Source organism: Ostrinia furnacalis, unplaced genomic scaffold, assembly GCF_004193835.3.
Source record: "Ostrinia furnacalis isolate ACB-3 unplaced genomic scaffold, ASM419383v2 OfSCF0900, whole genome shotgun sequence".
NCBI classification, from domain to species: domain Eukaryota; kingdom Metazoa; phylum Arthropoda; class Insecta; order Lepidoptera; family Crambidae; genus Ostrinia; species Ostrinia furnacalis.
The window spans coordinates 50,614-167,076 of record NW_021131139.1 but is presented as its reverse complement, the minus strand read 5'-3'; the positions used below and the strand labels follow the sequence as shown (position 1 = coordinate 167,076).

The following is a 116,463-nucleotide window of genomic DNA, read 5'->3' as shown; positions in this document are numbered from 1 at the left end:
ACTTAAGTCACTTACAGGTCAGTCACTTACAGTGCTCTCACTTAAGTCACTTACAGGTCAGTCACTTAAATCACTTACAGGTCAGTCACTTAAGACATTTACAGGGCAGCCACTTAAGTCATTTACAGGACAGTCACTTAAGTCACTTACAGGCCAGTCACTTACATGGTCAGTCACTTACAGGCTAGTCACTTACATGGTCAGTCACTTACAGGGCAGTCACTTAAGTCATTTATAGGGCAGTCACTTACATAGCAGTCACTTAAGTCACTTACAGGGCACTCAATTATACAGAGAAGACACTTACAGGGCACTCACTTATACAGGGCAGTCACTTACAGCGCTGTCACTTGTACAGGGCAGTGACTTAGACATGAGTCACTTAATACAGGGCAGTGACTTAGACAATACAGGGCAGTTGCCCGCTTGTGCGTCGTATGGCTTCAAGGCGTGTACAGGTCAGTCGCTTACAGGGCAACAGGGCACTCACTTACAGGGCGATCACTTATACAGGGCAGTCGCTTACAGGCCAGTTACTGAGGGCTGTCAGGGCGGTCACTTATACAGGGCAATCGCCGCACCACACCACACTCACTTGGACGTTTGACCTTGAAGTCCTCGTTTATAAAAAGAAATGATTGAAATTGTTGCATTATTATGATAAAAAGATCGATATGTTTTCAATTTTATTTTAATTCAAATCAAATAAGTGTTGTCATGGAATAAAACAAAAATGTATTAAAAAACATAAATATATTACGGCTAAAATAAAACTAAATGGTAACCGAAAACTTACAATTCAAAACTAAAACTTAAACGAGTTCTAACTTGATTTGATTCAACTATTTTATTTATAGTAAAGAAACATACAATAATTAAATATACGAATCATTCGTACAACTTATTTTCAAAATCAATGTCTTCTGAAATTCAGTTTGAGTTTTCATTCTATTTATACTTTATCGCTTCAAAGTACCGACGATGGCGCATCAAAATGACACTAGAACAGTCAGCATCAAATAGTTTGTGACACCCAAAGTAGCCAAAAAGTTCGCAAAACGTCTTTGTTACAATTGGAATAAGGTTGTTTTATCAACTTTTTGTCCACTTTATGTGTCACGAACTATTTGACGCTGACTGTACTCTAAGGACTCTTTAAAGTCCGGTCGCCGAGCAGATAGAATTTCGTCCAATGGCCCCAAGCTACCCATCCTTATCGCTCGCGCGTAATTATATTGCTGTCACGACTGTGCGACGGGCGGCCGCATTGAGTGTGCCCGCGCGACAGCAATATAATTACGGGCGACAAGGATGGGTAGCTTGGGGTCATTGGACGAAGTTCTATGTGCTCGGCGACAGGATTTTAGTTACTCTGATGTGCAGTCGTTTTACTTCGTTTTTAATAAGAATTAAAATTATTCTATCGAATATGGCGACTGGCGACGCGTCATCAAGAAGAAAATGCCGCGAGCTCTGAAAAAACACATAAAATGTTAAATTCCATACTCAAATTCCATATTTATTGGTTTAGTGCTTACCTGAGTTTGTGCCTGAGGTATGGAAGCGGCACGGGAGGGTGTTTTTGTGACGTCAAATGTCAGCAACTTGAGACTGATGTGATTCAGACTTGTATAGATGACCTACACTGAACTGTCCCACCAAATTCATTGACAGGGGGACTTCACCATCATTAACTAAATTCCAACACAACATGGCAAAAATCGGAACCAGCGATCTGGTATTTCCGGGACGTCCACCCACAAGGTGGACCGACGACATCATAAAGCAGGACGCAGGCCGCTACCAACCGAGCAGCATGGAAAGCATTGGGGAGGCCTATGTTCAGCAGTGGACGTCCTGTGGCTGAGTTGATGATGATCTGGTATTGACGGTGGCGCCCCCCTGTCAATGTCACGGGTGGGACAGTTCAGTGTATTGGGTCTATATGCTGTCACGTCATAATATGTCATTGGGTCCCATGCCGCTCTTATACCTTAGGCACTTACTGAGGTATCCGCTTGACCTTTAGTTCTATGATGAAAATGCAACCCACTTTCAAACACATATTTTTCTTTGTTAAAAAAATTTTTTTTTGAACCAAAAAACAATATACTTAGTTCTTTGGTGCAAATGCAACCCACTCTCAAATACTTTCTTTCTTAAAAAAATGTGCATTTTTTTATTAAAAAAAAGTTTTTTAATTAAAATATATCTTTACCTTACTTTCTACCATTAACGCTCAGTCTCCCGCCTTTAGGGCCCAAACCTAGCAGTCTTTTCAACAGTCCCAGAATTTTAGACTCATTCCCTAATTCCAAGTCGTATTTTATATCAGAGACCGGTGGATAACCACCTATATAATTATTCCTTTCTTTAGAAAAGTGGTTCAATTCTCCATTCGCACTTTTAACTAGGGTATTTATCTCTCTCATCACAGTTACGACTGGTATGAAATTCCTTCTGTGTTTCATTAAGAATTCTAGCATTCTGAATAGTAAATTGTCACTGTCGTTATCGTTGTTTCTGAATAAAGATATAAAACGCTTTTGCCTTGGTAGTTTTACTGTTTTTGTAGTTTTCTGGTCTGATGTTGTGTTGTTTTGTAGTTTTTCTGTATTTGTAGTTTTCTGGTCTGATGTTGTGTTGTTTTGCAGTTTTTCTGTATTTGTAGTTTTCTGGTCTGCTGTAGTGTTGTCAGGTTTTATTGTTTTTGTAGTCTTCTGGTCCATAGTGTTGTCTTGTAGATTTACTGTATTTGTAGTATTCTGATCTGCTGTAGTGTCTTGTAGTTTTGCTGATTTTGTAGTCTTCTGTTCTGCTATAGTGTCTGTGTCTTTTGATGTAGTGCTCATGTCTTTTAAAGTAGTTTTGTTGGTTGTATCATTTGTGTTAATTACTTCAGTATTACTGCTGATTCTTTTCTCTCTTTTATAAGAGGTTTCTTTTACAAATACATCTGTATCTTCTTGCGTATTATCTATATTTATTTCTGTTTTACTCTCGACTATTTTATTATTATTTTTCTTATTGTTTTGTTGTAAAAGTTTATATTTTCTAACTGCAGCAAATTTAGGCGATGATTTAGGTATTTCATCATCAGATTCTGTTGTGTGCAATGATGAGTTTTCAGTGTCTTTCAGAAAGTTGATGTATGTAAAGAATTCACGCAGTTTTTTTTCTAGTATGTTCTTTTTTGTGTTCGCTGTGAGATGGTAGACGTAGAAACCTTGTGGTTGTGCGTTTTTGTCACCTGAAATAGTGCGAAATGGTGCGAATAAGTGAATATTTGGATAAAATAATACTGTAGACATGCTAAGGTTTTTTTGTAACAAGTCCACGCCATTGAAATCTATTTTGTAAGTTCAATATCATTAGGGTGGTGTTAGTGTGTGGTTATTTTAGGTTTATTAATTAAAAATTGTTAAGCCCTAAAGTAGGAAGTCTCTACGCCACGGAACTAACACGATACTAAATATACTCAAATACTTTTAATAAATCATGATTCTACACGAATATGTAAAATTATCTTACGTTCGATCAACTCCCATATGGATACTGTGCTGTCGCACAATACGTTATTGTATATGACATTTACTGCAATCTTCTTACTTGTCGTAACATTGTGCTAAGGTGGTACTGTGCTACTATCAGAGAACTGTGCTACAATATGTAGGAAAGTGCAATACTGTGCTACAATGTGTAGTTGCAAAATGCATAAACATTCACGTTCTATTAACTCCGTATCCCATTTGGATATTGTTCTATGCAGCGCACAGCCCGCGCTTGTATTAAACGGTTTTCCTACTCACTTATGATGGTGTTACTTTCAGTGAACTGTGCTATAATTTCTAGAATCTATGCTACTATCAGTTAACTGTGTTGCAATATGTACGCTCTGTGCTACATCAAAACTCATCTCACGTTCTATCAACTCCGTATCCCATAAGAATACTGTGCTGTGCAGCGCACAGACCGCGCTTGCAATTACAACAAATACCACTCGTATATCATTTTGCTAAGCAGTACTGTCCTACAATATGTAGTAAAGTGCGGTACTGTGCAACTTACTATCAGTGAACTGTGCTATAATATCTAAAATCTTTGCTACTATCAGAGAACCGTGCTACAATGTGTAGGAAAGTGCAATACTGTGCTACAATGTGTAGTTGCAAAATGCATAAACATCTCACGTTCTATCAACTCCGTATCCCATATGGATATTGTTCTATGCAGCGCACAGCCCGCGCTTGTATTAAACGGTTTTCCACTCACTTATGATGGTGTTACTTTCAGTGAACTGTGCTATAATTTCTAGAATCTATGCTACTATCAGTGAACTGTGCTGCAATATGTACGCTCTGTGCTACATCAAAAATCATCTCACGTTCTATTAACTCCGTATCCCATATGAATACTGTGCTGTGCCGCGCACAGCCCGCGCTTGTATTCAACAGTTTTCGTACTCACTTATGATTGTTTTACTCTCAGTGAACTGTGCTACTATCAATGATCTGTGCTATTATATGTAGTAAAGTGCGGTACTGTGCTACAACAAGTACAATCGTCTCACGTATCAACTCCGTATCCCATATGGATACTGTGCTGTGCAGCGCACACTCCCCACTTGTATAAAACCTGGTTACTTATGATTGTGCTATGTGCTACTGTGCTACATTCAGTGAACTGTGCTAAATCAAAAATCGTCCACATTCTATTAACTCCGTATCCTAAATGGATACTGTGCTGTGCAGCGCACAGTCCCCGCTTTGTATAAAATAAATATTACTACCAGTGTGCTACTACCAGTCAACTGTGCTACAACAAGTACAATTATTATTGTCTCACGTTCTATCAACTCCGTATTCCATATGAATACTGTGCTGAGCAGCGCACAGTCCTCGCTTGTACAATTACTACACTGTGCTAAAAGTGCGGTACTGTGCTGCTACCAGTGAACTGTGCTTCTAAAAGTACAATCGTCTCACGTTCTATCAACTCCGTATCCCATATGGATACTACACTGTGCTAAAAGTGCGGTACTGCGCTACTACCAGTGAACTGTGCTTCTAAAAGTACATTAATCTCACGTTCTATCAACTCCGTATCCCATATGGATACTGTGCTGTGGCCAGTACAGACCACAGTCCGCGCTTGTATAAAACAGTTTTCCTCACTTATGATTGTGCTATGTGCTACTGTGCTACATTCAGTGAACTGTGCTAAATCAAAAATCGTCCACATTCTATTAACTCCGTATCCCATATGGATACTGTGCTGTGCAGCGCACACTCCCCGCTTGGATAGAACCTGATCACTTATGATTGTGCTATGTGCTACTGTGCTAACGCTCTGTGCTATAACAAGTACAATTGTCTCACGTTCTATCAACTCCGTATCCCATATGGATACTGTGCTGTGCAGCGCACAGGCCGCGTTTGTATTGCCGCCACGATCCGCACGCGGTGGCCACGAATGCCTTCGGCCGGATCACAGACTCGCTGTAGAACTGGTATGAACGCCAGTGGCTGCAGAAGACTGGTTAGATGGTTGTTAGTTAGGTTAGTTGGGGAAAGGAAGCTTTTTTATAAAGAATATTAGTAATACAAAGTATACAAATTACTATAGGCTGAGTCAGTGTCTGAGGTATGAAAGTGGCACAGGAGGGTGTGTCTTTTTGTAATGTCAAACGGCGAGACGTCAGATTTGTTAATATGCTAATGACACACCACTCCCGTGTCGCCCTCATACCTCAGACACTGTCTTATTTATGCGCTAGATTTAAAGTACAGAAATCGACAATAAAGTTAGTTAATTGTTTTATTTAAGAAATGTAAAGTCAAACTATGAAATTATTCTAGAAGTTATGAAAAATTAGTACAATATCATGATTTAACTACCATAATAAACGAATCCAAAAAGTAAGTCGTTTTTTAATATTAAAGCAGTATTATAAGGATACTCACATTTGTTGAGAAATCTTTGCTCGTGTAGCACCACTTCGAGTTCGCACCCAGGTTGAGGACTAATCCCACCGTTGGGGTAGAAGTCTACGTGCCCAATTGGGGTTTTGAAGCCTGTAAAAACATCATCATCATCAGCCACAGGACGTCTATTGCTGAATAGATTGCAAATAATATAAAAAAGTAATAAAATTTGAAATTGGCCTTTTAAAGGCACTTTCAAACGTCCCAGTTAAACCTTAACAAATTAATAATTAGTAAATTATGACAACCAAAAATTCCGCACAAAGTAAACCATAAATAAACATCAACGCTTTTCTATACTTATGGGTGTTTTAATATCGTACGGACCCGCAAGTGTACTTTTCATAGAAGTATTTATTGTAACAATTTACAATACTTGACAATAAATACTGTATGAATAGGACACGACTGTCACGTATCCCGCGTCCTTGATGAAATCTGCACGATAATTATTAAAACACACACTTGAAATACATACCAAATATCCCAGCATCTGTGTGTATAACGTCCACGAATTTCGCGTCAGATGGGTCCAGTCTCTGCGATAGGGGTAATTTGTCGAACAGCGGCAGCGCCGGATCCAGACCGGTGATCCTGGAGACGCGGCCTGTGAACATCATCAGGTCATTCAGTCTCCACTAAAAACTCATAAAAAACTCATAAAACTTATTTATTTTTGCAAACAGACTTTTAAACTTTTACACGTCCCAGTATTAACCCTACCACTGCTTCGGGACAATAAATAGGCCAGTGCTGAGAAGAAGCAGCGCAAGAAACTCAGTCACTATTGACAGACACTAAACTCAGTCACTATCACTGCAAAAGCAGAACTGTGCTACAATATGTAGGTTCTGTGCTACTATCAGTGAACTGTGCTACAATATGTAGATTCTGTACGACTATCAGTGAACTGTGCTATAATTTCTTTGTTTTAAAGCCCCGTTACTCTTCGTACTAAGCCAAATATACTTGTATCACGAGCTCACCACCGCTCAATAGTCGAGCGGCGGCGGGGACCGAACCCGAGTTCCTCGGATCACGAGTCGGCCAGTCCGACCCCTTCACCGTTCGGCTATTGTGGCTTCAATATGTAGATTATTTGCGAATATAAGTGAACTGTGCTACAATATGTAGATTCTGTGCTACTATCAGTGAACTGTGCTGCAATATGTAGGTTCTCTTCTCAGCCCATATGTTGTCCCTAAGTGTAGTATGTATGGCTTGCCCTTCCTAGGCAAGCCATATGCACAACATAATATATTATAATCCAAATACTTGTCTGGCTGGTGCCCATAGTACAAGCTCTGCTTAGATTGGAACTAGCTAGGTTAGTATAAAATACCCAATGTCTAAGGATTTATTTCAAAACCTACCCGACTTCAAGGCGGAACCAGCCACACCGGCGGACTGAGCCCCCAGACTGTGCCCGATGAAGTGCGTCTTGTTCAAGTCCAGGCCCCTGAAATGAATAATTTTGGTCAAATATGGCACCAGCCGAATGGTAGAACGGTCATAAAGAATAAAGTGCCAAGGCATTGACTTTCAGTCGTTGTTGAAGTATACAGGAGCGATGACATTAAGACGGGACAGAGTATACAAGTTTGAAGCACATCTGAAGTCTTGTTGACGTTTAACGTCACAAAAACCAATCCCTCTGTACTGGAGGATTCCGGGTGAAGCTCGCTTCCACCTTCATCTGATCATCACTTTCCATCAAGTGAGATGCAGGCCAAGGGCTTCCCTGTTGTGGATAAAAACTCTCGCTTACCTGGAGACTGCTCAGTGGAGGTCGCAGGAATTGCCTGGATGCGGGCAGCGCAGAACCGCTGCTTGTAAAAATCCTTGGAGGAGGTCTTTGTCCAGCTGTGGAAGTGATTGAAGTGAGCTCACCTGGAGACCATGTAGTCCACGAACTTGGCGGCGAATTGTCCGATGTACCAAGTATTCTCTGCTGCCGTGAAATACCACGGCCCGGCCTCCAGCCGGCTCAGGTCCAGGATTATGAAGTTGCTGTCCCCACGGAGCATGTAGGCTGTTGAGAAGAACATTTATTTAACACCTGTATTCACAAACGATGCTTGGTTAAGTGAAGCAGCAAATCGAACGCACAGCCTTGAATAGAGCTCTGTGATTGGTTCGTGTGTTACCCTGTGCGTCCACGCGCACAGTGAGACTATGAGGTCTCACTGTGTTCGTTCGTTTCAGCTAAATGACGTCCACTGCTGGACAAAGGCCTCCTCCAAGGTTTTTCACAGGACACAGTGCACGGTCCTGCGCTGCCCGCATCCAGTGACCTTCACCAGATCGTCGGTTCGCTTAGTAGGGGGCCTGCCCACACTACGTCTTCCGCCCAGTGGTCGCCACTCGAGAACTTTTCTGCCCCAACTTCTGTCGTCTCTACGAGCTATGTGCCCCGCCCACTGCCACTTGATTTTAGCAATTCTACGAGCTGTGTCGGTCACTTTTGTTCTCCTGCGGATATCTTCATTTCTGATTCGATCACGCAGGGAAACTCCGAGCATAGCACGCTCCATCGCCCTTTGGGTGACATTGAGATTTCTTACGAGACCCATAGTAAGCGACCACGTCTCAGATCCGTATACGATCACTGGTCAAAGACATGAAACACTGCGGTCAACAATCAAGTGGCAGTGGGAGGGGCACATAGCTCGCAGAGCTGTTGGCCTCTGGGGCAGAAAAGTTCTCGAGTGGCGACCACGGGCCGGAAGACGTAGTGTGGGCGTGCCCCCGGATCGTATGTCAACCTAGTTGACATATGATCCGGTGAAGGTCGCGGGAGGTGCCTGGATGCGGGCGGCGCAACGCAAGGCCGGTCGTTGTGAAATCATTGGGGGAGGCCTATGTTCAGCAGTGGACGTCCTGTGGTTGAAATGATGATGATTCCATTCTATTACTCACATTCTCTAACCAGCAGTCCGCTTCCATCGTCGGGCTGCTCCAAAAAGGCACCGAAGTACACCACGGTCGGGTCGTGGAAGTTGAAGTGAGAAGCGAACAGGCTCTCGTCATCGTCAATACGTAGCTCTTGGTACACTGTCGGATTGTGTCTGAAACATACAAAAAAGTGCTTTTAAGCGATTTTGTGAAAAATATTGACTGACTGACTGACTGACATAGTGATCTATCAACGCACAGCTCAAACCACTGGACGGATCGGGCTGAAATTTGGCATGCAGGTAGATGTTATGACGTAGGCATTTTACGAAACTCCACCCCTAGGGGGTAAAACGGTCGCTAGTAACTCATAAGATAGGTCATGTTTGAGTGTTATCGGTACACGCTAAATGATCCAGCATGAGTGCACACGCACACTACAATAATGACGCTCGGATTGCTCGGATCAAACTCCCCGCACCCCGCGCAACCGAGACCAAAAATTTGTGGGGCGCGTCTTCGTGGATGAAACGATCTATAAAAGAGTAAATCTCATAAAAAACTCATAAAACTTACTTATTTCTGTAAATAGGCTTAAAAAGCACTTTTACACGTCCCAGTATTAACCCTACCACTGCTTCAGGACAATAAATGGGCCAGTGCTGAGAAGAAGCATCGCAAGAAACTCGGTCACTATTGTCAACCTCTTTTTCAAAGGATTACAGGCTTTCAAATATACAAAGTTATAAATATTTATGCGAGCTAGGCAGTAACGCATCCCAAACATTTTTATCTTTTAAAAGTTATGCAAATCGCTCTTTTTCGTGAATTGCTCTATATTTTTGCGAACATATAAAAGGTTTTCATAAATGATCTGTGAAGCTACTGTCACTATGTTAATTTCCTTAAAAAAATCTTTCAAGGAAAATCGGGGTCCAAGGTTATAAATGGCCCGCACTGCTCTCTTCTGCAGAACAAACACAGTTTCAATGTCCGCGGCTGCGCCCCACAACAATATGTCATATTGATTAATATGACATTATACTGTGAAAATAGCTAAAATATACTAGCCTTGCCGTTTCAATGTCAGTTAATTGCCTTATCTTTCTCACTGCAAAAGCAGCCGAACTGAGCCTTTTTGACAGAGTGTCAATATGAGGGCCCCATTGAAGTTTAGCATCTAAAGTGATTCCCAAGAATGTTGTGGAATTTATGCTATTTAGTAACAAAACTTACCTTGTAAACAGTCTAAACTCAACATCGTTGTTGTCTCTAACAAACGGGCACTTTGTCTTATCCACTGGCAGTATCTGAAGCAGGGAATCTTCGAACTGCACCCCTGGTGGTCCTGGAACAGAACGATGTCATCTTTAGGTCATTTATGCCGGTTTTCACCATCAATCCCTAATTTTTAAGTGACCCCTTAGAGTAAGCGCACACTGTTGATTTTTAGTTGGCCGATAGTTGTGCCCGATTTCAAATTGTATGAAGAATCGGCCAAATCGAATCGGCGTAGTGTGCGCACTCCCATACATGCCCATACTGATCAACTGCCCGACTAAACTATCGGCCGACGAAAAATCAACGGTGTGCGCCTACTCTTAGAAAACAAAATTCCTGTTATGGTTTACCAAAAGGGTCACTAAAAATTAGGGATTGATAGTGAAAACGGTCTCCATAGCAGGAGCATGACCCTCGAATTTACCAGAGGCAAATGAAAACGAGTTGGGGGAGGCCTGATGTTCGCATCTTTTTCCTTTCATCATCATCATCTCAGCCATAGGACGTCCACTGCTGAACATAGGCCTCCCCCAATGCTTTCCATGCTGCCCGGTTGGTAGCGGCCTGCGTCCAGCGCCTTCCTGCAGTTCCTGCTACCATTATGATGTCAGTCCACCTTGTGGGTGGACATCTTTTTCCTTTAGTCAAGTTTAAAAAAACGTTTTTGTACGTTTCTTACTTCAGAACTCCGTAAAAAAAACGTATTTTTTTATTGAAAGACTACATATAATCCCGGTTCGGTCTTACTTGAATTTTATCAATATCGATTCGCGGTTTAGATTAAAAAAAAAGTCATCTAGGCGGAACTGCAGATTTTGCTTTTCTGTGACTGTAGTATATGGCCAACAAGAAGGTTAGGCAAGATGTACTAAAAAGCAAAAAAACAACTCCAAAAAAGTACACTGAACGGAGAAAATAATTGCATTATTTATTACATACTAGCTTTTGCCCGCGGCTTCACCCGCGTGAATTTTAGTTTGTCACAGATCGTCATAAATTATAGCCTATATGTTTTTCTGGGTTATAAACAATAATACTGTAAAGTTTGATCAAAATTCGTTTAGTAGTTTTTGCGTGAAAGAGTAACAAACATCCAGACATCCAAACTTTCGCATTTATAATATTAGTAGGAAGGATTTATATTAAAAATACCATGATTGATTTTAATTCTCACTATGACACAAATATTCCAAACAGTTTATCAAGTTCCTTACAACTTTTATACATACAATTACATAACATAATGCAATACAACCCGTATTTAGATATACCGGTGTGTCCAGATGACTAGAAAACTGGTGTTATGTTAGTACTTAAATGACGTAAGTGGCGACTGGGTTTCAACAGGAAGAAACAAATTAGTAACCCTTTTGGTTTGGGAATCATTAAATAACCTAAATTATTGAATTATTTAAAAAACGACTCTAAAATTACCATTTATGATTATTTGTCCTTAGGTTATAAATATTTTTAAGATTATTTTTCCAGTTTTTGTGCCCTTTTTGGGGTCAGTTTTATTTTTTTGTTAAAATTAATTTTGACCTGGTTACTTATGAAGGTTGAGAGTTTCTTTGAGGCTAATTCTATTGACCAAAACCAGTAATTTCGTTTACCTGGATGACATATTTTCCGGTATTTTTTTTAAACTATGTAACAATAATGATAAAAATTTTTTAAAACCGATTCATAATTTATGAAGTTCAGCGATAGCACACAAAATAAACCTTTTTTGAAAAAAGGCCTACTGCTAGCGCTTACCTGAGTCAGTCACTGACGTATGAGAGCGTCGAGAGGGTGTTCTATAGTCTGGTCCGTGAGCACGTAGAATTTTGTCCAATGACCCCTAGCTACCCATCCTTATCGCTCGCGCGTAATTATGTTGCTAACGCGCTCGCACACTCACTGCGGGTGCCAGTCGTACAGTCGCGACAGCAATATCGTTACGTGCGAGCGATAAGGATGGGTAGCTAGGGGTCATTGGACAAAATTCTACGTGCTCACGGACCGGGCTTTAGTAACGTCAAACGTCAGCGAGACTTCAGATTTCATCTGAGATCTGTCACGTCATTATAATTATGTCCTCCCGTGCTAGACCTATAATAAAGAACTTAAATGAATATTTCCAACACGTTGTGCCCAATAGAGAGTAAACAAGTCCTCATTATGGGCCATTACAATATTCATAGCGATAAAGTTACGAAAGGAACCGCGAAGCATGCGACAGCGCATCGTTGCAAATTTTATGCTGCACCTCACCTACATATGGTTGGTACACTCGGCCACAAATAGTCGTGTAATAAACTAGCCCGGCGAACTTCGTACCGCCTATGTTCATCAGAAATAATTTGTAGGAATCTAATGGTGAAAGAATTTTTCAAATCGGTCCAGTGGTTTCTGAGCCTATTCAAAACAAACAAAAAAATATCTCCTCTTTATAATATTACTGTAGAATAACTTTTGTACGCGTGAAAATCGTTTGAATTTTTCTCCCCGTTTTTGCAACATTTTTCATTGATACTCCGCTCCTTTGCCTGTAGCGTTATTTTACATAGCCTATAGCCTTTGCGATAAATGGACTATCCAACACAAAAATATTTTTTTAATAGTTCTTGAGATTAGCGTATTCACTAAAAAAAAATACCACCGACTTAACTTCTAAAATTTCGCCCCCACTGGGAACCAAAACTCACACAAGACCATATACTTTAGGAAAATTTCCTAACCAATATTACGGTTGACTATACAGCCACAACGCGGTGGTTTCGGTTATCGACCATTGTGTGAGAGTTGCACAAAATTCAATGGTACACTAACCGATTATGAAGAAACCCTAAAAGAGGGCAAAGATGCGTCATTCTACTTCATAAGTTTCAGTTTCTTGCGCTGCTGCTTCTCAGCACTGGCCCATTTTGTCCCGAAGCAGTGGTAGGGTTAATGCTGGGACGTAAAAGTGCTTTCTAAAAGCCAATTTGCAAAAATAAATCATCAGCCTGAAGGTGGAAGCGAGCTTCACCCGGAATCCTCAACCACGGAGGAACTGGCTATCTTACCTCTAACTGCCGGAACACAACAATGTTGTTAACATTGTTGTTATGGCGACAGACTTAGGTAAGATGTTTGTAGCTAGCCAGGCGGACTTAGAACAAGCCCTACCACCAACCAAACCGAACAGAAAAATCTGCACCCACTGGGAATCGAACCCGGGACCTCTGCGTCTGAAGCAGGTGGTCTTACCACTAGACCACAGAGGCGGTTAGGTACATTAATCCCAACTAATATTATAAATGCGAAAGTAACTCTGTCTGTCTGTCTGTCTGTCTGTCTGTCTGTTACGCTTTCCCGCTTAAACCTCGCAACCGATTTTGATGAAATTTGGCATAGAGATAGTTTGAGTCCCGGGAAAAAACAAGTTTCAAAAACCGGGATAAAAACTATCCTAAGTTTTTATCCCGGTTTTTGAAACAGGGACGCGCGCGATAAAGTTTTTCTGTGACAGACGAAATTCCACGCGGGCGAAGCCGCGGGCGGAAAGCTAGTTAAGTATATTTCCTAACATCCAATCAAGACAATAATTCTATAAAAAAGCCATCAACAACACCTATTATGGTGCATTAAAAACAAGCGAGTGCAGCGAAAAAATCATCGTTTTTTTCAATCGCAACGCTTGGAGGGCCACGTATTTGGCGCGAGATATTTCATAATAAACTGCTATGCGCTTATGTAAGTGCATCAATTAATGTTCCGTTTGTAAGTAACACTTGGATATGTCTCAATTTATAAGCTAGTTATTTCCTATGGCTTTGCGCATTTGTGCCTTCTGTCACAGAACGACGGGATTTTCTTTTGGTGTCTTTAAATCTAAAGAGACCAGAATCGATTGAGACTAAATGGGTCAGTAAAATCAGTGAAAATAAATAAAACTGGTAAAAATCACAAGTAACCCATGACTTTTTCATACAAACTTATCAGTCTATAACTTCTATACCCCCCATTGATTTCGACATTGAGTTTTCCCAAAGTAGCTAAAAAGTTCGCATCACGTCTTTGTTACAATTGAAATAAAGTTAAGTTGTAAATTTTTTGGCCACTTTGGGTCTCACGAACTATTTGTCGCTGACTGTATTTGTAATAAAAACAAAGTAAAAAAAGTGTACCAGTATAAATTAGTGGTCATTTAGTAATAAAATCAACCTTGCAGTTAGTATTTCTTTACTAATAAGTAAGTACTAACTCTTACTTTATTAGGTTTATTACAGACCGACCAGTTTTTCTTTTAATTTTATTTTATTCTAATACTCCCCCTCTTCCCGTGGATGTCGTAAGAGGCGACTAAGGGACAAATATGCGAACATCAGGCCTCCCCAACCCGTCTGGCCTAGCAAACATTTAAGAAAATCCCTACTAATATTATAAATGCCAAAGTAACTCTGTCTATCACGCTTTCCCGCCTAAACCACTGAACTGATTTTGATGAAAGGCATAGATATAGTTTGAGGCGCGGAAAGGACGTAGGATAGTTTTTATCCCGGTTTTTGGAACAGGGACGCGCGCGACATTTTTTCTGTGACTGACAAAATTTCGGGTGAATCCGTGGGCAAAAGCTAGTAAAACATAACTGCTAAAATTGCTTTTCTTTTTCACTAAGAAAATCCTGTTGTAATATACAAACAGTAGTTTTAAGATAGCGGTTGAGGATTCCGGGTGAAGCTCGCTTCCCTATCCACTATCCAACATATATCATTCAGATAACTTCCAAAAAACAAAACAAACTCACGTATCATCGACAAAAAACACGCCAGCGGCAACGACGGCTGCATCGTAAAACACAGTAACTCAAAAAATCACAAAAATCGATCACAAAATTCTGCGCGCGAGTCGATGCGGTTAACACAGAGCGTGGTTTGGTAAGGACCGAACGTACGGGGTGATTTTTCCCACCAGTTTTCCTAGAAACTAGATTTCATAAATGCTTTGCGGCCGGTTATAGGATGTGTTCTTTGAAATCAATAGAAAGATGTAGGTTGTAGGCATTGACTATGTAAAAAAACTCTGTACTATAGGAAAATAATTTTTAATTCAAAAATAGTGATATTGTAATTTAAAAAATCAATCTTATTTTTGACTTACTGACTTAGGAAGAAGTATAATTTTATAAAAATCTGTTTTTAAATGGACTAACCTGATGGCCTGGCATACTCTTAATATAATATTCCAAAACCTACAAAAAAATAAAAATGATTTTATATTGCCTCAAAAATTCTAGTCGGATTTTTAAGTATTTTTAAAATATTACACCGAATTGATTTTTTTCAAATTTTTTAGACTTTTTAGGTACGTAATTTAAAAATCACAATGTAATCTAATTTTATAATGTTTTCCAAAACGAAAAGTCTTTTTTTTATTACTTTTTTTGTAATTTAAAAGTTTAATGCCTTTTTAAATATTCTTTATTATTTAGTCAACTATTCATTAATCTAATCTCTCGATGACAGTTAAAATTAACAGGATACCTCGTCCAGTTTCCTCATAAAAACCGGTCTGTTGCGAGAACTCCTTTCCCTAACTAACCACCTATTACTGGCTGTAGCACTGTCACAGTGAAAATATAACCAGTGGCCTCTACTCGCACGTATAAAGTCCGGTCGCCGAGCACGTAGAATTTCGTCCAATGACCCCAAGCTACCCATCCTTATCGCTCGCGCGTAATTATATTACTGTCGCGACTATGCGAGTGTGCGAGTCACCATTCTTCCGCTAATGTTTGAGTGTTATCGGTACACGCTGAATCATCCATGAGTGCACACGCACACTACAATAATGACGCTCGGATTGCTCGGATCAAACTCCCCGCACACCGCGCGACCGTGACCAAAAATTGGTGGGACGCGTCTTCGTGAATGAAACGATCTATCAGCGTGGGACAACCTCATATAGGTAGCAGGAAGGTGCTGGATGCAGGCCGCTACAAACCGGGCGATGTGGAAATCATTGGGGGAGGCCTATGTTCAGCAGTGGACGTACTGTGGCTGAAATATTGATGATGACGATTCTCAACTCTCGTTCCCAGCTGCAACTCCTGTGTAGCCAGGATCTACAGCTTGAACGCCAATAAATATTTTGATTTGATTTTAATTTTGTCGAAACTGCCATAGTAATGCTACTGCCATCTCTTTTACTGTGGCCTGTGACGCAACATTGCAATTTTAATAGTGAAATATGGAAAACTGGCCTAGCCAGCTATTTGTGAAAATATATCAATATTAGTTTGTATTGAGGTAACCTACTTTTAAACTGTCAAGCCTCCAAGTCAAGTTTGATACGGGAATATTCCCACCTGTCGTTCCCACCGCTGCAACTCCTGTGTAGCCAGGATCTACAGCTTGACCGCCAATAACCCAACCAGTGAAGGTCAAGTTTATCCCGGGGGAAAGTTAAACTGTCATTGGACCCGCAGCGAAATTAATCAGAAGAACGAGGAGTTCGAAGTTAGGGTTCGAATTTTATTAATAGGCCTATCAATTAATTAGAGCGGTTATTTGGCCTGTAACTATTATGATAACTTGTGTAATTTACCGTTGCGGTTAGAAATAGGTAACTCGGAAAAAATATTGCGTACGTTGTATAGTTGAGTTAACGTTTTGGTCGCGAGAAAACTTTACTCTGTAAGAGATCTAGCCCTACATGTTTAAGTTTGGTTAGCCTAGGCGCAGATGCAGACCACCGATTTTTAGTTGGCCGATAGTTGGGTCGGGCTGATCAGTATAGAGATGCATCAAAGTGCGCACATTACACCGATTTGGTATCGGTCGATTCTTCATACAAATTAGAATCGGGCCCAACTATCGGCCAATTGAAAAGTCGGTGGTCTGCATCTAGGCTTAGACGACAGAAGTAATGCAGCTGCTGCAGCGAACTTTAGTATTGACTAGCGACCGCCCGCGACTTCGTACGCGTGGATCCCGTTTAACCCCCTTCATCTATTTACGCGGTTTAGATTTTTTCATACAAATGTTTCTTCCCGCTAACTCCCGTTCCCGTGGGAATTTTGCAATATCCTGTTGTAACTAAGCTTTAAGTTTACTAAGGTATCTGCATGCCAAATTTCAAGCGTCTAACTTAAGTGGTTTAGATTTTTAATACAAAAGGATTTTCCCGCTGACTCCCGTTCCTGAGGGAATTTTGCAATATCCTGTTGTAACTAAGCTTTAAGTTTACTAAGGTACCTGCATGCCAAATTTCAAGCGTCTAACTTAAGCGGTTTAGATTTTTCATACAAAAGGATTTTCCCGCTAATTCCCATTCCCGTGGGAATTCCTAAGTATACTATAACCTGCCCATGAGTATGAAGAATAATTGTACCAAGTTTCGTGAAAATCCGTCGAGTAGTTTTTGTTTCTATAAGGAACATACAAACAGACAGACAGACAAAAATTTTACTGATTGCATTTTTGGCATCAGTATCGATCACTAATCACCCCCTGATAGTTATTTTGAAAATATATTTCATGTACAGAATTGACCTCTCTACAGATTTATTATAAGTATAGATTCTTTCCAAATGGAGCAAGAATTTTGCTTAATATAGCGTCTCTATCCTTTGTAACTCTATGCAAGGTGCCTTTCAACTTCTTCCTACCAAACTCGGTGGAACACACAATCGGAATGAGTTACAATGAAGTTACGGCAAGTGCAATGGAGCGCGTCATAGCGGGCTATCATTAAACTTATTAAATGTAATCTTGTATGATTTGTGCGATGTTAGATAACGCCCGTGTGCTATAATCAATCCCTATCCAAATCTAAGTCAAATTCCAATCTGTTTTCTATGAAATATTCACAAATTCCACAAATTTCGATGCTATTACACTTTCTTATTTAAAACCGGGAATTTTATATTTTTTTCTTTGGGTTCTAATGCAAATGCTACAATCTTTTTTACATATTATTTAAATTTTAAAAGGTAGATGCAAATCGCGCAAAAACCATAGGAAGCGAGATATTTGTAAATAACAGGATTTTGTGACATTTGTCATTAAATATCTTATGACGCGGACACGTTAAGAGACTTGAGATATCTTTTAGAATTCCAAAATACAGATACAGGCTGCTATCAATCGGCCAATCTTGAAATAATTGGGGGAGGCATATGTTCAGCAGTGGACGTCCTGTGGCTGAAATGATGATGACAATGTTGTCGAACTTGATCCTTTTTTGGCTTATATCGGTGATGCTTATGTAAAATATACCTCTTTGACCCATCAAATGTATCTAACGCAACTCAATTTGTTCCAGGGCAATCTGCGGGCGCATCGAATCATACATCCAGTCGCTACCACCACCGTTCCGCCTACACCGACCTCTACTGGCTCGCGCCGCAAGCACAGAAGCTCGGACACCGGCGAGGGCACCTTCTTTCAGCGTGTGCTGGTGCGCCACTACTAATGTGAGTGAAGTAGCTTTTAGAAGACTGCCCTCCTCCCTTATGATAGCCTCCGCCAGCCATCAGACTGTCCCCTTAACTATACACACCCCTAAACACTACTTTCCCTAGCGACTTACTCCTATAGAGACAGCCCCTCCCATCCTAGACACTATCCCCCCCCCCAAAACTACCTGTTAAAGAGACTCCCCTCCTAAAGAGACTATCCCCACACCCCAAATTGACCAGATGCTCCTAGAGACTCCTACCCAAAGAGACTCCCTCTAAAGACCCCCTAAAGAGACGCATCCACAAAGAGACTTCCCCCTAAGGAAATTCCCTTAAGAAACTCCCCTTAAGAGACCCGCCCACAAAGAGACTCCCTCTAAAGACCCCCTAAAGAGACCCACCCACAAAGAGACTCCCTNGCAACAGATTAAGCTGAAATTTCGCAAACACATGTGATTTGGATGACCATGCAATATTATGATGACATGGAGCTGATCTGATGATGGAGCTGGAAGGTGGCCATAGGAACTCTATAATAAAACGACTTAAATGCATCGAGTTTGGGCTCGTTCGTTTTGTATTGATGAGTATTTTAATTCTATATAGTAATCAGGGTCTGATGATGGAGCTGGAAGGTAATTCGCAATAAAACGACACAATCGCATCAAGTTTGGGTTTGCTTCAATTTTAATTTCTGTGATGGGTCTGGGTGTTAATATGTATAATAAGTTTGTATTTACAAGAAAATAATTATTTCAGTATGTTTATATCCGTTTTCTAGTGAGCGGACACTGTGAATGTACGTCACGCGGGGTCACGTGACCGTCGGCGGGACTTAATATTTAAGCGAACTTTGAATGCCTATAAAATTATAACTACTGGGTATTTTTGAATGAAATAAAAACTAATGTATTTGTAAATGTAAAAGCTTAACTGTAACATAGGTTTCAAGTGATTTTGAATACCTAGTAACATTCTCAATTACTAATAAGTACCTACTTACTTTTACTTTATTATAAACCAGTTTTTATTTGAACACTATCTGCTATAGTCCATTCTAACATTCCCACTCTTCCCGTGGATATCGTAAGAGGCGACTAAGGGACAAATATGCGGACATCCGGCCTCCTCAACCCGTCTGGCCAATTTTAGAAAATCCCTACTCAAAAATCAAAATCAAATCAAAATCAAAATTATCTTTATTTGTTTAGACTAATTAAATTAGTACTTGCAAATCGTCAAATGCTCTTAAGGAGCCTATACATGTCTCATTCTTTTTTTGCCCTAATCGAGGCAAACATTTGGCAAGTGCTGAGAAGAAGCGCCGCAACAAACTCAGTCACCACTGTCTGCCGGTTTAAAAATATAAAAAAGTAGGAAGTTACAATACATTCAGAAGCAATATTATAAATGCGAAAGTAACTCTGTCTGTCTGTCACGTTTTCCCGCCTAAACCACTGAACCGATTTTGATGAAAGGCATAGATAGTTTGAGGCCCGGGAAAGGACATAGAATAGTTTTTATCCCGGTTTTTGAAACAGGGACGCGCGCGACAGTTTTTCTGTGACAGACAAAATTTCGGGTGAAGCCGTGGGCAAAAGCTAGTAAAACATAACTGCTAAAATTTCTTTTCTTTTTCACTGAGAAAATCTTCTTTTAATATAGAAACAGTAGTTTTAAGATAGCGGTTGAGGATTCCGGGTGAAGTTCGCTTCCTTATCCACTATCCAACAGATATCATTCAGATAACTGCAAAAACAAAACAAACTCACGTATCATCGACAAAAAACACGCCAGCGGCAACGACGGCTGCATCGTAAAACACAGTAACTCAAAAAAATCACAAAAATCGTACACAAAATTTTCTGCGCGCGAGTCGATGCGGTTAACACAGAGCGTGGTTTGGTAAGGACCGAGCGTACGGGGTGATTTTTCCCACCAGTTTTCCTAGAAACTAGATTTCATAAATGCTTCGAGTCTAGTTATTGGATACGTTCTTTGAAATCAATAGAAAGATGCAGGCATTGACTATGTTAAAAATACTATGTACTATACGAATAATGATATTGTAATTTAAAAAAATAATTTTATTATTCAGTAAAATTTACTAACAAGGGAGAAGTATAATTTCATAAAAATCTGTTTATAAATGGAATAACGATTAGTAACGTTGACTATATTCGAAAACCTATTAAAAAAACGATTTTATAGTGTCTCAAAAATTCAATTCGGAATTTTTTTACTTACTTTTTTTAGTATTTTAAAAATATTACACAGAATTGATTTTTATTCTAATTTTGTTTTAGGATTTTTAGGTAGGTAATTTTAAAATCACTATGTCAACTCATTTTATATTTATCTTCAAGAATGAAAGTCAGTATAATTTTATTACTTTTTATGTGTCGCGGGCAGGCCTCCCACTAGGTGGACCGACGATCTGGTGAAGGTCGCGGGAGGTGCCTGGATGCGAGCGGCGCAGGACCGATCTTTGTGGAATTCCTTGGGGGAGGCCTTTGTCCAGCAGTGGACGTCTTTTGGCTGAAACGAACGAATGAACTTTTTTAAGTAATTTAATGTCATTTATAATATTACCAATTTTTAGTCAACTTTAATCTAATCTCTCGAAGACAGTTAAAATTAACAGGATACCACGTCCAGTTTCCTCATAAAAACCGGTCCGTTGCGAGAACTCCTTTCCCTAACTAACCACCTATTACTGGCAGTAGCACTGTCACAGCTAAAATATAACCAGTGGCCTCTATTCGCACGTATAAAGTCCGGTCGACGAGCACGTAGAATTTCGTCCAATGACCCCAAGCTACCCATCCTTATCGCTCGCGCGTAATTATATTACTGTCGCAATTATATTACTGTCGCGACTGTGCCACGGGCGGCCGTCCACCATTCTTCCGCGAATGTTTGAGTGTTATCGGTACACGTTAAATTATCCATGAGTGCACACGCACGCTACAATAATGAAGCTCGGATTGCTCGGATTAAAACCCCGCACCCCGCGCGACCGAGACCAAACATTGGTGGGGCGCATCTTCGTAGATTAAACGATCTATACTGGAAAATGCAGCGTGTGACGTCCACCCACAAAGTGGACCGACGACCTCATAAAGGTAGCAGGAAGGCGCTGGATGCAGGCCGCTACCAACCGGGCGATGTGGAAATCATTGGGGGAGGCCTATGTTCAGCAGTGGACGTCCTGTGGCTGAAATATTGATGGTGATGATTCCCACCTCTAGTTCCCACCGCTGCAACTCCTGTGTAGCCAGGATCTACAGGTTGACCGCCAATAAATATTTTGATTTACTTTTGTCGAAACTGCCATAGAAATGCTACTGCCATCTCTTCTACTGTGGCCTGTGACGCAACATTGCAATTTTAATAGTGAAATATGGAAAACTGGCCTAGCCAGCTATTTGTGAAAATATATCAATATTAGTTTGTATTGAGGTAACCTACTTTTAAACTGTCAAGCCTCCAAGTCAAGTTTGATACGGGAATATTCCCACCTGTCGTTCCCACCGCTGCAACTCCTGTGTAGCCAGGATCTACAGCTTGACCGCCAATAACCCAACCAGTGAAGGTCAAGTTTATCCCGGGGGAAAGTTAAACTGTCATTGGGGTCCAATGACAGTTTAACTTACCCTCGGGACGAAGCAACGAAATAAATCAGACAGAAGAACGAGGAGTTCGTAGTTAGGGTTCGAATTTTATTAATAGGCCTATCAATTAATTAGAGCGGTTATTTGGCCTGTAACTATTATGATAACTTGTGTAATTGACCGTTGCGGTTAGAAATAGGTAACTCGAAAAAAAATATTGCGTCGATTTAGTAACTCTGGCGCAGCTCGCTACGTTGTAAAGTTGAGTTAACGTTTTGGTCGCGAGAAAACCTGTAAAGATAGTGATAATGTGTGTGGAAATAAATAAATAAATAAATAAAAAATAAATTTACTCTGTAAGCGATCTAGCCCTGCATGTTTAAGTTTGGTTAGCCTAGGCGCAGATGCAGACCACCGATTTTTAGTTGGCCGATAGTTGGGTCGGGCTGATCAGTATAGAGATGCATCAAAGTGCGCACATTACACCTATTTGGTATCGGTCGATTCTTCATACAAATTAGAATCGGGCCCAACTATCGGCCAATTGAAAAGTCGGTGGTCTGCATCTAGGCTTAGACGACGAGAACTAATGCAGCTGCTGAAGCGAACTTTAGTATTGATTCTTTCCAAATGGAGCAAGAATTTTGCTTACTATAGCTTCTCTATCCTTTGTAACTATGCACCTTCCTTTCAACTTCTTCCTACCAAACTCGGTGGAACACACAATCGGAATGAGTTACAATGAAGTTACGGCAAGTGCAATGGAGCGCGTCATAGCGGGCTATCATTAAACTTATTAAATGTAATCTTGTATGATTTGTGATGTTACATAAGTTCGTTAATAAAGGCTCATAATGATATTCAAATTTTCTTATTTTCTATAACTTTTGCCTGCGGCTTCGCCCACATGAATTTCGGTTTGCCATAGGAATTCCTCATCGCACGCGTGTTTCCAAAAACATGCAAACGTACTACAATATTTTATTTAGATTTTATATAAATCCTTTATTTAACAAAGATTATAACTGAGTATTGCTAGTTTTCATAGATGCAAGTAGGTAGGTAGATCCAAAGGAAGCGAGATATTAGCTATCAACAAGATTTTGTGACATTTGTCATTAAATATCTTATGACGCGGACACGTTAAGAGACTTGAGACATCTTTTAGAATTCCAAAATACAGATACAGGCTGCTATCAATCGGCCATTCTTGAAATCATTGGGGGAGGCATATGTTCAGCAGTGGACGTCCTGTGGCTGAAATGATGATGACAATGTTGCCGAACTTGATCCTTTTTTGGCTTATATCGGTGATGCTTATGTAAAATATACCTCTTTGACCCATCTATCATTTAAATGTATCTAACGTAAGTGCATCCTTGTTCCAGGGCAATCTGCGGGCGCATCGAATCGTACATCCAGTCGCTACCACCACCGTTCCGCCTGCACCGACCTCTACTGGCTCGCGCCGCAAGCACAGAAGCTCGCACACCGGCTAGGGCACCGTCTTTCAGCGTGTGCTGGTGCGCCACAACTAACGTGAGTCCATCCATCAGGTCATTCAGTCTCCACTGCAGAAGCAAGACCCTTTGTATCCACTGCAAAAACAAGACCCTCTCTAATTTACCAGAGGCAATGGATTATCCCACAATCTAAAGAGCTCATATCCGGCTCGAAGGACTACAAGACGAAACCGCTTTTATATCTGTGCGCTACTACTCCGATGTGTGGTAAGGGTTATAGGAATAAATAGGCGCATGGAGTCTTAAGGTGGTGCAACGCGACAGAGACTTGAGATCAAGACATGAGACCGCGTTAGATGCCACACGGGTGTAGTAGTTACGCTGCTCCGCCGAATGGCATGACAGTCTTTAGACTGACAACTATCAGCATATTCGAAAATATCTGTGCTGCGTTGCGTTCTCTCTCTGTCACACACAGCAAACCTTTCTAGCCTTCTCTCTCTCTCTCTTTTGTATGACGCGTCTCCCTAGAGACTACTTATGTAGATATTAAAATAGAAAGATGGGTTAAGACGCGACGTTTAATTAATGAGCTACATTATGTACTCGCGAGCCGCCAGTCTGCTTGTGTCCACGGCTGCAGCATCGCAGCCGAAACGCCAAGCCGTGAGTACATAAATGTAACTTATTAATTAAACGTCGCGTTTAGACCAGTGTCTTTCTATTTTAGTTGAAATGGAACGCGAAAGTTTAAAAACTTATATGTATTAATTATAGAAGAGATTTCGCAATAAAAAATTATAGTTTCATGCACTGTCGTCTGTACCATGTACATCGTTTTGCCTTTTACCAAGTATTGTATCATTTTTCCAGCTGCCAGAGGTGGTAAACGCAACCACCGGTAAACTAGAGAGTGGGCAACCGTCGCTGCTCTGCAAGCAGAGTATGTTCGCGCGTTGGCAGCACGTCGTCAAGCGGCTGCCGCTGCTGCCGCAGGTAGAGTAACGTATTTATTGGTTTAAAGACACTTAGGCACTTGTACACGTCCCAAATACAGCTTGCCCTGAGAAGAAGTGGCAGAATAAACTCACTCATCATTTCAGGCACAGGAATGGGCTTCTTGACACTGTCAATAGGCTAGTTGACGCTGTTAGTCAATAGACCAGATGACACCATTAGTCAATAGCTTGGTTGGCACTACTAGTCAATAGGTTAAGTGACACTATTAGTCAATAGGCTAGTTGACACTTTTAGTCAATAGGTTACACACCTCTAGTCAATAGGCTAGGTGCCACCATTAGTCAATAGGCTAGGTGCCACCATTAGTCAATAGCCTGGTTGGCACCACTAGTCACTAGGTTACACACCTCTAGTCAATAGGCTAGTTGACAACCGGCTAGTTATCACTAGTCAGTAGGCTACAGCCACCACAGCCCCGGAGCGGTGAACGCAACCACCGGTAAACTAGAGAGCGGGCAGCCGTCGTTGCTGTGCAAGCAGAGTATGTTCGCGCGCTGGCAGCACGTCGTCAAGCGGCTGCCGCTGTTGCCGCAGGTAGAGTAACGTATTTATTGGTTTAAAGACACTTTAGGCACTTGTACACGTCCCAAATACAGCTTGCCCTGAGAAGAAGTGGCGGAAGGAACTCATTCATCATTTCAGGCACAGGAAAGATCTACTTGACACGGTCAATAGGTTAGTTGAAGCTACTGGTCAATAGACCAGATGACACCATTAGTCAATAGCCTGGTTGGCACTACTAGTCAATAGGTTACACACCTCTAGTCAATAGGCTAGGTGCCACCATTAGTCAATAGGCTAGGTGCCACCATTAGTCAATAGCCTGGTTGGCACCACTAGTCACTAGGTTACACACCTCTAGTCAATAGGCTAGTTGACAACCGGCTAGTTATCACTAGGCTACAGCCACCACAGCCCCGGAGCGGTGAACGCAACCACTGGTAAACTAGAGAGCGGGCAACCGTCGTTGCTGTGCAAGCAGAGTATGTTCGCGCGCTGGCAGCACGTCGTCAAGCGGCTGCCGCTGTNAAATAAATAAATAAATAAATAATAAAACTATACACACCCCTAAACACTACTTTCCCTAGCAACTTACTCCTATAGAGACAGCCCCTCCCATCCTAGACACTATCCCCCCCCCAAAACTACCTGTTAAAGAGACTCCCCTCCTAAAGAGACTATCCCCACACCCCAAATTGACCAGATGCTCCTAGAGACTCCTACCCAAAGAGACTCCCTCTAAAGACTCCCTAAAGAGACCCCTCAAAGAGACTTCCCCCTAAAGAGACTCCCCTTAAGAGACCCTCTTAAGAGACTCCCCTAAATAGACTCTCCAGAAAGACACTCCCAATTAAAGAGACCCCCTAAAGAGACCCGCCCATAAAGAGACTCCCCCTAAAGACCCTCCCTAAAGAGACTCCATCCAGTCGCTCCCACCGCCCTTCAGGCTGCATAGGCCGCTCTTGGCGCGCTCTGCCAGCACTGAAGCCCGTACTCCGGCTAGGGCACCGTCTTTCAGCGTGTGCTGGTGCGCCACAACTAACGTGAGTACACCATCATCATCAGGTCGTCAGGACAGCAGTGGAAATACTGCAGGTGCACAACCAAAATGAAGAATTATCCCATGGGTCTAAAGAGCTCTTATCCGTTACAAAGGTCCTGAAAATGCTGGATCATATCCGGCTCGAAGGACCATGAAGCACAACGCCATGTGTGTTTATGCGCCACTGTAATGATGTTTTGTTTTGTTTCAATCCACAACGAACAGTCTTGTCCTGCATCTCACCTGATGAAAAGTGATGATCAAAGGTGGAATTTTGTGAAGCAATCGTAATCATTTGACAGTTCATAACGTACGATAAAGTCAGGTAAAACGTTTGACAGTATAATCGTACGTTATGAACTGTCAAATGACTACGATTGCTTTACACAATTCCACCTCAGATTCACCCGGAAACCTCAATCAGAAAAAAACTGGTTGACCCCGCGATTGAGAGCGGAAACTCAAGAACTAAAATCTTCATACAGGGTGGAAACGATAAGTGATCTCACGCGATTATTTCTAAACTATACAAGATATCGATAAACTGATTACTGATCCTGAAAGTGCTTCACGAGTTCTTTCCAACGGTATAAGTAATAAGTTACAGAGTCAACTGGATCTATCCGAAAATTCAATGTTTTCAGCCTCCATACTAAATGTATGCCAGCCACACAATATAAGAAGTGTTATTTTTTTTATTAAACAATAAACACTTAAATTGATCTCGTAAATTGCATTCTTATTTAAAATCATTCATAGAAAACATTGGTTTTAGGCTTTACTTGCTATAATATTATCAAGACATGAGTACCATGACTGTAGCAGTACCTACTAAATGTATGGAAGCTGGACACATTGAATTTTCGGATAGATCCAGTTTATTTTGAAACTTATTATTGGTACCATTGGATAGAGCTCGTGAAGCACTTTCAGGATCAGTAACCAGTTTTTGGATATCTTGTATAGTTTTTAATATTATGTGGTTTTACTAAATGTATGGAATCTGGAAACATAGAATTTTCGGATAGATCCAGTTTATTTTGTAACATATTATTGATACCGTTGGATAGAGCTTGTGAAGCACTTTCAGGATCAGTAACCAATTTTTAGATATCTTGTATAGTTTAGAAATAATCGAGTGAGATCACTTGTCGTTTCCACCCTGTATATTTTTTAACGCGCTCGCTAGTGACCACGTCTGATTTAAACTCACACTAAGCCCTCTGTTCTATTATAGTTTTTGCCCATTACCAAGTATTGTATCATCTTTTCAGCTCCCAGAAGTGGTAAACGCAACCACTGGTAAACTAGAGAGCGGGCAGCCGTCGTTGCTGTGCAAGCAGAGTATGTTCGCGCGCTGGCAGCACGTCGTCAAGCGGCTGCCGCTGTTGCCGCAGGTAGAGTAACGTATTTATTGGTTTAAAGACACTTTAGGCACTTGTACACGTCCCAAATACAGCTTGCCCTGAGAAGAAGTGGCGGAAGAAACTCACTCATCATTTCAGGCACAGGAATGGGCTTCTTGACACTGTCAATAGGCTAGTTGACGCTGTTAGTCAATAGACCAGATGACATCATTAGTCAATAGCTTGGTTGGCACTACTAGTCAATAGGTTAAGTGACTCTATTAGTCAATAGGCTAGGTGACACGATTAGTCAATAGGCTAGGTGCCACCATTAGTCAATAGACTAGGTGACACTGTTAGTCAATAGAATAGGTGACACGGCTAGTCAATAGGCTAGGTGCCACCATTAGTCAATAGGCTAGGTGCCACCATTAGTCAATAGGCTAGGTGCCACCATTCGTCAATAGGCTAGGTGCCACCATTAGTCAATAGGCTAGGTGCCATCATTAGTCAATAGGCTAGGTGCCACCATTAGTCAGTAGCCTGGTTGGCACTACTAGTCAATAGGTTAGTCACCACTGTTCAATAGACGTAGTCAGTCACCACTAGTCACTAGGTTAAACACCTCTAGTCAATAAGCTAGTTTTCACCACCAGCTAGTTATCACTAGTCAGTAGGCTACAGCCGCCGTAGCTCCAGAGGTGGTGAACACAACCACTGGTAAACTAGAAAGCGGGCAGCCGTCGCTGCTGTGCAAGCAGAGTATGTTTGCGCGCTGGCAGCACGTCGAAAAGCGGCTGCCGCTGCTGCCGCAGGTAAGTTATGATTCATCATCATCGTTTCAGCCCCAGGAATGAGCTGACACCATTAGTCAATAGGATAGGTGACACTATTAGTCAATAGGATAGGTGACACGGCTAGTCAATAAGGCTAGGTGCCACCATTAGTCAATAGGTTAGTCACCACTGTTCAATAGGCTAGTCAGTCACCAGTAGTCACTAGGTTACACACCTCTAGTCAATAGGCTAGTTTACACCACCAGCTAGTCAGTAGGCTACAGCCGCCGCAGCTCCGAAGTGGTGAACGCAACCACTGGTAAACTAGAAAGCGGGCAGCCGTCGTTGCTTTGCAAGCAGAGTATGTTCGCGCGCTGGCAGCACGTCGTCAAGCGGCTGCCGCTGTTGCCGCAGGTAGTTTATAGTGATAATAATCATTACATCCCTAATATAGCATGCCCTGCCACCACTTCAGGACAACTTATGGACTGGCTGAGAAGTGGCGGAAGAAACTCAAACGCGTCTGTCAAGTATTTGATAAAAAATGTACTAGTTGACAGCACGTCATCAGGCGGCTGCCTCTGCTGCCACAGGTAATCATCATCATCATCATTTCAGCCACAGGATAGCCTACTTGACACTGTCAACATCATCATTAAACATCATCATCATCATCATCATCATCATTTCAGCCATAGGACGTCCACTGCAGATTTATTTATTTATTTATTTAAACTTTTATGCCAAAATAAATTTGAACATAAGGCGAACTTAATGCACTAAAGCATTCTCGACCATAGGCGATCATCATAGATCATAGGCGTCATGAATTATCATCATCAGTTCAGCCACAGGAATAGGCTACATGAAACCATTAGTCAATAAGATAGGTGACACCACTAGTCAATAGGTTACACGTTACACATCTCTAGGCAATAGGCTGGTTGATACCACAGGCTAGTCACTATTAGTCAATAGGCCACTTGACACCTTTTAGTCAATGGTCTAGTTGACACTTTTAGTCAATAGGCTAGATGACACTATTAGTCATAGGCTAGGTGACACCATTAGCCAATAGGCTAGATGAAACCATTTGTCAATAGACTGGTCATCACTAGTCAATAGTAGTTTACACCACTAGTAAACAGATTAGTTGACACAATTAGTCAATAATATGTTTGACACTAGTCAATAGGCAATTTTACACACTAGGGCTAGTTGACATCATTAGTCAATAGGCTAGTTTCACTACTAGTCAATAATAGTTGACACCACTAGTAAATAGGTTAGTTGACATTAAAAAAGTTAATTTATTGACTGCCACAATTTTTTTTAAATATTTCCCTTATTTCTTCGTTCCAGGACAACAATATCGGGATAGATCCGGTGGAGATGCCTGAAGACATGGAGCACTTATTGTACAACGAGGCGAAGCAGCTCTGCCCTACTTATCAGGTAAGTGGCATTTATATTATCTTTCTATATACTTGTGATTAAAAGACGTAGCACAACTATCAACCTGGAAAGGGATTTGTAACGGTATCAACTCAGTATTCTTAACTAAAATAGAAAGACACGGGTCTTATTAATAAGTTACATTATGTACTCACTGGCTTGACGTTTCGGCTGCGATGCTGCAGCCGTGGTCAAAAGCAGTTGTCTGCTTGTGACCACGATTACGATTAATAAACGTCGTGTTAAGACCTGTGTCTTTCTATTTTAGTTGAAATGGAACGCGAAAGTTTAAAATCTTCTTATACAGGGTGTTAGGTAAATGGGTATATGAGCCGACACTAGCCCATGTTAACATGGTCATATAAATGGTATGGTGAAGTCAGTTTGATATCATCATTTTAATTTTTTTAATTTTCATACAAAATAAATTTTATAAAATACGATTCTTATGAAAAATAAAATAATTAAAATGAAGATGTCAATTTTCTGACTTCACCATACCATTTATATGACCATGTTAACATGGGCTAGTGTCGGCTCATATACCCATTTACCTAACACCCTGTATATTCTTCTGATTAAATTCCTTGTGATAACCCTTTAGGAACTTAATAATGCAGAAAGCATTTTCCAGCAGAGGGAAGTCAATATTATACACTTTGAACTCCTCTTTTATTCTTCTGATTAAATCGTAGTTCGTAGTGGGTATTACCCTCGAATATTCAAAAGTGAGATTTTACAATCAGTGAAGATAAAAGTACTACAGTCAATAATTTACTACCATGTATAAGACTTTTTAAATTACCTGAATTTACAGATATTCAAAGATATCTGAATATTAGAGCTACTTTAAACGAATTTTGTAAGATTTTTTTTCCTGTTCAAATTCATCCAGAAAAAAACAAAGTTACCCAAGATGATTGTAATTCCATGGTTATTTAGATTTAAGCATTGAAGACATGCATTTCAATTCTCACTCAACTTTTATTTATCTACCCGCAGGTAGCGAAACAGTGTCTAATCGACGCGTTCGACAAAGCCAAACTAGGTAGGTGGGTGAAGAAGCCGTTAGAGCAGGATCAGTTTGCGTGCGAAGTGGCCGATGCGCCGGCGCACGTGCTGTTTGCTTAGGCGGGCCGCGCGCTGTCCGCGCCGGGGGGGGTGGCGGCGGCTGGAGGGGGCGGGGACTTAGGTGGCTACTATAGGGATGGTAGCTGGATGAATAAGGGTGTTAGAGGTGTGATTAGAGAGGATAGAATCGAACAAGACGCTATTAGGAAGGGTAGAGATGATCGGGAAGGGGGTAGTGTGGTCGAAATGACTGAATTTGTAGGCAAAGATGGGGCTAGTTCGGATAGTGAAGGTTGGACGAGAATTTCTGGGGGTAGAGACTTGATTGGCGACGATAGGGATGGTAGCAAGATGGATAAGGGGGACTGGGGTGTAATTGGCGACGATAGGGATGATATTGATAAAAACAATAGTGATCAGGGTGAGTTTGTACGAGATGATGCTAATAGGAAGGATTTGAGAACATTAGGCGTTGATATTGGGATGGGTAAGGATGATATGAATGATAGTGAAGGTATTACGAGAATTTTTGGGGGTAGAGACTTGATTGGCGACGATAGGGATGGCAGCAGGATGGATAAGGGGGACTGGGGTGTAATTGGAGACGATAGGAAAGATATTGATCAAAACAATAGTGAGATTGTACGAGATGATGCTAATAGGGGGGATTTGAGAACATTAGGGGTTGATATTGGGATGGATAAGGATATGAATGATAGTGAAGGTATTACGAGAATTTTTGGGGGTAGAGACTTAAATGACGACTATAAGGATGATATTGGGATGGATAAGGGGGATAGGGAGGGCAGGGGTGTGATTGGAGATGGTAGAGGGATGGATGAGGCTGAGTTTGTACAACAAGACGCTATTAAGAGGGGTAGAGATGAGGAAGGGGGTAGTGGGGTGGAAATGACTGAATTTGTAGGCAAAGAGGGGGCTGGATATCGAACTAGGGCCGTTATGGAGGGTTGGAATAGTAGGACGAGAATTTCTGGGGGTAGAGACTTAATTGGCGACGATAGGGATGATATTGATGAATGCAATAGTCGGATGAATAAGGCTGAAGATGGTTATGGAGGATCTAGGGTGCTTAGGGAGAGTAGGAATGTAATTGGCGACGGTAGCGGGATGGATAGGGGGGTTNGGGGGGTTAGGGCTCTTATAGGAAACAATACTGAAGGTATTAGGACTAGAAAGGTTAGATTTGTAGAAGAAGTCAGTTATAGGGGAGGCAGGGTGAATTGGGATGATACTGAAGGTTATATCGAGGATAAGATCAGAAATAGGGAAGTTACTGAGAGTATTGCGATGGAAAAAATTGGATACGTTAGAGGAGAAACTTATAGTAAGCACTATAATGTTGATTTTACTACGAGGTCTGGACTAACTGGGCACGGTGCTTATGATATAAGTACAAGAAAAGCTGGAATTGTTCGCGAAGACGATTTTAGAGTCCAAAGCGATGAGCCTGTAATTGAAAGTAAGAAGGTTGATGAGCACAATTCTGATGATGACAGCTGGGACGATGAACACCCAGATAATGATGAATCATCAGACACCGATGACGCAGAAGAAATTGTGAGGCTGAAAAGTTATGTTGCTAGAATGATCGAAAAGGATGCAGCTAAATCTAAAGACGATGATGTTGGTAATATTGATGTAGGTAAAAGGAAGAGCCGTAAAGATTCTTATGGAGATGATACAAATGATTTAAGCAAAGGGTTCGTGTTGAAATCTTTTGATAAAGATAAACGGAAGAAGAATAAAATTGAATCCATCTATGACACTGTTAAATGTAGTCAAGGTTCAGAAACAATTAGTAGTATTAAAAAAGGTAATATTTCTAGCTTTAGTGATGAAGTTAGGCCTAAACCTAAAAGCTCAATCGCAGACAGACTAAAACAATTTACAGAGTTACAGAATGAAAATAAACTGGGTCTAGATAAAAGTCAGAGATCGGATACGAACACAGAAAAAGATACAACAAATGACGCTAAAATTAGTAATAAAAACAGGGTAACACAAGATCCAATAAGCGCGTATTTCATCAAAAACAACGCTAGGCACAGAGTTAATCTGGATGAAAAGATAAATAAAAATTTAAAGAAGCCAAACGTTTTTGAATGCACAGAAGTCGTACGCGTGAGAGAAACGTACCATAGGAGTTATAGATCACCAGACAGCGAAAGTTTTCTAGCGGATGTTCTTAATAAATACGAAAAAGACCCTCTAAATTTCAACACTGATACGTTAGAGTCAGAAATAGACGAAATGTGTCAAAACATATTCGATACCAAAAACACTGTAGTTATTAAAAATGAGTGCTTTTTAAAAGACGAACTGAGAGTTCAGATCGAATATACAAACGAAATAAGTAATGTAGTTGACGAACAAAATATATACAATAATAACAATGATAGTTTGTACGATACAGAAGCGACCAGCGATCTAATGAAGGAATATGACAATGAATATAACAACACTCGTAGTCGACACATAAATATTCTAATGAACAGGTTTAAAGACATGAAAATAAAGCACGAGAATAGCCTTCAAACAAAAAATCTGGAAGCTTCCAAAATGGAGACGCCACAAGAAACAAAACCTAGCATCAATAAGTTTTTAGTATACGATTCTAAAGTCCGATCGAGCTTCTTGAAAAGTTCCCAAGAAAGTCCCACTAGCCATGTCAAAATTGCCCCTAATCCTTATTCTACTATATGGTCACCGAATATAACAGATTGCAATCCAGAACCTAAAGTAAAAGAATCCATTTCACAAAACGATGCTAAGTCGCAAGAATCAATTTCACAAAACGATGCTAAGTCGCAAGAATCGAGCTCACAAGTTTCAAAAGACGATTCTATACCAAGTATGCAGAGTAAATTTTTGCTAAAGAAAATGCAGATGTTTCAAAATTTAAAGGATGTAACTTAGATTATTTTAATATTGATTGGGATTTTGAATAATTATGATTTTGGCGTGAAGTCGGGAGAAATATTCTAGCGGAGCATCTTGGTATACGAATTTATATACAGTTAGTGTGAACTAGTTCGTGATACCTGTAGTGGCCAAAAAGTTGAAACATAACCTAATTCCAATTGTAACAAAGACGTGTTGCGAACTTTTTGGCTACTTTGGGTGTCACTATTTGATTCTGATTACTGCAATTTAATTTCAAGTTATCTACTAATTTTTCGATTCAAAGTAATGTTTAAAAGAAATAGTATAGTGTCGAATTCGAAACGTACTTTTTAGCACAATGTCCAATGCCTTCTATAAGTTCATATATTTACTGAAGATATAATTTATTTTCCATATAACTCATATCATAAAATAGCGTCAAATTACAACATATAAAAATTATATAGCGTACATAAATTCTCGTCGTGTAAACTAGTCGTACAAATGGGTAATATATAATATTTTTGATACAAAATGGAGGGTAGTCATTGAAACACTTTGGGGGGTATTTTTGTTTGTAGGGTCGTAAACCAGCCATCCCCGTCAGCCCCCACAGAAAAGTTGTCGAGAACATGCAATATTCTATAATATATGTGAAGTTTATAAATATATGAAATATGTATTCTGTCTGCTTGAAGTGTAGATTATAGACATACATGTAGACATTTGTGTGCTTTTATATAGTTACCATTTTGTTAATAATATCTTAGTTCTTCCTAATATACCACCATTTTTTCGCATAGGTGCTTCATAATTTAATATTCTACATATACCTCAATTGCATAGTTATATATTTATTTCAAATCGTTATTTATATTGCCTTTAATAGTCTATTTCATGTTCTAGCAACTTATTGCGGCGCGTATAGTGATAGAGTGTGACTCGCCTTGGCTTCAGTTTTTTAGTAAATTAATAGGAATAGTCAGTCTGTGCATCCTTTCATTTTTACCAAGAATTGTGTCAAAACTATGATGAATGTCACGATATTGTTGGCAAATCTGAGACGAGAACAGACTCTTTTACACCAAAAACTCTTTTATCTAAATATGTTAAAGTCCAGTTTTTGATTAGGTAATATTATTTGAATGTTACTATGTTTTACTGGATAATTATGTGTAACTCAATATGTATCACGATAGCTTGTAATGTAACAAGCTGTTTGTAAAAAATGTCAATGTAACGTTCTGTTTCTAATGATGTCAATGTAACGTACTGTTTATAATCATTTTAATGTAACATTCTGTTTGTAGCATTGTTAATGTAACATTCTGTTTGTATAAAGTACAATGTAACAATCTATTTACAAGCTTTTGCGATACATGCTGAATTACACAAATAAGATCACTAGAATATAAACATTGAAAATGACCGGATTAAATGTAGAATTGTAGTTCATTCGTTCATTTTTATTCTAAGTGGCAGCGTTCATAGAACATCTTTAAATATAATGTCGTTTCTAAGTCAAGTTTTAGTACCATAGTTTAGGTTATCTAATATGACATTATTTATTTTAAGCATTTTTGTTATTTTAAAAGTGACATTTGTGTATTCAAATGATGGTATTTAATTAAAGGCAGGGCTTTAATATCTGTAGGGTGTAAATTTACTCTCAACGGGGTGTAAAAATTTAATTGATTAAAAAAATAATGATTACCGTTAAACATGTGTTTTAAATCTGTAGAAAAGGATAAAAGATCCAGTTAATGAGAGTGAGAGATAGACAGATACCATGCGCCACGGTTTATTTTACATAAGGTAAATTATAGGTATGAAAGGTGCGCTTATTTGATAAAAAAATATAAAGTTTTACTCACAAAACAATTAGAATGGTAAAATCTCTACTCTCTGCGTTAAGGGTAAACTTACACCCGTTAAATGCACGTTTAGTTTTAAGTTAAAAATCTTTGATACTTTGTTTTAGTGCCATACGTTCAAAAATTATAAGCTGGCTTATTTACACTTCATACTCAAATTTATATTCACACTATAATAGTAAAGTCGTATCTACACTTAAGTAAAGTATAATGTAACGCGCGTGGTTGACATAAGAGCATTACATGTAACGTTCGCACTGTGCAAGTGTGTTCAGAATGATACAAAAATAGAGCACAAGAGTTCAGTTCAGGTGGCGTCCATCTGATTCTGCGCTACTATAAATGATACGTTACTATAAATGGTACGTTACTATAAACGGTACGTTACATTACACGTTACCTAAATTAAGATCCGGCTTCAAATGTTAATGTTGATCATTATTGTTTGAATTACCGTTGATAACACGTGTGCCGTTTAAATGCAAATATTTTATAAAGTGTTACCTAAAATAGTATTATTATAATGTAAAAGTTGTAATGTTAGAAGCTCAGGATGTTTGAATGTTAGATTTTAAAACTGTTAGATAATAAGTAATTTTATTAAATAAAAATTTTGGGTTTTTTACAAAAGGTTAAACGTTGAACACTTGTTTAAATTGACATTTAGTGTGGAAATGACATTTTATGCCAGTGTTTATCGCGCGTTTTTTTTGTAATAATGCCCAATAAGTCTGATTTTGATGCTGAGAAATTTGGTACTTTTTAATTGATTCCAAAAATAATATCCTAAAAAATACACAATTGATTTTTACATTTTATTGATTTATTAAGTACAAAATACATAGAGAATTAGTTCTTTGTTGGTTTTATAGACTTTGCCACGTTTTTTTTAACCGATTTATTGAATCTAATTACTAATTTCTCAGCAATTAAAATTAAAATAAATACTAAAAACTACTTAATTTCAAACAGATTTATTGCTATTACTAATTTTGTTCACAATAGATCTCAGAAAGCTAGATTTTTGACGAAATTTTGAGTTCCAATGTACGATTTGTAAAGGTCATCCAAAATACTCAAATTCATATTCAAAATTCTCTCTTATGGTAGCTACAGTCAGCGTCAAATAGCTCGTGACACCCAAAGTGGCCAATTTGACAACACAACCTTATTCCAATGAGGGCTATCGTTTTAGCGCTCACCAGTTAGCGCCACTGTAGAGAAAGGTCCTGTCACTTGCTAGTAGCGAAGACAGTGAGCGCTAAAGTGGTATGAGGACTATCGCATTTGCACTCATCAAGATGGCGCCACTGTAGAGTAAGGTCCTGTCAATCGCCAGGGGTGCCAACTGTTAAGTATAAAACGATAGCCCTCATTGTAACAAAGACGTGTAGCGAACTTTTTGGCTACTTTGGGTGTACTTTGACGCTGACATAGTAAAAAAGTCAATAATTTCTTAAAATTCAATTGTTACTTTAGATTTTTAGTAGAGTTATTTAAGTAAAGTATTTTGGATGGCCTGTATTAATGTTGTAAGTATAAATACTTTAGGTCAATTTTATGTTGTAACGAATATTATGATAGTTGTAGTAAGCGCACAATAAATATGTGAATTAGAATATTTCTTTTATTTCAATATACCAACCAATGAGGGCTATTGTTGTTTTTTATTTCTTTTTTAATACACAACGAGGAAGCTCTTGGCCTGTGTATCTCTCCTGATGGTAAGTGATGATGATCAAGCCGAAGGTGGAAGCGAGCTTCACCCGGAATCCTCAACCACGGAGGAACTGGCTATCTTACCTCTAACTGCCGGAACACAATAATGCTGTTAACATTGTTGTTATGGCGACAGACTTAAGTAAGACGGTGGTAGCTTAGCATTAGGAAGACCATTCCAGTTGGCGCCACTAAGGTCCATGGCGCCAACTGGTTGGTTCTGAAATTGTTAGAAGCAAATAAAAGGAAGGGTCATTTTTGGCACGTAATATAATTTATTGATACAGTTATGACACAGTAAAAAGTATTTTAACGCAGGTTTAGAAAATCTTCATCATTTAGTTTTGTTAAAAAAAAACATGATATGCCAATATACCAAATTAAGTAAATAGATTTTGAACTAAATTCATGGATCGACGCTAAAATCTGTTGAGGATTCGAAGAAGATAATTCAACATTTTCATTATTTTACAAGCTGTTGATTTATGATGATTAAGTAGGAGAATAAAATTGGTACTTAAAAAGACAATTAACGCCCGTATTCACAAACGATACTTGCTTAAGTGAAGCAGCAAATAGAATGCACAGCGTTGAATGGAGCTCTGTGGTTGGTTCATGTGTCACCCTGTGCTTCACGCGCACTATGAGACCTCATAGTAATTGTTTGTGAATACGGGCGTAACTCTTGGGTCTTATTCCATACTTGAGTTGATTGTGAAATACGCATAAAGAAAATTATTTTTGATTGGATATTTCAAATAAATGCTGTAGGTATTTTTATTTGACTTATACTATTTGATCACAGTTGCCCCGTAAACTACCTATAGACTTTAAAAATACTTTTTAACATTTATATCTTCTAAATTATACAAATAGTTTATATAAATATATATAATATCTAAAAATACACCTTTTTCTTTGCCTTACGAACTATCAATGATAAAACTAAATAAAGATAAAATGGAAGGATTGTCTTCCATATTTAAGAATTAAATAACAAAAATATAGGCATTAATTACAAATAATGGCGATTCGCTGAGTGGGTGGCGTTTATTTCGAGGTAGGCGTTATTTAAAAAGCTGTAGAAAACAATATTTTTAACAATAAAAGTATCTTGCCAAATGGACTATGGACGCAAGTAATCTGTATAAATTGAGATTTAAATGTAACTTTAATGGACAAAAATGTATATAATATATAGGAATATTATATTATTATGGATGAAAATATAATAAATATTCGACTGTCTTGGAGTGGCTTATTGTGTAAAAATATGTTATAGTAGTAAAAATACAATAACTATTCGATTTCGTCTTGGATTGGCTTATAAATATTTATATGAATATCTTAAGAATATTGCTGGTCAATTAAATAATATAATTACTATTTTAAGTCACGATGTTATGGTTATGGTAACTATACATATTTTTCTTGTATTTAAAACACATAAATGTTTCTAATCATACTATTGAAAAAACTACATTCTAACTGAAATGGAATCAAGTTTAGCATCACAATATGAGGTAACTATGAAACACTTGGTAACATGGTACCGTGTTTGCTATCTCAGTTGGCGTCAATGGCAAATGACTAAAGGGTGGCGCCAAGTGGTATGTGCAAACAAATTAGACATTTCTATCATATTTACGCTTGCCAGTTGGCGCTCCTTGGTGAGTGACAGAACCTTACTCGATAGGGGCGCCAATTGGCGAGTTCAAACTGGACATTTCTATTAAATTTACGTTCAACAGTTAGCGCCAACTGGTGAAAGAATTCGACATCATTCGTTTAAGTTTGAATCGTGCATTATCATTTATTTTGGTTGTAAAATCGACCAGTCCTTTATTTTGGTACCTGTTTTGGACACTTTGATTTTTTGCCCTTAGCTAATACGTCCTCGATATCTGAAGAAAAACTAATAAGTTTTAGTTTTACAACTCTTGCGGATATGGCAACACCAAGGTTTAACACATTACACGCTTAAAGAACGAAGCACACTCATCAACTCGGAAACGGACCGTAACCGTATCAACTCTAAGCTGTCAATATTATTTACACGAAACTCCATACATACACTTATCCGCACCGTAACTTACGCCCGTATTCACGAACGATGCTTGCTTAAGTGAAGCAGCAAATCGAACGCACAGCGTCGAATACAGCTCTGTGATTGGTTCGTGCACCCTGTGCGTCCACGCACTAAGATCTCATAGTAATGTTTGTTAATCCGGGCGTTAAACGCCTCCCGAGGCGTGTTGATCCCTTCCAAGTACGGCTAGCACGAAAAACTTTCGAGTTCGAATCGTTTGCGTATTCGACAAAATTCTATACTCAACCTTCGAATCNTTGGATGGTTGTATTAATGTTGTAAGTATAAATACTTTAGGTCAATTTTATGTTGTAACGAATATTATGATAGTTGTAGTAAGCGCACAATAAATATGTGAATTAGAATATTTCTTTTATTTCAATATAGCAACCAATGAGGGCTATTGTTTTTTTTTAATACACAACGAGGAAGCTCTTGGCCTGTATCTCACCTGATGGTAAGTGACGATCAGGCCGAAGGTGGAAGCGAGCTTCACCCGGAATCCTCAACCACGGAGGAACTGGCTATCTTACCTCTAACTGCCGGAACACAATAATGCTGTTAACATTGTTGTTATGGCGACAGACTTAAGTAAGACGGTGGTAGCTTAGCATTAGGAAGACTGTTATACTTTCACATTCCAGTTGGCGCCACTGTCGACTAAGGTCCAACTGGTTGGTTCTGAAATTGTTCGAAGCAAATAAAAGGAAGGGTCATTTTGGCACGTAATATAATTTATTGATACAGTTATGACACAGCAAAAAGTATTTTAATACAGGTTTAGAAAATCCTTATCATCAGTTTTGTTAAAAAAAAAACATGATATGCCAATATACCAAATTAAGTAAATAGATTTTGAACTAAATTCATGGATCGACGTTAAAACCTATTGGGGATTCAAAGAAGAAATTCAACTTTTTCATTATTTTACAAGCTGTTGATTTATGATGATTAAGTAGGAGAATAAAATTGGTACTTAAAAAGGCAATTAACGCCCGTATTCACAAACGACTTGCTTAAGTGAAGCAGCAAATCGAACGCACAGCGTTGAATAGAGCTCTGTGATTGGTTCGCGTGTCACCCTGTGCGTCCGCGCGCACTGTGAGACCTCATAGTAATGTTTGTGAATACGGGCGTAACTCTTTGGTCTTGATCCATACTTCAGTTCTTATTGTGAAATACGCACGAAGAAAATTATTTTTGATTGGATATTTCAAATAAATGCTCTAGATATTTTTATTTGACTTATACTATTTGATCACAGTTGCCCCGTAAACTACCTATAGACTTTAAAAATACTTTTTAACATTTATATCTTATAAATTATACAAATATTTTATATAAATCTATATAATATCTAAAAATACACCTCTTTGACTTACGAACTATCAATGATAAAACTAAATAAAGATAAAATGGAAGGATTGTCTTCCAGATTTAAGAATTAAATAACAAAAATATAGGCATTAATTACAAATAATGGCGATTCGCTGAGTGGGTGGCGTTTATTCGAGGTAGGCGTTATTTTAAAAGCTGTAGAAAACAATAGTTGTTAAACAATAAAAGTATCTTGCCAAATGGACTATGGACGCAAGTGTATAAATTGAGATTTAAATGTAACTTTAATGGACAAAGATTTATATATAGGAATATTATATTATTATGGATGAAAATATGTATAATATGGATATATGGATGGAAATATAATAAATATTCTATTGTCTTAGAGTGGCTTATTGTGTAAAAAAACCTTATAATAATAAAAATACAATAATTATTCGATTTCGTCTTGGATTGGCTTATAAAAATAGTTATATTTATATGAATATTGCTGGTCAATTAAATAATATAATTACTATTTTAAGTCACGATGTTACTATGGTAACTATACATATTTTTCTTGTATTTAAAACACATAAATGTTTCTAAACATACTACTGAAAAAACTACATTCTTACTGAAATGGAATCAAGTTTAGCATCACAATCTGAGGTAACTATAAAATAATTGGTAAAATGGTACCGTGCTTGCTTTCTCAGTTGGCACCAATGGCAAGTGACTCGATAGTGGCGCCAACTGGCAAATGACTCAAGGGTGGCGCCAATTGGCAAATAACTCAAGGGTGGCGTCAACTGGTGTGTAAACGATCCATTTCTGTCATATTTACGCTTACCAGTTGGCGCTCATTGGTGAGTGACAGAACCTTACTTGATAGGGGCGCCAATTCGCGAGTTCAAACTGGACATTTCTATTAAATTTACGTTCAACAGTTAGCGCCAACTGGTGAAAGAATTCGACATCATTCGTTTAAGTGTGAATCGTGCATTATCATTTATTTTGGTTGTAAAATCGACCAGTCCTTTATTTTGGTACCTGTTTTGGACACTTGAGAAATTTTGCCCTTAGCTAATACGTCCTCGATATCTGAAGGTAAACTAATAAGTTTTAGTTTTACTACTCTTTCGGATATGGCAATACCAAGGTTTAACACATACGCTTAAAGGACGAAGCACACTTATCAACCCGGAAACGGATCGTAACTATATCAACTCTAAGCGGTCAATATTATTTATACGAAACTCCATACTGCAACGCACACTTATCCGCACCGTAACTTGCGCCCGTATTCACAAACGATATTTGCTTAAATGAAGCAGCAAATCGAACGCACAGCGTTGAATAGAGCTCTGTGATTGGTTCACGCACTCTGTGCGTCCATACACTAAGATCTCATAGTAATGTTTGTTAATCCGGGCGTTAAACGCCTCCCGAGGCGTGTTGATCCCTTTCCAGTACGGCTAGCACGAAAGACTTTCGAGTTCGAATCGTTTGCGTATTCGACAAAATTCTATACTCAACCTTCGAATCAAACGATAACGTGACAATTTTGATTCTCAAAATAAGTTTCGTGCAACCATTTCATAAGTTCACTTTACGACTCGTTCACAAGGGCGCTGTTGTAGTTTTCGTACTTAATCTTTTGATGGCGATTCGAATACGCTACGATTCGAACTCGAAAGTTTTTCATGCTAGCCGTACAGGTTGATAAGTGTGCTATAAACTTAAAAATCTCCCATATTGGCCGGTTGGACTCAGTGAGACTATTCAGCAGACGTCCTGTGGCTGATCCGATGATGATGAAGAATCTTCTGTCTCGCTCTCGCATCTGCATTTCTTGAGCGCCGCATGCATNCATCTGCATTTCTTCAGCGCCGCATGCATAAGAGTCATCAGTTCTTTGTACAGCATACAATGGCGACTGGTCGGCTTGCATATCTCTCTGTGGTCAACTGGAACGCCGTACAGAGAGCCTATGCCTGCGTCTGGAAAAAAGAGGTAATGTTAGTCGATTTTATGTAAATTTTACTTTGTAAAGTAAGTAATTTGTTCCCACCGAGTTTGTCCAGAGATATTTATGTATTTACTAGCGGCCGCCCGCGACTTTGTACGCGTGGACACTGTTTTACCCCCTTAGGAGTTGAATTTTGCAAATCTCGCCGTAAAAGCCATCCTTGGACTTCAACGAACATTTTGAAAAAGAATTGGTAAAATCGGTCCAGACGTTTTTCAGTTATGCGCTTACCAACAAATTTTGCGATTTATTTTTTATATTATAGATTACTATTATTTATTTATCAAAAATCTCGAAATGGACAGTGCTCCCACTCGGTGGACCGACGACCTTGTGAAGGTCGCGGGAAGTACCTGACGCGGACGGCTCAGGATCGTTCGTTGTGGAAGTCCTTAAGGATAGACAAAAGCATTTAATTCCATGTAATGTAACGTTCTTACAAGGTAGGTCCAATACAAGTAAAATGTATGACGTTTGGTTCATAACAGGATAACACACTTACTAGACATTTCTAAAGTCTGGTAGCCGAGCACGTGAATTTCGTCCAATGACCTCAAGCTACCCATCCTTATCGCTCGCGTGTAATTAACTATGTTGCTGTCGCGCTCGCACACTCACTGCGGGCGCCCGTCGCACAGTCGCGACAGCAATATTATTACGCGCGAGCGATAAGGATGGGTAGCTTGGGGTCATTGGACAAAATTCTAGGTGCTCGGCGATCAGACTATAGAGCAGCTCGTTGTTTTGTTACAAGTTATCAATGGTTACAAGTACATGCTCTAGTCTATGCTCACCCTTTGGGGAGGCCTTTGTCCAGCAGTGGACATCTTTTTACTGAAATAAAGAAATCAAACTTGTACTGTATTATTCTCTTACCAGCAGAAGGTACGCTGACAATCCTCAACCAAAGCACCGACATGAGAGTCTTGCATGTCTCCACCAAGCTTCGAACCGGCGGCCGGGACGGGTCCGTCGCCTTCAACCACCGGTCCTGCAGGGACAGGACGAGGGAGCAATCTGGAAATAAAAGGTTTATAAAAAAATATCGTCAAACTTTAAGTAAACGTCGAATGATATGGCTGGTGTAAGATGGACAGATCATGAAGTGTCGCCGTATCACGATATTCCCGGGCACATCACGATGTGGCCAATGCAACGATCGGCCCACGACATAGGCATTTGTGTGTACAAGTCTAACGACCGTATAATCACAAACATTGCTATGAGGTCTCACAGTGCGCGTGGACGCACAGGGTGACACACGAACCAATCACAGAGCTCTATTCAACACTGTGCGTTCGATTTGCTGCTTCACTTAAGCAAGCATCGTTTGTGGATACGGGCGTTAGGCTCATCAATCGCTGGTGACAGAGTGACCTGCTAATTTTGGGACAACCTTTGTACGTTTGTACAAGTCTAAAAAAATACTGACCTTTGCTGATCTCCAAAATCTCAATGCTTCTAGCCGTGATGGGTGTCTTGATGTCCGCCAGCGGGGACCCTCGATGCGGCACCGAATAGAACATGAAGCCGGCACTGTTGAGCCAGAGACTGGCTTGCTGCGATCTGAAGTCTTCTGCAAGTAATTTCATGTTATCATCATCAGCTCAAAGTTTCACAGCCTGTTATGGTGTTTCTTTACGATATTGGTTCCCGAAGTGGGGGGCACGCCCCCCAGTGGAGGCGCAAAGACCTTTAGGGCTATATTTCACCGGGACACCATGGCGGCGCAACCAGTCGCCGGCTACCTACAAAATGTATGCAGCTCTATAGAGAGTTACTCACCTGGTGTCCGTTTGGTTGCGCAAAGCTGCATACATTTTGTTGGTAGCCGGCGACTGGTTGCGCAGCCATGGTGTCCCTGTAAAATATAGCCCTTAAAGGGGGGACGCGGCCCATCTGTGTACTTAGGTAAGTATAAAAACCTGCGACCGCTGCGCTGAGAGAATGCATTCCAGACTGCTCGATATGACCAATAAATAATCTTGACTGGAGGACGGGGGCGAGGAATTTTTTGAATGGTCGAATGGGGGCGCGTCTCAAATAAGTTTGGGAACCAATGCTTTACGGGATCGAATCAGAAATGAGGAGATCCGTAACGAATCGCTGACATAGTCCGACGGATTAGCAAGCTGAAGTGATTGACAGCCGATGGGGCAATGGGCAGGGCACAAAGTATGCAGGACTGACGGCCGATGGGGCAGCAAGGTTCTGGAGTGGAGGTCACGTACGGGAAAGCGCAGCGTAGGACGTCCATCCACAAGGTGGACCGACGATTTTTTTTAGGAAGTCGCTGGATGCAGGCCTCTACCAACCGGCCATTGTAGAAATCACTGGGAGAGGTCTATGTTCAGCAGTGGACGTCCTATGGCTGAAATGATGATGATGATAAAAGAAAGAAGTCGTTGCCCCCAGCTAACATGGCGGCGCACTGGTAGCAGACGAGGCGAAGAAAATCGATCAATCGCGATAAAACGCATCATTTCAGCCACAGGACGTCCATTGCTAAACATCTTTACTGAATAATTTATAATCTTACCTTGACTGTTTGAAGACGAATCTTTTTCACTAATTTCTCTTTCCAACTTCACAATTTGACTTTCTGCATTGGATTCATTACATTCTTCTTGATTTTCATCTTCTGATACATTATCTTTTTCACTATCTTCTATTAACACATTCTCGTTTTCATATCCAATATTATTAACTTCATTGATATTACAATTTAACTCGTTCATTGCCTTCTCGTTTCTTTCATTAATTACATTGTCGTTATTATTTTCAATGTCGTTAGCATTATTAGTTTCGTTTTCATCTGTAAATGATGAATTTTTGTCTTCGTTTGCTTTTGTGAGGGTATTAGAAATATTGTCTTTTTGACTCTGCAAATGGGCTTCGTAGGCTGAAATAAATTGAGGAATTAAATTTTAATTAATTTGGTACTTAAAATTGTGTCTATTTAATAATAATTCAAAGTTGAGTTGGGCTGAGTTTCTTCCGCCACTTCTTCTCAGCACCAGCCCATATGTTGTCCCGAAGTGGTGGTAGGGCAAGCTATATTTGGGACGTGTACAAGTGCCCTGGAAAGGGTATGAAGAGTAGCTTGGGGTCATTCGACGAAATTCTATCTGCTCGGCGACCGGACTTTAGTTATGAACAACATTATTGATCAGGGCAATCAGTCAGCGGTGTGGTTTTACATCAAATTTGACTGCAGAACGCATCCAAAATCCTTTAAAACTAGACTACAGAGACGGTAGTTACCTTCGCAATATATCTGTTTAATAAACAGTCCCCCTTTCGAATGGCCGACCCAAATGATCGGTCTCTCTCCCACGCCTAATTCTAGAAGCTGCTTCGTCATCTGATCCGCTCTCTCGTGCAGCCGCAGCCTGGAAAATAAGGTCATCATCATCATCAGGTTCTTTAGTCTCCACTCCAGGAGCACAATCCCTCTCCAATTTATCAAAGACAACATGGAGGATTTGTCCTATACTCCTCACACTGGCCTGACGGGTAGGGAAGGCTATTAAAAGCTTACAAAAAGATACTATTGTTAGGATAGCTCGTTGATCTGATTCCTAGGGCAGTTCTCGAGTGTCCCATTTGGTAGCCCGATGATCTAGTGAAGGATAGCGCAGCGATCGTTATAGAAACCCTTGAAGGAGGCCTTTGCCCTTTTGCTAGCGTTGGTAGGCCTCCCAACTGTGATGNTCTCGCTCTCGCATCTGCATTTCTTGAGCGCCGCATGCATGAGGGTCATTAGTTCTTTGTACAGCATACAGTGGCGACTGGTCGGCTTGCATATCTCTCTGTGGTCAACTGGAACGCCGTATAGGGAGCCTATGCCTGCGTCTGGAAAAAAGAGGTAATGTTAGTTGATTTTATGTAAATTTTACTTTGTAAAGTAAGTAATTTGTTCCCACCGAGTTTGTCCAGAGATATTTGTATTTACTAGCGGCCGCCCGCGACTTTGTACGCGTGGACACTGTTTTACCCCCTTAGGAGTTGAATTTTGCAAATCTCGCCGTAAAAACCATCCTTGGACTTCAACGAACATTTTAAAAAAGAATTGGTAATTTTTTATTATAGATTATTATTATTTATTTATCAAAAATCTCTAAATGGACAGGGCTCCCACTCGGTGGACCGACGACCTGGTGAAGGTCGCGGGAAGTACCTGACGCGGACTATGCTCACCTTTAGAGTAGGCCTTTGTCCAGCAGTGGACATCTTTTTACTGAAACAAAGAAATCAAACTAGTACTGTATTCTAATCTTACCAGCAGAAGGCACGCTCACGATCCTCAACCAAAGCACCGACATAAGAGTCTTGCATGTCTCCACCAGGCTCCGAACCGGCGGCCGGGACGGGTCCGTCGCCTTCAACCACCGGTCCTGCAGGGACAGGACGAGGGAGCAATCTGGAAGCGGAAATAAAAGGTTTTTAATACAAGATTAAGCCGTGTGGTGACGGCAGAGTAGAATACATTTGTCACCAACCCCTACTCTTCCCACGGGTGTCGTAAGAGGCGACTTAGGGACTACACATCAAACAGAGAACGGGCAGCAGCGCTCTCTGAAAAACATCAATCTTTTAAACTGCGATCTCCAACCCGCCTGCCAAGCGTGGGGATTATGGCAAAACCCTCCACTATAGTGGAGGAGGCGAATAGTCCAGCCGTGGACTGTAAAGGGCTGTTGATGATGATGAATACAAGATTTTGGTCCTTCGAGCCGGATAAAAATGTTGATGTCCGCGAGTTTTCGCGTTTAGATTCAATCGTCATAACAATATCCTAGCCGTGATTTTCCTAATTAGTTTTCTAGTAAGGGAAAATTTTAATTTTACATGTGACAAAATGAATATTGAGTATTTCTGTGTTATTGTGTCAGTGGATTTAGGAATTTGCTTCCGGTAGATTATTTTCCCTTTCCCCTCATCCTACTAACTACTTATTAATTTGACAGTATGAATATGAACCAATATGTAAGACCAATTTGTAGTCTCTTTGCCGCCATAGGCTTCAACCTACTGTTAAACTGGCGTGTGCAGATGTGTGCTTATGCATACAAGGTGTCCCAAAATTAGCATTATGCTAACACTGGAAGTCATAAGAAGACGCATCGATCGAACAAGCCTAATATGGTCCATAGAAGTTTCAAAAGTCATCAATAATGTGCTAATTTTGAGACACTCAGCAAAGTATACGCGCGTCTTTAATGTGTACTAGTCTGGTCTCCGAGCACGTAGAATTTCGTCCAATGACCCCAAGCTACACATCCTTATCGCTCGCGCGTAATTATATTGCTGTCGCGACTGTGCGACGGGCGCCCGCAGTGAGTGTGCGAGCGCGACAGCAACATAATTACGCGCGAGCGATAAGGATGGGTAGCTGATGGGACAAAATATTAAGTGCTCAGAGACCGGCTTTTAGTAGGCTATTTTTTTCTTTCCCCTCATTCCTTCTGTCAGCACCAGTCGATATTTTGTTCCGAAGTGGTGGTAGTACAAGCTATGGAGGTAGGACATGTTTATTTTTATTTTTCTTTATTAAGGAAACAAAGGTTTAAGGGAACTTACTACACATTACGACATTTTGCAGTCGCGCGACTACATTTGGCTTCTTTGGTAAATCTGTCACTAGTGTGTGTCTGAAAAATACTGACCTTTACTGATCTCCAAGATCTCAATGCTTCTAGCCGTGATGGGTGTCTTGATGTCCGCCAGCGGGGACCCTCGATGCGGCACTGAATAGAACATGAATCCGGCACTGTTCAGCCAGAGGCTAGCTTGCTGCGACCTGGAGTCTTCTGCAAGTTATTTTGATGTTATCATCATCAGCTCAAAGTTTCACAGCGTGATATGGTGTTTCTTTACGATATTGGTTCCCAAAGTGAGAGACGCGCCCCCCAGTGGAGGCGCAAAGACCTTTAAAGGGAGGCGCGGGCCATCTGTGTAGTTAAGTATAAAAAACCTGCGACCGCTGAGAGAATGCATTCCAGACTGCTCGATACGACCAAGAAATAATCTTGACTGGAGGAGGCGGGGCGAGGAATTTTTTGAATGGTCGAATGAGGGCGCGTCTCAAATAGGTTTGGGAACCAATGCTTTACGAGATCGAATCAGAAATGAGGAGATCCGTAACGAATCGCTGACATAGCCCGACGGATTAGCCGATTGACAGCCGATGGGGCAATGGGCAGGGCACAAAGTATGCAGGACTGACGGCCGATGGGGCAGCAAGGTTCTGGAGTGGAGGTCACGTACCGGAAAGCGCAGCGTAGGACTTCCACCCAAAAGGTGAACCGACGACCCTTTACGAGGAAGGCGCTGGATGCCGGTCGCCACCAACCGGCCATTGCGGAAATCATTGGGGGAGGCCTATGTTCAGCAGTGGACGTCCTATGGCTGAAATGATGATGATGATAAAAGAAAGAAGTGGTTGCCCCCAGCTAACATGGCGGCGCACTGGTAGCAGACGAGGCGAAGAAAATCGATCAATAGCGATCAAACGCATCATTTCAGCCACAGGACGTCCATTGCTAAACATCTTTACTGAATAATTTATAATCTTACCTTGACTGTTTGAAGACGAATCTTTTTCACTAATTTCTCTTTCCAACTTCACAATTTGACTTTCTGCATTGGATTCATTACATTCTTCTTTATTTTCATCTTCTGTTACATTTTCTTTTTCACTATCTTCTATTAACACATTATCGTTTTCATATCCAATATTATTAACTTCATTAATATTACAATTTAACTCGTTCATTGTCTTTTCGTTTCTTTCATTAATAACATTGTCGTTATTATTTTCAATGTCGTTAGCATTATTAGTTTCGTTTTCATCTTTAAATGATGAATTTTTGTCTTCGTTTGCTTTTGTGAGGGTATTAGAAATATTGTCTTTTTGACTCTGCAAATGGGCTTCGTAAGCTGAAATAAATTGAGGAATTAAATTTTAATTAATTTGGTACTTAAAATTGTGTCTATTTAATAATAATTCAAAGTTGAGTTGGGCTGAGTTTCTTCTGCCACTTCTTCTCAGCACCAGCCCATAATATGTTGTCCCGAAGTGGTGGTAGGGCAAGCTATATTTGGGACGTGTACAAGTGCCCTGGAAAGGGTATGAAGAGTAGCTTGGGGTCATTCGACGAAATTCTATCTGCTCGGCGACCGGACTTTAGTTATGAACAACATTGTTGATCAGGGCAATCAGTCAGCGGTGTGGTTTTACATCACATTTGACTGCAGAACGCATCCAAAATCCTTTAAAACTGGACTACAGAGACGGTAGTTACCTTCGCAATATATCTGTTTAATAAACAGTCCCCCTTTCGAATGGCCGACCCAAATGATCGGTCTCTCTCCCACGCCTAATTCTAGAAGCTGCTTCGTCATCTGATCCGCTCTCTCGTGTAGCCGCAGCCTAGAAAATAAGGTCATCATCATCAGAGGTGGAATTGTGTAAAGCAATCGTAATCATTTGACAGTTCATAACGTACGATTATTCTGTCAAACGCTTTGTTTATCTGACTTTATTACACAATTCCACCTCTGTGGGTCTAGTCAAAATGCCATCGCAAACCAATGGGAAGTTTTCACTAATGTCAGTCGCCGCGTCACCAGTGATTCGATTCGATCGGAAAATGGCAGCCAAAATGCACATTGAACCACCAACGACGCGGCGATATTAAAGTTCATTCAAAATCGAATAAAAGTTAAAAAATGTCTATGACTGCGATTGTTTTTACTTTTTCTAGCTTTTTTTTTTAAATTACTTTCTTCCTTCTTTCTGCTCTCTGTTTACGTCTATGCTTCGCTGTCAAACTAGCTGTCAAAACGACATCGCGATACGGATTTGTCAAAACAGCCTTAGGGTGGGTTGCACCATCTTAGTTTAACTTTGACAAACGTCTAAAATCTGTCAAGCTCCATACAAAAAACACCGGTTAACGTCATAGTTACGTTTAAAGTTAGGTGGTGCAACTCACCCTATTGGTTTTCGATCGAATCCAAGCTTATCACCGGGGTTTTAGTAATCGCAATGAAAATGGCGGGTGTTGCGATTCGAGTTTTTGCCGTTTGACTAAGCCTTTTTTGTTATCGACCTCTTTTGCGATTTGTTAACCCTTATTCAAACGCGAGCTGGTATGCATTTTTTTTACAAAGTTGAAGTGGATTTTGGGTAATTGTGGGTCACTTATTTCATATTTTTGATCAACATTTATAAAAAAATAGGGGAAGGGGTAGTTTTTTGGGTGGTAAATAATTTACCATTATCCATTCATGACTACAAATTATTAAATGTTGGTGGTAAAATAGTTACCATTGTCCGTTTTGGTTTATTTTTGGTTCTTGACTAGTGAATTCCTCTTGCTTCTGCCTATATTTTATTAAATATTTTGGGAATGAAATAAATTTATTGTTTTTATTTAAAATAATATTGATTAATATTAGTTATTATGCTTAAAATTAGGATGCTTACCTTGAGTCTGAAACTAACAATTCACTAATTACGTAACGTCAAAACGTTACGTAAATAGTTATCAAAATAACTTAACATTTCTCCAAATATTTATTTAGTTTTATTTGTGCACATACAAAAAACAACAGTTTTTTTATATATCATCAGAGCCCCGATTACGGTAACTTTTAACGTCAACAATCCAGACACGCTTCTCGATTCTGCGATACGATTGGTTAAAACAGCTGACGTACGCTGTTGAACGACCAATCGTATCGCAGAATCGAGAAGCGTGTCTGGATTGTTGACGTTAAAAGTTACCGTAATCGGGGCTCAGACTTTTGTCAAGACGGGATCGGACAATGGTAAACTATTTACCACTTCTTTAAAATGTCTAAATTATATGAATAAATCAATTGCAGACTTTGCCTATAAGTAAGAAAATACAATAAATGTTATAGTTTAGGAATTTGAATCCAAAAAACACTTATCAGAATTTTCGTTGAACAAAGTTTCCAAAATACTAAAAACGTGCGCTAAAAACTTGAAATTGTTTACACCAAAACCGTTTGGTTGACTTTGACATTATCTGACAGTGACAAATGACGTTGAAAAGTTGTAAAATGGCATAGATAAGTAAAAAAATATATTTAAAAATATAAATAAGTGACCAAGATATCTTTAAGTATTACCATATCGAAAATTAGGATCCTTTTTTAAAAGTAAACAAAGTGGTAATATATCTACCTTTATTTGAATAAGGGTTAATTTGTTTGCGACTGGTTTGCGCTGGGTTTGCGATTTTAAAGTGCGTTTTGACTAGACCCACTGGTCATTTAGTCTCCACTGCAGGAGCATGACTTCTTCATCATCATCATCATTTCAGCCACAGGACGTCCACTGCTGAACATAGGCCTCCCCCAATGACTTCCACATCGCACGGCTGGTAGCGGCCTGCATCCAGCGCCTTCCTGCTACCTTTATCAGGTAATTTACTAAAGACAAATGGAGTACATATTTGGCCTACACTCCCCACGCTGGCTAGACAGTTTGGGAAGGTGGAAAAAGTCGTTCATCCTCGTTTCAGCCAAATAACGTCCACTGTTGGACAAAGGCCTCCCCCAAACGATCGTTCCTGCCTCCTGCATTGCCCGAATTCAGCCATGTTCACCAGATCGTAAGTCTACCTAGTGGTACCTGCCTACACACCTCTTCCGACTGGTGGTCGCCACTCGAGAACTTTTTTTTCCCAGCGGCCATCAGCTCTGCGAGGCATGCAAAAACCAACGCGATCACACGCGATCAGCCGGCGTGCAGCGATGGCGAGAAAGAAAGAAACATTTATTGATTAGATAGAAATGCATCGATCGCCATCGCTGCACGCCGGCTGATCGCGTGTGATCGCGTTGGTTTGACCGAACCTTAAGTGTAAATTGAATTAAAGAATCCAACAATGCTAATTTACCTTTTGCATTGCTTGATCCACAGCGGCCTCCACAAGTACGGGTCACTAGTATAGTTTATAGATATGACCCTAGCTTCAGGATAGTCTTCCTTAATCCAGTCTCTTGGCCAGCAAGTGGAGTAGCACTCATCACACACACACCCACAGCCCACTTCACACTGCCTACCCTCAGTCACTTTACACACACAATCCACTTCTTCAGGCTTCACTTCTTCACACTTCTCTTCTCTATTCTCATTTTCGAACAAATCACGAACGAACTGCGCTTGAGTTTCGAAGTTATCCAATATCTCAACTTGATCTAGAGTTTCGTTAAAAAACTTCTCTGTGGTAAACGCTTCATCGTTGGATATGATTTTCTTGAATTTGTACAAGTCGTCGATGTTTTTGAAGTCGTTTTCGAAGTTCTTCTGGGTTCGTTTGTCTATGCACTGGCAGGGCGAAGGTCTGAGAAGGGGAACCCTGCTGGGTTCGAGTTCGTACTTCTCTCGCCAGTCACCCTGTCTCCAGGTGTTGCCGAGGGATCCTGAAAGTGTTTTTCTACGTTAGTATTTTCTACTAATAAAAGTCACCACCATCTTACCAACGTTTATTCCCATAATAACAATGTTAAAAGCATTGTTGTAGGTATTTTGGGAGTTCCCGACAATATTGTCCCATCGGGAATCGAACCCGGGATCTCTGGTTCTGAGACAACCGGGACTATTCCCATCTCTCGTTCCCACTGCTGCAAAACCCAACCATTTAATGTCAAGTTTGTCCCGGGATATGGTTCTAAGACAGGGGGTCTTCCAAGACCACACGGCCTTTACGTCTCATAATCTTTTTGCCCTACCAGCGCTTCAAGAGTTCGAAACCATTTGGCAAGACATCATAGCCCGACGGATTAGCAAGCTGAAGGGGCAACGGGTCGGGCACAGTACGTAGAACTGTCAGCCGATGGGGCAGCAAGGTTCTGGAGTGGAGGTTACGTACCCGAAAACGCAGCTTGAGACGTCCACCCACAAGGTGGACCGGCGACCTCATAAATGTAGCAGGAACTGCAGGAAGGCGCTGGATGCAGGTCGCTACCAACCGGCCGATGTGGAAATCATTGGTGGAGGCCTATGTTCAGCAGTGGGCATCCTGTGGCTGAGATGATGATGATGACTTTACTTGATTTGACTTAAGGCCCTATTATGTCCCCTAGATGGGGCAGAGGACGTCCTTAACAGTCCTCCGTCGCGTTCGGTCTTGAGTTTCGCGTTTCGCTCCAGGTCTTGGCGATTTTCTTCGCCTCGTCTGCTACAGTACGCCGCCAAGTATGCTTGGGGCGACCACTGATGATGATGATGAGAGGTTTAAAGACAGCTGATGAAGATCCCCTTACCACAGAGTCCATGCACGAAAATGACGTCGATGCTGTGATGGGTGGGCGCGTGTAGCACCTGGCATTCCACCTTCGGGATCGGATGGAGGTGCTCTGTGCCGGCCACTCGTTGCTTCACCGGCTTGCTCGCTGAAAGAAGTTTTAGGATATTATTTTAAGCTACTCAATCGTTGCTAGTTTTAGAAACAACGAGGATGGAGTGGAAAAGTCATCAACTTATGGCATACAACTGCACGCAAGAAGATTTAATGAAGGCTACTGACAACGCCACTTTTGATGGCGGACTTTGGGCTGACACTGTAGGTTTGTTGTCGACACGATAAGAAGAAGAAGATGGCATCCACCCCGAAACGACGAAGCCAGCAACGCTGTTTACGTAGTTTCGGGTCTGTCTGTCACCGTCTCTCATGTTGGCATCACGCTTTATGTGAGACAGATGGCATCATTCGATAAGACATTTTTCGGAGTAACATCACAGGTTGACCGGAATGATGAAAAAATGATGAGTTTCATACAAAGAATACTGATCACCTCTAGTTGATACGGTTACTATCCCTATCCGGGTTGATTTAATAAGTGTGCTATACTCCCTCTCGTTCTATGGATGTCGTAGAAGGCGACTAAAGGATAAGTATGCGAACATCAAGCCTCTCCAACCCGTCTGGCCAAATCCTCCATTTGCCTCTGGTAAGAGAGGGTCGTCCTCCTGCATTGTAGACTGCATAAATGAACCTGATAAGGAAAACTCTATGGTCTCACCTGCAATGGAAGGTCTCAGGGCGTGTCCAGCCAATAGCCTGTGTATCAGCAATGTGGCAGTACTCCATAGACACGATACACACCATCGTCTGCAAAAGAAGAAATAAAATCCGTCATTAATGGGGCCCAAAGACTGAAGCGGACCAGACATTGTGACTGACAGTGTGGTGGTAATGAAGAGAAGACGGTTATAGTGTGACAAGGCTATCTAGACATATTATAGATATCTATAAAAGCGAAAGGTTACTAATTGACTGACTGACTGACTGACTGACTCACTCACTCATCACGAAATCTCAGAAACTAGGTACTAGACTAGTGCTAGGAGTCTCAAATGTTGCACGGGGGTTCCTTTTGGACGTAGGTACTCACTAAGACGGGATTTTGCAAAATTCAACCCCTAAGGGGGTAAAACGGGGTCCACGCGTACGAAGTCGCGGACGGCCGCGGGTGGAGTTTCGTAAAATACTTACTTTCTTAGCGGATACCTACTTCAAACATCTACCTGCAAGCCTTTCCGCCCGATCCGTCCAGTGGTTTAGGCTGTGCGTTGATTCAATAGATCACTATGTCAGTCAGTCAGTCACCTTTGAGTTATAATATTTAGATTAGATTTTCTCTGTGCTTTTTTAAGTATCTAAAAAAACTGTTTTTAAACTAAACATAATAAATGATCACGTATTTACAAAGGAAAACATAATGGATTAATTCATCTGATAGATTGCGTCATAGCTAATAGCATTCAACAATTAGAGTTAGTCACTGTTGTTAATTAGATAGATTAGATTACTGTCTGTACCTATATCTTTATTCTTTGTCTATTTTGTGATTATTAAGTAGTCAATTAATCCAACGGTACCTAAACTCAAAAAATAAACTTAATTAAACTAACAGTCTAACCTACCAACTTACTGAGCANAGGCCTATTTTCAGCAGTGGACGTCCTGTGGCTTAAATGATGTTGATGCAGAGAGCTGATGAAGATCCTCTTACCACACAGTCCATGCACGAATATGACGTCGATGCTGTGATGGGTGGGCGCGTGTAACACCTGGCATTCCACCTTCGGGATCGGATGGAGGTGTTCTGTACCGGCCACCCGTTGCTTCGCCGGCTTGCTCGCTGAAAGAAGAAAGTTTTAGGATATTATTTTAAGCTACTCAATCTTTGCTCGTTTTAGAAACAACGAGGTTGGAGTGGAATTAAAGTCATCTACTTATGGCATACAACTGCACGGCGGAAGATTAATTGAAGGCTACTGACAACGTTTTGTGGCGGGGTTTTGGGCTGACACTATAGGTTTGTTGTTGACACGACAAGAAGAAGAAGATGGCATCCACCCCGAAACGACGAAGCCAGCAACACTGTTTACGTAGTTACGGGTCCATCTGTCACCGTCGCTCATGTTGGCATCACGCTTTATGTGAGAGAGATGGCATCATTCGATAAGATTTTTCGGAGTAACATCACAGGTTGACCGGAATGATGAAAAATCCTCCCAAATGTCCCTGTTAAGGGGGCGAGACGACTAAGTAGGATGCATTTTTCATTGAAGGTAGTAATAGCAGACTTATCAACTCGGAATGGGATCAACACCGTATCGCCTTTCGCGCGCTGTCAACCGCGAGGCGTTTACGTTACGGTGCGGATAAGTGTGCGTTGCAGTATGGAGTTTCATACAAAGAATACTGACCGCCTCTAGTTGATACGGTTACGATCGCTATCCGGGTTGATAAGTGTGCTACATCCTTAAATAGGACTTCCGTCTCGTTCTGTGGATGTCGTAGAAAGCGACTAAAGGATAACTATGCGAATATCAAGCCTCCCCAACCCGTCTGGCCAGCGTGGAGAGTGTAGGCCAAATACTCCATTTGCCTCTGATAAGAGAGGGTCGTCCTCCTGCAATGGAGACTGAATAAATTACTTGATGATGAGGATTCTATGGTCTCACCTGCAATGGAAGGTCTCAAGGCGTGTCCAGCCAACAGCCTGTGTATCAGCAACGTGGCAGTACTCCATAGGCACGATACACACCATCGTCTGCAAAAGAAGAAATATAATCCGTTATTATTGGGGCCCAAAGACTGAAGCGCACCAGACATTGTGACTGACAGTATGGTGGTGGTAGTGAAGGAAAGACGGTTAGAGTGTGACAAGGCTATCTAGATATATCTATAAAAGCGAAATGTTACTGATTGACTGACTGACTCACTCACTCATCATGAAATATCAAAAACTACAAGTGCTAGGAGTGTCAAATTTTGCATGGGGGTTCCTTTTAGAACGTAGATGCTCACTAGGACAGGATTTTGCAAAATTCAACCCCTAAGGGATAAAACGGGATCCACGCGTACGATATCGCGGGTGATGGGCGGGTGGAGTTTCGTAAAATCCTTTCTTAGCGGATGCCTACGTCAATAACATCTGCCTGCATGCCAAATTTCAGCCCGATCCGTCCAGTGGTTTGGGCTGTGCGTTGATAAATCACTATGTCAGTCAGTTCAGTCAGTCAGTCACCTTTGAGTTATATGTAGATTAAATTTTCTCTGTGCTTTTTTAAGTATCTAAACAAACTGTTTTTAAACTAAACATAATAAATTATCACTTTACAAAGGAAAACATAATGGATTAATTCATCTGATAGATTGCGTCATAGCTAATAGCATTCAACAATTAGAGTTAGTCACTGTTGATAATTAGAACATACAATAGATTAGACTACTGTCTGTCTGTACCTATATCTTTATTCTTTGTCTATTTTGTGATTATTAAGTAGTCAATTAATCCAACGGTACCTAAACTAAAAAAATAAACTTAATTAAACTAACAGTCTAACCTACCAACTTACTCATCTTTATTCTTTGTCTATTTATAGTGATGACAATTAATCGATTAATTAATCTCTAACACCTTATACAAACATGAAGAAAAATGATTTTAGAAACGTTTTTCCAATGTTTCTCTTCTCTGACTATAACCTAAATCAGGCAAAATCTCTCAAGATTCCTGCAATAAACTTAGGAATTGTTTAAAAACTTAACTTTGCCCGTTTTCACCATCAATCCCTAATTTTTAAGCGACCCATATGGTATTAACACAACATAACAGGAATTTACTTTCTTTTCATAGAGGGATCACTTGAAAATTAGGGATTGATGGTGAAAACGGGCATAAGAAATCTTTTTTTCATAATATCCTGCTTTGCAACGAAACGAAGGAAAGTCGTTAATAAACGGGACTACTTACTTATTCCCAATCCCACCACCACATCTCGTCACACGCTGTGGGAAGGAATAAATAAATAAAAATATCACTACATAAAATATTATTATTTTTTTAAAACAAACTACTACGCAACGGATTTGGATGCGGTTTTTTTTAAGTAGAGTGATTCAAGAGGAAGGTTTTTAAGTAGGTATATTATTACATTGTACCTGTGCGAAGCAGGAGGGGGTCACTAGTCTATTATACTAATATTACAAATTCGAAAGTAACTCTGTCTGTCTGTCTGTCTTGCTTTCACGTCTAAACCACTGAACTGATTTTGAAGAAATAATTTGGCATAGAGATAGTTTGAGTCCCGAGAAAGGACATAGGATAGTTTTTATCCCGGTTTTTGAAAAAGGGACGCGCGCGATAACGTTTTTCTGTGACAGACAAAATTCCACGCAGGCCAAGCCGCGGGCGGAATGCTAGTAAATAATAAATTAAAACTGTAGTCCTAAGGAATGAATTTTTAAATAATAATAAATTAAAAACCTTGATTAAATTACTTTCTGCTTGTCTTACAAGTTCTTGTTTCCTAAACAAGTACATGATTTTAAAGTTTGACGTATGATTGTTTTTGTTTTGTTAACATTACCATTGTTGAAAAGACGTAATATTTACGTAGAAAAAAACATTTCACGTACATTTTAATTTTAGTTGTTAACTTATGAAAAATTAATAATTAAAAATAAGTAAGACTACAACCAACAGCTTCTAAAAGTTCACTAAATTGTGAAGGGACTATTCCCACCTCTCGTTCCCACCGCTGCAACTCCTGTGTAGCCAGGATCTACAGCTTGACCGCTAATAACCCAACCAGTGAAGGTCAAGTTTGTCCCGGGGGAAAGTTACTGTCATTGGACTCGCAACGAAATTAATCAGAAGAACATAGTCCAGTGTAAAGCGGATGACAGGTGACAAAACAAAGGTTCTTGTTAAAGATGACCCACGCTGGCCCTCTAGACAAAACGCACTTTTTGATCGAATCGAAAATCGAATCCGTCAAAACTCCATACAAAAAAGGGGCTTTTCGACCACTTTTCGACTGGTTTGCGATTATAATTTGCACTTTGTCTAGACCCTCTGAACTGTCCCACCAAACTCAATGACAGGGGGGCGCTACCATCTTTCAACTATATGGTTTCCAACATGGCAAAAATCGGAACCAGCGATCCGGTATTGACGGTGGCGCCCCACTGTCAATGTCATGGATAGGACAATTCAGTATTTTGGAACTATAAACAGTCAGTAACCTCATTTATGGGAACGGCAAATCTGAAGCATAATGACGTCTCAAAAACACCCTCCCGTGCCGCTTCCATACCTCAGGCACGGACTGAGTAAGTGCTAAACCTTAACNCTTTGCTATCGTGTAAAACGCTGTATAAACTATATACAGAAAAAAATCATCGCTCTAGTTACATTTCTCCCATCGATTCTCAGCTCCGCCGCGTAAAAAACGTGTTTGGGATATTCACCCAGGTATATTATTACATTGTACCTGTGCAAAGCAGGAGGGGGTCACTAGTCTATTATACTAATATTACAAATTCGAAAGTAACTCTGTCTGTCTGTCTGTCTTGCTTTCACGCCTAAACCACTGAACTGATTTTGAAGAAATAATTTGGCATAGAGATAGTTTGAGTCCCGGGAAAGGACAGGATAGTTTTTATCCCGGTTTTTGAAACAGGACGCGCGCGATAACGTTTTTATGTGACACAAAATTCCACGCGGGCGAAGCCGCGGGCGTAAAGCTAGTAAATAATAAATGAAAACTAATATAGTCCGAAGGAATAAATAAAAAAATAATAATAAATTAAAAACCTTGGGTTAAATTAGTACTTTCTGCTTGTCTTACAAGTTCTTGTTTCCTAAACAAGTACATGATTTTAAAGTTTGACGTACCTAGTTATTGTTTTTGTTTTGTTAACATAACCATTGTTGAAAAGACGTAATATTTACATAAATAAAAAACATTTCACGTACTTAGATTTTAATTTTAATTGTTTACTTATGAAAAATTAACAATTAAAAATAAGTAAGACTACACAGCTTCTAAAAAGTTCACTAAATTCTGAAGGGACTATTCCCACCTCTCGTTCCCACCACNATTGCAGCGGTGGGAACGAGAGGTGGGAATAGTCCCGTTTTCATTGGTTGGGTTTTTATTGGTGGTCAAATTGTAGATCCTGGCTACACAGGACAGGAGTTGCAGCGGTGGTAACGAGAGGTGGGAATAGTCCCGCGGCAGTCAAGCTGTGGATCCTGGCTACACAGGAGTTACAGCGGTGGGAACGAGAGGTGGGAATAGTCCCGTTTTCATTGGTTGGGTTTTTATTGGTGGTCGAATTGTAGATCCTGGCTACACAGGAGTTGCAGCGGTGGTAACGAGATGTGGGAATAGTCCCGCGGCAGTCAAGCTGTGGATCCTGGCTACACAGGAGTTGCAGCGATGGGAACGAGGGGTGGAAAAATGTGGGAATAATCCCCTAACCTATGTTATTACCGTTCTACAGGGTTCTAAACGATCACACAGCAAGCGTGTGTACCGTATAACTTTATAAACAGCCGCGCTATAAGGTTTCGCGCCCTTGAAAAATGTTGCCTTCGGGTGACCAGCCGCTTAGGAAAACTACAGGACATACCATAAAAATACTAGTGAAAGAAAAAAAAGATTTATACAGTCTAACATAACCTCCTCTTTTTTTGAAGTCCGTTAAAAATGTGTTGCATGCAAGTTTAGTGCAACGACTCTACTAATCCAGCTCGCATGTAACTATTTTATCTATCAAAGATTGGTAGCTTGGATTATTTACCTACCTACACATCTAGTATAGGTATCTATAAAAGCGAAAGGTTACTGATTGACTGACTGACTGACTCACTCACTCATCACGAAATCTCAGAAACTAGTTACAAGTGCTAGGAGTCTCTTCACATGGGGTTCCTTTTAGAAGGTAGGTGCTCAATAAGACGGGATTTTACATAAAAATGGGATGGGATACGTACGAAGTCGCTAGTATGTTTTGTTTAAAATGAGAAATGCGTAGAGTTTATTGCCCTAACTCGTTCTTGTACACATGGGTATTTTTACGGCCATTCTCACGATTAGGCGTTCTCAGCCTAATTACCATATTATTTTTGAAATTTGGCTTAATTGACTTAAACGCATTTAAATATAAAACACATAAAAAGTACGAATTTAACAATCGTAAAGGCGTCAAATTATTCAAAGCGGTTTTCGCGTAAATGAGATCCAAAAATTTTATGGTCACGGTAATTAGATAAGGCTAATACTTCATCTAACGGTAATTAGAAAATATATGTAAAATAGCAAAAAAACAACATCATGCATTGATAAATTTGTACACAAATAATAGCGTCATATAAAAAGCTGTAGGTACTTTTAANTAAAACGCAAGCCAGCGTCCTGACGGGCGAGCGCGTGACACTCGACTGATATAATACCCGCCGGCGGGGCGCTTCGCTGTAGGTAATTATCGGATGTACCGCGCGGAGTGAGCCAGGCCTGCTAATGTCTATTTCAATCAGGGATCCAGGTCGCATAGTTACGTATTAAGATAATATTATACACGTGTATAATATTACTGGATGCGTCCTACGCCATGTTAGCACGTAAGGGATATGCCTTTATTAACAACCTACAGGATAATCATAGAATAGTTAAACCTGCCCACCTTATTCCTTGTTAAAACTAAGGCCCGGTTTCCAAAGCGGAGGAGTGTCAGAGAGACGAATTTTTCTAAAGAAAATAAAACTCATTTACTTATTTTTACCTGACTGCGCCAGAAGGAGGGTTATGTTTTTTGCAAAAAGGCTTTAAAAAGTACTTTCACACGTCCCAGTATTAACCTTACCACTGCTTCGGGACAAAATGGGCCAGTGCTGAGAAGAAGCAGTGCAAGAAACTTAGTCATTATTGTCAGCCTCCTTTTCAAGGGTTTACAGACTTTAAAACATAGTCATAAATATTGATGCGAGCTAGGCAGTTCAACATTCCAATCATTTTTTAAATCTTTTATAAGTAACTAATCATCAACTTTATAGTAGCAATTTTTCATTAAGGTGCTATTATAATGTGCTTTATTATGAATGGCTCTTGAATCCGCAGTCAAGATAGCATTCGGATCAAAACGACCGCGACGAGAGACCACGACCCGAGACCGCGACAGGCAACCGGTCGAAGGTCGCAGGGCGACAGCTACTTACGAATCTTCGCGACACGAGTCGTGCGACCCATACGAAATTCAGTGCGACTCATTTCGTGCGAAGAAAACACGGCCATTTTGCATCTGTCGCGTCACGGCACTGCCTTGTGAGCGACCGAGTCGCGCGACGCAAGTAGCCGGCAGGCCACGCCCACACGTCGCGCGACTCGGTCGCTTGCATCCGTCAGCACTTCCTATTAATTCATATAAAGCAGTGGGTCGCGGTCGCCGGTCGCGGTCTCGAGTCGCGGTCTCGCGTCGCGGTCGTCTTGATCCGAATGCTACGTTAAACCGTTGTACTATTGTCGCCTCCTATTACAGACGCCTACCTACTTATGGCTTCATTCAAACTAAGTAACTACTTAAATAGGTGTTATATATCACAAAGATTATTGGTTAGATAACCACTCGTAATAAGTTTACTTAGTTAAGAGACCCATCCCCACTTATCCGGTGGATGTCGTAAGCGATTAAGGGATGTCTGGACTTTTCTCCCTGTTCCTGTTTATTTATTAATTTAGGAAAACTTAGGTAATATTTATTTACGTTACTGGAAAGGTTAACGGGAAATACTAAATATTTTTTCTCCGGGCATTTTTTTAGACACTTTTATTTTTGTAGTCGCTCATCGTTACTGTACATTAAACATTGTATTTTTCTTAGTTTATTTTGAACTAGCTGTGCCCGCGACTTCGTATGTATGAAAATAATGTTATTTCCCGTTTTTGGAACATTGTGTTCTTTACTGCTTCGCCCCTATTGGCTGTAGTGAGGCTTCCAACACAAAAATATTCATCCAAATCAGACCAGTTAGTTCCTGAGAATAGCGCGTTCAAACAAACAAACTCTTCAGTTTATATCTTGGATAAAAGCGAAAGGTCACTAACTCACTCACTCATCACAAAATCTCGGAAACTACTAATCAAATCAAATCAAATCAAATCAAATTTCTTTATTTGCGTAATTCCAGGTACATAAGTGGTCTTACATAGATTTGGTAGGTTTCACTGAAATTTGCTCGAACTAGGAAGCGTGCGAATATTAAAAAGAGTAGTACAAGTGCTGGGAGTTAAAATTTTGCATGGGGGTTCATTTTAGAACTCACTTAGAACGGATTTTACGAAACTCCACCCTAAGTGGGTAAAACGGGATCCACCCGTACGAAGTCGCGGGCGGCCGCTAGTATATTATAGATTTGAACCTATCCTAATATAATTTTTACATAGTGTAGTCTTGTATCATATTATATCACGACACACATACATCCAGCAAGATGTATCCCTGATATTCGCTCTAAATAGAGCTACAATTGCTTGAATGGCTAAATTGGTGTCAGTCACTTAATATATTTATTGGTGTACTGACGCGATATCTGGGGTCCCTGGACTATCAGGGTCAAAGACAAATGATTATGATGTATATAAATAAATAAATAAGTATATGATGTATTCTTCTTCGTTTGTTTCAGCCAAATAACGACCACTGCTGGAAAAAGGTCTCCCCCAAGGATCTTCACAACAACCGGTCCTTTACCAGATCGTCAGTCCACATATCTTTTCCACGTCCACCCACAAGGTGGAGTGACGACCTCATAAAGGTATGTAGCAGAAAGCCGTTGGATGCAGGCCGCTACCAACCGGGCGATATAGAAATCATTGGAGGAGGCCTATATTCAGCTGTGGACGTCTTATGGCTGAATTTAAGATGATGATGATGACGCCGCATGTGCCCTGAAAAAGGCCTGTTACTTACTGTAGTGTCTAAATTCTTAAAAACATGATCTTTCACTATCGTGCCAAGAAGTCTCTATGAGATAGAGACCGACAGACAAAGCTTTAAAGGTCTAAGGAACAACAACAATATTATTTACAGCTCTAAGTTTTTTGTCTGTAACAGTAGCCACTTCCTAACAATAATAAAAAACGATTCAAGGTCAAAATGACCACTTTTCGATACGAAAATAAACTGCACCTCGATTACCCAGTGTTAAGTGGGTCTATTATTATAATAACAAAATTATTTAACTGTCTGTCCAAAGGCGATTGAGACAAAATTAGTAGCATGCAACCCGTCTGGTCAGTGGGGAGTGTAGGCCAAATTCTCCATTTGCCTCTGGTGAATTGGTAAATTAGAGAGGGTCGATCTCCTACAGTGGAGAACGAACAAACTCTTCTTAGTTCTTCTGATTAATTTCTTTGCGGGTCCAATGACAGTTTAACTCATAAAAAAACTCATTTATTTTTGCAAATAGGCTTTTAAAAAGCACTTTTACACGTCCCAGTATTACCCTACCACTGCTTCGGGACAATAAATGGGCCAGTGCTGAGAAGAAGCAGCGCAAGAAACTCAGTCACTAGTAAGCCTCCTTTTCAAGGGTTTACAGTCTTTAAAATAAACTTTCCCCTGGGACAAACTTGACCTCCACTGGTTGGGTTGGCGGTCAAGCTGTAGATCCTGGCTACACAGGAGTTACAGCGGTGGGAACGAGAGGTGGGAATAGTCGCGTGGTAGTAAGCTGTTCTTGGCTACACTGGGATTGCAGCGGTGGGAACGAGAGGAGGGAATAGTCCCGTTTTCATTGGCGGTCAAGCTGTAGATCCTGGCTACACAGGAGTTGCAGCGATGGGAACGAGGGGTGGGAAAAGTGGGAATAATCCCTTAACCTATGTTATTACCGTTCTACAGGGTTCTAAACGATCACACAGCAAGCGTGTGTGTGTACCGTATAACTTTATAAACAGCCGCGCTATAAGGTTTCGCGCCCTTGAAAAATGGTTGTCTTTAGGGTGACCAGCCGTTTGGGAAAACTACAGGACATACTGTAAAATATTTGTACGGTAATAACCTGTAACTCTATTTATTTTAATGCAGTGGTGGATTTACCAGCAGGCTGAGTTGGCTGAAGCCTAGATCGGCAAATTTTAAGGCGCGGCAGTTATTTTTTTTTTTTTTATTTTATTTTATTTAGGATAGCAAACGATTTACAAAATAAAAATTATTGATTGGCCTAGTAAGCTTTATTAATTATCTTACCTAACTTACACGTTTCTTCCGTCACTTTTCGGCACAAAGGATGATGTTCTAAGATGTGGGCTTCAATTACTTAAATATTTTCTTTAATACATTATGAAAATAATTCAAAATCGACTTATTTGGGTATTTCTCATCGCCACGGTTCTCATCGTCACCTTCGTGGCAAATTTTATTTTCAACTTATTTCAACTTTTTGTAAACAAAAATTGCAGCGCTTGATGTGAAGAGTGTATTCTCAGTAAATCAGTCAAATAGTGAGTCTGGTTTGGAAGCTTTAACGTTTTGAATTTTTTGATGCCACGAAAGTGATTCTGTACTTCACAGCAATAATTTTTTCAAACTTTACTACTGTAAATGACTCTTAAGTATTTATAAAACATATATTTTGTCTTATTTTCATAGATAAATGGCAATAACATAATATAAATAGGTAGGTACTTAAATACAAGATAAAATTTTACCGATAACGTCACCTACTAAGTTACAAGATTCTACGCAATTGGTTTTTAGGGTGATACTGGTGGCATTCTGAAATGCTAAAGAAGCAAAAAAAAGGATTATCAGTACCTCAATAAAAAAGAACTCTTAACTTATCAGTCCCTCAACAAAAATATGTTTATTTATTGAGGCCAGATGGCCTCGTATTTTTGTTGTACAACTTTTAACAGATACACAGTCACATATACAGACATACATACAGTCATACAGACAAAAAAAATACGAGGCCCTTATTTTTTTATTGGTGTACTGAACTCTACTTAACACGTATAATTTATTCGTTATTAAAATATTGTAAAAACTTAAACACCAGTCATTATATTTTAAAATAAACCAAAGCAAGAAATCACTTTCGTGGCCTAAAATTACCTTCGTGTTAAACACCACGAAGGTGATGCCACGAAGGTGACGAAAATTTTAGTTTTTTATTCATTATCCCTAAATTTGAGTTTAACGGTTCAAGTCGAATACTACACAAATAAGTCTAACATGTTAAGTTTTCAATGGCCTAAGTTTCAATTAAATTGTTTAAATTTTAGAGGTAGAAAATATTGATCAAGCAAGCGACGGAATGTCTATGGATAATCACAAAAAGTTACGTATTATTTTCGCGGAGCGACGATCGACTTATCTCACCTCCGCAATGGCAGGAGCGCGACTGTAAGGACATGGTAAATAGAAAAATTGAAAACCAAAGATATGGTAATTATACTCTTACGCAATTCATCGACGGTACGCCAACGCAATAGACGTCTACTTGCTTACAGGTCATAGAACTAACTAAGGGCTCGCGCCGCGCGCGTAAATGATGTGTCAAATATTATTATTTAGGCTTGTGTGCCCAAAAACAAAAAACGTCACGGGAATTAGGATTTTCGCTCGGACAAGCAGTTTTTTAATTCTAATTATTTACAGAATGGTTCTATAGAATAGATATTTTGCCATGCATAAGACAATCTTTTATACTCTTTAAAATGTTGAATGGAGTAAACCAAATCTTTACGACATAAAAATTACAGCCAACTTTTAACATTAAGTCGGTGTGCGGACGCGTAACGGTAATTAGAGAACAGGGTTTCATGAAATTAATTTAGACACAAATACTTAAAATAGAGGCCTATGATTTAATGCACAACTGGATAGGGTTGTTAAGTAACATATAAAAATACTTGCATGTCTCTAATTTGTCATTTTTAACGATTTAACAGCCCGGACACGCAAAAACTAGCTCATCTGAGAATGGCCGTTTAATTACCTAACTAACTATAAATGTTAAATAAATAGTATTTCTTGTAATAAATAAAAAGGCTGACAAAGGTGACTGAGTATCTGCTGCCACTTTTCAGTACTAGGCGATATGCTATCCCAAAGGGATTTTTAAAAGTGCGTGTACTTACCTATCTACTTTAATATTTTTTATTAAAAAGCTGGTGCGATGGTGGTCAATTTTAATTTGCATCATAATAAGTAGTCCTACCTATTCAAGAGCGTGTCCCTAAATGTCCACAGAAACTGTACATCTAAGGTCACCCTATCGCATCGCACGTTTATATCGTATGAACGGCACCAAGCTAAAGAATATCAATATTATGTAGGTTACAATAGATGCTATTTTACGATAAAGTATACCTACTAAATTATCAATTACTTACTGACTGTACATACGTACATAACGAAGTCATAATCTAACTAAAAACTGTAGCATTTTATGACCTGTATTCACAAAGACCTAATAAAATATGCGACAAAAAATATAGTGTTTTAAGCTATACCTAAACTAATAATAGAGGCTGATTTTACTATTGTGTAGTTAAGTAGGTAGGTAACTAAAGAACATTGGACAAAATAGACCAAAAGTGAAGTAGTAACAAAATTTTAACTTGGAACTTGTTTTAACATGCAATTAATCACTCAAAATTAAGTTAAAATTTAGTTACTATTATTTTTGCTCTACATATATGTTAATTTGTATTCCATTCCAAAAAAATATTTTTTCTTTCTAAACCTAATCACCATAGAGACACGTACTTACATTCGTTTAGTTTATTCCAGTAATCAACCGTTTAATGCAAATTTCAAAGTAGTAGGTAATTATTTTTTGTTTTTTGTATGGTTCAGGTGTCTTGAAAATAATTATGTACCTACATACTAAACGACGTCGTTAGTTTTTCTCATGAAATTCAAGGAATTAGTTCAAAAGTATTTAAAAAAAGGAAAATAGAAAAAAGGAAATATTCATTCACTGTCTCGCATCGCAATAGCAGGTGGAAATTTTCGTAAAAACACAATAAAACTTAAAAATCTCGAAATGATTATTAAGAGACCATACTTAGTGAGTCCTATAATAAATAAATAAATATCCTTGGACATTTTACACTGCGCTTCTAATCCCAAACTAAGCAAAGCTTGTACTATGGGTACTAGACAACAGATATAAACATACTTAAATACTTTTTTTTGTATACATACATATTATACATAGTAACACCCAGACCCGTCACAGAAATTAAAATTACTTAATTATTAATTCAAATTCTGCCCGGCCGAGAATCGAATCTGGGACCTCTCGGAATAGTAGTCCGTTCCGAACCACTACACCAAACTGCCGACTATATTTATAAAGTTATCAGACACCCTGTTATTGATAAAAAATAATATAATTGCACCTCCTCCTTTTTCAAGTCGGTTAAAATGAGAAAAACAATCATTATTCAAAGTGAAGGGCCTTACGGAGGTGAACTTCTCTATATGAAGTTATGTAAGACAAGGCAAAGCCCAAAGGGCTTGCCAGTGTACCTTCAAGGTTTCTAATAGTTCATGACCAGTTTTAGAGCGTTTGAAACATTGTGAGATAAGATAAGATTAAACTTTACTTCCTTACGAAGTTATACATAGATTTCAATCTATCAAATAAACAATCAATTTTTTCATGTCTCATAAAATTAGTGGTTTTTGGATTTCCCACAAGGTTTCCAGACAGACAGACAGACATATCAAAACTATAAGGGTCAGGATCCTTGTCAGGACTGCGGAACCCTAAAAAGATTTATAAAATTAGTTTAGACAGGTGCGCATGTCTTAAACTTCCTTAACCAAGGCTTCCATTTAAATCAATTAAAAAACTAGAACATGGACCCTGAACGGCATTTAGAAGAGAGTAGGGAGGGACATTATGAATTTGTTGAAAAATTAAACATTACCCTCCATTTAGGTCTCACAGTCAGGTAAGTAAACGTCAAATTTTTAAAATATTATCCTAATTTTTGAAAGTACAGTCGGGTTAAACGTCAAATTTTTGAAACCTTGACCCGACTTTAGGTCGTACAGTCGGTTAAAACTTCAAATTTTTTGAAACATTACCCTCTTTTAGGTCGCGCAGTCAGGTAAAACGTCAAATTTTTGAAACACGACCCTCCTTTTAGACGCACAGTGGGGTAAACGTCAAATTTTTGTGCAATTCGTCATACATCGGGCATGAATGCTGTTAACATTAATCTACTAATAGGTCAGAGGTCGGCACGTGTTGATAAGCAACTGTTGCTACACTTTGTAGTGAGGGGACAACGTCGATGTTTCGCTGTTATCGATAGTCATGTGAACCGCTAACATTACACTGTTCTCTAAGATACAGGACCTATCCTAGTTTAGAGGACAGGGGCATGCCAGTCTATTTGTACCCAGTGGCGGGGCAAGACCTAAATTTGATGTGGGCAAGACAGATTTCGCGAGGCCTTGTTTTGTGGCGACCTGAAGACGGATTTTATGAAATAATAAAAAAAAACGGGTCAATGGTCTATGATCATTGACAGTTTCTGATTTCTTGATTCAGTGATTATTTTTAAAGGAATATTGCGCCAAAGAATAGTGTTCGTCACTTAAAACCGTGTTGTTGCTTAATTTTGTGTCTGATTATGACTGAATTTGTTTGGAAAAAAATATATTTTTATTTTTAACTAGGTACATTGTTTAGCTATCAAGAATTTATATTAAATACTTAGTCAATAAAAATAAAATAAAATAAAAATAAAAAGTTTTTATTTCGAACAACTCATAGTTCATAGTGTGGTTAGTAAACACACCTTAAATGCTAATCATCATCATCATCATCAACAGCCCTTTACAGTCCACTGCTGGACTATGAGCCTCCTCCACTATAGTGGAGGGTTTTGCCATAATCTCCACGCTTGGCAGGCGGGTTGGAGATCGCAGTTTAAAAGATTGATGTTTTTCAGAGAGCGCTTAAATGCTAATGTTAGTAATCATTATCAAGTGAATGTTCGCATTTATTGTCGTATTGTGATATTGTCATCTCCACCTTGTATACATTTTTTCAAATTTTTGATGCGCGAGGCCCCTTGTACCGCGAGGCCGTAGGCGGTGGCCCACGTCGCCCACGCCTTACGCCGCCACTGTTTGTACCTACTGTACAAGTCGGTAGAACACTGTGTACATACATATTTCTGTTATGGTGAATTTTTTTTTATTTATTACCATTTTGAAGATATTTCGCTGTTGTCTAAAATGCCCAGTAGATCGTTCTTAGTTCACAGGTTCTGGAAAACGGTCGATTTTGTGAACAGAAACTCATCGTCAAGAAAAGAAAGAGAAAGAAAAAAACTAGTTCTGAGCATATGGGTTAGTTTTTAATAAACAGGACTTCTTGGCCATCTGATTCTAGTAAAGTCCTCTTCCCGTGGATAAGTAGGTATCTTAAGATGAGATTAAGGGCAACAATGCGAACATGGGCCTCGCCAACCTGTGTTCTTCTGCCTATGGCCCAAGAGTCATACAGAGAAATGACGACAGTAAGTTTCACAATCACAAGGAGACAGACATCAGTTTTAATCATCAATCTGTTATTGGCTTTAGTGTTAAGTGTTTAATGTTACATAAACATTGAAATCTGTAAGCTGTTGATATCCCTAATAAATAAATAACTAAATAAATAAATAAAGTATAAAGGATTCACCAGGAATTCCGATTTTTTTTATCGAAATATTATTTTCATAAAAATTTAATATCGATAAATCTATGTAACTAGGTTTTGTACCGCACTACTAATTAAAGATATTTAAATAGCTGTTTAACTGCATTATTCATTAAAAGGGTACTTAGATTCGACCTTACAGCCTTACAGCTGGACAAAGCAAACTCAAGTATTATTATTGATACCTAGTTTTATTAATTAACCTAGTCAAGTAATAAAATATTACCTACTTATCTAAGGGAATATTAGGAATCCATCGTTACAGCCATAGGACGTCCACTGCTGAACATAGGCCTCCCCCAATGCTTTCCATAATGACCGATTGATATTACCTATTTAGTTACTCAATAACTTGTTTATTTAGGTAGATACTTTTTATCTCGCGGACACGCTTTTATTTTTGAATAAATAATATTTAATTTATAATTTAATTCTTTAAAAAAATATGTTGACTTTCTTGCGCTGCTTCTTCTCAGCACTGGCCCATTTATTGTCCCGAAGCAGTGGTAGGGTTAATGCTGGGACGTGTAAGCGTGCTTTTTAAAAGCCTGCTTGCAATTAAAATAAATGAATAATTTCGTTTGTTTTAATGGCGCATTCCAGTACCAACCGGGCGATGTGAAAATCATTGGAAGAAGCCTAATGTTCAGCAGTGGACGTCCTGTGGCTGAATGATGATGATGATGAATGTTTATTTTTTTATTTTAATGCAGAATTCATTCATAGTTTCCCACCAAAACATTTGTAAATGATAATACATCGTGCCCCAATAACGTTATCAGTAACTGTTATCAGTTGTAATTGAGCAAATTGAGTCTTATCTCCTTGGACATTATCTAGTTACGAAGGTACTATACATGTGTGTATATGTATTCATATAAGTAGCTGTAAATGGTGATTAGGTTTAGCAGAAGACTCGCTCAATAATAATAATAGTAAAAAATAATAACATCCATTAAACATACCTACTTAAAATAAAAGTTTCGAAAATAAGATTAAAAAACAACCGAATAGAAAACCTCCTCCTTTTTTGAAGTCGGTTAAAAATCAAGTCAATGCATCCCGACTGCTCAAAAATTAATTGGATTCAAATATTTTTTCAGCAGGCGGATTTTTTAAATTATCTTTGTTGCAATGTCAAAAAATAGTGGTCTAATGACAGTTCTTTCCATCGGGACGAACTTGACCTTCACTGGTTGGGTTATTGGCGGTCAAGCTGTAGATCCTGGCTACACAGAAGGTGCAGCAGTGGGATTGAGAGGTGGGATTAAGACAAGGTTCAATCATGATATTTTATCGTTAGGATTAAGCTTATGATGGATGGATTTGACCCATATGGGTCATTCCATGAAAATCTGTATATTTTGGACGTCATTTTGTCCCAAACTTTTTTAAGATGCTTTTGAATACTTTATTAGTGTAAATTAAAGTTTATTTATTAATTATGTTATGTCTAAAAGGGCCAGTCACTTTATGCTTTATTTTAGGAGAAATTATAATTTTCAATTTTTTCATACTACATTACTCCTATATGACTTTCAATAAAGTATAAAACTTATAACCTTAACATTTATAGATAAGTTAATATACTTCATGTAGTTGTTTTGTTATTATCACTACATAAAAAACGTCATTCCGTAACTAATAACTTAGTCCCTAGCGCCGTTTAAAGCTAGGGCCTGACGTCTAGGGACTGACGATTTGGAGTAAAACTTAACACAAATGCAGATTAACTTTATAATGTAAGATGCTTAATACGATGTGCCGAAAATAGCCGAAAAACCACACGTAAATACTATTAAATTATATACAAATTCCTATTGTAATCAATAAAGCTACTCAACTAGGGACTGACGAAGTGACTGGATTAACACATGTTTCCGCAACAACTGGCACGTTTGCACTAATTCAAAAAACGGCTGCCGCAAAGCCAGTATGGTCTGAGGATAACTTCGTATCGTACTTTAAACTCAACTAAATGTCATTCACTATAGATACATATTGTACCGTAAAATTATAAAACCAGTGCGTGGCGAGGGAATGACGCTAAAAGCTGTGGACTCTTTTTCAAGTACAGAAAATCAAATAATTGTTTATTGAAACCGCAAAATATTAATAAAATTTGGTGTAATATACATTTAAATAGATTATTCGTTAATTAAAACAAAGGATCAAATTGATGTTTCTTTAAAAATGGGTTCCAAAACACAAACTTTTGGAGTGCGGACATGTCTAGGGAATGACGTTTTGGGTCATTGAAAAGGAATTTAAGATGTTTTAAAAATAGTTTTAAAAAATATAAATGGGTGATGAATAAAACACATTGCGAGCTGTTATTTAACAATTTTGGAATAAAATATTAACAAATATTCCATGTGAAATGTGGCGCGGACTAAGAGTTGACATATTTTTGTGGAANGTTGTAATCTAGTTACGAAGGTACTATACATGTGTGTATATGTATCCATATAAGTAGCTGTAAATGGTGATTAGGTTTAGCTGAAGACTCGCTCAATAATAATAATAGTAAAAAATAATAACATCCATTAAACCTACTTTAAATAAAAGTTTAAAAAATAACTGATTAAAAAACAACCGAATAGAGCACCTCCTCTTTTTTTGAAGTCGGTTAAAAATCAATTCAATACAGCCTGACTGCTAAAAATTCAGTCATTTTTTCCGCAGTCAGATTTTTTATTTTTACAAGCTTTTATTTACTTTCATATTTCTGGTGTATTCGTCAAATCTTGCAAAGTTGCAACTTTAAATTGCCCCATTTCCAGGTTAATTTCCCATTTTTGTTGCAATGTCCATAAAATAGTGACAGTTCTTTCCATCGGGACGAACTTGACCTTCACTGGTTGGGTTATTGGCGGTCAAGCTGTAGATCCTGGCTACACAAGAGTTGCAGCAGTGGGATTGAATGGTGGGATTAAGACAAGGTTCAATCATGATATTTTATCGTTAGGATTAAGCTTATGATGGATGGANTTGTGGAATGACCCATATAGATTAGTTAATCGCTGTTTACGCCCAAAATAATATTTTTAGCTCCTTAAATACGTTACATAAGAAAATTTAAAGTCATCATCAGGTCATTTAATTATGTTTCCAGTGCAGGAGCAAGACCCTCTCTAATTGACCAGAGGCAAATGGAGGATTTGTCCTACACTCCCCACGCTGGCCAGACTTTACTCTTTAGGTACGGAACTCTAAAAAATGCCTTTTCTGTAGTGTGACACACTGAATTCTACGCAGACAAAACCCCGGGCAAAAGTTAGTGTAACAATTTAATTTATTTTGGCGCGTATTTATTTAATTTTATCAGCACGTGTGCATTTTCCTACTTGGCGAATATCCAAGATGCCGGTCGTTGAACTGAGTTAGATAATGTGTGACATTGGTGAGTCACGCGTGCACATCTGCAATTAATAATTATAATTATGTATTAAACTCTGTAATTGAGTTGTTTTATTATAAATCACGTTTTAGATTACCACTTTATTGGTTAAACTTTTTCGCGCGCTTTTGCTCGTGTGTATTTCCGACTGTCACAGAAATACTTTTTCGCGCGCATGTCCCACAGATTATAGAGTAGGTATGTCTCTTTTTAAAACCGGGATAAAAACTATCCTATTTTTTCCCTAGGTCTAAATTCTAAAACTAAGTAGGTATTTAATTATGTTGATTTTAATCTAAATTTATTTATTTATTTAATAACAATCTTAGCTCTAACATTACAGGTTACCCCAATGCGATAATTGGTTCAATTACAAGCAGACAGTTACTTTCGCATTTATCTTGATGATTACGGACTATTAACTGATAATGTACAGCTACTTACTTATTTTAAACACACATGACATTAACGTTTAAAACTTTATTTCCTGTGAGATAACACTGCTAGCTACCAGTAAGTCTAAGAGTAGGCGCACACCGTTGATTTTTAGTTGGCCGATAGTTGTGCCCGATTTCAAATTGTATGAAGAATCGGCAAAATCGAATCGATGTAGTGGGCGCACTCCCACATGATACATGCCCATACTGATCAACAGCCCGACTAAACTATCGGCCGACGAAAAATCAACGGTGTGCGCCTACTCTAAGCACAAGTCTAAGGCTGGGTTGTACCATTCTTACTTTAACTTAAACAAACGTTAAGTCTGTCAAATTCCATACAAAAGCACCGGTTAATGTTATAGTTACGGTCAAAGTTAGGTGGTGCAACCCAGCCTTACCTAGTTATTTGTGCTTAAGTACAGATTGGGTACTGTATATCTATAAGATTTTAAACTTTCGCGTTCCATTTCAACTAAAATAGTAAGACACGGGTCTTAACTTAATGATCTCGAAATATATGTAACACCTAAATGTACCTACTTAAGGAAGCAATAAACATATTGAGTATTGAGTATTGAGTATTAACGCGACGTTTATTAATGAGTTACATTATGTACTCACGGCTTGACGTTTCGGCTGCGATGCTGCAGCCGTGGTTACAAGCAGACGTCGTGTTAAGACCCGTGTCTTACTATTTTAGTTGTACCATAAGGTAGTTAACCAAAGTTCTTTCAATGTAGAATAAGGTTGAGTTCCAACATCTTACTTTAACCGTAACTATAACCATAACCGGTGCATTTGTATGGATTTTGACAGACTTTTGACGTTTGTTAAAGATAAAAATTATGATAAGATTGCGCAATCCAGCGTATGTAGGGCAACACCCACTCTTCCCGTGGGTGTCGTAAGAGGCGACTAAGGGACAGATTTAAATATCAGGGGCCCTAGAGAAAGTAACATTCTTGATAGTTTTATTTCCAAAATCTCCTAGAAAGCGAAGGGCAAGACTCCTAAATCCGTCTGGTCAGCGTGGGGAGTGTAGGACAAAACTTAGGTTATTTTTAGGGCTTAAAAACACGCTGAAAGGGTATTTCGCCAAAACAGTACATTTTCTGTGTCCAGGCAGGCGAACACATGTTTTTTTATATCTATATGTATAAAACTATTTTTATGGGAAAGTTCATCAAAAGTTTTATTTGTTTTTGCCATTACAATAGCAGAAACTACCAATAATACCGTAGAAAAACTTAATCAAAAGTCGTTTTTCTAATTTCCTTGCTATGTCCATTACTGTTGTTTGCCAAAATGAAGGCACATTATAACAAATTGAAGCGTTATTTCATTCTAACAACACTCTCTTCATATTTGAGAAACGTTTGGCTATCGGAAAATAAAAACTTTAAATGTTAAATACTTAAAGGAAGGAAATAAAGTGAAGTTAAGTTCTTGTCCGAGTCAAAAGTATAATTTCCCTGGGTCTTCATTTCGACCATTGTAGTTACGAAACGGAAGAACTTAGAATGTAATGCACTGCACCGTTACACTCGGCCATTTCATCCCAAGAGGCCATCGAGGCAGGACAGTACTTCGTTGATCAGTTTCACGACAAATCGCATAAGTAGGTCCCTCCTTNATTTTCCTACTTGGCGAATATCCAAGATGGCGGGTCGTTGAACTGAGTTAGATAATGTGTGACATTGGTGAGTCACGCGTGCACATCTGCAATTAATAAATTATAATTACATATTAACCTCCGTAATTGAGTTGTTTTATTATAAATCACGTTTATAAATTACCACTTTATTGTTTAAGTACCTACTAACTTTTTCGCGCGCTTTTGCTCGTGTGTATTTCGGACTGTCACAAAAATACTTTTTCGCGCGCATTACCACAGATTATAGAGTAGGTATCTCTTTTTAAAACCGGGATAAAAACTATGCAATTTTTTCCCTGGATCTAAAACTAAATAGGTATTTATTTATGTTCTTAATCTAAATTGGTTCAATTACAAGCAGACAGTTACTTTCGCATTTATCTTGATGATTACGGACTATTAACTGATAATGTACAGCTACTTACTTATTTTAAACACACATGACATTAACGTTTAAAACTTTATTTCCTGTGAGATAACACTGCTAGCTACCAGTAAGTCTAAGGCTGGGTTGTACCATCTTACTTTAACTTAAACAAACGTTAAAAGTGTCAAATTGTATACAAAAGCACCGGTTAATGTTATAGTTGCTGTCAAAGTTAGGTGGTGTGGTGCAACCCAGCCTTAGTTATTTGTGCTTAAGTACAGATTGGGTACTGTATCTATAAGATTTTAAACTTTCGCGTTCCATTTCAACTAAAATAGTGAGGTCTTAACGCGACGTTTATTAATGAGTTACATGTCTTACTATTTTAGTTGTATCTAAGGTAGTTAAGTTCTTTCAAAGTAGATTAAGGTAGAGTTCCAACATCTTACTTTAACCGTAACTATAACCTTAACCGGTGTTTTTTGTATGGATTTTGACAGATTTTTGACGTTTGTTAAAGATAAAATTCTAATAAGATGGCGCAATCCAGCCATAAAAGTAGGGCAACACCCACTCTTCCCGTGGGTGTCGTAAGAGGCGACTAAGGGACAGATTTAAATATCAGGGGAACTATAGAAAGTAACATTCTTGATAGTTTTATTTCCAAAATCTCCTAGAAAGCGAAGGGCAAGACTCCTAAATCCGTCTGGCCAGCGTGGGGAGTGTAGGACAAAACTTAGGTTATTTTTAGGCCTTAAAAACACGCTGAAAACTGGGTTCGAACTAAAATAAAGGCTAACTACGGCGTTTCTATTTATGAAAAGTTCTAGGTACAAGGTGGACCGACAACCTCATAAATGTAGTAAAAAGGCGCTGGATGCAGGCCGCTATCAACCGGGAAATAATGAAAATCATTGGGGGAGGCCTATGTTCAGCAGTGGACGTCATATGGCTGAAATGATGATGATGAAGGTAATGGGCATAGTAAATCTACAATTATAATTAAATGCATAAAATACTCACACTAAAGCCACCAAGTACGGATGCGCTTTGACATTCCCCTGACCGCCATCCTGCGCTATAGTGACGTCACCGGAAGTCGCCATCTTGTCAACCGTCAATTATGTCAGCCAGCCGTCTGTAAAGACACGAGCCGAGGTTGTAACTAGATTTTAAACTGCAGTAACTTATTTACTTAACTTTTTATCGAGTTGATAAGATTTAGGAAATGTGGGTCAGTCAGGCCCTTTCTATAAAAATGCGGTTCGAAATAGATACAGCGATAAACGGGTTTACCGTTTATTTATGAGATGTCAAAACGCATTTTCCACGCACATTTATAGCATTTAGTAGGTTCTTTAATAAAGTATGCAACGTAGTAATTATAGTAAACGGGAATGTACTACATAACACCCCTAGTCAATTGAGATACTTTTTTGAGCTGTCAAAACGTTATGATGAGCGTAGTCTTTCAATTGACTTATAAAAATCTAATTAATAAAATCGAATACTTCTATAAATGCGAAAGTTAGGATGTCTGGATGTTTGTTACTCTTTCACGCAAAAACTACTGAACGGATTTTGATGAAATTTTACAGTATTATTGGTTATATAACCCAGAATAACATATAGGCTATAATTTATGACGATCTGTGACAGACTAAATTTCACGCGGATGAAGCCGCGTGCAAAATTTAGTAGTTAATAAATAAGTTTGGGTAGGTGTAGAAGTGTAGAATAGGGCCACCCCTACTCAACACATGGAAATCGTAAGAGGCACAATTATGGCAAAAATATGCGAACTTCAGGCCTCCCCAACCCTTCTGGCCAGCATGGGAAGTGTAAGCCAAATCATCCATTTTCCTTTGGCAAATAATTGACTGTCGTGCTCTAGCAGTGAAGACTTATGATATTTTTGTACAGCAAATGAGCCAATGATTTATTTTAAGTCTTCTTTTTATTAGTCACTTCAAAGAATGATTGTGAACAGTACCAGCTCCCATTTCGTATTATTACGTTCAAACGAGTGTCAATTGGTTCGTTTTCATTCATGCCGTGTTGCTAAGCGGACCGATTACCATTCGACGCTTGCCAAATGTCGGCAAGGCCATGACCTAACGGCTATTTGAAATTATGAGTAACATTGTCTGTTCGCTAATATAAATTACAGTTTAATTGAATTGTAGGTGAAGTTGGATTTTGGATTGTATAATTTGTGCCGACGTAAAGGGCACTAAAGGTAGCACACTATCAACTCTTGAAAGGAATCATTTAACTGTATCAACTAGAGGCGGTCAATATTCTTTAAACTCCATAGGTAGGTACTGCAAACTGCAACGTATATTTTTCTCATCGTAACGTAAACGCCTCTCCTCGCGGTTGACAGCGCGCGAAAGGCGATGACAGCTCGCGAAAGGTGATACGGTGTTGATCCCTTTTAGAGTTGATAAGTTTGCTATGATCCTAATACGTCTCAAGCTTACTTTTCATAAACCCAGAGGCATAGCGCGCGTAGCTATCGGCGTATCAGCCTTATCAAATACAGGGACCCCGGGCTACAGCAGTTCCCATTTGTTTGTCTCGTAGCGCTGGTAGGGCCCAAAAGATAAGGAGACATGTAAAGTGCCCCATAAGAGCCTACCTTTTTTTTATTTACTATATTTTGACGTTCATAAATGCCACCAGTGGTCTAAATTGAATAAAATATTTTTGATTTTGATTTTACAGGGGCAGAACTTGTTTAGATTGGACAGTAGGCAACTGCCTAGGAAAGTTCTATAATTTTTTAAAAGATATTGAACTGTGTGAAAGTCCGCATATTACACCAAAATTTCGTTGCGGGTCCAATGACAGTTTAACTTTCTCCCGGGACAAACTTGGCCTTCACTGGTTGGGTTATTGACGGTCAAGCTAGATCCTGGCTATACAGTTGCAGCGGTGAGAACGAGAGGTGGGAATATTCCCGTAACCGCATTGCGTAACGACAGTCAAACAACCAAATGAACAAGAAAAGAAGAATATTTTGATTCCACCACCATCCGTCGATTGATTCTTACGCGGTATTTATTGTTTGTAACACATTCTATTGTTCTTTAAAGGAAATGTCGTCTGACAACTAGTGTGTTTATTTGATTAGTAATTGTTTACTTCGAGTGCTTTCTCAATAGGGCACTAGATTTCACACATCATGAGTTATAAGTAATATTATGAAGCAGATTTGTATTTTTGTATGTTTGCAACGAATAAACTCACTAACTACTACAATAAGTACTTGATCGATTAAGAAAATTCTTTTTCTATTAACTAGCATGCTACATATTATTTCTGAGTAACATCTTATAGGCTATAGCAGACCGAAATTCACTAAGATAAAGCTAGTAATTAAAAAAATAACTCTGCGCGGTCTCTTCACAAATTAAATAAAGTCATAAAAACTACTTTCAATTAAATTAAAGTTTTATTTATTGCAACATGAGGTAGGTATTTACACAAATTGTTTCGCTTAGTTGGCATACAATTATGTAGTATGATAATCTGACTCATTTACGTTTATATGCTGTATTTATTACAAATAAATAACCTCAGTTGACTTTGGAAAATATTTTTACATGCAACATAACTACAGATCTATTACGTTTTCTTCACAACTCCTAAAAAGTATCTCAATTGACCGATTCCCTATTGATTTGACATTCAATCAATTGCTGTACTTTTTCAAGCAGTCAAACGCGATTCCTGATTGTTTTTTTTTATAATAGTACCTACCGTTGTTTTTACGGGTTAATTTCTAAAGAATTCAGTTAATTCTTTTTTCGTGAATTTCAGTAACTTTGCTTTAAAGAACTTAAACACGTCCCATTATATTTTCGACTTACTGCTCGGGGACAATGATATGAGTACTAGGCCAGTCTAGGTAGGTACATAGAAAACAACCAGACCAATTCAAAACAATCTTCATGCACTTATATACTCGTACACATATCGGGCGATGTTTCTTTGAAATGAGGAGATCCGTAAACGAACTAAAGTCGCTGACATAGCCTGACGGATTAGCAAGCTGAAGTGGCAATGGACAGGGCACACTACGCAGAACTGACGACCGATGAGGCAGCAAGGTTCTGGAGTGGAGGCCACGTACCGGAAGGTGCTGGATGCAGGCTGCTACCAACCGTGCGATGTGGAATTCATTGGGGGAGGCCTATGTTCAGCAGTGGTCGTCCTGTGGCTGAAATGATGATGATGATGATCGTGCGGAGATCGAACCCACGACGTTTGTAATAGATAGAACGCGAACCACTAGGCCTTGCCTATTTGAAATCAGTTGTGTAAATAATAAAATAACATCAGTTTCTAAAATAAACGTATAGGACCGGAAAATCTAGTTTTTATGTTGAAAGAACCTTTAATATCGTGTAAATTCATCCTTTAAAGGCCGGAAATCAAAAAAATTCTAAATAAACAAAAAATCTTATAATACTAGAGATGCGCTTTGGTTTCGCCTGGGTTTAATAGTAGATGGCCTACTTTGTAAACTGACTTATTTATATAAATTTAGTAATAGGTAAGTCAACATTTTCAGTTAGGTTTAGGTATCGCTATAATTCAAATGATTTAAAAAATCAATAATAGGTACTGTTATATTACTAAAACTGATATTATTGTATTAATTTAAAAAATTATAATACTGTGTAATATTTTTATTTAGTGATAATTTTGTTTCGTAATATAGAACCCGTCTAAAATAAAATAAATAAGAAATAAACCTAATGAAATTTATAGTCTTGTACCAAAACGGAAATCAATTAAAATACTTTTAAAATGAGGNTATAATACTGTGTAATATTTTTATTTAGTGATAATTTTGTTTCGTAATATAGAACCTGTCTAAAATAAAATAAATAAGAAATAAACCTAATGTACCAAAACGGAAATCAATTTAAATACTTTTAAAATGACAAAATAAAAAAATCTTTTTTACCGTCACAACTCTACGACGCAAGCACCAAATCCATTCAGCCTCCACCATATTATTAGATTATAGTAAAATAGACACTGGGCTCGTATTTATGTAATAAGAAAAATTCGTGACAACTACAAACGATCACAGAACATTACACAAAAAAACTGAATTCATAAACTACAAATCGTCTTGTATTTCCGCGAATATCATAAATCGTTTTAAAACTTTTTTGTTCAGTGAAACTTTTTAAAACAGATTTTTTATTGTCTGTGGCACGCAACCATCTGCGACGCGGTTTCCCGCCATACTATTTTCCGATTACGTAGTTTCTTCACAAGTTTACCGATTCGCTTTGGCTAAAACTTAGTTAGCTCATATTGTATTGTCTTTAAAGTTCAAAATATATCGAGTTAACTACACGTGTAACCTTGTATAGCTGAATACTTTATCACATGTTTACAAATTTCATTTGCTGCCTCAACAACCTGTATAACAATGAGCTAAGGTCGAAATTCGTCTACTCAGAAACTGTTCTATTATGTCCCCATATGTACTATCACTAGACCAAGTTATCAGTGCAACTGGATATCCAACTGGATAGCTACAAACCACCTTTGTAACAGTAGCATTAGTCTAGTTATAGGACCGCAAAGCTAATGTTGTTTTGTAAATCCACGAATGAAATCATTGTTGTCAAATTGTTACAATCAAAACAATGGAATTTGATCGCGTTGAGTAGCAATGCTCTCTGTTTATTGAATAGTATTATGTTACAAGCATGGACCAAGGTGTATGTTATGTATAGGTACCTTGCTTGGAATTTACTCTTTAAAATTATAGTGTTCACACAAGTGGCACCTATATTTTAAGTAAAGAGTAGGCTGTAGGCAAGCATTAGATCAATCTACAATCGAAATTGAACTTTCATAAATGCCGCGTCAATCCACAAAGTACTCTAGTAGCCAACCATTCATTGTATTTTTTATTGTATTTGTTATTCCTATAATTTAAATTATTTCTTTCCAAAATATCACACCTCAAACTTTTTTTTAATTGTTTTTATGTCTGTGAGTTATGTGTGAAACGGAACGTACATTAGAAGGGGGTGGGGGGGGTGGCCTTGACTTTTGACACTTACATATCGTCACCGTCGTGGCAGAATTAAATAACTGACAAAACCAAAGTTGCGAGATATTCACGTTTTTGTGTTTTTTTTCGTTAAAAATGGCGATAACTTTTAAGGGTAAAAATATTTTACCGTCGGTCTTTTGATATTTTATACAGCAAATTTACCTTCATTAATTCAATATTCTTCGATGATGTTACTTTGCATTATTTTAAATAAAAAAAATAAAAATGTAATTATTTAGTTTTGCCACAACCGTATTTTACAACTAAGTTGCAGTTATTTAGTTTTTGTATGTCACTTATTTAGTTTTGCCTTAACCAAGGTATTACAAAAACGAATATTTCCATTGAATAAGTACACTTGTTTAATTTTGCCACACTTTTATTGACCTAAATGTTGATTTATTAATTTTATTTTATTTGTTTTGTTAATGCGATTTTAGTCAAAATCTGTAAAATTGTTAAATAATACTAGAATATACCTACTTATTTAATACTTATAAATGTTTAACAAATTGGTATGGTAACCATCAACATCAGATTCCTTTACATTGAAATTAAATTGAAAGAACCAACATCAAAATGAATATCAAAATTAAAATAATCCAAAAACAATAAAACTGTAATAGGAAACTCTCCCTGGGTATCCATAGGGATCCTTTACCCTCAACGTCATGGTAGAACGACGTTCAATGTCACTGCAGATCTCCGTTGACGCTAAGGCACATCGGCAGCTCAATAGACAGATATGGAAGTCCTTGCGACATGATGTTCGCAACTTTAATACAAATAGTATTAAAGAGGTGATAGAGCGGAACCAAGGCTCGCAAAGTGTTCGCAAAAGACAACTCTAATGGGCGAAGCTAGCTGACGAAGCTGAAGACTGCGAAGACTGGTGAGATTGAAAAGTTTTATGGACAGCTATATACCTCGACGAAGATATTGTGGATATCAGCATTATCAGCCTATACGAGATTAGGATGGCTCTCAAACACCTAAAGAACAAAAAGGTACCGGGTCATGACGGGATAACCTCGGAGCTTCTGAACATTGAAGTCAAGTCCTTCAGAGACTATTTAACTTCGTCTTAATCCAGGGAACAACGCCAGAGGCATGGAACAGAAGCGTGGTGGTACTCTTCTTCAAGAAAGGGGATAAAACCTTGCTGAAGAATTACTGACCCATCTCGCTTCTGAGTCATGTTTACAAGCTGTTTTCGAAAGTTATCACGAATGATCTCGCGCGTAGATTCGATGACTTATAGCCTCCCGAACAAGGCGGTTTCTAAAAAGTATTGGTACATATCGAGGTGCTGAAGTGCTTGTACAGAAACGCCACCATTTTGGTCCGAGTACAGGAGTGGAGTACGAGGGCGATTCCTCTGCAGCGAGGCATGAGGGAGATGTTATATCTCCGGATCTCCGAAACTATTCACCGCTGCATTGGAAGACGATTTCAAACTCCTTGAATAGAAAGGATTCGGCACAAACATCAACTACGAGTGCATCATTTCCCTTCGGTTTGCCGACGATATTGTGCGCACAATGTTCGAAGACCTTAATCTCCCAAAAGGTAGGCCTTCGGGTGAACAACATGGAAAAACGAAGCTTTTGTCGAATGTCTGTGTTGCGCCCTACCCAGTTTCGGTTAGGAGCTTGAATCTCGAGATTGTTGACTAGTATGTCTACCTCGGACAAACGTTTCAGCTAGGTAGAAAGAGGTCGAATCCAACTCGGCTGGGCAGCATTCGGGAAACTACACAACATCCTTTCGTTCAAAATATCTCAGTGCCTAAAGACGAAAATCTACAATCTGTATGTGTTACCACTGATGACAACTCGGAAAAGTGGCCTCTTACTATAGGCCTTATAAATAAGCTCAAAGTTGCACAGCGTACTTTGAAGAGGGCTATGCTCAGTTTTTCTGTACAAGAGACAGGGCACATAGTACGCAGAACTGAGAGACGATGGGGCAGCAAGGTTCTGGAGTAGAGGGCACGTACCGGAAAGCACAACGTGGACTTCATAAAGGTAGCAGGAAAGCACTGGATGCAGACCGCTACCAGCCGGTCATATTGGAAATCATTGGGGGAGGCCTATGTTCGGCAGTGGACGTCCTATATGGCTGAAATGATGATGATGATGAAGGTAACTATCCAGATTCAACATCTGAGTAATGAACATTGAAATTAAAAGTAACATTTAAAGTAATATTACAAAAATGAAATAAATCAAAAACACAATTGTACGAGTTTTTTGAAGCTATGTTTCGGATTGAGTTGTGGCAGAATTAAATAAAGTCACTTATTGACTTTCTTAGTACAAGTATTTTGAAGCAATGTTTTGCAGTGAGTTGTGGCAGAATTAAATAAAGTCACTTATTCAGTTTTGCCACGTATATTCTACAACAAACAGAGTTGTAATTTATGGTCAATAGTTTCACTAAACTGAAGATATCTTTGGAAATATCATAGATATTGCCACGAGAGTAAGACCAAAATATAGGTAACACTTTCTACTATACAAAAAGTGGAAAAAGTGGTTTATGCCAAAAGTGTCAGTTATTTAATTCTGCCACGACGGTGACGATATAAATGTTGCCTATAATAATGCTTTCTCCTGTAAATGATGGAAAATATAAATGCTTCTGCGGAAAAATACTAAATTATGTATAAAAATGATGTGTGTTAATCTAAAATAACATAAATATTTAACATCAATCTGTCCAAAGATTTTATGCTTTTCAAATGCGAAAAAACAAACACTAAAAAGTAGAAAAATAATTACCTACTAATTACTTATTTATTAGGACGAATTAATATTTATGTTATACCATGATTGATACTTCTGGAGTCGGTGCCAAGATTATGAAACGTGTGAAGTTTGCTTGCACCGACTCCAAAAGTATCAATCTTGGTATAACATAAATATTAATTCGTCCTAATAAATAAGTAATTAGTAGGTAATTATTTTTCTACTTTTTAATGTTTGTTTTTTGGAGTCGGATTTTTTTTTTTTTATAAAAATTAACTTATTTCTTGCTTTTTAGTTAACAAATTATTACCTTGATGTTACCACTGAAGGTAGGCAGTACATTGAGACTATATTCTTCATGTCATGTAAAATAATATTCCCTACAAAATACAGGTTATCATATCGGCAACCTAAAAAGACCTTAAACCGTCAGCCTACCTTAAAAACATGAAAGAATACAACTGTGGGTCTATTGTACCTATAATATTTAAAAAATTATCCTCCCACTCCTAAGCGTTAAGGAGTTGTACCTACCATGACCAGTTCATCATGATGAGATGATGACTATCTGATGCAAACACTTGAATAAATTTAGAAACTATAGTTATCTATAAAATTAAAAGAATTATCCTCCAACTCCTAAGCATTAAGGAGTTGTACCTTCTATCATCACCTCATCAATATGAGATGATGATTTCCAGGAGCAAATACTTGAATAACTTAAGAAAAAGTTTGAAATACGATATACGTGCCTATAAAATTTGAGGGTTGCCCTCGATTTCCCTAGGATCCCATCATCAGATCCTGACTTGGTGACAATGGGATCACCTCAGAAGTGTACCCTATCGAACAAAAAAAGAATTTTGAAAATCGGTCCACAATTGACGGAGTAATCGGTGAACATACATAGAAAAAAAAAACATACATACAGTCGAACATATAACCTCCTCCTTTTTTGAAGTCGGTTAACAAAAACATGCTCACTGTCAAAAATAAAAATTAACAATTCTACTGTTTTTAGTGATTGCTTTTATGCTATTACTTTTTTAACGTTGATATTGTTTATGTCTTCGCTCGATTCTACTATGAAATGTATTATTTTAAAGGTAAACCATGATCTTATTTATATCTCTAAGCAATAAATAATCTAAATTATTAATATGTATTAATAAAACTGCTCTTAATATACATACATCCAAAAAAAAACAACAAGCATATCCAGTTGATTAAACTAGTATGCACATTTTAAAAAAATCAATACATGTAAAACATGGGTACATTATTTTTCAAATATAGCAACACCAAATATGACGGCCATGGCACTTCTTTCAGTCACGCGAGAAAAAAATCCGAATTTGTGATTAAAAATTCTGTTGTTAAAACTTATTGTTTAAACTTTAAAGTCTTGTTGTGTTGTTTATAAAGTGTTTGAGTGTGTATTTGTGTACTTTGGCTGTGTAGTTGGCTTGTTATAAGCGAAAAAATGCAGCATTTTTTCTGTTCTACATAATGTGTTGATAAAAAAACAACGATTTTTTGTGACTGCCCATCACAGGTAGGTCGCACTTTTTTCCTCGCTGTATTGATTAACTCGCCGACGAGTTTGTGATGCTCTGTAATTTTTACGTGGCGCTGGAAACACGCGTTTTCAGGCTAAAATGGGTTATTTTGTAGTGTTTACATGCCGAAATAAGTCTAAAAATGCACGTAGTTCGTGTAGAAAACACATTTTTTATGGTTTATAGGTTTTAATTACTGAAACTTGCCATTAAACTCTAATTAAAACCACATTGATGGTATTATAGTCGTCAATTACTCAAAAAATTGGTTTGTTTACTAAAATTGAGAGGTTATAGACACAAACTTTTGATTCTTACTTGAAAAAGTTAGTAAAATTTATATTTTACTTGTATTCTACTTCACAGTACTATTTAAGTGTTTTTATTATTGAAAAAACCTATGATAAAACTATTTTTGTAAAAAAAATCTTTAATATGTTTAAAGTTCTTTTGTTGTTCTTCAGTGACTTAACCAAAATAATATTTATAACTTTCAGATAACACCAAAATGAATCAAAACATGGTTGAAATGGATCCGCTCAGTTCATACGAATACCCAGGCTACGATACGTACAACCCTGCTCCAATTATTACCCCAAATTTAATTCCCCCTAACATTATCCCCCCTAATATTATCCCACCCTACAACTATGACGTCAAAATGGAACCTCCACCGATGACAAACCATGAATTCTTCAACAACTTCCTTCAAAATGTCACCGAAAGCAACGTAAACCAAGAGAAAGTACATACAAACCTCAACGAAGAACCAAATAGAAATAACTTTAGTAATAACGTAGCACAAAATAATACAGATAATGACGTAAAACCTGATATTAAGAAAACGATTAAAAAGGAAAAATTAAAAGGGAAACGCAGCAGTTATTGGTCTGAGAAAATTACAGATGACAATTTCCAGTTTTACGGTTGTGCTATATGCAATATAAGTTACCCATCGTTAGGTGAGCTAGACCAACACGTTACTATACACAAAGATAGATTAACTAGCTACGATTTAAAAATTAAGAACTTAATGAAGAGAAAAAAGTTAAAAAAAGAACAAAAAAAGCTAAAGAAACTCAAAGGAAAGGTAAAAAAGGAAGACAAAGATTTTGAAATACCGGAAATTAAGCCAGAAGAAGGATATATAGGTAACGAAAAGGCAACGGAGTATAACGGGGATAGTTCAAATCAGAACAACGAAAACCAACCATCAAATAGTACGGATGATAAAAAAGATGTGAAATTGACGACTAACGAAGATTCAAATGCAACGGACAAGAATTTGGAGAAGATATACAAATGTTTCGCGTGTCAAAAACAGTTCACGCTTAGTTATTATTTGAAACTTCACGTGAGATCACATACAGGTAAGAGTGAAGAAATTACGTTTTCAATTTTTTGTCTTATTATTTTCCTATTAAGGTACCATGGTATTAGGTAAAAGCTAAAAGCACATCAAAGCATACTTACACCATGATTCTAAAATGCCCTTTTTCCTACAAAGTCACAGTCTGTATACAAGTTGTATTGCTATAAACGCGTTGACGGTGCGCTTAAAATATAGTATTTTAGAGTTTACTCAATATTTCTTTTTCAGCAATAATCAAAGTCAAAAACATGTGTTTCTGTCTCTATTTTTGTGTATTCTGTCTGTCTGTAATGTCTGTCTCCCAGTGTTGCCAGACGTCCCGATTTTGGCGGGACGTCCCGATTTTTAAATAAAATTTAAATGTCCCGCGCGGGACAGGCTCGGTCCCGCTTTTCGGAGAGAACTCGACCGTACGTGGCGTACGTACTAAATCTGATTTAAAATATTTTTTTTTTGTTAAAATACATTTTGTATGGCTACTTTTGCTATCTATTGTTACGTAAACGTAATTTTAAGTCAAATAAAAAGATAAATATTTGAAAACCTTTGATTATAATACGTTTTTTTACTATGTCCCGCTTCTGACGGAAGAATCCCGCTATTATCATTCAAAAAGTACCAAAATCCCGACTTGGCAAAAAAAAAACTGGCAACGCTGGTCTCCACTGTCCTTATATTACAACCAGATAAGACCCCACTGTATTAACTTGATATGCTGTCTTCCATACATTGTTGACAATGTATTTTATTAAAAACGCATTGTCAATTTGATTTCAGATGAAAAACCATACACCTGCTCAGTTTGCGGACAGTCGTTTATAACCGCAAGCAAACTTGGGAGGCACAACAAGAGAATTCATCTGTCTGTCAGATACCAATGCAGGATATGTTATAGGTTCTTCAATAGGTAAGTAAACCAACATACATGAAAAGGACCAAAAAGTTCGCAACACGTCTTTGTTACTCTTGGAATAGGGTTGTGTTTTCAACATTATGGCCACTTTCACAAAGTTTTTGGCGCTGACTGTACATAATACCCGATCAAATTAACTGCACACCGGGCAGCTCTGACGTCACATCGACGCTCTAGTACGAACGGGGCGAAAGTCTGAGGTGTGCGAGTGAATGCGAAGGAGAGTCGCATTCCAGCGAGGTGCGTAGTAACCTCGTTCGAATTTTACTATTAAAGAATTTGAATCGACATTAACACAATGGAACCTGAATGTGGTCCAGGTGCTTTCCGCGACCATCGCGTTTTCCGGTCCGTGGTCGCCATTTGAGAACTTTGCCGCCCCTAATTATTTATTTAGCCTATGAATCCAAACTCAAACGCAGCCACAAGGTGGACCGACGACCTCATAAAGGTAGCAGGAACGCGCTGGATGCAGGCCGCTACCAACCGGGCGATGTGGAAGCCATTGGGGGAGGCCTATGTTCAGCAGTGGACGTCCTGTGGCTGAAATGATGATGATGATAACGAATGCAGTTACAGATAATTTTGGAATATCTCAATTTTTAGAACCCACATAAATCAATAAAAAATTAAATTGGGTTCAATTTTAATTTTAGAATTATTTGAGAAAACCCTAGAACTGATTTAGGCTACCCCCACAGCATTTAAGCTAGAAGTTTTGTTATCATGTACCTAAATTAAAATTTAAAAACTTTGTTAAATTGTAATTTTCAGTTAATGTCATTGGTTAGTTATTTAATTTTTTAGCGTTAAGAGTCATTAAGGTCGTGGGTTCAATTTCCGCCTTAGGCAGGTTCGATTAGTTTCGATTTTTTCAAGTTATTTATAATTTTCAAATTAGTTTGAGATGCGACTCTAAAAAATAATAAAAAATTAAATGATAACTATGTAAAAGAGCTGTTTCATTTTAACTGAAATACTGACCGTAACAGCGTATTACACTTGATTTCGACTAATATCATTGGTTGTTGAAAATATGAATTTTAAAGGCTCTATTAAAAATTAATAGTTTTCAGGGCCATAATGAAGTGTTCACTGTGAATTTATGTCTAGGCATTATTATTATTGGTAAATGGTGTCAACAGTTGATCTTAATTTATTAACGACCTAGATATTCAATTGCTATCATTTAAACGAACTAGCCAATCAATAGATATCCGATTGACTGCCCTGCATTAATTTATTTTAATCTTGCAATTTATTTAACTGACATTTATGATTTTGACATTTAATTTGCTCATTATTACTTTTCTTTAACATAATATTATACTTAAAATCACGCTTTAACATTTGTATGCCGACAAGGCTGATCACGGCTTGAACACATATCTTGTTTGTACATCATACTGCTTACCTGTGTTTCACAAATAAATTATTTGAATTTGAAATTATTTGAATTTGAATAGATCTCTCAATTACTTGGCAGAGACTAAAACCTATGTACTATAAATCTTGTGTTAATGTATAAACAACAATAATGCAGTTTCATCAAAATGTGCTCAGTAGTTTTATTTTTTTTCAAATTACTGTTAATTCTTTTTCAGATTTGAAAATTTGACCGTGCACTTCGATAAGAAACACCCGGATGACAAATTGGAAGGAGAACCGTATGGTAAATATTATTATTTTTTAAATCCCACCAAAAACATAAATGTAAAAAAGGAGCGCCAAGTTCAATACAAAAATTATGCTTGGCTGTGGGCTTCGCCGCAAAAAGAATGGAGTTCTAAGAGTAGGCGCACAGCGTTGATTTTTAGTTGGCCGATAGTTGTGCCCGATTTTATTTTTGTATGAAGAATCGGCCAAATCGAATCGGCGTAGTGTGCGCACTCCCATACATGCCCATACTGATCAACTGCCCGACTAAACTATCGGCCGACGAAAAATCAACGGTGTGCGCCTACTCTAACCAACTTTTTCTTTTCAGACTTCAACGCAATCCTACCATATCTGAAAGAGCTAGAAGAACAACTGAGAGAGAAGGCAGAGGCAGAAGCCGAAGCGAAACCCAAGTCCGAGGACATGTGGGGAGACGTGTTTGAACACAACCAGACAACGGATAGTGGTCCCAGCGTACTGCCTAAGGTAAACTATAACTCAGATCCAAAATCTGCAGTTATCTTTTGCGCAACGAGCTTAAGGCTTTTTCTCAATTCAGTAGTTTTTTGCTGCGTAGTTTGGCCAAATTTTGATAAAAATTAGGCGGACTAAATTGGATTTTTTTTACTACTAATTCATATACACTACGTTATAAATTTTAGAGTAAAAACAAATTAAAAATACTCCTGTTTCACGTGTTGTGCAGTAAACAACGATTACAATATTAACAACATAACATAATCAAAATCAGAGGTGCAATTGTGCAATCGCATTCATTTGACAGTTCAAAATGGACGATAAAATCTGTGTATAGTTCCAATATACTGAACTGTCCTATCCATGACATTGACAGCGGGGCGCCACCGTCAATACCGGATCGCTGGTTCCGATTTTTGCCATGTTGGAAACCATATAGTTGAACGATGGCAGCGCCCCCCTGTCATTGAGTTTGATGGGACAGTTCAGCGTGGGTCATCTATAACAAAGCATTCGACAGAATATAGGTAACTGGCAGTTAACTTTTTTATTTTATTTTGTTTTAGAAAACCATCATTGTTACAATGTTATTTACACAATAACAAAAAGGCCAATAACAGGATTCCTTTAACATTTTAATTTTTCATCGTTTTTGGAGCACAATTAAATTAGGTTCAAAATATGGTGGGAACTATATTCCCACTCCTTTTTAAAAGCAATAATTTATTATCAATAGTATAAATAAAAGTTGGTAATGTTACCAAAATTCACATAATATAAATATTTAATCAAACTCCACAGGACGAAGACACCAAACACTTCGACCCTCCCCCTCCCATCGACGTCCAGATCGAAGAAGTCAAAGTGGACCCTCCAGACGTCGACATCGACGTCGACATCAAGCGCGAGTGTGACGACGACGCGCCGGCCGACGACGACAGCGTCAAGGACGAGAGGTAAGTAGTTAATTTAGAATGATCTCGCGGTTGACAGCGCGCGAACGGCGTTGACAGCACGCGTGAGGCGATGACAGCTTGCAAAAAGTGGTGACAGCTCGCGAAAGGCGATGACAGCTCGCAAAAGGTGGTGACAGCTCGCCAACAGCGATGACAGCTCGCCAACAGCGATGACAGTTCGCCAAAAGCGATGACAGCTCGCGAAAGGCGATGACAGCTCGCGAAAGTAGATGACAGCTCGATGGTAGCTCGTAGAAGGCGATGGCAGGTCGTGAAAGACGATGACGGCTCGCGAAAGGCGATGGCAGTTCGCGAATAGCATGACACCTCGATGGCAGCTCTCGAAAGGCATTGACAGCTCGCCAAAGGCGATGATACGGTGTTTATCCCTTTCCGTGTTCATAAACGATGCTTGCTTAAGTGAAGCAGCAACGCTATGCGAAGTAGAACGCACAGCGTTGAATAGAGCTCTGTGATTGGCTCGTGTGGGTCACTCCGCCACTCAAGTATTGTCTATAAATAGGTTTTCTGGACCCTATGTGAGTCCACGCGCTCTGTGAGACCTCATAGTAATGTTTGTGTAAGTCTGCTATGAGCTCCCATCGACGTCCAGATCGAAGAAGTGAAAGTGGACCCTCCAGACGTCGACATCGACGTCGACATCAAGCGCGAGTGCGACGACGACGCGCCGGCCGACGACGACAGCGTCAAGGACGAAAGGTGGGTAGTTTTTTTTTTTTTTTTTGCGCTCATCTGCAATCAGTCTCAAACTATAAGCAGATTTGTTCCATGCAGTTTTGACATGTTGAAGGAGCTCCCCAGCAGGATACTCCTCATTCACCATCTGTCACCAAGTATATCGTGGCGCTTCAGTCGTTTAGTGTAGCTGATGGTTGCCAACGCAGTAGCCAACTGATTTGGGTGATTTTCCAGTCGCGTTTTATATTTATTCCCTGTCAGCTTTAGCTCCTCCCTAACAGTTCTCATGCTCAGAGCTTCGTGGATTTCAGTGTTGGTAATGAACCATGGTGCATTTGAGATGGTTCTTAGGATGCCATTCTGCAGTCTCTGCACTATGTTTATGTTAGAGTCACTAGCACTTCCCCACAGCTGTGCGCCGTACATCCATATTGGTTTCAGGATCACTTTGTATATCAACAGTTTGTTGTCGATCGACAGTTTGGAGTTACGTGCCATTAGCCAGTAGATATTCCTAAACCGTATATTCAGCTCGTCTCTTTTTGTTTTGATGTGTTTTTTCCAGGTCAGCCTTTTGTCCAGATGCATACCGAGGTATCGAACAGATTCACTCTGTGGCAATACATTGCCTCCCATTTTCACTGGAGCGCAGCTTCCCCTCCTTAATGTGAACGTGACATGCACGGATTTAGTTGTGCTGGCTTTTATTCTCCATTTCTGGATCCATTCGTCGACTTTGTNTCCCATATGTTTGCAATGTTCTCGCCTTTTCTGCAAAAATTGCCATTGATTTTATGCCAAATTGAGCGGGTGTCAGAATTTTTATTTTTAGTTTTCAGAAGTGGCTTTTATGTTTTTTCGGTTTCTGTATTATTAGATTTTTAGTAAAAAGTATTAAATTTGACATATAATTTATATAAAGTCTATTAAAATGCTAAAAAAGGACCTCATATCAATTGAGGCTGAAAATTACCACTAATTGGTAATTATAGTTTTTTTCTATGTAATTATAAAAAAAATGATTGAATTCATTTACATTTGTTTTATTGACATACCAATAGTTAAATACAAATACAATTTTAAAGTAATCCACATGCAATTTTGTCAATTTTTTGATTTCGAAGTAGTAGTCTGTGAGACGTCATGTCCCTTATAGTGTTATAAAATAGTCATGTCACTGGTTAAAGGTTAAGGTACCATGGTATTAGGTAAAAGCTAAAAGCACATCAAAGCATACTTACATCATGATTCTAAAATGCCCTTTTTCCTACAAAGTTCACAGTCTGTATACAAGTTGTATTGCTATAAACGCGTTGACGGTGCGCTTAAAATATAGTATTTTAGAGTTTACTCAATATTTCTTTTTCAGCAATAATCAAAGTCAAAAACATGTGTTTCTGTCTCTATTTTTGTGTATTCTGTCTGTCTGTAATGTCTGTCTCCCAGTGTTGCCAGACGTCCCGATTTTTAAATAAAATTTAAATGTCCCGCGCGGGACAGGCTCGGTCCCGCTTTTCGGAGAGAACTCGACCGTACGTGGCGTACGTACTAAATCTGATTTAAAATATTTTTTTTTTGTTAAAATACATTTTGTATGGCTACTTTTGCTATCTATTGTCACGTAAACTTAATTTTAAGTCAAATAAAAAGATAAATATTTGAAAACCTTTGATTATAATACGTTTTTTTACTATGTCCCGCTTCTGACGGAAGAATCCCGCTATTATCACTCAAAAAGTACCAAAATCCCGACTGGGCAAAAAAAAAACTGGCAACGCTGGTCTCCACTGTCCTTATATTACAACCAGATAAGACCCCACTGTATTAACTTGATATGCTGTCTTCCATACATTGTTGACAATGTATTTTATTAAAAACGCATTGTTAATTTGATTTCAGACGAAAAACCATACACCTGCTCGGTATGCGGACAGTCGTTTATAACAGCAAGCAAACTGGGGAGGCACAACAAAAGAATTCATCTGTCCGTCAGATACCAATGCAGGATATGTTACAGGTTTTTTAATAGGTAAGTAAACCAACATGCATTGTGCCGAAGTGGTGGTAGGGCAAGCTTTGTGCCCATGGATCCCGTTTTACATCCTTTGGGGTTGAATTTTCCCAAATCCCGTCTTAGTGAGCTCCTATGTTCTAAAAATCCTTTCTTAGCGGGATGCCTACGTCATAACATCTACCTGCATGCCAAATTTCAGCCCGATCCGTCCAGTGGTTTGGGCTGTGCGTTGATAGATCACTATGTCAGTCAGTCACCTTGAGTTATATTTAGATTAATTAATTATGTTACGTTCGTTTCGTTTTTAAAAAAACTGTTTTTATTTTTCAGATTTGAAAATTTGACTGTGCATTTTGATAAGAAACATCCGGATGATAAATTGGAAGGAGAACCGTATGGTAAACATTATTATTTTGTAATCTTAGAAGTATTTATTAATTGAGAAACTCAACAGCTTATTTTACATGTTATGTTAGTTATCATTGCGACTATTTTTAAAGTGTGACGAATTTGCACAGATATATTTTGTGACGATTCATATTTCAATAAAAATGCTTGTTCACAGAAAAACAAATTATTTTATTTTGTACTAGCATCGAATAAATACTCTTCTTTCTTTCTATCATGAAAGACATTATTTTTACTAATAAAAAGTTGCTTCGATTCCTTAGGCTTATTTAAATTTAAATAAAAGTTTGATTTGCTTTCTATCCAAGACTTATGCAACAAAATTGTGGTTTATCAGACAGATAAAATCCTAATAGGCTAAAATAGACTTTTTATAAACAATTGAAACTAATCCCTAACAACAATGCAAAAAAAAACATCTAAAACTAAAAAAACATTTTTTCTTCAGACTTCAACGCAATCCTACCCTATCTAAAAGAGCTAGAAGAACAACTGAGAGAGAAGGCAGAGGCAGAGGCCGAAGCGAAACCGAAGTCCGAGGACATGTGGGGAGACGTGTGCGAACACAGCCAGCCTGCAGATAGTGGGCCCAGCGTACTGCCTAAGGTAAACTATAACTCAGATCCAAAATCTGCAGTTATCTTTTGCGCAACGAGCTTAAGGCTTTTTCTCAATTCAGTAGATTTTTGCTGCGTAGTTTGGCCAAATTTTGATAAAAATTAGGCGGACTAAATTGGATTTTTTTACTACTAATTCACAATTTCACATACACTACGTTATAAATTTTAGAGTAAAAACAAATTAAAAATACTCCTGTTTCACGTGTTGTGCAGCGAACAGCGATAATATTACAATATTAACAACATAACATAATCAAAATCAGAGGTGCAATTGTGTAAATGGACGATAAAATCTGTGTTTAGTTCCAAAATACTGAACTGTCCTATCCATGACATTGACAGTGGGGCGCCACCGTCAATACTGGATCGCTGGTTCCGATTTTTGCCATGTTGGAAACCATATAGTTGAACGATGGTAGCGCCCCCCTGTCATTGAGTTTGGTGGGACAGTTCAGCGTGGGTCATCTATAACAAAGCATTCGACAGAATATAGGTACCTAACTGGCAGTTAACTTTTTTATTTTATTTTGTTTTAGAAAACCATCATTGTAACAATGTTATTTACACAATAACAAAAAGGCCAATAACAGGATTCCTTTAACAGTTTAATTTTTCATCGTTTTTGGAGCACAATTAAATTAGGTTCAAAATATGGTGGGAACTATATTCCCACTCCTTTTTAAAGCTATAATTTATTTATCAATAGTATAATAAATAAAAGTTGGTAATGTTACCAAAATTCACATAATATAAATATTTAATCAAACTCCACAGGACGAAGACACCAAGCATTTCGACCCTCCCCCTCCCATCGACGTCCTGATCGAAGAGGTCAAAGTGGACCCTCCAGACGTCGACATCGACGTCGACATCAAGCGCGAGTGTGACGACGACGCGCCGGCCGACGACGACAGCGTCAAGGACGAGAGGTGGGTAGTTAAACAATTATAATATAACCCAGGAAGAGTCCAGAACAATCCCCCTTCCCTTCCACAGCTCGCCAAAAGCGATGACAGCTTCGCAAAGGCAGTGACAGCTCGCGAAAATCAATGTCAGCTCGCGAATGGCGATGACAGGTCGCTAAAGGTGGTGACAGCTCGCGAAAGGCGATGACAGCTCGCCAAAGGCGATGACATGTCGCAAAAGGCGATGACAGGTCGCGGAAGGCGGTGACAGCTCGCCAAAGGCGATACGGTGTTGATCCCTTTCCAATTCAGAGTTAATAAGTCTGCTATGAGCTCCATGAAGCAGCAACGCTATGCGAAGTCGAACGCACAGCGTTGAATAGAGTTCTGTGATTGGTTCGTGTGTCACCCTGTGCGTCCAGGCCGCACTGTGAGACCTCATAGTAATGTTTGTCTAAGTCTGCTATGACTCCTCCTATCGACGTCCTGATCGAAGAGGTCAAAGTGGACCCTCCAGACGTCGACATCGACGTCGACATCAAGCGCGAGTGTGACGACGACGCGCCGGCCGACGACGACAGCGTCAAGGACGAGAGGTGGGTAGTTAAAAAATATTATAGGCTTATTGGTAAACGACGTAGCACTATTGGCGTAGACAAGAAGAGTCCAGAACAACCCCCCCTTCCCTCCCACAGCTCGCTAAAGTCAATGTCAGCTCGCGAAACAGCTCGCGAATGGCGATGACAGCTCGCGGAAGGCGATGACAGCTCGCGAAAGGCGATGACAGATCGCGAATGGCAATGACAGCTCGCGAAAGGCGATGAGAGCTCGAGAAAGGCGATGACAGCTCGCAAAAGGCGATGACAGCTCGCCAAAGGCGATGACGGCTCGCCAAATGCGATGACAGCTTGCCAAAGGTGATGACAGCTCTCGAAAGGCGATGACAGCTCGCGAATGACGATGACAGCTCGCGAATGACGATGACAGCTCTCGAAAGGCGATGACAGCTCGCGAATGACGATGACAGCTCGCGAAAGGCAATGACAGCTCGCGAAAGTCAATGACAGCTCGCCAAATGCGATGACAGCTCGCCAAAGGCGATGACAGGTCGCAAAAGGCGATGACAGGTCGCGGAAGGCGGTGACAGCGACATAATATGACTTGTGGCGACATCTATCGACGCGCCACTACCTACAGTCGTCACCCAACAGATGGCGCTGGCGTACCTTTCTATGGCACGCGCCACCGTGCCTACAATCCTGTATCGTGGTATCAAAGTTTTTTGACCTGGGGGCAGCTGGGCAGCCCTAATTCGGTTGCAAATGGCTTGAGTAAATACGTCATATTATTTGTTTAGGAAAGTATTTTGGTGTTTCAGAAACATGTGTACTCCTTCAAATATTATTTAACAGAAACACCGAAATAGTACTTTACTAAAAAAATAAGTGTGACGAATTTACTCAACCCATTTTCACGAAAAAACGTATTGTTACTATTGAGTGAATTCGTCACGTTTTACTTTTTTGTCAAGTCACTTTTTATTGTTAGTTATTTTGTATATTGAAATTGCGTGTATAAACTGGTCACAGGTTTATTTTTTGTAATCATTATTTTCGACCTTTTATCCTTAGAAGTCTAACAAATATTTCAGCTCCAATTGTTTCTTTTCCAGATATTCCGACGACGATTACTTCCCATCCAACACATGGGCAGCCTCTCCCAAGATAGAGGAAGTTCCTCCCCCCTCCCCGACCCGCCACAAAAGGACAAAAGGCGACGGCCCCCTCAAATGTGACGTGTGTTCTAAGAGCATTAGCACAGTGTCCTATATGAGGGTGCATATGCGGACCCATACTGGAGAAAGGCCTTTTAAGTGTTATGTGTGTGGGAGGGGCTTTATCACGTCGAGCAAGATGCATAGACACGTGCTGACTCATCAGGAGACTTGGGAGGGTGAGTTGCTTGAGTATTTTACATGTAGCTTTCAAATAAGGGGGTGCATATGCAGCTTCATATTGAAGAAAGGCCTTATAACATCACGCAAGATGCATAGCAACGTTTTGACTCATTAAAAGACGTGGGAAGGTAAGTTACTGTATTATTTTCTATGTAGCTTTCAAATATAAGAGGGTGCATATGCAGCCTCATAGTGAGGAGAGGTCTTTTAACATCAAGCAAGATGCATAGCATCGTTTTGACTCATTGGGAAGCCTGGGAAGGTAAGATACTGTATTATTTTATATGTAGCTTTCAAATAAGAGGGTGCATATGCAGCCTCATACTGAGGAGAGGCCTTTTAACGTCAAGCAATATGCTTAGACATGTGCTGACTCATCAGGAGACTTGGGAAGGTGAGTTCATCATCATCATTATCATCATTTCAGCCACAGGACGTCCCCTGCTGAACATAGGCCTCCCCCAATGATTGTCATGAAGGCCAGTTGGCATCGGCCAGCATCCAGCGCCTTGCTACCTTTATGAGGTCGTCAGTCCACCTTGTGGGTGGACGTACTACGCTGCGTTTTCCGGTGCGTGACCGAGGACCTCATAAAGGTAGCAGGAAGGCGCTGGATGCAGGCCGCTACCAACCGGCCTTTATGGAAATCATTGGGGGAGGCCTATGTTCAGCAGTGGACGTCCTATGGCTGAAATGATGATGATGATCCCTACTGGGTTTTGTCAAAAGTTCTGTCCTTTCTGGACATATTGGTATTTATGTGTCTTTTTTTATCCACAACGAGAAAGCTCTTGGCCTGTATCTCACCTGATGGTAAGTGACGATCAGACCGAAGGTGGAAGCGAGCTTCACCCGGAATCCTCAACCACGGAGGAACTGGCTATCTTACCTCTAACTGCCGGAACACAACAATGCTGTTAACATTGTTATGGCGACAGACTTAGGTAAGATGGTGGTAGCGAGCCAGGCGGGCTTAGAACAAGCCCTACCACCAACAAAACCGAACAGAATAATCTGCCCCCACTGGGAATCGAACCCGGGACCTCTGCGTCTGAAGCAGGTGGTCTTACCACTAGACCACAGAGGCGGTTTAAATATATTCTGATATATTTTTGTCTGTTTGTCATCAGGTGACGAAGCTCCAGTGAAATTAGAAGATGTAAAGCCAGACATGGAAGAAACGGGTAAAGATGGGAAATTGGATAAAAAGTAAGCAATCTTAAAAATCATTCAATTATTCCCTTCACTTGAACTGTCATTTAAGTTCCTGATAGGCTATTTGCGAGCACTAAATAAAAGATACTCACAAATCGTCAAATACCTCTAAGTTTAACTGACAAAGTTCCTGATATGTCATCAACAGCAAGTAGAAACTCTAATCTAAAGGCTGATTTTTCAATCGTCGGATAACTTTTAACTGAAGAATAAGTTTGGTACATTGACAGTTTTAGTATATTAAAAAATTAAAAATATGTCCGACGATAGAAAAATCAGCCCTAAAGCTATTTGCATTAGTTTATACTTACAGTTAATTCTGGCCCTTATATTTATCTGACAGATAAGCTCCTGATAACCTATCAGCAAGTTGTAACTAAAGCGATTTGCATCTACATAGTTTATATTACAAATCGTCAATTTTGGCACTTATATTTATCTGCCAGATAAGTTCCTAATAACCTATCAGCAAGTTGAAACCAAAGCGATTGCATTACATAGTAACTTAGAAATCATCAATTTTGACTTGTCAGGAATTTATCTGTCAGATAAGTTCCTGATAACCTATCAGCAAGTTTTAAACTAGTTATTTATTTTCAGAAGTCTAATAAAGAAGGCCAAAGCGAAATTCAACAAGAAGCAAGGTCCGGGCGAAAAGCAGAAGAAGTATAAGAAACGGCCGCACGCGTGCGAGTTCTGTCATAAACGGTTCCTGCATTTGGAGACTTTGCAGGTAATTTGTCTGATATCTATACTTCTATAGCACTATAGGTCTAAAGTCCAGTCGCCGAGCACATAGAATTTCGTCCAATGACCCCAAGCTACCCATCCTTATCGCTCGCGCGTAATTATATTGCCATCCTCTCGCACACTCACTGCGGGCGCCCGTCGCACAGTCGCGACAGCAATATAATTACGCGCGAGCGATAAGGATGGGTAGCTTGGGGTCATTGGACAAAATTCTACGTGCTCGCAGACCAGACTATAGTCAATATGTGAAATATAAGTTGCATGTAATCATTAATTACATTCATTTATTAGCACATTCACACATTGTAACGCACATAATATTATTATTCACAGAAAGGTGTTCTATGTATAATATGTAAAAATACAGTGTGAGTCACAATAAAGTGTACATTTGAAATTAGGTGATCATAGCAAATGTGATAGGGATAGAGACATGCGATTGTTGGTTTTACAAATAGGTAATACGATAGAGAATAATACAAAGTAATAAAAACCACCTGTTATGGGGGCATTTTTTGGAGAAATTTATCAAATAACCAAAAAAAACACGAATTTTTAGTTTACACGAAAAGTAGTTTTTTTTAAGTATCATTTTTTATTGTTTGTTGGTATTTTCTGAGTATTTTATGTATTTTTTTAGTATCGTCTGTTATTTAGCATTATTACTGTTTTATTTTATCAGGATATACCTCTTAGTTTTAAAGTTATTACGTTTTCTTTACAATAAGTAGTTGGAAGAAAAAAAAACATTTTTTTTTAAATCTTAAACAATTTTTGACCACTTTTTTGTGGAAAAAATAGGTCTAGTTTTACCTAATTTAATATGTGCACTTTATCGTGACTCACACTGTATACACACAAATATTAGCATTTATTGAGCATCAAACCCACGACCAATACGACCATCATTCCTTTTGAATTCAATGTTTAATGAACACAATATCACTGTTCAATAATGTGTGTTCTATCTATCTTATTGTAACAGGTCCACAAAAAATGCCACGACGGTGAGGATCTAGTAATGAAATGCAACTTCTGCCTGGAGACGATGCCTGATGAACCGACGCTCCGGGAGCACGAAGCCACACACAGCGGACCGAGGCCCTACCTATGCACGATATGCGGCAAGGGATACAAGAAGAAAGAGACCATGGTCAGTATTAGGAACTAGTATTTTTATCACGTGACTGGAGCTAGTATTATTATAAGGTGTCTGGAGCTAGTATTTTTATCACGTGACTGGTAACTAGTATTTATATCACATGACTGGAACTAGTATTTTATTCTTGCTATTTAAAAAATGCGGGAAGAGCTACAAGAGACTATGGTTGGTACTTAGTATTTTGAAGCTGGTTATATTTGGTCACGAGCCTGGAGCTAGTATTTTTATCACGTGAAAAAAGGCGGAACTTCTCCCAATGTCTTAGGGTCCATTCCGCCATAGGCAATTAAATTTTTTCAAGAAATTGAAAATTAATTTTGAGATGCGACTTACCGCTAAAAATTTTAACAACTTATCCAGTTGGTTTACTGTTCGTATAAGAACATAACGATGTATGTGAACACCTACTCGTATAAGAATGTGGGTCTTTTCTTCCTTTTAAAAAACCTCTTTGTATCCGGGCTAATATAAGGTACTTGTAGTAAGGTACTAATAGTATAAGGGCTACCTTTTTCTTTTTTTATTATTTTCTATTGACGTTCATAAGTGCCACTTGTGGTCTAAACTGAATAAATATTTTTTTGATTTTGATTTTGATTTTTGATCCACAGGTGTACCACCGCAAGCACCATAAGCCAGACAAGGATTACATCTGCAACGTGTGCTCCAAGTCCTTCAACGCGCCGTGCAAGTTGCAACGACATATCGTCAGCCATAGAGCTGACAAATTCGTGCTTAGGTGAGTTACTGACGTCAGTTTCGGGACTATTCCCACCTCTTGTGTAGCCAGGATCTACAGCTTGACCGCCAATAACCCAACCTGTGAAGGTCAAACCATATGACTAAAGTCCGGTCGCCGAGCAGATACAATTTCGTCCAATGACCCCAACCTACCCATCCTTATCGCTCGCGCGTAATTATATTGCTGTTGCGGCTGTGCGACGGGCGCCCGCAGTGAGTGTGTTAGTGAATTACATTATTATTAAATAAATACATAATATGTCGAGTAAATAGGGCTATAGAGCCATCGTTCCATAAAGCAACAACCACGAGCTGTCAAACGAAACCAATTTTGGATGACACTTGTGTGTCAGTGTCAGGATTTTTCACTATTTTGTACAATAAACCAATCACTGAACCAGTCACCACGTTTCTGAAGCACTTTTCACATAAACATGCACGATTTCACTCACGTAAAATTTTCAGTGTGCCACTGCGTGCCTCTGAACTGTCAAATTATTGCAAAAAACGGTTCTGTTTGACGTGACGGCGACGGCGTCACGCATCTCTTTTTATCACAGTGTTGCTGCTAGTGACATCTCGCTCGCTCAGTTCTTTGTTGCTCTATTCCGCTAGGTATATTAACTTTGTGGTTCACTCCAAGTTATTCAACGCGTCCTGCAAGTTACAACGACATATTGTCAGCCATAGAGCTGAAAAAAGCGTGCTTAGGTGAGATACATTCACAGATCACAGAAACTAAAGGGAGATTTGAAAAGGGGGCGTGGCCGGTGTCGCAGCAATATGCCCAAAAACGGAACACATTGCTTGCGTAGTCATCATCATCATTTCAGCCATAGGACGTCCACTGCTGAACATAGGCCTAGCGCAATGCTTTCCACGTTGATCGATTGGTAGCGGCCTGCGTCCAGCGCTTCCTGCTACCTTTATCAGGCGTCAGTCCACTTTGTGGGTAGACAATAATTTGACCAGAGGTAAATGGAGGATTTGGCCTACGCTTAGCCAGACGGGTTTGGGAGGAGTGTCATTCCAAAAGACTAGTATGTGACCACCCCTGGATATCGTAATAGATGACTAAGGGAGAAATATACTCAACATCAAATAAATCGCACCTTCCGCGACGCGAACTTTAAAGATTTTCTTCTGACACAATCATGGTGCCCCAACAATATTGGTGTTATTTGAAAGCCCAATAAATAAACTTAAAGAAAAACACAATTAATTTTTTTATAAACACTTAACAGGTACCATAAATGTGACTTAAAAAGGCCTCACTTGGGGCTCACCTCTGGGAACAATCAGACCAATTTTTGTGGTTATAAAACCAAATAATCATCTTACGTGTCCTTTTTAACAGATGGATAGCGATTAATCCCAATTTAACAGTTTTATAGCCATAAAAATTGGCTCAAGCGTAATTACCTATTTTTTGAAAAAGTGACTCTGGATCCTTCTAAAACACATTTTTGGGGTAAAAACCTTTCCTTTAATGAAATTAAGCTTAGAACTAGGCTTTCAAAAGAACCAATGTTGGTGGGAAGCGGGGATGCATACGTTTGAGAAGTGCTTGTTGCGGGAGGTGCGATTTATTTGATGCCGAGTGTATGTGAATAATTGAATATTATATAAGTGACTGAGTTTCTTGCGCTGCTTTCTCAGCACTGGCCCATTTATTGTCCCGAAGCAGTGGTAGGGTTAATACTGGGACGTGTGAAAGTGCTTTTTAAAAGCCTACTTGCAAAAAATTTAGTTTTATAAGTTTTATTATTATGTAATTATAAAAATCACTGTTTTTGTCACAGGTACGAATGTCCAGTTTGCGCTCACATGTTCAACACGAAATACCACGTCCAAATGCATCTGGCGACGCACCAGAAAGAGGGGCTGTGAGTATTTTGGAACTATACTGGTCATCACAAAAATCGGCCCACTTACGTTTTACAGGAAAACTCGTTTCTACTGACACAATCATGGTGCCCCAACAATATTGGTGTTATTTGAAAGCCCAATAAATATCCTTAAAGATAAACGTTTAATTTCTTAATAAACGATTAACATTATACTCGTATACAATAAATGTGACTTGAAAAAAGACCTCACTTTGGGCTCACCTCTGGGATCAATTAGACCAATTTTTATGGTTATAAAACCAAATAATGATCTCACGTGTCCTCTGTGGCGACGCCACTACAAAACTAGTGACCAACAACAGATGGCGCTGTTACTACTTCACTATGGCACACTCCGCCGCTCATACAAACCTGCATCGCGGTGACGGAGTTTTATATCCTGCCAAGTATATATAGGCAAACCAAGATGGTGTAAATTGGACCTTGGTCCCCGAGCATAACACCCGCTTGGAAGGAAGCACTAAAATCTAGCTTCCTTATTGTGGTTGAGCATCATATCCCACACCTCTTTAACAGATTGATAGCGATTAATCCCAACTTAACAGTTTTATAGCCATAAAAGTTGGCTCAAGCGTAACTACCTATTTTTTGAAGAAGTGACTCTGGATTCTTCTACAGACACATTTTAGGGGGAAAAACCTTTCCTTTAATGAAATGAAGTTTAGAACTAGGCTTTTAAATGGTGCCAATATTAGTGGGAAGTGGGGATGCATACGTTTGAAAGTGCTTGTCGCGGGAGGGTCGATTTTTGTGATGACCAGTGTAGTATTTTGGAACTGTTATCTTTGTCACTTGATTGATGACACTAACATTTTGGCATAATGTTTTATCTTGATTTGGAAATTATTACACTCGTATTCACAAACGATGCTTGCTTAAGTCAAGCAGCAAATCCAACGCACAGCGTTGAATAGAGCTCTCTGATTGGTTCGTGTGTCACCCTGTGCGTCCACGCGCACTGTGAGACCTCATAGTTATGTTTGTGAATACGGGCGTAAGTGTCAATGTAAAGAACACTCGTAACATATTATTTTAATAACTAGCGGCCGCCCGCGACTTCGTACGCGTGGATCCCGTTTTATCCCCTTAGGGGTGGAGTTTCATAAAATCCGTTCTTAGCGGATGCCTACGTCATAACATCTACTTTCATTCCCAATTTCAACCCGATCCGTCCAGTGGTTTGGGCTGTGCGTTGATAGATCACTATGTCAGTCAGTCACCTTTGAGTTATATGTATTTAGATTTGAATAATAATGACATATTATTTTCAATTTTCAGCATAATGGAAGAAAACCGCAACGAAATCCTAGCAATGGTGCTCCAAAACGCTCGAAAAATACCCAAGCAAACAGACGGTAGTGCAAATCTAACGGATCTGATACCTTCAGACGAGCGATCGCGCGTTTGCAACATTTGTGGCGAAGTTTTTCAACATTTCTATTATTTAGAAGAACATCTGAAAGGCCACGGCTCTAGAATAGCTTTAGAAGATATAACCAAACCTGAAGAGAAAAAACATGTCTGCCAAGTATGTAATAAGAGTTTTAAACTGCATTATTATTTGAAATTGCACAGTTTTACTCATACGAAGGAAAAACCATTTATATGTCAGCAATGTGGGAAAGGATTTATAACTAAAGGCAAACTCAAGAGGCATCTTGAGACGCATACCGGTCTCAAGAAATACCAGTGTCATATTTGTTACAAATTTTTCACGAGACCCAGTTATTTGCGAATTCATGTACGGACGATACATGGGAACCAAGATTATAATTTTAGGCTTGAAAAGAACTATAGTGTTGGCTCTATGTCGATGATGAGCCAATCTAGCATGTAGACTTGCGACTAAGTCGCAAAAGCGTGCGACTAAGTCGCAGAAACGTGCGACTAAGTCGCAAGTTTAGTGAAATTTGTTACAGCAAAATTTTTTGCGCTTGACTCAGTCATAGACTTGCGACTAAGTCGCAGAAGCGTGCGACTAAGTCGCAAGTTTAGTTAAATTTGTCGCAGCAAAATTTTTTAGCGCTTAACTCAGTCAGTGCCTGAGGTATGGGAGCGGCACGGGAGGGGTGACATTGACATATACAGGGTGGAATTTTGTAATGCCATCTGGAGGGAAAGTAAGACTTAATATTGTAGATAGAATTTTTTTCCCCAAGAAAACATTCCTATATTTTTTTAAAGAAATAGAACTGCATTCAACAAAGATTCCTAAGCTCTGTTAAAAATTACACCCTGTATTTTTATTGCATCGATCGTTAGGGTTATGTATAAGGACAAAATCTCTCTAACAAACTTGATTAATCAAATGAAGGAAAACCTGAAATCTTAAATTATTTTAATTTTACAGAAAATTGTATGGTATGGTGGTGAATTTTCGAAAAATTTTAGAAAGTCTTTGAATGCTATTCTATTTCTTTTCAAAAATAAAAGAATGTTTTCTTTGACTCATTTTTTCTATCTAAAATATGAAGATTTTTTCCTCTAGGTGGCATTAAAAAAATTCCACCCTGTATACTGGATTATTAGTTCCGATTTTTGCCACGTTGGACCACCATATAATTCTGACATTTACAGGAGGGCGTTACTGTCAATACTGGGATGTTAGTTTTAGATTTTTGCCACTTGACGTTTCAGAATCGCGTGACTATAATTATGACTTGATAGGGCATATAAAATCCTGAAGTCTCGCTGACGTATGTTTGTCTCGAAGCGCTGGTAGGGCCCAAAAGATAAGGAGACATGTAAAGTGCCCCATAAGGGCTACCTTTTCTTTTTTTATTATTTTCTATTGACGTTCATAAGTGCCACTTGTGGTCTAAACTGAATAAATATTTTTGATTTGATTTGATTTGTATGACGTCATAAAAACTCCCTCCCGACTGAGTTAGCGCTACAGCTTTAGATACAGTTACAGATGAATTCCATAAGAAATGCATTCAATTTTAGATTTTAAAGTGCACTAATATTGAACGTTGTTTGTTGCACTTAAAGCTTAGTATTGCATTTTCTACAGCTTAGAGGTCTCGGTTCGATTCCCAGTGTAGCAAAAAATTCTGTTTGGTTGGTGGTATAGATCGTTTCATCCACGAAGACGCGCCCCACCATTCTTCCGCTAATGTTTGAGTGTTATCGGTACACGCTAAATGATCCATGAGTGCACACGCACACTACAATAATGCCTTACGGATTGCTCGGACCACACTCCCCGCAAAAATCAAAATCATTTATTCAGTTTAGACCACAAGTGGCACTTATGAACGTCCAAATGTAAATAATAAAAAAAGAAAAGGTAGCCCTTATGGGGCACTTTACATGTCTCCTTATCTTTTGGACACCCCGCGCGACCGAGACCAAACATTACTAGGGCGCGTCCGAGTGGATGAAACGATCTATACAGGGTGTTAGGTAAATGGGTTTACACATGTTAACTTGGGCTAGTGTCGGCTTATAAACCCATTTACCTACCACCCTGTATAGGGCTTGTTCTAAGTCCGCCTGGCAAGCTACCACCATCTTACCTAAGTCTGTCGCCATAACAACAATGTTAACAGCATTCTTGTGTTCCGGCAGTTAGAGGTAAGATAGTCAGTTCCTCCGTGGTTGAGGATTCCGGGTGAAGCTCGCTTCCACCTTCGGCCTGATCGTCACTTACCATCAGGTGAGATACAGGCCAAGAGCTTAAAAAACTAGTACGAGTAATTTGAATTAAAATCGAAAAATCGACATTTCAAATATCGATTATACGTGCAACACTAAGATTTTTTATACCTCAGTGATTTTTCAATATTTGTATTCTTGTTACTTACCAGTGTTGTGTATAAATATTATTATTTTTGTATTTCTCATTAAAATTAGTAATGTATCGGATCTTGCCTTTGTTTACATATTTCTAAATAAATAAATATTGTAAATAGTTTAAATAATTTGTAAATATTATTATTATAATTAGAAGTCTTTAGTTTTATAATGTTAAGTTTAGTTTTAGCGAATTTTTAAATTGTTCCCGAACTAATATTAGATATTAATGGTTTTTTGTATATTTTTCTATTGAGACTTAAATTTTTTTAGGATTTTTCTCAGTCATTTTTAAAATACATCACAAAATTTTCTTGTATCACAATTTTAATAGTATATTAATAAAATAACATGGCGTGCACCATCTTATAACGCGGTCGAGTTAAGGTCGTAGCACACTTATCAACCCGGAAACGGATCGTAACCGTATCGACTCGAGGCGGTCAATATTCTTTGTATGAAACTCCATACTGCAACGCATACTTATCCGCACCGTAACTTACTGTATTCACAAACGATGCTTGCTTAAGTGAAGCAGCAAATCGAACGCACAACGTTGAAAGAGCTTTGTGATTGGTTCGTGTCACCCTGTGCGTCCACGCGCACTGTGAGACCTCATAGTAATGTTGACAGCGCGCGAAAGGCGATACGGTGAGACTTTTCCGAGTTGATAAGTCTGCTATGAGCTTTAACTGCACACCTTGCGGCCATGACGTGCCTTCTTCTCAGCACTGGCCCATTTATTGTCCTGAAGCAGTGGTAGGGTTAACACTGGGACGTGTAAAAGTGTTATTTTCAAGCCTATTTGCATAAATAAATTATAGTCTGGTCTGTGAGCACGTAGAATTTTGTCCAATGACCCCAAGCTACCCATCCTTATCGCTCGCCCGTAATTATGTTGCTGTCGCGCTCGCACACTCACTGCGGGCGCCCGTCGCACAGTCGCAACAGCAATATAATTACGCGCGAGCGATAATGATGGGTAGCTTGGGGTCATTGGACAAAATTCTACGTGCTCACAGACCGGGCTTTAGTTTTTTTTAGTTTTTATGACGTCACAGTGTGCGAGGGAATGTCGCATTCCAGCGAGGTGCGCAGTTAGCTTAATCCGGTTGTACTTTAAATATAACAAACGTCAAGTTTGTCAAACTTCATGCAAAAACACCGGTTGAAGTTATAGTTGCGATTAAAGTTAAGGTGATGCTTTTTTATTGAAAATAATTTTACAGTTTTTGGTGGTTTTGGCGTTGCTGTTAGCTAGGAGATATATTTCTTGTGATGTTAGACGACAGTATACAGAATATCGTTTGAAAAAATGCTCAATTTCTATTTGTTTTAACACCACTAATCGATTGTCAAATATTATAATCCAAAACACTATTGAACGTAATCGATCTATAACGTCAATTATTCACCAATTGGCGCCACGATCGAGTAAGGTCTTGTCACTCGCTGGTGGCCGAGACATTGGCGGCAATTGGTGAGCGCATAGAGTAGTCAGTGGCGACAATTGGTGAAGGAAGACATAGTTGTCAGTGGCGCCAACTGATGAACGCATAATTGCCATTGGCGCCAATTGGTGAACTTATAATCGCCAGTGTTATTTATTAGTGGCGCCAACTGTTTTTTTTTTAATTTATTTAATGAGCAATAATAATAAGCTTACAGAAAACCCAAAGCGCATACATGTTTAGTCACCCACCACATCGATTACAATAAAATTATAAGTCAAAAAATTATACAAATTATCAAATTAAATTCTGCGCATAATCATTTGGCGCCAAAAGCCTAGTCTGACGTCACACGGCATCATTTGTAATATATAACGGCAGATATATCTTCTAGTATAATATGGTGTATTTCACAAGCATTTTTATACAGGGTGTTAGGTCGCTTAATTAGTTAAGTTTGAGAATATCTGAGTTGATCTCTAGAATGCTAAGTTTTTTAATTATTTCAAACATATGTAAATGTACCTGTCGATATACAGAATACAGGTGTCGCACGCAAACCATACAGGTTTTGGCCACTTTGGGTGTCACAAACTATTTGACGCTGACTGTTGAGGTTTCTATGAAGCTGTGATTTAACTCGCACTAAGCGTTTCGCTAACTCTTTTATAATGCGAACAGCTAGGGACTGGAAATCGCTGCCTGCTGCTGTCTTCGGGCATTTTCAAGGCGAGAGTGAATAGGCACTTACAGGGCAGATATTATTGTGTACCATCCTAGACTGCATCTCACTTAACACCAGGTGCGATTGCGGTCAAATACCTGCCTTGTTCTGTATTAAAGAACAGCACATCTGAAATCTTGCTGACGTTTTGACGTTACAAAAACACCCTCACAAAATGTTATACTACCGCTGAGTTTTGCGCTATACGTATGTTTTTAATGTTTTACCAATGTTTTTACACGATTAAGTTTAAGTTAATTATGTATTTAGCAATATGTTGGTATAATATGGTGTATATTTTCAGGTTGTTGATTATTTGTAAAAAGCAAATAAATGATTAAGTTTTATTCGTTAGTTTAATTTCATTCATTTATTTACACTAAAGTTAATACTTAAAGAGGATTTCAATATTTGAATTAAACTAAATAAAAACTATACTAAAGTCCGGTCGCCGAGCACGTAGAATTTTGCTCACACACTAACAGCGGCCGCCCGTCGCAAAGTCGCAACAGCAATATAATTATTATACTTATGCGAGCGATAAGAATGGGTAGCTTGGGGTCATTGGACGAAATTCTACGTGCTCGGCGACCGGACTTTAGTGGTTCCAAATCGGAACCAGCGATCCGGTATTGACGGTGGCGCCCCACTGTTAATGTCACTGATGGGACGGTTCGTTGTAATTGGTCAATAAATGCTTGTGGCTATGATAGTGGTGACCCCCACTGGTGAGTGAGCGCTGAAGCTGTTAGGACTTATCTATATATATAAAAATGAAACCCGTTTCGCGTTGTCACGGCATCACGTGTGAACGGCTGAACCGATTTCGATAATTCTTTTTTTTAAATGTTTGTGGAAGTCCAAGGATGGTTCTTACGGAAAAAAATATTAAGAAAATCTCTACGCTAAGGCGGTACGAAGTTCGCCGGGTCAGCTAGTATTTAATCAAAATTAAAAATATTTTATTCATTTTGGCCCTTATGAACATCAAAAATAATAATAAAAAAGGTAAGCCCATAAGGGGGCATTTTACGTGTCTCCGTCAGTTGGCGCCACGGTCTTGCCATTCGCCAGGGGCGCCAACTCAAGTGCTTATACTGTAATTTTCATTTTTCTTTGATAACATTTATTAGGAATATTAGGATCAATGCTATTTTGCCGATTTATTAAAAAAAATCGAAAATATTGATTTATTCACGAAAAACACCCTGTATTTCTGTGTAACCTAAGAAGTATGAGTTTCATACTGCTTCCTTCAAATCCTTTTTGGTAAAGAAATGAAAAGAACAAATTGACAGGACATTTGACAGAGGATTGGCAATCATCAAAATTTTTGTGTTAAAAATCTTGTTTTATTTCACAAAATTTTTAGAAAGAATCCAAATGAATGGTTAATAATTGAAATGATTCAACGAACGAAGAGTTGAAGCAGCAGTATGGACCACACTGCTGAAACTTATAGAGTAAAGGTGAGTCCCAATGTAGGTCGTCCACACTGTCCGTGACAGATGGAAATTCAAGCTGACGCAAGAATGTTGTCATCAAACTTGGGTCCTTTCCAGGGCGCTTAAAAACGTCCCAAATAATAGCATGCCCTATCACCACTTCGGGACTACATATTGGCTGGTGCTGAGAAGAAGATTCACAGCATTTCACAAGTTCATCATCAGACAATAGGATTCACTGCTGTTGGGTACTGTCTATGACAGCATAAAATAGTCCACTGCTGGACAATATGGACATAGGCCTGCCCCTATGCGGGGATCGAACTGGGACCTTTTGCACAGCCATTTTTCATGATTCCTAATGTGAAGTCCTATTATATTCTACAAAAATGTAAGCAGGGTAAAATAGCGCATATTATCGGAGGGCTTTGTCCCGCAGTGGACGTCCTTTGTCTGAAACGGGTAGTTAGAAAAGGTTATGCTACTGCAATGGAGACAAAATATGACTTGTTGATGATGATGACCTCACAAATTGACATCCTATCCCTTCAGGGACTAAATAATATGCACCTAGGTCCAACTAAAACCGAAAAACTAAGCAAGTGATGTACGAGACCATAAACTTACATTAGCGGACTGTATAATATCCATCATCATCATCGTTTCAGCCACTGTTGAACATAGGCCTCCCCCAATGATTTCCACATCGCCCGGATGGTCGTCGGTCCTCCTTGAGGGTGTAGGACCCTGCGCTTTCCGATAAATGGCCTCCAGAACCTTGCTACCCCATCGGCCATTGGCAGCCATTGGTAAAATATCCAAGGATACTTATTTAACTAATNTAGCTAACACTGCAGGTCCACCGAGACGAATCAACTGTGCGATGCCGAGCCAAGAATTCCTCCTGCTGTATGGACGGCTGCCCGAAGCCTAAGAAGAAAAAGGGCTCCAAATGCAAGACCAAAAAGAACCCATCGCTGGACACCATCAAGAAATCCTTGAGCGTTAACTGCTGTGCATGTTGTTGTGTGTTAGCAGACTACATAAAAGAAGCCTGCAAGCTTATATGCTCTTGTTTGAACGAAAAACCGACAGAGACCAGAATCTGCGAGTTGTTCTCCCAATTGTTGGAACTATCCTGGTGTCTAGGTTCCGATTGTTGTCACTTGATCAAGCATTTGTTCAGATTTTTGTGCGTTTACAAGAAGTGATTTGGTCTGTCAAACTTTTTGAGGCAATAAAAGTTTGTGATGTAGTTGGCGTTTGATTTTGTAAAAAGTCCGGTCGCCGAGCACGTAGAATTTCGTCCAATAACCCCAAGCTCACCTTTTCGCTCGCTTTATTATATTTCTGTCGCGACTGTGCGACGGGTGGCCGCAGTGAGTGTGCTCGGCGACCGTACTTTAGTTGACATTTGAGTTATTTACAACCGGGTGAAGTTAACTGCGCATCTGGCTGCCGTGACGTCACATCGACACTGGTACGGTAGGGGCGAATGCGTGGAGGTGTGTGCAGGTGAGTGCATTCCAACGAGATGCGCAGTTAGCTCGGCCGGGTTGTAGATTGAGAAATAATTTTATGGCACAATTTTAGCAAAAATGAATTTATTTTTTGTCCTACCCCACAAAAAACACCACTTGCTAAGCAATTGTGACAGATTTAATTCTGCAAAATTACGTGAATGCGCGGTATACTTAGTCGTAATATAAAAAAAAATAGGAAGCAGTTTGGTGTGTAATGTAAAAAGGAAAGAATTGCACACGTACCTTTAGCTACTCGAGAGTGCAGATGGACCTGTAGACGCATACGCGCATACGTAGCACACATTTCTCACAGTACACTATACAAAGCACACAAGTCAATTTAAACCATTAATACTACAAAATATCACGTGAATTTAATAATTTTGCGGAGCGATCACCACCATCACCCCCGCCCCGGCGGTGGTCGTTCGAAAACTGACAATTGACGAACAGCGACATCTAGCAAGTCACTGCGGAAACTAGTGGCGCCGCCATATATCCCGTCCACTTCTTTTAGTCATCCTTATTATGGATAGTTATTTTTAAAGTTTAAGTAATTTTAAATTTTTATGTTTTATTTAATTTAATTGTATGTCCTAATAAATAAAATTGTAACTAAGAATAGAAATAGGAAACGCATTTTATGCGTGAACTGTGGAGTCAAATCAAATCCTTTTTTATTTATAATATATTAAAGAACATTCAATCTGATTTTACTCAATTAACTCTAAAATTAACGATAATTAAAATAATGACGTCATGTGCTTGTNCGCCGAGCGCGTAGAATTTCGTCCAATGACCCCAAGCTACCCATCCTTATCGCTCGCGCTATTATATTTCTGTCGCGACTGTGCGACGGGTGGCCGCAGTGAGTGTGCTCGGCGACCGTCCTTTAGTTGACATTTGAGTTATTTACAACCCGGTGAAGTTAACTGCGCATCTGGCTGCCGTGACGTCACATCGACACTGGTACGGTAGGGGCGAATGCGTGGTGTGCGGGAGTCGCATTCTCGCGAGTTGCGCAGTTGGCTCGTTCGGGTTTTAGATTGAGCAATAATTTTATGGCACATTTTAGTAAGAGAAAATTTATTTTTTGTCCTACCCCCTAAAAAGCACCTACTTAGCATTGTGCCAGATTCAATTCTGCAATTCCTTAGATCAAAACAGCTACATCGACGCGCGATTAGTCGTCGTTTTAAAAATAAGTAAACAGCTTGGGGGAAGTAAAAGTGATGCACGTACCTTTAACTCCTCGAGACTGCAGATGGAGATGTAGACGCATACGTAGCACACATTTCTCACAGTACACTATACAAAGCACACAAGTCAATTTAAACCATCAATACTACAAAATATCACGTGAATTTAATAATTTTGCGGAGCGATCACCACCATCACCCCCGCCGGTGGTCGTTCGAAAACTGACAACTGACGAATAGCGACATCTAGCAAGTCACTGCGGAAACTAGTGGCGCCGCCATATATCCGTCCCCTTCTTTTAGTCATCCTTATTAAGGTTAGTTATTTTTAAAGTTTAGTTAAACTAAGTAATTTTAAGTTTTTATGTTTTTTTTTTATTTAATTGTATGTCCTAATAAATAAAATTGTAACTAAGAATAGAAATAGGAAACGCATTTCATGCGTGAACTGTGGAGTCAAATCAAATCCTTTTTTATTTATAACTANGTGCTTGTATTTTCATACAAACTGATTTTGACAGTTTCAAAAGTAAGTCAATTGATTGATGATGTCACAATACCTCAATTTATTTTATTTCATTTCTCAATTTGTTTTCCAATAATAAATGGAGATTTAAATTTTTTGTTTTTGGTTGGTTTGCTTTATAATCAATTAATATATCAAATAGTTTTCGTAAAAAAGAATATAGGTAAAATACTAGGATTTTAAAGAAAAGTCAACAATTAAAACTAATAATTTTTATTCAATTACAAATACATATATAGCAAAAATGCCGGTGTCATAATTTTAAAGATTACAAATAGGATCTTAAAAATAAATTCTCGAAATACGGGGCGCTTAAATCATTTACTATATAATAAAACATTCTGTTACAAAAACTTAACTACGTACGGACGTACGTATAATATACAACGCATGCATATTTTAATAAATAATAACATTATATATTTATTTTATTTAATCTATGCATGCTTTTAAAACAATCGATTGTAGAATAAAGTTACCAGTACTAAAGAAAACTTTAAAATTAATATTTTTGCGAAAAATTTAAACTTACGTTTATAAAAAAATTATACACGATAAAAATCTTATCCTCAATTTACGAGCACAGCAGCAAATCAAACTATGCACTGTAGCATCTTAATTAGTTGTAATTTTTGAACAAAAATGTGTAGCGTTATTTGCTGCTGTATTTATTACCTAAAGATCATAAGAATCTTGGAATACAGTATAGAATTCATGACAAAAACAGTTTTTTTTAAGCTACACCCCGTACTAACACATTAATAAAAATCAACTTGTCATTTTAACAACTCTAGACTATTTCTAGGTAATGTCAAATTGATTGTAGGGCCCGGAGCTAAAAAAATAAAAGAAAATATACGTTTAAATTACAAATAAAAATGGAC

The 116,463-nt window shown here is 38.9% G+C and overlaps 5 protein-coding genes across 5 annotated transcripts; 3 read left to right on the top strand and 2 right to left on the bottom strand.

Moving 5' to 3' along the window:
* Positions 1-5,217: 5,217 nt before the first annotated feature.
* LOC114350459 (pancreatic lipase-related protein 2) lies at positions 5,218-20,403 on the bottom strand. Its single transcript, XM_028301280.1, has 8 exons — positions 20,361-20,403; positions 10,116-10,227; positions 8,904-9,052; positions 7,875-8,016; positions 7,358-7,443; positions 6,463-6,591; positions 5,964-6,074; positions 5,218-5,535 (listed from the first exon to the last, which is right to left on the bottom strand). The coding sequence occupies exons 1-8, from the start codon at positions 20,401-20,403 to the stop codon at positions 5,375-5,377; spliced, it is 933 nt and encodes a 310-aa protein (XP_028157081.1). The 3' UTR covers positions 5,218-5,374.
* Positions 20,404-28,273: 7,870 nt separating this feature from the next.
* Positions 28,274-35,932, top strand: LOC114350455 (double-stranded RNA-specific editase 1-like). The gene is made up of 3 exons (XM_028301276.1): positions 28,274-28,389; positions 29,713-29,805; positions 30,808-35,932. The coding sequence occupies exons 1-3, from the start codon at positions 28,339-28,341 to the stop codon at positions 30,934-30,936; spliced, it is 273 nt and encodes a 90-aa protein (XP_028157077.1). The 5' UTR covers positions 28,274-28,338; the 3' UTR covers positions 30,937-35,932.
* Positions 35,933-42,427: 6,495 nt separating this feature from the next.
* On the bottom strand, positions 42,428-82,011 carry LOC114350458 (uncharacterized). The gene is made up of 16 exons (XM_028301279.1): positions 81,734-82,011; positions 77,779-77,893; positions 56,832-56,920; positions 55,874-56,002; positions 52,753-53,278; positions 50,122-50,249; positions 49,394-49,756; positions 48,484-48,627; positions 47,097-47,237; positions 46,513-46,669; positions 46,079-46,206; positions 45,354-45,716; positions 44,247-44,390; positions 43,691-43,831; positions 42,659-42,785; positions 42,428-42,628 (listed from the first exon to the last, which is right to left on the bottom strand). The coding sequence occupies exons 2-16, from the start codon at positions 77,859-77,861 to the stop codon at positions 42,568-42,570; spliced, it is 2,724 nt and encodes a 907-aa protein (XP_028157080.1). The 5' UTR covers positions 77,862-77,893; positions 81,734-82,011; the 3' UTR covers positions 42,428-42,567.
* Positions 82,012-86,913: 4,902 nt separating this feature from the next.
* On the top strand, positions 86,914-106,986 carry LOC114350457 (zinc finger protein 91). Its single transcript, XM_028301278.1, has 18 exons — positions 86,914-87,151; positions 87,653-88,525; positions 89,305-89,434; positions 91,045-91,112; positions 91,428-91,585; positions 92,378-92,532; positions 93,056-93,071; positions 93,146-93,252; positions 95,576-95,643; positions 96,102-96,259; positions 97,048-97,202; positions 98,851-99,131; positions 100,266-100,344; positions 100,951-101,083; positions 102,086-102,253; positions 102,874-103,001; positions 104,806-104,889; positions 106,192-106,986. The coding sequence occupies exons 2-18, from the start codon at positions 87,664-87,666 to the stop codon at positions 106,748-106,750; spliced, it is 3,309 nt and encodes a 1,102-aa protein (XP_028157079.1). The 5' UTR covers positions 86,914-87,151; positions 87,653-87,663; the 3' UTR covers positions 106,751-106,986.
* Positions 106,987-112,188: 5,202 nt separating this feature from the next.
* On the top strand, positions 112,189-113,562 carry LOC114350460 (uncharacterized). The gene is made up of 2 exons (XM_028301281.1): positions 112,189-112,355; positions 113,189-113,562. Exons 1-2 carry the CDS (start codon positions 112,323-112,325, stop codon positions 113,540-113,542), a joined length of 387 nt encoding a protein of 128 aa, XP_028157082.1. The 5' UTR covers positions 112,189-112,322; the 3' UTR covers positions 113,543-113,562.
* Positions 113,563-116,463: the final 2,901 nt, after the last annotated feature.

What these genes read in the sequence shown, in the direction of transcription:
- LOC114350455 (XM_028301276.1), top strand. Translation starts at nt 28,339, where the DNA reads ATGTTTGCGCGCTGGCAGCACGTCGAAAAGCGGCTGCCGCTGCTGCCG. An exon ending in GGCTGCCGCTGCTGCCGCAG is followed by an intron (nt 28,390 to 29,712) that starts GTAAGTTATGAT and finishes TCTTCGTTCCAG; the next exon opens with GACAACAATATCGGGATAGA. An exon ending in AGCTCTGCCCTACTTATCAG is followed by an intron (nt 29,806 to 30,807) that starts GTAAGTGGCATT and finishes ATCTACCCGCAG; the next exon opens with GTAGCGAAACAGTGTCTAAT.
- LOC114350460 (XM_028301281.1), top strand. Translation starts at nt 112,323, where the DNA reads ATGGACCACACTGCTGAAACTTATAGAGTAAAG. An exon ending in CTGAAACTTATAGAGTAAAG is followed by an intron (nt 112,356 to 113,188) that starts GTGAGTCCCAAT and finishes CTAACACTGCAG; the next exon opens with GTCCACCGAGACGAATCAAC.
- LOC114350459 (XM_028301280.1), bottom strand. Translation starts at nt 20,403, where the DNA reads ATGCAGCCGTCGTTGCCGCTGGCGTGTTTTTTGTCGATGATAC. An exon ending in CGGACTGCTGGTTAGAGAAT is followed by an intron (nt 8,017 to 8,903) that starts GTGAGTAATAGA and finishes TCTTCTCAACAG; the next exon opens with CCTACATGCTCCGTGGGGAC. An exon ending in TGGTTCCGCCTTGAAGTCGG is followed by an intron (nt 6,592 to 7,357) that starts GTAGGTTTTGAA and finishes TGATGTTCACAG; the next exon opens with GCCGCGTCTCCAGGATCACC.
- LOC114350457 (XM_028301278.1), top strand. Translation starts at nt 87,664, where the DNA reads ATGAATCAAAACATGGTTGAAATGGATCCGCTCAGTTCATACGAATAC. An exon ending in GATGGGAAATTGGATAAAAA is followed by an intron (nt 100,345 to 100,950) that starts GTAAGCAATCTT and finishes ATTTATTTTCAG; the next exon opens with AAGTCTAATAAAGAAGGCCA. An exon ending in TGCATTTGGAGACTTTGCAG is followed by an intron (nt 101,084 to 102,085) that starts GTAATTTGTCTG and finishes TTATTGTAACAG; the next exon opens with GTCCACAAAAAATGCCACGA.